We start from the raw sequence: 121,952 nt of genomic DNA on the forward strand, positions 1-121,952 counted from the left end.
ATACAGTTAGAGAGACTACACACTGATACAGTTAGAGAGACTACACACTGATACAGTGAGAGACTACACACTGATACAGTGAGAGACTACACACTGATACAGTGAGAGACTACACACTGATACAGTGAGAGACTACACACTGATACAGTGAGAGACTACACACTGATACAGTGAGAGACTACACACTGATACAGTGAGAGACTACACACTGATACAGTGAGAGACTACACACTGATACAGTGAGAGACTACACACTGATACAGTGAGAGAGACTACACACTGATGCAGTGAGAGAGACTACACACTGATGCAGTGAGAGAGACTACACACTGATGCAGTGAGAGAGACTACACACTGATGCAGTGAGAGAGACTACACACTGATACAGTGAGAGAGACTACACACTGATGCAGTGAGAGAGACTACACACTGATGCAGTGAGAGAGACTACACACTGATACAGTGAGAGAGACTACACACTGATACAGTGAGAGAGACTACACACTGATACAGTGAGAGAGACTACACACTGATACAGTGAGAGAGACTACACACTGATGCAGTTAGAGAGACTACACACTGATGCAGTTAGAGAGACTACACACTGATGCAGTTAGAGAGACTACACACTGATGCAGTTAGAGAGACTACACACTGATGCAGTTAGACTACACACTGATGCAGTTAGAGAGACTACACACTGATACAGTTAGAGAGACTACACACTGATACAGTTAGAGAGACTACACACTGATACAGTTAGAGAGACTACACACTGATACAGTTAGAGACTACACACTTACACCTGATCCAGGTAGGTCCTAAAGCTGAGTCTACACCTGATCGAGGTAGGTCCTAAAGCTGAGACTACACCTGATCCAGGTAGGTCCTAAAGCTGAGACTACACCTGATCCAGGTAGGTCCTAAAGCTGAAATTGAAAATGGGGAAATTACATTCTCTAATTGTTTCATCTTTTTTATATTTTGTCAGGAAATGCAGCTCTGTCTCAGGTTCTGCTGTTGTGCAGTGGTTGCACAGCCTTTCCTCTACAGGGAGCCAGGTTCTGCTGTTGTGCAGTGGTTGCACAGCCTTTCCTCTACAGGGAGGCAGGTTTTCCTGCGTCTACCCTTCTCAATGGCAAGGCTGTGCTCAGAGCCTGTACTTTGTCAAGGTTTTGATCAGTAATCATGGTCAAATATTTAGCCACGGTGTACTGTTGATTTAGGGCCAGATAGTACTGCTTTGTGCTTGTGTTTCCCAGTAAGTAATGTAGTTTGGTTTTGACTGTGTTGTAATTTGGTTTATCCTGATTGATTAGATGTTCTGGTCCTGAGGCTTCAGTGTGTTAGTAGAACAGGTTTGTGGCCCCAGGGCCAGCTGGATGAGGGGACTGAGGCTTCAGTGTGTTAGTAGAACAGGTTTGTGGCCCCAGGGCCAGCTGGATGAGGGGACTGAGGCTTCAGTGTGTTAGTAGAACAGGTTTGTGGCCCCAGGGCCAGCTGGATGAGGGGTCACTATATTTTAGATGTTTCCAAAACTTAATTGCTCTTTTTTGAGTTTTTATTATTAGTGAATATTGGCCTAATTCTGCCCTGCAAGCATTGTTTTAAGTTTTCCTCTGGACATGTAGGAGAATCTTACAAAACTCTGCATGCAGTTTCCAATTTGTAAGTCGCTCTGGATAAGAGCGTCTGCTAAATGACTTAAATGTAATGTAAAATGCAGGGGTGTTTGTCCCATTTGGTGAAATCTTGTTTTGCAAGTGGACCTCGCACCTCGCTGGCATAAAGTGCAATTGGTTCAATGACCCATTCAATTAGTTTTAGACAAATTTTAATAGGTATTTCAATTTGAATTTGTTTTTTTAATGGTGTAGAATGCCCTGCGTGTTTCTCTCTCAGTTCATTCACTGCCTGATTAAGGTGTCCAGTTGAGTTTATTTTAAACCTCAGTAATTGTAGTGTGTGCAGTACACTCTATATTTAAACCTCAGTAATTGTAGTGTGTGCAGTACACTCTATATTTAAACCTTAGTAATTGTAGTGTGTGCAGTACTCTATATTTTGTACTAATTGAGAACTTTGGTCTAATTCCCTGAGATCTGGATCTTCTCTGGAAAATAATAATTTTCTGTATTTTTGGCTTTACTCTCCCTCTTTCTCGACCCTCTCTCCCCAAATCTCGCCCTCTTTCTCCATCCCCCCATCTCCTTTGATGGTAGACTGGAAGAGCATGTGGGAATGAGTCTACCTGACCTCTAACCCCAGTGGTGTCTATTAGAATATAAGCACATGATAATCCACCATTCCCATTTGTGTGAATATTATCTGCAGTTATAGGTCTTTCAGGCCAGATAGTGTTTTATATTGTTGTATTGGAGAGGTAATAAATATTAACATATCACAAAGTGAATTTAGTGTTTCAGTTCCCTACTTTGCCAGTGTCGTCCACCAGGGGGCGCTGAGAGCATGAAGGAACACTGGGATCAGAACACTCGAGTCGAGATGGGTTGGTTGCTTAGTAACAGAACAGACACGTGCACAACCATGGAGTGAAACAGACCGGGTTGGCTCAGATTGTTGACATGTAAACTGTATTTAGTCTCCAGAGTTTATTGAAAACAAAAATGAATGAGCACTTGTCTGTCAAATACATCGTTATAGTTGTGAGTTAGCGAGCTAGAAAATTTGATCCATATTAGCATGGATATGAAATCAGTCAAAACAACTCAAAACAAGACATGGTATCAAGAACAAGCTGAAACGAGCTGCAAGGAGTCACGATTCCCCACATGTCAGTTTCTTGTCCTTGTTGGTATCTATCTGGCCACCCAGAATCAGGGCAGTTTAAAGTCCTTGTTGGTATCTATCTGGCCACCCAGAATCAGGGCAGTTTAAAGTCCTTGTTGGTATCTATCTGGCCACCCAGAATCAGGGCAGTTTAAAGTACTTGTTGGTATCTATCTGGCCACCCAGAATCAGGGCAGTTTAAAGTCCTTGTTGGTATCTATCTGGCCACCCAGAATCAGGGCAGTTTAAAGTCCTTGGGTATCTATCTGGCCACCCAGAATGTTGGTATCTATCTGGCCACCCAGCATCAGGGCAGTTTAAAGTCCTTGTTGGTATCTATCTGGCCACCCAGAATCAGGGCAGTTTAAAGTCCTTGTTGGTATCTATCTGGCCACCCAGAATCAGGGCAGTTTAAAGTCCTTGTTGGTATCTATCTGGCCACCCAGAATCAGGGCAGTTTAAAGTCCTTGTTGGTATCTATCTGGCCACCCAGCATCACAACTATTCAGACTTCTGCCCCATTGAAACGAATGCATCGTTTTCCTGACATTGTCAGGCTGGTAACCCATCCACAGCGGAGGTCAAATCCTAATTTCAGCTAAGAAATATTATACGAGTTAAAAGTATTGTAATGAAACAGGCAGGGAGCAGATCTCGAACCCTCAACCTTCTAGTCCGAAGTCCAGCGCGCTATCGACTGTGCTGATATCCACGCTTATAAACCCAGGGTCCTTACACTATTATAACATACATTACTTCTGATTCATCTGAAATACACTGATAAAATCTGGAGGAAAGAGACAACGGGGTTGGTGGGACAACGGGGTTGGTGGGACAACGGGGTTGGTGGGACAACGTACGGATGTTGGTGTTCCTGCTGCACCTTACGCTGTTGTCAAGACAACTGGGATCTCTGGAACAAACAAGGTCAAATGACGTCAGGTCAGAGCTCTAGGAAAATGCCCGAATTTCCGAGTTGACCATTTAAAACTATACTTCCCTAGTCTGAGCTTGTTTTTATGAGTTCCCAGTTGTTTTGAGTGCGGTAACTATGTCCAATAATGTGTGATTGGGGTCGCAATTCAGGCCGTTCTGCAGGAACCCCTCATTATGCTTCTATTGGTCCATTTGTACGATCCAGTACAGTAGGTGGCGTTAATGCACAATCAGGTCGGATGCCAGCCGCCGATAAACCCCACAGAAGAAGGGGGCGACTACGGAAGCTAGCTAGAACCAGTGACCTTTCAGGTTACTGACCCAACGCTCTTAACCTCTAGGCTATCTGCCAACCATGACAGACAGTTGGTGCTTAGTGGACTCAATGCTCAATCACTAGTATAATAAGAATGGGGAAGACTCAATTCTCCATCACTAGTATAATAAGAATGGGGAAGACTCAATGCTCCATCACTAGTATAATAAGAATGGGGAAGACTCAATGCTCCATCACTAGTATAATAAGAATGGGGAAGACTCAATGCTCCATCACTAGTATAATAAGAATGGGGAAGAGAGAAAGAGCTCACTTGGAGGTGGGACCGGTGGGTTTCTTCTAATCAATAATAATTATTATTATTATTATTAATTAATTATAATAATAATAATCAATCAGATGAGGTTTTCATTTACCAGGTTATTCTACACTGGTTGGTGGCTATGGAAGTGTTTACCATGGGCAAATGATACATCAATATTATGTTTGCTATTCCTTTTCCTAAATGGCTATACATGTTTTGTGACATGAGAAATGCATACTAGACAGAGCCCAGAGGGGGTGGTACATACTAAATGATCATTTTCTTGATTGAGTATGCATAAAGTCTGCCAATCTGAAATAGCGAAGTGTTTATATTTAATTTCCATTCTATCCAGTACAACACTGACACATTTACAAACTCAATGTAAAAGCTTCAATTACAAATAATTTATCCTGTTTTCTATTTCATTTCCTTGTTGTGAGAGCAAGAACTGTATTCTCAATGGTATACTCTGTGTGGTTTAAAACTGATCATTATCATTCTGACAATCAATTTTCGATAAATGATTGCAATGCTTAATTTTGCTATTCCATTTCCTCATTGCTCATTTACATGTTCGATGTTAGACCAGCCAATCAAACACAGTGGGCTGTGTTTGGTAACGTGAGGCTTGGGATCTGAAGAAAATCCATGCATGAAAACGTAGACATGAAACACCACGTATCGATTACGGACTAACATTTTAGGCTTGGACAAATCTTGCGTGGCGATTCTGACGTACAATAATACCGTTCAGAGATTTGGCAGTTTCATCTCAACTAAAGAAAACGTACACCAAACGGCCTGTGAACGAGCATAACACAGAAGTCAGGGAACCCGGAAAGAGTTATCCTGCACTTTTGAAGTTGAGCTTCCGTTCTCTATTACACCTCAGCTGAGTTTAGATAGCTAATGGATTTGATTACCAGCGCAACTCTAGATAACACTAGCTGTATTATGCCTACAGCAGAGAAGTTTCAGTCCTCTATAGAGGTGTCTCTCTGCAGCATAGACATTTCTCTGGGTGACGTCCCCATGCATGCACCTCATCAAAATATGACTAATTCAATGTTTCACCACCCCATTCTCTGGGCTCTGTCTGCAATAATAACCAGTAGTATTTACAGCGCATTCGGAAAGTATTCAGACCCCTACCCTTTTTTCACATTTTGTTACGTTACAGACTTGTTCTAAAATGAATTAAATAAGAAAATATATATACAAAATCCTCATCAACCTACACACAATATCCATAATGACAGCGAAAACAGGTTTCAGATTTGTTTGCAAATGTATTCCAAATAAAAAAACACCTTATTGACACAAGTATTCAGACCCTTTGCTATGAGACTCAAAAATCTGTATAGGATATTCCCTCCATCCAGCTGCTGCCCAGTTGAAGAGCTTGTGATCTCCATGCAGCACCACAGCACCATGCTCCTTCAGAAAAGCCCCCCTCAGCCTCAGAAGATGCACTTCTGAAGGCATGCAGCTATAAGGTCCTTATACTCTTATGTAGGCCTGTGCCTTCGAGACAAATAAAGTGCAGGTCAACTCATCATTCCAACATATTTTATCATTTAATTCATCCTTCATTCAGTTCAGTCATTTGTCTGAGTTGCAATAGGAACTAAATCAAAGAACAGAATATCCATTTGTGTATTCATTTTCCAAAGTTCTTTAGCCTATTCCTTTAATAATTGAATATTTAATTTAGGCCTATTCCTTTAATAATTGAATATTTAATTTAGGCCTATTCCTTTAATAATTGAATATTTAATTTAGGCCTATCCCTTTAATAATTCAATATTTAATTTAGGCCTATTCCTTTAATAATTGAATATTTAATTTAGGCCTATTCCTTTAATAATTGAATATTTAATTTAGGCCTATTCCTTTAATAATTCAATATTTAATTTAGGCCTATCCCTTTAATAATTGAATATTTAATTTAGGCCTATCCCTTTAATAATTCAATATTTAATTTAGGCCTATCCCTTTAATAATTGAATATTTAATTTAGGCCTATTCCTTTAATAATTCAATATTTAATTTAGGCCTATCCCTTTTAATAATTCAATATTTAATTTAGGCCTATCCCTTTAATAATTCAATATTTAATTTAGGCCTATCCCGTTAATAGTTCAATATATAATTTAGGCCTATCCACATAAAAAAATAGGCTTTCAACTTGTTGCAATTTAGGCTATCATTTCGCGTACTGGTGTCTTGCAGAATAATTGTTTAATTATATTTGTGTTTTATAACTGTTTATTACAGGCCTCCCCTTAAAAAGAGACTGTAGTTCACAGGCCTCTAAATACATTTGAAACAAAAAGAAGCACCTGCAGTGGCTGATAGGGAAAATCTGTGAGATATACCTGACCTGAGATCTGTGAGATATACCTGATCTGAGATCTGTGAGATATACCTGACCTGTGATCTGTGAGATATACCTGATCTGTGATCTGTGAGATATACCTGACCTGTGATCTGTGAGATATATCTGATCTGTGATCTGTGAGATATACCTGATCTGTGATCTGTGAGATATACCTGACCTGTGATCTGTGAGATATACCTGACCTGTGATCTGTGAGATATACCTGATCTGTGAGATATATCTGATCTGTGATCTGTGAGATATACCTGACCTGTGATCTGTGAGATATATCTGATCTGTGATCTGTGAGATATACCTGACCTGTGATCTGTGAGATATACCTGACCTGTGATCTGTGAGATATACCTGATCTGTGAGATATATCTGATCTGTGATCTGTGAGATATATCTGATCTGTGATCTGTGAGATATACCTGACCTGTGATCTGTGAGATATACCTGACCTGTGATCTGTGAGATATACCTGATCTGTGAGATATATCTGATCTGTGATCTGTGAGATATACCTGATCTGTGAGATATATCTGATCTGTGATCTGTGAGATATATCTGATCTGTGATCTGTGAGATATACCTGACCTGTGATCTGTGAGATATACCTGACCTGTGATCTGTGAGATATACCTGACCTGTGATCTGTGAGATATATCTGATCTGTGATCTGTGAGATATACCTGATCTGTGAGATATATCTGATCTGTGATCTGTGAGATATATCTGATCTGTGATCTGTGAGATATACCTGACCTGTGATCTGTGAGATATATCTGATCTGTGATCTGTGAGATATACCTGACCTGTGATCTGTGAGATATACCTGACCTGTGATCTGTGAGATATACCTGATCTGTGAGATATATCTGATCTGTGATCTGTGAGATATATCTGATCTGTGATCTGTGAGATATACCTGACCTGTGATCTGTGAGATATACCTGACCTGTGATCTGTGAGATATACCTGATCTGTGAGATATATCTGATCTGTGATCTGTGAGATATACCTGATCTGTGAGATATATCTGATCTGTGATCTGTGAGATATACCTGACCTGTGATCTGTGAGATATACCTGATCTGTGAGATATATCTGATCTGTGATCTGTGAGATATACCTGACCTGTGATCTGTGAGATATATCTGATCTGTGATCTGTGAGATATACCTGACCTGTGATCTGTGAGATATATCTGATCTGTGATCTGTGAGATATACCTGATCTGTGATCTGTGAGATATACCTGATCTGTGAGATATACCTGACCTGTGATCTGTGAGATATATCTGATCTGTGATCTGTGAGATATACCTGATCTGTGATCTGTGAGATATACCTGATCTGTGAGATATATCTGATCTGTGATCTGTGAGATATACCTGACCTGTGATCTGTGAGATATACCTGATCTGAGATCTGTGAGATATACCTGCTGGAGCGCGTGCTACGGGTGGGTGCTGCTATGGTGACCAGTGAGCTGAGATGAGGTGGGGCTTTACCTTGCAGATACTTGTATATAACCTGGAGCCAGTGGGTTTGGCGACAAATATGAAGCGAGGGCCAGCCAACGAGAGCATACAGGTCGCAGTGGTGGGTAGAGTATGGGGCTTTGGTGACGAAACAGATGGCACTGTGATAGACTACATCCAATTTGCTGAGTAGAGTGTTGGAGGCTATTTTGTAAATGACATCACCGAAGTCAAGGATTGGCAGGATAGTCCGTTTTACGAGGGTATGTTTGGCTGCATGAGTGAAGGATGCTTTGTTGCGAAACTGATTCTAAAGCTGATTATAGACTTAATTTTGGATTGGAGATGCTTAATGTGAGTCTGGAATGAGAGTTTACAGTCTAACCAGACACCTAGGTATTTGTAGTTGTCCACATATCCTAAGTCAGAACCGTCCAGAGTAGTGATGCTGGACGGGCGGGCAGGTGTGGGCAGCGATCGGTTGAAGAGCATGCATTTAGTTTTACTTGCATTTTTAAGAGCAGTTGGAGGCCACGGAAGGAAAGTTGTCTGGCATTGAGGCTCGTCTGGAGGTTAACTCATTCCAAAGGGCCAGAAGTATACAGAATGCAAAATAAATATATTTATTGAATCATCATGGTGCCCATAGAATATATCATGGTGCCCATAGAATATATCATGGTGCCCATAGAATATATCATGGTGCCCATAGAATATATCATGGTGCCCATAGAATATATAATGGTGCCCATAGAATATATAATGGTGCCCATAGAATATATAATGGTGCCCATAGAATATATCATGGTGCCTATAGAATATATCATGGTGCCCATAGAATATATCATAGTGCCCAAGGAATATATCATGGTGCCCATAGAATATATCATGGTGCCCATAGAATATATCATGGTGCCCATAGAATATATCATGGTGCCCATAGAATATATCATGGTGCCCATAGAATATATCATGGTGCCCATAGAATATATCATGGTGCCCATAGAATATATCATGGTGCCCATAGAATATATCATGGTGCCTAAAGAATATATCATGGTGCCTATAGAATATATCATGGTGCCCATAGAATATATCATGGTGCCCATAGAATATATCATGGTGCCCATAGTATATATTATGGTGCCCATAGTATATATCATGGTGCCCATAGTATATATCATGGTGCCCATAGAATATATCATGGTGCCTAAAGAATATATCATGGTGCCTAAAGAATATATCATGGTGCCTATAGAATATATCATGGTGCCCATAGAATATATCATGGTGCCCATAGTATATATCATGGTGCCCATAGAATATATCATGGTGCCCATAGAATATATCATGGTGCCCATAGAATATATCATGGTGCCCATAGAATATATCATGGTGCCCATAGAATATATCATGGTGCCCAAAGAATATATCATGGTGCCTATATAATATACCATGGTGCCCATAGAATATATCATGGTGCCTATAGTATATATCATGGCGCCTATATAATATACCATGGTGCCCATAGAATATATCATGGTGCCCATAGTCTTGAACGCGGTGTGTGTCAGTGATGTCACTACGCACAGATCGTCACTCTACCAGAGAGGAAGAGGACGAGAGAGGTCAACTCGGTGGAAAATCTCTCTCCCTCCAGCATGTGGCGTTTTTTGTTGTTGTTTCGCTCACCAAACAAGGAGTTTTTGTATGGAAGTCAATGAGGGTGTCAAATTTGGTCGAAAATAAAATTAATTGCTTATTAGCGAAGTGAGATTTATTTGACCGGATATAAGTTTCGTAGTACATTAGCTGTTACTCTTGAACTGAAATAAGTAGGACACGTGACAACCCGTGCAACGTTAAATCGAAATGGATATGCATATTCATGAGATAAAGGCTCTCACCATTGGATACATGCGGTGACGTCAACAACCCTATCATGTAATCCACCAATCCAAAGAAAGGATAGGCGGGAGCTAGACAGCCCGCCGGGCGGACAACGAACTCCCATTGGTGGGACGGAGATACATGTATCTTCTCAGTATATCCGTAATCTTTGTATCTATTCATCACACACACGCTTTCCTCTCCTCTGTTGCTGGGGTCTTGAACGTGCTAGTCGAGCTATCCTCCAAACAGACCGCTATAACTACCCAGCAATGTCAGCTCCCTCTCCTCCCACCCCACCGGCTGACGCTTCGGCGGGGACAGAATCATGCTTCCCCCCGGGATACAAGCCTTTCCGTCCCGAAGAGCATGGCCTGGACGCCGGCTTCCGCCTGACGGGCTTCTCGGATATGAAGGGATGAGGATGCAAGGTCCCCCAGGAGACGCTGCTCAAACTCCTGGCGGGACTGGAGCCTCACCGGCCCGGGGAAACCGGGGACCAAGGCACCGATTTCGGACAACTCACTCCCAACAACACCTCCGCTGGCCCCCGACTAGGTAGCTAGCTGGTTAGCATAGCTAGCAAAAATGTATATTCGTTTTTCAAGTAAACTTGTCAAGTTATTTAACGTAGCTAACTTGTTTTATATTATTATTGTCAAACTTAACATAAGCTGATTAGTTAACTAAGTTAACAATGTAGCCATATAAGGCTGCTAACAAACAAGTCCCTTCTCTAGCCAACTAGCAGTATGTATGCTATCTGAAGGCAGGGCTGTCCCCTTATCTCTTAGCATCTCTGATGCAAGGCCAGATAGCTGACTGTTGATGGTGTCTAGCTAAACTGCTGTTTAGTAAATGAATAACGTTGTCTAGGTAATAAACAGGGGTGAAAGTATGATTTATTTCCGGTACTGGACCTCTAGAAATAATGGGCCTAATCATAGAATTCCATATACAACCCCTATTAATTCAATAGGATCTCTGTGGGCCTATTCATACATTTGTCATTTAACTTTGAAAATGTATTACATTTTTAATTGTGGCATAAACAACCAGTCATGATTTTTTAATTTTTTAAATATATTTTTGTCAATCACTTCAAAAGGGCTCCTTTACTCAACTTGGTCTCAGATCATTTTGTATTCTTCTGCACGTACATCCAAGACACTCCATTTAGTATGATATGTTACGTTTGGTATGGTATGTATTAGTGTGTGGATGGCCTACAGCAGTGTCTGTTAATCCTGGTCCTGGGGACCCAAAGGCTGTGCATGTTTAGTGTTTGCCTAATTCAAATGATCAACTCATCAAGCTTTGATGATTTGAATCCGGTTTAGCACTAAGGCAACAACTAAAACGTGCACCACTTTGTGTCCCCGGGATCAGGATTAAGAAACACTGTCCCAGATACATTTCATAAGATTTGTAAAGTAATCCTTCTACCCCCCCCCAAAGATTTAGATGCACTATTGTAAAGTGGCTGTTCCACTGGATGTCATAAGGTGAATGCACCAATTTGTAAGTCGCTCTGGATAAGAGCGTCTGCTAAATGACTTAAATGTAAATGTAATTTGTTACAAATTCCAATATGTGCTATGTTTTGCAAAATATACATTATGTTACAAAATCTATCGAGGTGGCTAACATTAGATAGCTCGCTTAGGGTTAAGTTAAAGCTTTAGTGGAAGGATTAACTAACATGCTAAGTAGCTGCAAAGTAGCTAAAGTTGTCCATGATTCGATGTTGATGTGGGCGTATAACGTGAACATCTAGCAACCTTTGGGCTGCTAGGCGTTTTAACGACCCCCATTTAGCCAGCCACCATACTTTCATTTTTGCCTTAATAAGTAACCAAACCAAACTTAACGTATCATACCAAATGGAGTGTCTCAGATTGACTTTTTATTTATTTTAAATTTAACCTTTCATTTAACTAGTCAAGTCAGTTAAGAACAAATTCTTATTTACAATGACGGACGACCGGGGAACAGTGGTTTATTACTGCCTTGTTCAGGGGAACAGTGGTTTATTACTGCCTTGTTCAGGGGGACAGTGGGTTATTACTGCCTTGTTCAGGGGAACAGTGGGTTATTACTGCCTTGTTCAGGGGAACAGTGGGTTATTACTGCCTTGTTCAGGGGAACAGTGGGTTATTACTGCCTTGTTCAGGGGAACAGTGGGTTATTACTGCCTTGTTCAGGGGAACAGTGGGTTATTACTGCCTTGTTCAGGGGAACAGTGGGTTATTACTGCCTTGTTCAGGGGAACAGTGGGTTATTACTGCCTTGTTCAGGGGAACAGTGGGTTATTACTGCCTTGTTCAGGGGAACAGTGGGTTATTACTGCCTTGTTCAGGGGAACAGTGGGTTATTACTGCCTTGTTCAGGGGAACAGTGGGTTAACTGCCTTGTTCAGGGGAACAGTGGGTTATTACTGCCTGGTTCAGGGGAACAGTGGGTTATTACTGCCTGGTTCAGGGGAACAGTGGATTAACTGCCTTGTTCAGTGAGACAGAACGACATATTTTTACCTTGTCAGCTCGGGGATCCAATCCAGAAAGCTTCTGGTTACTGGTCCAACGCTCTAACCACTAGGCTACCGGCCGCCCCATTACATACAGAATAATATAATGCTTTGAGACCAGGTTGCAACATTAGGCTACCCACTCATGTCCATCCACTTGCAACATACAGTACCAGTCAAAAGTTTGGACACGCCTACTCATTCCAGATTTTTCTTTATTTTTTTTACTATTTTCTACATTGTAGAATAATAGTGATGACATCAAAACTATGAAATAACACATGGATTCATGTCGTACCCAAAAAAATACAATTCATAGTTGAGATTCTTCAAAGTAGCCACCCTTTGCCTTGATGACATCTTTGCACACTCTTGGCATTCTCTCAACCAGCTTCATGAGGTAGTCACCTGGAATGCATTTCAATTAACAGGTGTGCCTTGTTAAAAGTACATTTGTGGAATTTCTTTCCTTACTTTCATCCCCGTTCATAAATCAATCAGTCAATCATTGCATACCATGGTATCATGAATAGTGTGTGTGTGTGTGTGTGTGTGTGTGTGTGTGTGTGTGTGTGTGTGTGTGTGTGTGTGTGTGTGTGTGTGTGTGTGTGTGTGTGTGTGTGTGTGTGTGTGTGTGAAGGTATAGGCATGGACTCCTGTGTGGTGCCTCTGCGACATGGAGGCCTCTCATTGGTCCAAACTACAGACTTCTTCTACCCTCTGGTGGATGACCCCTACATGATGGTGAGTTCTGACACCTGACCTTTAACCCTTGACCTCCATTGTAATCTCTCATCTCCTAACGTTTCTTAGGGTATGATTTATGCCCCAACTTATATCTGTATGAGTGAATTACATTTCATTTTCTTGTCAAATCGCCAGTTGGTGACCCATCATTTACGAGATTGTATGTCTCTCTCTCTCCTTCCCCACATCTCTCCACCATCTCTCGCTCTCTCTCCTTACCTACATTGCTCTCTTCCCCCCCAGGGAAGGATAGCGTGTGCTAATGTCCTCAGTGATCTGTATGCTATGGGCATCACAGAGTGTGACAACATGCTGATGCTACTCAGTGTCAGCCAGAAGATGTCAGAGCAGGTAGGTATTGTTGTGTAATATGATGTTGTTGCAATCCTAATGCACATTCAAATGTTATAAATCAACTCTGCAGAGCTCTCCCTGTCTTCTGCCGTGCCCTGATTGTATCACTGCTGATGATATCTGGAAATGTGCATGTACACCCTGGCCCATCTACAATTGCTAACCCCAATTCTGACTTATGCTCTATCTGTTTAACTGATTTCTGCTGTCGTAAAAGCCTGGGTATTCTGCACGTTAACACTAGAAGCGTATTACTTAAATTGTGACCCGTTTAAGGAAACTAAGTGTATGTCGCGGGTTTAAGAGCCGTTTGAACGTAAACTTTAAAAATAAATAAAAATGCGTTTGTTGTCTCAGCCACTGCTTGTCACCAAGGGAGTACCCCAAGGCTCGATCCTAGCCACACACTATTCTCAATTTACATCAACAACATAGCTCAGGCAGTAGGAAGTTCTACCATCCATTTATATGCTGATGATACAGTCTTAGACTCAGCTGGCCCCTCCCGGATTTTGTGTTATAATGCTCTACAACAAAGCTTTCTTAGTGTCCAACAAGCTTTCTCTTCCCTTAATCCCTTAATCTTATTCTGAACACCTCCAAAACAAAGGTCATGTGGTTTGGTAAGAAGAATGCCCATCTCCCCACAGGTGTTATTACTACCTCTGAGGGTTTAGAGTTTGAGGTAAATCAAATCAAATTTATTTATATAGCCCTTCGTACATCAGCTGATAGTCACCTCATACAAGTACTTGGGAGTATGGCTGGACGGGACACTCTCCTTCTCTCAGCACATATCAAAGCTGCAGGCTAAAGTTAAATTTAGACTTGGTTTTCTCAATCTGTCTTTCACCCCAGCTGCCAAACTAACCCTGATTCAGATGACCATCCTACCCATGCTAGATTCCGGAAACGTAATTTATAGATCGGCACGTAAGGGCGGCTCTCGAGCGGCTAGATGTTCTTTACCATTCGGCCCTCAGATTTGCCACCAAATGCTCCTTATAGGACACATCACTGCACTCTATACTCCTCTGTAAACTGGTCATCTCTGTATACCCGTCGCAAGACCCACTGGTTGATGCTTATTTATTAAACCCTCTTAGGCCTCACTCCCCCCTATCTGAGATACCTACTGCAGCCCTCATCCTCCACATACAACACCTGTTCACTCCCCCCTATCTGAGATACCTACTGCAGCCCTCATCCTCCACATACAACACCTGTTCACTCCCCCCTATCTGAGATACCTACTGCAGCCCTCATCCTCCACATACAACACCTGTTCACTCCCCCCTATCTGAGATACCTACTGCAGTCCTCATCCTCCACATACAACATCCGTTCTGCCAGTCACATTCTGTTAAAGGTCCCCAAAGCTCACACATCCCTGGGTCGCTCCTCTTTTCAGTTCGCTGCAGCTAACGACTGGAACGAGCTGCAACCAACACTCAAACTGGACAGTTTTATCTCAATCTCTTCATTCTAAGACTCAATCATGGACTCTCTTACTGACAGTTGCAGCTGCTTTGTGTGATGTATTGTTAGGGTTGCACATTTTGGCAAATCTACAGAGGTGGGAATTAACTTTAATTAAATGAGTTGACTCTTCACATGGGATGATTTCACTGTACAAAGAAAGGGAATGATCCCCAATGATCCATCGTATCTCCCAAAAACGTTTTCAACATCTGTAAAATGATAATCTATAAACTAAAGCTTTGGTTGTCTTCCTCTCAGGCTTCCATGTCTTCTCCCTGGACCTCATCAATGTCCACCTCTTGAACATCTGACTCTGAGGCCTCATCTTCACTGTCACTTTCCAACCTTGTTGAGGATAACTTGTTGTCAGGCTCAAAAAGCCTCAAATTTGCCCAGATGGCCACCAATTTTTCAACCCCTATTCAGCCTTATTCAACAGTCAGCCTGTTGCGTGCTTTGGTGTGTGTGTTCCCAAACAAGGACCAGTTGCGCTCTGAGGCGGCTGATGTTGGTGGGATTTGGAGGATGATGGAGGCAACAGGGGAAAGAGCCAGGTGGCTGATGAGATAGTGTCAACAAAAAGTGTGAACCCTTTGGAATTACCTGGATTTCTGCATAAATTGGTGATCAAATCTGATCTTCATCTAGGTCACAACAATAGACAGTCTGCTTAAACTAATAACACACAAACAGACGTGTTCAACGGTCAGGAGGAGTTTTGGACCATTCCTCTTTACAAAACTGGTTCAGTTCAGCAATATTCTTGGGGTGTCTGGTGTGATCCGCTCTCTTGAGGTCATCCCACACTATCTCAATCAGGTTGAGGTCATCCCACACTGCATCTCAATCAGGTTGAGGTCATCCCACACTATCTCAATCGGGTTGAGGTCAGGACTCCAGAAGGCGTATTTTCTTCTATTGAAGCCATTCTGTTTTTTGGGTCGTTGTCCTGTTGCATCACCCAACTTCCTTTGTGCTTCAGTTGGCGGACAGATAGCCTTACATTCTCCTGCAAAATTTCTTGATAAACTTGTGAATTCATTTTTCCGTCGATGATAGCAAGTTGTTCAGGCCCTGAGGCAGCAAAGCAGCCCCAAACCATGATGCTCCCTCCACCAGACTTTACAGTTGGGATGAGGTTTTGATGTTGGTGTGCTGTGCCTCTTTTTCTCCACACATAGTGGTGTGTTCCTTCCAAACAACTCAACTACAGTTTCATTTGTCCACAGAATATTTTGTCAGTAGCACTGTGGAACATCCAGATGCTCTTTTGCGAACTTCAGACGTGCAGCAATGTTTTTTTTTGGACAGCAGTGGCTTCTTCCGTGGTGTCCTCCCATGAACACCCTTCTTGTTTAGTGTTTTACGTATCGTAGACTCGTCAGAGATGTTAGCATGTTCCAGAGATTTCTGTAAGTCTTTAGCTGACACTCTAGAATTCTTCTTAACCTCATAGAGCATTCTGCACTATGCTCTTGCAGTCATCTTTTCAGGATGGCCACTCCTAGGGAGAGTAGCATCAGTGCTGAACTTTCTTCGTTATTAGACCATGTGTCTTACCGTGGACTGATGAACATCAAGGCTTTTAGAGATACTTTTGTAACCCTTTCCAGCTTTATGCAAGTCAACAATTCAACCATTCTTAATCTTCTGTCTTCTGAGATCTTTTGTTCGTGGCATGGTTCACATCAGGCAATGTTTCTTGTAAGTCGCTCTGGATAAGAGCGTCTGCTAAATGTAAATGTAAATATAAATGTAAATGAATAGCAAACTCAAATTTTGAGTTTTTTTTTTTATAGGGCAAGGCAGCTCTAACCAACATCTCCAATCTCGTCTCATTGATTGGACTCCAATTAGCTTTTGGAGAAGTCATTAGCCTAGGGGATTCACATACTTTTCCCAACCTACACTGTGAATGTTTTAAATGATGTATTCAATATAGACAAGAAAAATACAATTTGTGTGTGTGTTTTATTGGTTTAAGCACAGTGTGTTTGTCTGTCGTTGTGACTTAGATGAAGAACAGATCAAATATTATGACCAATTCATGCAGAAATCCAGGTATTTCCAAAGGGTTCACATACTTTTTCTTGCCACTCTGTGTTTTGCATGACTGCCATATTGCGTCTCCATCCCAAAGCCCTTGCTTGGAAGTGTACTTCGCCAGAATGCAAATAAACCTTGCCCTCATCCAGGCCAAGATGGCGAGACACGGTAGTGATGACACCATAGGCCTTGTTGATCTCTGCACCAGACAGGATGCTCTTGCCAGTATACTGGGGGTCCAACATGTACGCTGTGGTGTGTTTGGGCTTCAGGCAGAAGTCTTCACGCGTTTTGATGTATTTCAGAACAGCGGTTTCCTCTGCTTGGAGCAACAGTGAAGTGGGCAGGGCAGAACGGGTTTCTCCTTAAACCTGCAAGCAGAGTCTGAACATCAGACGGATGGCTTTGTCTCCCTCAATCCGTGCAATGGCTACTGCTATAGGTTTCAGGAGTTTCAGGCTGCTTACCACTCTCTCCCAAAATACATCATCCAGGAGGATCCTCTTGATGGGGCTGTCCATATCGGCAGACTGTGATATGGCCATTTCTTGGAGAGACTCCTTCCCCTCCAGGAGACTGTCAAACATGATGACAACACCACCCCAACGGGTGTTGCTGGGCAGCTTCAATGTGGTGCTCTTATTCTTCTCACTTTGCTTGGTGAGGTAGATTGCTGTTATAACTTGATGCCTAACCATTTACTTGGCTCTCTTGTAGAGTGTATCCATTGTTTTCAGTGCCATGATGTCATTGAGGAGCAGATTCAATGCATGAGCAGCACAGCCATTGGGTGTGATGTGAGGGTAGGACTCCTCCACTTTAGAGGGTAGGACTCCTCCACTTTAGACCAAGCAGCCTACCTGTTTGCAGCATTGTCACCAGTGCAAATACCTTCTGTGGTCCAAGGTCATCAGACTGCCTTCAGCAGCTCATCTGCAATGTAGAGACCGGTGTGTCTGTTGTCCCTTGTCTGTGCTCTTGTAGAATAGTGGTTGAGGGGTGGAGATGATGTAGTTAATTATTCCTTGTCCACGAACATTCAACCACCAATCAGAGATGATTGTAATAGTCTGCTTTCTCTATGATTTGCTTGACCTTCACTTGAACTCTGCATCCAGCAAATGAGTAGATAAAGCATGTCTGGTTGGAGGGGTGTATGCTGGGCGAAGAACATTCAGAAATCTCTTCCAATACACATTGCCTGTGAGCATCAGAGGTGAACCAGTCGCATACACAACTCGAGCAAGACCTTCATCAGCATTTCTCTGACTACGTTCCTCCATTGAGTCAAAACAAACTTCTGATTCCAGGAGGACCATGAGCTGTTGCTATCGATAAGGTGTCTAATTCATCATTTTCACCTCAAATAGAAGTAGAGGGACTTTTGTCAGAGGTTGCTTGTTGTGAGCGCTGAGGGAACTTTATGCACTTGGCCAGATGATTCTGTATCTTTGTTGCATTCTTCACATACGATTTGGCACAGTATTTGCAAATGTACACAGCTTTTCCTACTACATTAGCTGCAGTGAAATGTCTCCACACATCAGATAGTGACCGTGGCATTTTCCTATAAAGATTAGAATAAATTAGTTTTAAAAAACAACAAATACAGTTAAGCAGTTAGAACAACTCCTTTGTGTGAATATTTTAAAATGAAACTTATGGAAACAGGTGAATTAACACTCCTCAGTTAGCAGGCTCCAGCAAGCTAAAAACCCCACATGGTAGCAGAAACTAACCAGAAGAAATTGTTAACGAGTTAGAAAATTATTTAAACACACTTTGCTGTAGGCTACTATTTACTATTTAAAAAAATATAATGTATGTCATATAAAATATCTTCACCCTACCCAGTATTGTAGTCAAAACTTACCAGAAAGCATGGCTCAGACAGTGCAGTGGGTTCAATAGCATCTCATTAGTGTGCAAGATCTTGAGAATTTGTATTTTTATTTATTTAACCTTACCTAGGCAAGTCAGTTAAGAACAAATTATTATTTACAATGACGGCCTAGGAACAGTGGGTTAACAGCCTTGTTCAGGGGCAGAACGACAGATTTTTACTTTCTCAGTTCGGGGATTCGATCCAGCAACCTTTCGGTTACTAGTCCAACACTCTAACCACTAGGCTACCTGCCTCCTCTACACTCTAACCACTAGGCCACCCTGCCGCCTCTACACTCTAACCACTAGGCTACCTGTCTCCTCTACACTCTAACCACTAGGCTACCCTACCTCCTCTACACTCTAACCACTAGGCTACCTGCCGCCCCTACACTCTAACCACTAGGCTACCTGCCGCCCCTACACTCTAACCACTAGGCTACCTGCCGCCCCTACACTCTAACCACTAGGCTACCTGCCGCCCCTACACTCTAACCACTAGGCTACCTGCCGCCCCTACACTCTAACCACTAGGCTACCTGCCGCCCCTACACTCTAACCACTAGGCTACCTGCCGCCCCTACACTCTAACCACTAGGCTACCTGCCGCCTCTACACTCTAACCACTAGGCTACCTGCCGCCTCTAAACTCTAACCACTAGGCTACCTGCCGCCTCTACACTCTAACCACTAGGCTACCCTGCCACTCTAACCACTAGGCTACCTGCCGCCCCTCCCCTCTAACCACTAGGCTACCTGCCGCCCCCCCTCTCCCCTCTAACCACTAGGCTACCTGCCGCCCCTCCCCTCTAACCACTAGGCTACCTGCAGCCCCTCCCCTCTAACCACTAGGCTACCTGCCGCCCCAGAATCAGCTGTACATGTGATGGAAGAATGCACTGTGCATACAGAGGGTTGCAATTGCAATAGTTTAACCAAAATATGCCACAAGATGTAGATTTGCCTTGTGTATCCCACAAAAAAGGTTCACTGTTATAATTTGTTTTGATGAATTTAAGCAAAATTCCCCCAAATGAACTTCCCATGGAAATTACCGTAAAGTTTCTGACCCTTTGCAGCCCTATTTGTTGTCTCCACCTTCTCGCCCTGTGAGCAGAGCTAGAAACACAAGCATTTAGTTAGATATTACTGTACTGTTGGAACACAAGCATTTAGTTAGATACTACTGCCCTGTTGGAGCTAGAAACACAAGCATTTAGTTAGATATTACTGCCCTGTTGGAGCTAGAAACACAAGCATTTAGTTAGATATTACTGCCCTGTGAGCAGAGCTAGAAACACAAGCATTTAGTTAGATATTACTGTACTGTTGGAGCTAGAAACACAAGCATTTAGTTAGATATTACTGCACTGTTGGAGCTAGAAACACAAGCATTTAGTTAGATATTACTGTACTATTGGAACACAAGCATTTAGTTAGATACTACTGCCCTGTTGGAGCTAGAAACACAAGCATTTAGTTAGATATTACTGCACTGTTGGAGCTAGGAACACAAGCATTTAGTTAGATATTACTGTACTATTGGAACACAAGCATTTAGTTAGAAACTACTGCCCTGTTGGAGCTAGAAACACAAGCATTTAGTTAGATATTACTGTACTGTTGGAGCTAGAAACACAAGCATTTAGTTAGATACTACTGTTGGAGCTAGGAACACAAGCATTTAGTTAGATACTACTGCCCTGTGAGCAGAGCTAGAAACACAAGCATTTAGTTAGATATTACTGTACTATTGGAACACAAGCATTTAGTTAGATACTACTGCCTTGTTGGAGCTAGGAACACAAGCATTTAGTTAGATATTACTGCACTGTTGGAGCTAGAAACACAAGCATTTAGTTAGATACTACTGCACTGTTGGAGCTAGGAACACAAGCATTTAGTTAGATATTACTGTACTATTGGAACACAAGCATTTAGTTAGAAACTACTGCCCTGTTGGAGCTAGAAACACAAGCATTTAGTTAGATATTACTGTACTGTTGGAGCTAGAAACACAAGCATTTAGTTAGATATTACTGTACTGTTGGAGCTAGAAACACAAGCATTTAGTTAGATACTACTGCACTGTTGGAGCTAGGAACACAAACATTTAGTTAGATATTACTGTACTGTTGGAGCTAGAAACACAAGCATTTAGTTAGATATTACTGCACTGTTGGAGCTAGAAACACAAGCATTTAGTTAGATACTACTGCACTGTTGGAGCTAGGAACACAAGCATTTCACTACACCCACAATAACATCTGCTAAATATGTGTATGTGACCAATAAATTGATTTGTTAACCTGATGCTGTGTAGCAGGGTGTCTGGAGGGGATTCAGAACAGTTGCCTGTTAATTCATAAACCCACTAATCTACAAATATCAGACTTTAGACTTCCATGTGACACAACGTGTGTGTGTGTTCCTGAAGTTGTGCCTAGTCAGTGTAACTTGCAGAACTGGGAGCTAGTTGGTCGTGATGTAATGATAAGTGTGTGTGTGTGTGTGTTTGTTGTGTGTGTGTGTGTGTGTGTTTACTTAGATATTACTGTGTGTGTGTTTAGTTAGAAACTACTGCCCTGTGGAGCTGTGTGTGTGTGCAGGATCGTGAGCGTGTGATGCCTCTGATGATCCGTTTAGTTAGATATTACTGTACTGTTTCCAAGTGTTAGATACGTTGGCGGAGGAGGGCGGGACTTCTGCACTGTGACAGGCGGCACAGATTTAGTGGTCAACCCCATGGATCATCATAGGGGAGTGGCCAAACATTTAGTTAGATATTACTGTCTGCCAACCCAACGAGTTCATCATGTAAGAGAGGGACTATTCTGTTCAGACTGGGGTCAGGGTGTTATCAGGGTGTTATCAGGGTCTTCTGTTCAGACTGTGGTCAGGGTGTTATCAGGGTCTTCTGTTCAGACTGTGGTCAGGGTGTTATCAGGGTGTTATCAGGGTGTTCTGTTCAGACTGGGGTCAGGGTGTTATCAGGGTGTTATCAGGGTGTTCTGTTCAGACTGGGGTCAGGGTGTTATCAGGGTGTTATCAGGGTGTTCTGTTCAGACTGGGGTCAGGGTGTTATCAGGGTGTTATCAGGGTCTTCTGTTCAGACTGTGGTCAGGGTGTTATCAGGGTGTTATCAGGGTCTTCTGTTCAGACTGGGGTCAGGGTGTTATCAGGGTGTTCTGTTCAGACTGGGGTCAGGGTGTTCTGTTCAGACTGGGGTCAGGGTGTTATCAGGGTGTTATCAGGGTGTTCTGTTCAGACTGGGGTCAGGGTGTTCTGTTCAGACTGTGGTCAGGGTGTTATCAGGGTGTTATCAGGGTGTTCTGTTCAGACTGGGGTCAGGGTGTTCTGTTCAGACTGGGGTCAGGGTGTTATCAGGGTGTTCTGTTCAGACTGGGGTCAGGGTGTTATCAGGGTGTTATCAGGGTCTTCTGTTCAGACTGGGGTCAGGGTGTTATCAGGGTGTTCTGTTCAGACTGGGGTCAGGGTGTTATCAGGGTGTTCTGTTCAGACTGGGGTCAGGGTGTTATCAGGGTCTTCTGTTCAGACTGGGGTCAGGGTGTTATCAGGGTGTTATCAGGGTGTTATCAGGGTGTTATCAGGGTGTTCTGTTCAGACTGGGGTAAGGGTGTTATCAGGGTGTTCTGTTCAGACTGGGGTCAGGGTGTTATCAGGGTGTTCTGTTCAGACTGGGGTCAGGGTGTTATCAGGGTCTTCTGTTCAGACTGGGGTCAGGGTGTTATCAGGGTGTTATCAGGGTCTTCTGTTCAGACTGGGGTCAGGGTGTTATCAGGGTGTTATCAGGGTGTTCTGTTCAGACTGGGGTCAGGGTGTTATCAGGGTGTTATCAGGGTGTTCTGTTCAGACTGGGGTCAGGGTGTTATCAGGGTGTTATCAGGGTGTTATCAGGGTCTTCTGTTCAGACTGGGGTCAGGGTGTTATCAGGGTGTTCTGTTCAGACTGGGGTCAGGGTGTTATCAGGGTGTTCTGTTCAGACTGGGGTCAGGGTGTTATCAGGGTGTTATCAGGGTGTTCTGTTCAGACTGGGGTCAGGGTGTTATCAGGGTGTTCTGTTCAGACTGGGGTCAGGGTGTTATCAGGGTGTTATCAGGGTGTTCTGTTCAGACTGGGGTCAGGGTGTTCTGTTCAGACTGGGGTCAGGGTGTTATCAGGGTGTTATCAGGGTGTTCTGTTCAGACTGGGGTCAGGGTGTTCTGTTCAGACTGGGGTCAGGGTGTTCTGTTCAGACTGGGGTCAGGGTGTTATCAGGGTGTTATCAGGGTGTTCTGTTCAGACTGGGGTCAGGGTGTTATCAGGGTGTTCTGTTCAGACTGGGGTCAGGGTGTTATCAGGGTGTTCTGTTCAGACTGGGGTCAGGGTGTTATCAGGGTGTTCTGTTCAGACTGGGGTCAGGGTGTTATCAGGGTGTTATCAGGGTGTTCTGTTCAGACTGGGGTCAGGGTGTTATCAGGGTGTTATCAGGGTGTTCTGTTCAGACTGGGGTCAGGGTGTTATCAGGGTGTTATCAGGGTGTTCTGTTATCAGGGTGTTCTGTTCAGACTGGGGTCAGGGTGTTATCAGGGTCTTCTGTTCAGACTGGGGTCAGGGTGTTATCAGGGTCTTCTGTTCAGACTGGGGTCAGGGTGTTATCAGGGTGTTCTGTTCAGACTGGGGTCAGGGTGTTATCAGGGTGTTCTGTTCAGACTGGGGTCAGGGTGTTATCAGGGTGTTCTGTTCAGACTGGGGTCAGGGTGTTATCAGGGTGTTATCAGGGTGTTATCAGGGTGTTCTGTTCAGACTGGGGTCAGGGTGTTATCAGGGTGTTCTGTTCAGACTGGGGTCAGGGTGTTATCAGTTCTTGTTGGTAACCTTGATGTTAGAGAGTCGGGCCAGACAGGATCAATTCTAATGGGGAGTTTCCTTGTCAATACTGTGTCTTACTGTGTGTGTAGGCCAGACAGTGCAGTACCAGGGGACGTGTTGGTGCTGACCAAGCCTCTAGGAACCCAGGTAGCTGTCAACGCTCACCAGTGGCTGGACCAGGTACTATCCCATAATACTGTCTATCTGGTGGCTGGACCAGGTAATAATAATAATAATAATAATATATGCCATTTAGCAGACGCTTTTATCCAAAGCGACTTACAGTCATGTGTGCATAGACAGAGCAGGATGCTAGAATATCTGTCTGGTGGCTGGACCAGGTAGGTGATATTCTAGCTTCCTGGTCTGTCTTCACTTTCTCTCTGGGGAAGTCAGACTTTTAGATTTTTCCAAAAATTAGGATGTCTCATTGAAATAGGTAAATAATATATCCTCTTTCGATCCCTACTTCTCTCCCTCTCTCTCTTGTGTGTGTGTGTGTGTGTGTGTGTGTGTGTGTGTGTGTGCGCGCAGCCAGAGAGGTGGAATAAGATCAAGCTAGTGGTCTCTAAGGAGGAAGTGGAGCAGGCCTACCAGGAAGCCATGTTCTCCATGGCAACGCTCAACCGCACAGGTAACACACACACTAATATAACAGGTAGCCTAGCGATTGAGCGCTTTGGGCCAGTAACCGGAAGGGCGCTGTTTCGAATCCCCGAGCCATCAATTAAGGCAACCCCGCACCTACCTCTCTGAGGGGTTGGGTTAAATGTGGAAGACACACCTCTCTGATTCAGAGGGGTTGGGTTAAATGTGGAAGACACACCTCTCTGATTCAGAGGGGTTGGGTTAAATGTGGAAGACACACCTCTCTGATTCAGAGGGGTTGGGTTAAATGTGGAAGACACACCTCTCTGATTCAGAGGGGTTGGGTTAAATGTGGAAGACACACCTCTCTGATTCAGAGGGGTTGGGTTAAATGTGGAAGACACACCTCTTTGATTCAGAGGGGTTGGGTTAAATGTGGAAGACACACCTCTCTGATTCAGAGGGGTTGGGTTAAATGTGGAAGACACACCTCTCTGATTCAGAGGGGTTGGGTTAAATGTGGAAGACACACCTCTCTGATTCAGAGGGATTAAATGTGGAAGACACACCTCTCTGATTCAGAGGGATTAAATGTGGAAGACACATTTCAGTTGATTGCATTCAGTTAAACTGACAAGCCCCCACCCCCTCCACACACACACACATTAACATAACACACACACAACCTAGTCTGTAACAACCCACTGTGTGTTTGTGTGCGATCACAGCGGCAGGCCTCATGCACAGGTTCCAGGCCCACGCTGCAACAGACGTGACTGGGTTTGGGTTGCTAGGGCACGCCCGTAACCTAGCGACGATGCAACGCGCTGAGGTAGCCTTCGTCATCCACAACCTCCCCATCATTGCCAAGATGGCCGCCATCAGCAAGGCCTATGGAAACATCTTCAACCTGCTCGGGGGGACGTCCTCGGAGACATCTGGTAGGACACTAGAGCTTGGCCAAAATATCATCTACCAATATGTTTCATATTTATTTGATGTTTTTGAGTAATCAAAGTTCTTCATTTGCTTTATGAGTGAACCCAGGGTGTCAACACACACATTCGAAGTGATTTCATTGGGTCTTTCTCCATTCTGATGGTTTCATAGTGTTTTTATTCATCTATTTACCCTGTTTTCGCCCCAATGTCCTGGTATCCAATTGGTAGTTACAGTCTTGTCTCATCGCTGCAACTCCCGTATGGACTCGGGAGAGGCGAAGGTCGAGAGCCATGCGTCCTCCGAAAAACAACCCGGCCAAGCCTCACTGCTTCTTGACACAATACCTGCTTAACCCGGAAGCCAGCCGCACCAATGTGTCGGAGGAAACACCGTGCACCTGGCAACCGCGTCAGCGTGGACTACGCCCAGGCCCACCACAAGAGTTGCTAGTGCGTGATGGGACAAGGACATCCCTGCCGGCCAAACCCTCCCCTAACCCGGACGACGCTGGGCTAATTGTGCGCCGCCCCATAGGTCTCCCGGTCTCGGCCGGCTGCGACAGAGCCTGGACTCGAACCCAGAATCTCTAGTGGCACAGTTAGCACTGCGATGCACTTGGGAGGCCTGTTTTATACTGTTTAATCAAACTTCAACCAAAGGTTTCTAATTTGAGATTTCTACACTGCCGCTTAAGGGCAGTAAGTATCTAGGCCTTAATTTTGACCAAATATTGCAATTAGATCAAAACACAAGTGAATTGTTGGAATTGTGGAAATAGAATGATTATTCTGTAGTTAGAATGTAATACTGCGCACTTTTTGACACGACAGCGAATTAAAAAGCCAGGGAGGCGTTCATAGGAATTAGAATACTAGTAGGGTCTCTATGGAGGCACTGTTGTGACGGGGTAGGAACCAAAGTGTTGGTCAGTGTATAGGGACCCTATACATTTGACTTGTCATGCTTATGCTTGTCATGCTCATGTATATAGGTTAATTTGCATAACTTTGTGGAATTAAATTGGTGCGTATTTTCGTTAGTGGTTATTTAGCCCATCTTATTCAGCACACAACATACCGATCCTATATCTGAGTGGAAAATCTGTCAATGTGCAAGTTGCTACAGCTCTTCAAATGGCTCTTCAAATGGCTCTTCAAATGGCTCTTCAAATGGCTCTTCAAATGGCTCTTTCTTTGCTATTGGAACTAAACGTGCTTTAATCAACAAGCCCAATCAATGCTCAACAATTCTAACTGCAGTGCGCTTTTGGCAATGGAGTTTTCCCGTCAATTTCTCTATGAAACGAACATTCGTGTTTGATGTTCGATTATGAGATGGGGTGAAATCCAAAGTTGTGCTATATTACACTGCTCAAAAAAATAAAGGGAACACTTAAACAACACAATGTAACTCCAAGTCAATCACACTTCTGTGAAATCAAACTGTCCACTTAGGAAGCAACACTGATTGACAATACATTTCACATGCTGTTGTGCAAATGGAATAGACAACAGGTGGAAATTATAGGCAATTAGCAAGACACCCCCAATAAAGGAGTGGTTCTACAGGTGGGGACCACAGACCACTTCTCAGTTCCTATGCTTCCTGGCTGATGTTTTGGTCACTTTTGAATGCTGGCGGTGCTTTCACTCTAGTGGTTTCATGAGACGGAGTCTACAACCCACACAAGTGGCTCAGGTAGTGCAGCTCATCCAGGATGGAACATCAATGTGAGCTATGGCAAGAAGGTTTGCTGTGTCTGTCAGCGTAGTGTCCAGAGCATGGAGGCGCTACCAGGAGACAGGCCAGTACATCAGGAGACGTGGAGGAGGCCGTAGGAGGGCAACAACCCAGCAGCAGGACCGCTACCTCCGCCTTTGTGCAAGGAGGAGCAGGAGGAGCACTGCCAGAGCCCTGCAAAATGACCTCCAGCAGGCCAAATGTGCATGTGTCTGCTCAAACGGTCAGAAACAGACTCCATGAGGGTGGTAATGAGGGCCCGACGTCCACAGGTGGGGGGTTGTGCTTACAGCCCAACACCGTGCAGGACGTTTTTCATTTGCCAGAGAACACCAAGATTGGCAAATTTGCCACTGGCGCCCTGTGCTCTTCACAGATGAAAGCAGGTTCACACTGAGCACATGACAGGCGTGACAGTCTATATTAATAAAAAATAAAACAACATACCTTATTTACATCAGTATTCAGACTCTCCTGTGAGACTTGAAATTGAGCTCAGGTGCATCCTGTTTCCATTGATCGTCCTTGATGTTTCTACAAGTTGATTGGAGTCCACCTGTGGTAAACTCAATTGATTGGACATGATTTGGAAATGCACACACCTGTCTATATAAGGTCCCACAGTTGACAGTACTTCAGAGCAAAAACCAAGCCATGAGGTTGATGGGATTGTCTGTAGAGCTCCAAGACACAGATGTGGGGAAGGGTACCAAAACATTTCTGCAGCATTGAAGGTCCCCAAGAACACAGTGGCCTCCATCATTCTTAAATGGAAGATGTTTGGAACTACCGAGACTCTTCCTAGAACTGGCCGCTCGGCCAAACTGAGCAATCAGGGGAGAAGGGCCTTGGTCAAGGAGGTGACCAAGGACCCTATGGTCACTCTGACAGAGATCTATAGTTCCTCTGTGGAGATGGGAAGAAGGACGACCAGTTCTGCAGCACTCCACCAATCAGGCCTTTATGGTACAGTGGCCAGACGGAAGCCACTCCTCAGTAAAAGGCACATGACAGCCCTCTTGGAGTTTGCCATAAGGAACCGGAAGACTCTGACCATTAAAAACAAGATTCTCTGGTCTGATGAAACTAAGATTCTTTGGCCTGAATGGCCTGAATGCCAAGCGTCACGTCTGGAGGAAACCTGGCACCATCGCTACGGTGAAGCATGGTGGTGGCAGCAGCATGCTGTAGGGATGTTTTTCAGCTGCAGGGTCTGGGAGACTAGTCAGGATCGAGGTAAAGATGAACGGAGCAAAGTACAGAGATCCTTGATGAAAACCTGCTCCAGACAAAGGGTCACCATCCAACAGGACAACCACCCTAAGGACAAGTCTCTGAATGTCCTTGAGTGGCCCAGCCAGAGCCTGGACTTGAACCTGATTGAACATCTCTGGAGAGACCTGAAAATAGCTGTGCAACAACACTCCTCATCCAACCTGACAGAGCTTGAGAGGATCTGCAGAGAAGAATGGGAGAAACTCACCAAATACAACCGTGCCAAGCTTGTAGCATCATACCCAAGAAGACTGGAGGCTGTAATCGCTACCAAAGGTTCTTCAACAAAGTACTGAGTAAAGGGTCTAAATACTTATGTAAATGTTATATTTCAGTTTTTTTATTTTTAATAAATGTGCAAAGATTGCTAATAAAACTTTTGCTTTGTCGTTATGGGGTATTGTGTGTAAATTGACGAAGGGGGGGTACAATTTTTATAAATTTCAGAATAAGACTGTAACGTAAAACAATGTGAAAAAAGTCGAGGAGACTTTTCAACGTAGTTGAGATCACATCTTCCTCTCTGACTAGCGGTTTCAACTCTATTTGCTGTTGAGGTTTGGTCCAACAGAATCTGCCATATGGACACCAACACAATTGAGACATTATTTTACTGTCTCAACTGCTCAGAGCAGACACTACTAAAACACAAGTATTAATGAACATTGATTCTGGAAAATGGATATTCAGTTTGTTGTGCCATTGTTGCATATTACTATTAAACTGTTACCCCTTGTTAGCTAGCAAATAGGTCCAAGCTGGCTCAACTGTTACCCCTTGTTAGCTAGAAAATAGATCCAAGCTGGCTCAACTGTTACCCCTTGTTAGCTAGAAAATAGATCCAAGCTGGCTCAACTGTTACCCCTTGTTAGCTAGAAAATAGATCCAAGCTGGCTCAACTGTTACCCCTTGTTAGCTAGCAAATAGGTCCAAGCTGGCTCAACTGTTACCCCTTGTTAGCTATAAAATAGATCCAAGCTGGCTCAACTGTTACACCTTGTTAGCTAGAAAATAGATCCAAGCTGGCTCAACTGTTACACCTTGTTAGCTAGAAAATAGATCCAAGCTGGCTCAACTGTTACACCTTGTTAGCTAGAAAATAGATCCAAGCTGGCTCAACTGTTACCCCTAGAAAATAGGTCCAAGCTGGCTCAACTGTTACCCCTTGTTAGCTAGCAAATAGGTCCAAGCTGGTTCAACTGTTATACCTTGTTAGCTAGAAAATAGGTCCAAGCTGGCTCAACTTGAAATATAAAGATTAGCTAGCTACTCACGAGCATGTGGGCTTGAGAGGCTGTTGATGAGACCTGTGTTCATGTCCTATAGCCTAATTCCTAGCATTATTAGTGAATGTACATTATGCATTAGGTTCTGGGGACATTTGTAAAAAAAAAAGGGGCAATTTTCATAGACTGAATTGAAAGCCAGATTAGTGATTATTGCAACAACAAAAAAAAGCAGGTTAAACTATTTTGAGAGAATGATTGGTGGGTCTGATGGTTGTGGAAAGCTTATTTAGCCTAGGTACAACTAAGTCCCGAATTCAATAGGTACAACTAAGTCCCGAATTCAATAGATTATTGCTGACTGTGTAAAATGCAGTGTATTTTACCTTTTAATTGTACAACACTTATTTAGAGGTTAAATCTATATATACCCTGAATCGCACAAGTTAGAAAAATCAATATGATTTTTAGGCCATATCACCCAGCCCTATGTTGAGTGTTACAAATCTAGCAGCATTTGCAGTTCTTAAACCAGTGTGCCTGGCAACTACCAAAGGCACTTCAATATTTTGCCTTGCCTATTCACCCTCTGAATGGCACACAAAACACAATCCATGTCTCAAGGCTTAAAAAATACTTCTTTAACCTCTTTCTCCTCCCCGATTTAGAGTGGATTTAACAAGTGACATTAAGGGATCATAGTTTTCACCTGGACTTACCTGGTCAGTCTATGTCATGGAAATAGTAGGTGTTCTTAATGTTTTGTACACTCAGTATACAGTCATGGCCAAAAGTTTTGAATGACACAAATATACATTTTCACAAAGTCTGCTGCCTCAGTTTGTATGATGGCAATTTGCATATGGTCTAGAATGTAATGAAGGTGTGAGTGTTGACGAGCACAAGACTGGAGATCACTCTATCATGCTGATTGAGTTCGATTAACAGACTGGAAGCTTCAAAAGGAGTCAATCATTGTTCTTTCTCAGTCAACCATGGTTACCTGCAAGGAAACATGTGCCATCATCATTGCTTTGCACAAAAAGGGCTTCACAGGCAAGGATATTGCTGCCAGTAAGATTGCACCTAAATCAACCATTTATCGGATCATCAAGAACGTCACAACAATTGAACCGCTCTCCTTGAAGAATGCTTCAGGGCGCCCAAGTAAGTCCAGCGAGCGCCATGACCGTCTCCTAAAGTTGATTCAGCTGCGGGATCGGGGCCTCACCACTACAGAGCTTGCTCAGGAATGGCAGCAGGCAGGTGTGAGGGGTACAGGGATTGGACTGGGGTAAAGTCATTTTCTCTGACGATTGTTTGGGGCATCTGGGGAAAAAAGCTTGTCCGGAGAAGACGAGGTGAGCGCTACCATCAGTCCTGTGTCATGCCAACAGTAAAGCATCCTGAGACCATTCATGTGTGGGGTTGCTTCTCAGCCAAGGGAGTGGGCTCACTCACAATGTTGCCTAAGAACACAGCCATGAATAAAGAGTGGTACCAACACATCCTCCGAGAGCAACTTCTCCCAACCATCCAGTTTGGTGACGAACAAAGCCTTTTCCAGCACGATGGAGCACCTTGCCATGAGGCAAAAGTGATAACTAAGTGGCTCTGGGAACAAAACTTGAATATTTTGGGTCCATGGCCAGGAAACTCCCCAGACCTTAATCCCATTGAGAACTTGTGGTCAATCATCAAGTGGTGGGTGGACAAACAAAACCCCACAAACTCCAAACATTGATTATGCAAGAATGTGCTGCCATCAGTCAGGATATGGCCCAGAAGTTAATCGACCACATGCCAGGGCGGATTGCCGAGGTCTTGAACAAGAAGGGTCAACACTGCAAATATTAACTCTTTGCATCATCTTCATGTAATTGTTAATTATAGCCTTTGACACTTATTAAATGCTTGTAATTATATTTCATTATTCCATAGTAACATCTGACAAATATCTAAAAACACTGAGGCAGCAGACTTTGTGGAAATTAATATTTGTGTCATTCTCAAAAATTTTGGCCACGCCTGCATCATTCCCGGTCGGCTCAGAGGGATCCGGGCTCATGAGCTCCATAAGCAGCCGATTTTAATTAATGGAAAATGAACGTGGTTTGTGCTTCGTATCGCATCGAACTGAGTCGCATCGATTTGTTCCTCCAATCAAATCACAGTGAATCATTTGAAACTAAAACGTGTATTGAGTCGTCTTGTTAGGGAAGGATCCCTGCTCTCTATTCATCTGATGTTAGAAGATATCGTTGCACAAACAACATGCTGAATGACACCAACACTGGTATCCGGCTGTATTAGCTACGTTTGCTCTGACTCGGATTACATTTACAGGGAGCTCCAAAAGTATTGGAACAGTGTGTTGTTTTGGCTCTGTACTCCAGCACTGTGGATGTGTTGTTGTTTTGGCTCTGTACTCCAGCACTGTGGATGTGTTGTTGTTTTGGCTCTGTACTCCAGCACTGTGGATGTGTTGTTGTTTTGGCTCTGTACTCCAGCACTGTGGATTTGAAATGATACAATGACATTAAAATGACTGTGGTTAGTTTTAATTTGAGGCTATTTGCATCCATATCTGATGAACCATTTTAGAAATTACAGCACTTTATTTACAAAAATATTGGAACAGGTTGACTTACGTGTATTAAAGTAGTCAGAAGTTTAGTATTTGGTCCCATATGTCTATCACACAATGACCACATCAAACTTGTGACTCTATGAACTTGTTGGATGCTGTTTGTTTTGGTTGTGTTTCAGATTATTTTGTGTCCAATAGAAATGAGATGATAAAGAATGTATTGTGTCATTTTGGAGTCACTTTTATTGCAAATAACAGAATATGTTTCTAAACACTTCTACATGTAATATGTATGTTACCATGGTTATGGGTAACTGAATGAATCATGAATAACGAGTGAGAAAGTTAGAGGGATAAATACCCCCCCCCCAAAAAAATGCTAACCTCTCCTGTTATTGTAATGGTGAGAGGTTAGTATGTCGTGGAGGTATGATATAAAATGCTAACCTCCCCTGTTATTGTAATGGTGAGAGGTTAGCATGTATTGGGGATATGATATAAAATGCTAACCTCCCCTGTTATTGTAATGGGGAGAGGTTAGCATGTCTTGGGGGTATGCTAACCTCCCCTGTTATTGTAATGGTGAGAGGTTAGCATGTCTTGGGGCTATGATATAAAATGCTAACCTCCCCTGTTATTGTAATGGTGAGAGGTTAGCATGTCTTGGGGGTATGCTAACCTCCCCTGTTATTGTAATGGTGAGAGGTTAGCATGTCTTGGGGCTATGATATAAAATGCTAACCTCCCCTGTTATTGTAATGGTGAGAGGTTAGCATGTCTTGGGGCTATGATATAAAATGCTAACCTCCCCTGTTATTGTAATGGTGAGAGGTTAGCATGTCTTGGGGCTATGATATAAAATGCTAACCTCCCTGTTATTGTAATGGTGAGAGGTTAGCATGTCTTGGGGCTATGATATAAAATGCTAACCTCCCCTGTTATTGTAATGGTGAGAGGTTAGCATGTCTTGGGGCTATGATATAAAATGCTAACCTCCCCTGTTATTGTAATGGTGAGAGGTTAGCATGTCTTGGGGCTATGATATAAAATGCTAACCTCCCCTGTTATTGTAATGGTGAGAGGTTAGCATGTCTTGGGGCTATGATATAAAATGCTAACCTCCCCTGTTATTGTAATGGGGAGAGGTTAGCATGTCTTGGGGCTATGATATAAAATGCTAACCTCCCCTGTTATTGTAATGGGGAGAGGTTAGCATGTCTTGGGGCTATGATATAAAATGCTAACCTCCCCTGTTATTGTAATGGTGAGAGGTTAGCATGTCTTGGGGCTATGATATAAAATGCTAACCTCCCTGTTATTGTAATGGTGAGAGGTTAGCATGTCTTGGGGCTATGATATAAAATGCTAACCTCCCCTGTTATTGTAATGGTGAGAGGTTAGCATGTCTTGGGGCTATGATATAAAATGCTAACCTCCCCTGTTATTGTAATGGTGAGAGGTTAGCATGTCTTGGGGCTATGATATAAAATGCTAACCTCCCCTGTTATTGTAATGGGGAGAGGTTAGCATGTCTTGGGGCTATGATATAAAATGCTAACCTCCCTGTTATTGTAATGGGGAGAGGTTAGCATGTCTTGGGGCTATGATATAAAATGCTAACCTCCCCTGTTATTGTAATGGTGAGAGGTTAGCATGTCTTGGGGCTATGATATAAAATGCTAACCTCCCCTGTTATTGTAATGGTGAGAGGTTAGCATGTCTTGGGGCTATGATATAAAATGCTAACCTCCCCTGTTATTGTAATGGTGAGAGGTTAGCATGTCTTGGGGCTATGATATAAAATGCTAACCTCCCCTGTTATTGTAATGGGGAGAGGTTAGCATGTCTTGGGGGTTTGATATTTGTGCTCTGTAGCTTTCTCACTCATCATTATTTGCAATTCATTCAGGGTTATCTTTAATCATGTTGAAATATTTAGGAACATTTTATTCTTATTTACAATAAAAGTTACTCCCAAATGACACTACGTTATTTCCCATTCACCCTGTAGGTGGCCTTCTAGTAAGTCTGCCCAGAGAGCAGGCGGCCCGGTTCTGTGCGGAGGTGAAGGGTCAGGGGTCTGGGGGTGGAGCCTGGATCATCGGCATCGTGGAGAAAGGAGAACGCGGCGCTCGCATCATCGACAAACCACGCATCATCGAGGTCCAACCGAGAGGGACCGCTGCAGCCAATCAGGAGAACAGCAGCTCTACTAGTCCAGCTCCCGGCGATACGCCGTCATAGACTCTCCCTCTTACGCGTGTTGCTGTCCATCTCTTTCCCTCGTTTAGCCACAGGAGCTACAGGCCAAAACACCGAACATGGAGAGGGAATGGACAACACTCCAAATGGTTCCTCTTTTAAATTAAAGTAACATTCCAACAGTTTTCCCTCCAATCAGTGAATGGGAAATAGATCAAGTTGTGTATGTGATTTTAGAGTGTGGGTCAGAACATTCTCCTGGTGAAACTTTTGTCATTGTGGGAGTGGTTGGAAAAAAATGTTTATTTAATGTGTTTCTATTGGATATTTGGCTTGTCTATAAGGATGTCTGGCTCTACCCATTGGTTCAGAGGCAGGGTTGAGCAGCTCTCTCTGGACCAATGGGGTTGTCCGGTATGTCCTCTGCCAGCTGACTGGCTGCTCAGCTCAAAGCCCCCCCTACCTGTTTATGAAGCTCCGCCTTCCAAACCTCAGCCAATGGGGCCAGGCGGAGTGGATGTCTGTCTCAGGAAGGGGGTGGGGCTCATGGGCTGGGTTCCAGCCATTGGCTATGTGTTTCTGGATAATTCACAATCAATAAACCGATCATCAACTCACTGTTCTGTCCCTTTGGTACTTCCTGTGTGTGTGTGTGTGTGTGTGTGTGTTTTGTGTGTGTGTGTGTGTGTGTGTGTGTGTGTGTGTGTGTGTGTGTGTGTGTGTGTGTGTGTGTGTGTGTGTTTTAAAATGAATGTATTTTTTTAGGACAGTGGGGTACAGAATGAATAATGGTGGAATACGTTAGAATATTGGTCTTCTGTATATCAGTTGGTTGAGCACGGCGCATGCGACCATCCATAAGATGTACTGTATGCATACAGGATCAAAGTGTCTGCTATTAAGGCATATTTTATATTAACATGTGTTCTAACCCGAGAGACCTGGGAAAAGATCCGTCAGTCGCGGGCTGTTTCAGCCTGCCCCGCTTTCCAACCCTCTGAACAGAGACGCAAGTCTCTATGAGAATAGCAGCAACTGTTGGATAATGGAAGTTGATTTTTTTTTTATACTTTGTTAACGTTGTTGGTTAGCTAGCTAGCGAATTTGAGCCATATTGGCATAGACATGATGACATCAGTCAAAACAAGACATGGTATCATAAAGTTGAAACAAGCCAGTGAGCACGGTTGGTTAAATGCACACAATAATGCGACCGTGGACAGTCCGTTTGTTTACATGGACACATCTTCAACCAGGATACTGATTAATACATACAGAAAATCGCCAATCAAAATGAGCGTTCTGGCACAGTGACAGTGTTATTTTTGCTTAAGACTTTTTGATTCTGAGTTCGGACATATACAGTACATTTGAAATATATTGATGCATCCTTTCACCTTTCCCGAAATCACTTCACTCGCGCAAAGAGTGGGGCGTTGGTGCTGGCGCATGCGCATATATTAAACTGTTTCCATGTCCTAATAATTCTAAAGATTGCTCAGAAAACCAGTTTTTTAAAATCGGTATCTGCTTACATCGATTATGACCTTACCCCCGATTAAGATAAACAGAGTAAGGAGTTTACATGATTAATGCCATAATCATTTAAATATCGAATGCTGCTTTCATGACAACTGGGAACTCTGAAAAATACGTGTTCAAATCATGACGGCAGTGATTTTCAGGTCGGAAAGTCGGAGCTCCGAGTTTCCAGTTGTTATGAACGCGGCATAAGAACTAGAGACTGCCTCCAAGATGGCCGACCATTGTTTCAACGTCATCTACTCACTATGGCATATGTCGATTCGTTGGGGCTCACTTTAAATGGACATAAATGGTGCAGATCTCCTTATCGTTTACGTTCACTGCTCCTACGTCTTTGACTCATCCTACTACAGTTTATACTTTTATATAATTTTTGTTGTTTTGTCTTTGTCTATAGTTTCTCTTAATGCTAGGGGGTAACGAAACAATGTGAAGCGCAAGGCCTTATTTTTTATTTGCTAAACAATTTCGAACAGATTTTTAGCTTTTTTCAAGAGTCTCACTCAATTTTGTTTGATGTCATCTTCTGGAGGTCACAGTGGGGCAACGATATTTGGCTTTCCCATGGATCTGAACGCTCCGCTGGTGTCACTGCAATGAAAAATACATTTGGTGGTGATATTCTACACTCTGTGACCCCTTTGGTGGTAATATTCTACACTGTGACCCCTTTGGTGGTGATATTCTACACTCTGTGACCCCTTTGGTGGTGATATTCTACACTCTGTGACCCCTTTGGTGGTGATATTCTACACTCTGTGACCCCTTTGGTGGTGATATTCTGGACCCCTGGTAATATTCTTTGGTGGTACATTCTACTCTGTGACCCCTCTGGTGGTAATATTCTACACTCTGTGACCCCTCTGGTGGTAATATTCTACACTCGGACTGTGACTCCTTTGGTCACTTTATTTGTCTTGTGATCAGTTACAATGACATTACTGTAAAATTCTACGGGTACAACACCAAACATGAGAACGATGAGTTACAATGACATTACGCTCATTACTGTAAAATTCTACGGGTACAACACCAAACATGAGAATGATGAGTTGCTTGAATCTATAGAGAAACATATAATTCATTGGTTATCTACATTTCCCAATTCGTTATTATTGATAGGAGGGGACTTGAACATTACTATAGATCATTCATCTGATAGATGGCCCCCAGGTAGGCCAACCAATCAGAATTTGGGTTTAATACTTTTCATGGAAAAGCTTGATCTTACTGATATATGGAGAGAGAGTTTCTGGCCAACAGATCATTCACTTGGAGTAACAAAACAGGTTCCAGACAATCCAGAATAGATTTTTGGCTTATATCCAAATGTATTAATACATTATGTGTTACTACAAATATTTGTACTATTCCCCTCACAGACCATAGGGCCATTTACATTGATATCAAAATATTTACCCCTGATATTAACCTTGGCAGAGCATCCTACTGGAAGCTAAATAGCTCATTATAAAATAATGATATAGTTAAATTTGAGGTTAAAGATCTGCTCTCACACTTTTGGGAAAGGGCTTTTGAAGAAAAATCTTATTGCAAGAACGGGGAGCTCTTTAAATTTGAGGTGTCTAAATACCTTATAAAATATGGTAGTAATCTTGCTAAAACCAGAAGTGCTGAGGAGGAAAAGGTGATCATTAAGATAACTTCCCTTTCTCAGAGGTCCCCAGCCGACCTCTTGGGGGAGGAGAAGATGGAACTAATTGAGTTACAAAATAAACTGAAGTCCTGGAGGCAATCATTGATGAAACAGTCTGGCTTCGTGAGGAACAGACATATTTCTAAAAATGCCAGGACACCTACACCACCCGTTGTTACAGGAAGGCCATAAAGATCATCAAGGACATCAACCACCCGAACCACTGCCTGTTCACCCCGCTATCATCCAGAAGGCGAGGTCAGTACAGGTGCATCAAAGCTGGGACCGAAAGACTGAAAAACAGCTTCTATCTCAAGGCCATCAGACTGTTAAACAGCCACCACTAACACTGAGTGGCTGCTGCCAACACACTGTCATTGACACTGACCCAACTCCAGCAATTTTAATAATGGGAATTGATGGGAAATGATGTAAATATATCACTAGCCACTTTAAACAATGCTACCTTATATAATGTTACTTACCCTACATTATTCATCGCATATGTATATACTGTACTCTACATCATCGACTGCATCCTTATGTAACACATGTATCACTAGCCACTTTAACTATGCCACTTTGTTTACTTTGTCTACACACTCATCTCATATGTATATACTGTACTCGATACCATCTACTGTATGCTGCTCTGTACCATCACTCATTCATATATCCTTATGTACATGTTCCTTACCCCCTTACACTGTGTATAAGACAGTAGTTTTGGAATTGTTAGTTAGATTACTTGTTGGTTATCACTGCATTGTCGGAACTAGAAGCACAAGCATTTCGCTACACTCGCATTAACATCTGCTAACCATGTGTATGTGACAAATAAAATTTGATTTGATTTGATTTGAGACTAGTATTAGACATACTTGACTACTCAGACCTAATAACTGAGGATAGCTTCATGTTATTTTTTAGATTTTTATAAAGCATTTGACACAGTAGAGCATCAGTTTCTCTTCCACTCCCTTGAGAGACTTGGCTTTGGGGATTTTTTCTGTAAGTCTATTTAAGACTCTATGCAAATGGTAACAGCTCTATCAAATTGAAATATGGCACCACACCTAGATTTGAGTTAAAGAGAGGAATTCGGCAAGGTTGTCCTATCTCTCCGTACCTGTTTTTATTAATCACCCAACTTCTTGCAAATTCTTTAAATAATAGTTCTGTACAAGGTATTTCCATAGCTGGTAAAGAAATTATTATAAGCCAGCTGGCTGATGATACTACACTTTCTCTGAAAGACGCTAACCAAATTCCCATATCGATCAATGTGATACTATGCTTTTCCAAAGCGTCTGGTCTATTTCTTTAACATTAAGAAATGTGAACTCATGGCTGTCAAAGATTGTGTGACACCTTCATATTATGGTATTCCAGTAAAAGAAGAACTTACATATTTAGGCATAACCATTACAAAGGATCAGAAGTCTAGAGGCTTACTAAATTTTAACCCTCTTATTTAAAAAAAACAGAAGAAACTAAATCAATGGCTACAGAGGGACTTCTCTTTAAAAGGTAGAGTCCTAATAACCAAGGCTGAAGGTATCTCTAGACTAACATATGGTGCTCTATCTTTATGGCTGAATCAATGGCTACAGAGGGACTTCTCTTTAAAAGGTAGAGTCCTAATAACCAAGGCTGAAGGTATCTCTAGACTAACATATGGTGCTCTATCTTTATGGCTGAATCAATGGCTACAGAGGGACTTATCTTTAAAAGGTAGAGTCCTAATAACCAAGGCTGAAGGTATCTCTAGACTAACATATGGTGCTCTATCTTTATGGCTGAATCAATGGCTACAGAGGGACTTATCTTTAAAAGGTAGAGTCCTAATAACCAAGGCTGAAGGTATCTCTAGACTAACATACGGCCACTCTATCTTTATGGCTAAATCAATGGCTACAGAGGGACTTATCTTTAAAAGGTAGAGTCCTAATAACCAAGGCTGAAGGTATCTCTAGACTAACATACGGCCACTCTATCTTTATGGCTAAATCAATGGCTACAGAGGGACTTCTCTTTAAAAGGTAGAGTCCTAATAACCAAGGCTGAAGGTATCTCTAGACTAACATACGGCCACTCTATCTTTATGGCTAAATCAATGGCTACAGAGGGACTTCTCTTTAAAAGGTAGAGTCCTAATAACCAAGGCTGAAGGTATCTCTAGACTAACATACGGCCACTCTATCTTTATGGCTAAATCAATGGCTACAGAGGGACTTCTCTTTAAAAGGTAGAGTCCTAATAACCAAGGCTGAAGGTATCTCTAGACTAACATATGGTGCTCTATCTTTATATCTTGACTGTAAAATAAGCAAGGAGATAGACCAGATGCTTTTCAACTTTCTGTGGAGAAACCGTACCCATTACATTAGGAAAATTGTTGTAATAAACTGAATTTTCTGGCCTTTACTACTTTAAATAATACTTTCAAGATCAATTGGATAAAACAATTCCTAAATAGACCCACTTCTATCTGGAATGTTATGCCTCATCATGTCTTCTCTACTTTTGGTGGCCTTAACTTCATGTTGTTTTGCAATTATAATATTGACAAAGTTCCAGTGAAACTTTCTGTTTTTCATCGGCAGGTCTTCTTGTCCTTCATTTATAAACACAATTTTTCTCCACACAGATATTATATATGGAATAATCGGGATATATTGTATAAAAATACTTCTTTGTTTTTAGAATATTGGTTCCAAAATAATATCCTATTGATGCCAACTGGTAAATGCAGAGGGTCTTTTACTCAGTTATAAAGAATTCTTATCACTTTACAAGGTCCCTGTAACACCAAAAGATTTTGCAATTGTTTTAGATGCCATTCCCTCAGGTGTTGCTATGTTATTCAGGAACATGTCAAGACCTGACCCTCAGAGCCTACCTTCTATTGATAATAATATAATAATAATAATAATAATAATAATAATAATATAATAATAATAATAATAATAATAATAATAATAATAATAATATAATAATAATAATAATAATAATAATAATAATAATATAATAATAATATATGCCATTTAGCAGACGCTTTTATCCAAAGCGACTTACAGTCATGTGTGCATACATTCTACGTATGGGTGGTCCCGGGGATCGAACCCACTACCCTGGCGTTACAAGCGCCATGCTCTACCAACTGAGCTACAGAAGGACCACAGAAGGACCTCATATTGACCCTGTTGACTCATCAGTAGGAAAGACCTGACCCTCAGAGCCTACCTTCTATTGACCCTGTTGACTCATCAGTAGGAAATATTTGTTTCTCTTTTGGTCCATTCAACAACAGAGTGATACGATCCTTGTTTCAGCAGGATGTTGTATGACCTTATGTCATGTCTTATTTGAATGGATTTATTGATAATATCTGTTGGGAAACAGTTTGGATATTGCCACACACATACCTACTTGTTAAACAAATTAAGGAAGTTTCCTTTAAAATGATTCATAAATATTATCTTGCTAACCACTATATGAAGAAGTTTAAGGAAAACATCAACTCAAATTGCTCCTTTTGTAATGACCACCCAGAAACAGTGTTGCATTGTATTCATGTAAGAAAACTGTGGCAAGACATCAGTAGGTTTATAATTGAACACATTTATGAAGATTTTGCACTATTGTGGAGAGATGTACTGTTTGGATTCTTTACATACGATAGAAATAAGCTGAAACATTTTTATGTAATTCATTTCATTATTCTTTTGGCCAAATTTCATATACACGAATGTAAATTTACAAACAGAAAGCCTCATTTTCGTATCCTACAAAAATAAATTGAACTGTATTTTAAGACGGTTAAATGCTCTACTAACAAAAAAGCTGTTAGAATTGTAAGTATATGCATGTCCCTTAAGGTCCTTGTGTAGTTGTAATGTGCAATATAAAAAAAGCAATATAAAAAATAAATAAAAAACGTAACTTAAATGCATGATTAGTCTGGCCGAGTTGGTTATAACAGTATTCAGCTAAAGCGACGTTATTAATATTATATTTGTATGTTTGTGAAACAGCCAAATGAGTTTTGACAAATGATACCCCCTAGCCCCGCCCCCAGCCCCGCCCCCAGCCCCGCCCCTAGCTCGATTATCCATTGTTTGTAATCTATGTATGCTTGTGTTCCCTTATGTGCTTTATGTATTGATTTGTTGTTAATAAAAATAATTTTTAAAATCATTTCAAAAAGATTCATGGGGGCTGACATCTTGCTAGTTCCGGTCTCAGGAGCCCATTGGTACATGCGCACTAGCACTCGAGCCCAGCGCAAACGAGAGCTGGTCGTGGATTTGATTAGTGGGGGATGGTAAATGTGCACAAAGCACACCACACAACCACAGGAAACATGAAGAACATGGGGTATGCAAGTAAGTGATTCAGGACGAAGAGGACTGTGCTCAAGATGTGCACCTCAGGAGACAGTTGGATGATATCAGTTTAACACAATCAGAATAAGCACCGTTTGACACAGATAGCTTGGTAACATCAGGTGTACTCTGGGAACTGTAGTTCTGAATACGGGGAAGCCGCAGTACATGTTGAGCTGACCCTGTCTCTGTCCCCACTGACTGACCCTGTCTCTACTAACTGACCCTGTCTCTACTGACTGACCCTGTCTCTGTCCCCACTGACTGACCCTGTCTCTACTGACTGACCCTGTCTCTGTCCCCACTGACTGACCCTGTCTCTGTCTCTACTGACTGACCCTGTCTCTACTGACTGACCGTGTCTCTGTCTCTACTGACTGACCCTGTCTCTGTCCCCACTGACTGACCCTGTCTCTACTGACTGACCCTGTCTCTGTCTCTACTGACTGACCCTGTCTCTGTCCCCACTGACTGACCCTGTCTCTACTGACTGACCCTGTCTCTGTCTCTACTGACTGACCCTGTCTCTGTCCCCACTGACTGACCGTGTCTCTGTCCCCACTGACTGACCCTGTCTCTACTGACTGACCCTGTCTCTGTCCCCACTGACTGACCCTGTCTCTGTCCCCACTGACTGACCCTGTCTCTACTGACTGACTGTGTCTCTGTCCCCACTGACTGACCCTGTCTCTACTGACTGACTGTGTCTCTGTCTCTACTGACTGACCCTGTCTCTGTCCCCACTGACTGACCCTGTCTCTACTGACTGACCCTGTCTCTGTCTCTACTGACTGACCCTGTCTCTGTCTCTACTGACTGACCCTGTCTCTGTCTCTACTGACTGACCCTGTCTCTGTCCCCACTGACTGACCCTGTCTCTACTGACTGACCCTGTCTCTGTCTCTACTGACTGACCCTGTCTCTACTGACTGACCCTGTCTCTACTGACTGACCCTGTCTCTGTCCCCACTGACTGACCCTGTCTCTACTGACTGACCCTGTCTCTGTCTCTACTGACTGACCCTGTCTCTGTCCCCACTGACTGACCCTGTCTCTGTCTCTACTGACTGACCCTGTCTCTACTGACTGACTCTGTCTCTACTGACTGACCCTGTCTCTGTCCCCACTGACTGACCCTGTCTCTGTCTCTACTGACTGACCCTGTCTCTACTGACTGACCCTGTCTCTACTGACTGACCCTGTCTCTGTCCCCACTGACTGACCGTGTCTCTGTCCCCACTGACTGACCCTGTCTCTACTGACTGACCCTGTCTCTGTCCCCACTGACTGACCCTGTCTCTGTCTCTACTGACTGACCCTGTCTCTACTGACTGACCCTGTCTCTACTGACTGACCCTGTCTCTACTGACTGACCCTGCCTCATAAGGGCATTGAAGTGACAGTGAATCAGTAGATAACCCATAACCCATAACCATTACCCATACCCCTAACCCATACCCCTAACCCATAACCATTACCCATAACCCTAACCCATAACCATTACCCATACCCCTAACCCATAACCATTACCCATAACCATTACCCATAACCATTACCCATAACCCTAACCCATACCCCTAACCCATAACCATTACCCAAACCCATAACCATTACCCATACCCCTAACCCATAACCATTACCCATAACCCATAACCATTACCCCTAACCCATAACCATTACCCATACCCCTAACCAATAACCATTACCCATATCCCTAACCCATAACCATTACCCATATCCCTAACCCATAACCATTACCCAAACCCATAACCATTACCCATACCCCTAACCCATAACCATTACCCAAACCCATAACTATTACCCATACCCCTAACCAATAACCATTACCCATATCCCTAACCCATAACCATTACCCATATCCCTAACCCATAACCATTACCCATACCCCTAACCAATAACCCATAACCCATAACACATAAGACATACCCCATACCCATACCCCTAACCCATAACACATACCTCATTAAAGTGCCTGTGAGAGGAGGCTAGTATTGAGATACAGCCACAGTGTGTCCCAGCTAGTAGACTATTGAGATACAGCCACAGTGTGTCCCAGCTAGTAGACTATTGAGATACAGCCACAGTGTGTCCCAGCTAGTAGACTATTGAGATACACCCACAGTGTGTCCCAGCTAGTAGACTATTGAGATACAGCCACAGTGTGTCCCAGCTAGTAGACTATTGAGATACAGCCACAGTGTGTCCCAGCTAGTAGACTATTGAGATACAGCCACAGTGTGTCCCAGCTAGTAGACTATTGAGATACAGCCACAGTGTGTCCCAGCTAGTAGACTATTGAGATACACCCACAGTGTGTCCCAGCTAGTAGACTATTGAGATACAGCCACAGTGTGTCCCAGCTAGTAGACTATTGAGATACAGCCACAGTGTGTCCCAGCTAGTAGACTATTGAGATACAGCCACAGTGTGTCCCAGCTAGTAGACTATTGAGATACAGCCACAGTGTGTCCCAGCTAGGAGACTATTGAGATACAGCCACAGTGTGTCCCAGCTAGTATACTATTGAGATACGGCCACAGTGTGTCCCAGCTAGTAGACTATTGAGATACGGCCACAGTGTGTCCCAGCTAGTATACTATTGAGATACGGCCACAGTGTGTCCCAGCTAGTAGACTATTGAGATACGGCCACAGTGTGTCCCAGCTAGTAGACTATTGAGATACAGCCACAGTGTGTCCCAGCTAGGAGACTATTGAGATACAGCCACAGTGTGTCCCAGCTAGTAGACTATTGAGATACAGCCACAGTGTGTCCCAGCTAGGAGACTATTGAGATACAGCCACAGTGTGTCCCAGCTAGGAGACTATTGAGATACAGCCACAGTGTGTCCCAGCTAGGAGACTATTGAGATACAGCCACAGTGTGTCCCAGCTAGTAGACTATTGAGATACAGCCACAGTGTGTCCCAGCTAGGAGACTATTGAGATACAGCCACAGTGTGTCCCAGCTAGGAGACTATTGAGATACAGCCACAGTGTGTCCCAGCTCGTGAACTATTGAGATACAGCCACAGTGTGTCCCAGCTAGTAGACTATTGAGATACGGCCACAGTGTGTCCCAGCTAGTAGACTATTGAGATACAGCCACAGTGTGTCCCAGCTAGTAGACTATTGAGATACAGCCACAGTGTGTCCCAGCTAGGAGACTATTGAGATACAGCCACAGTTTGTCCCAGCTAGTAGACTATTGAGATACAGCCACAGTGTGTCCCAGCTAGTAGACTATTGAGATACAGCCACAGTGTGTCCCAGCTAGTAGACTATTGAGATACAGCCACAGTGTGTCCCAGCTAGTATACTATTGAGATACAGCCACAGTGTGTCCCAGCTAGTAGACTATTGAGATACAGCCACAGTGTGTCCCAGCTAGTAGACTATTGAGATACAGCCACAGTGTGTCCCAGCTAGTAGACTATTGAGATACAGCCACAGTGTGTCCCAGCTAGTAGACTATTGAGATACAGCCACAGTGTGTCCCAGCTAGTATACTATTGAGATACAGCCACAGTGTGTCCCAGCTAGTAGACTATTGAGATACGGCCACAGTGTGTCCCAGCTAGTAGACTATTGAGATACAGCCACAGTGTGTCCCAGCTAGTAGACTATTGAGATACAGCCACAGTGTGTCCCAGCTCGTGAACTATTGAGATACAGCCACAAAGTGTCCCAGCTAGTAGACTATTGAGATACAACCACAAAGTGTCCCAGCTAGTAGACTATTGAGATACACCCACAGTGTGTCCCAGCTAGTAGACTATTGAGATACAGCCACAGTGTGTCCCAGCTAGTAGACTATTGAGATACAGCCACAGTGTGTCCCAGCTAGTAGACTATTGAGATACAACCACAAAGTGTCCCAGCTAGTAGACTATTGAGATACACCCACAGTGTGTCCCAGCTAGTAGACTATTGAGATACACCCACAGTGTGTCCCAGCTAGTAGACTATTGAGATACAGCCACAGTGTGTCCCAGCTAGTAGACTATTGAGATACACCCACAGTGTGTCCCAGCTAGTAGACTATTGAGATACAGCCACAGTGTGTCCCAGCTAGTAGACTATTGAGATACAGCCACAGTGTGTCCCAGCTAGTAGACTATTGAGATACAGCCACAGTGTGTCCCAGCTAGTAGACTATTGAGATACAGCCACAGTGTGTCCCAGCTCGTGAACTATTGAGATACAGCCACAGTGTGTCCCAGCTAGGAGACTATTGAGATACAGCCACAGTGTGTCCCAGCTAGGAGACTATTGAGATACAGCCACAGTGTGTCCCAGCTAGTAGACTATTGAGATACAGCCACAGTGTGTCCCAGCTAGGAGACTATTGAGATACAGCCACAGTGTGTCCCAGCTAGTAGACTATTGAGATACAGCCACAGTGTGTCCCAGCTAGTAGACTATTGAGATACAGCCACAGTGTGTCCCAGCTAGTAGACTATTGAGATACAGCCACAGTGTGGCCCGGCCAGCAACAGGTCCTGTGACACAGTTCCCATCCAAAATTAACCATATTTGGTAAGTAAAGACCCTACTGTGTATTCTACACCCCACTTTAGCTGAGACCGGTAGAAAAGTTCTCTCTACAGCCCAATATTCTCAAAGTACCAGTTGTCAACATTGTATTTAAATAAAAAAATGTTTTCATAAAATGCTTATTGCCTTTTCTTGTTGCCACAATAGAAGTGGACATTGATAAATATTCAATAGCTTTTTTTTGAATGAGTTATCCACGTTGCAATGTTTTGAAAATGCGGGCCTGTATTTTGAAGGTTTCCGCATTACCATATACGACCGTGACGTTATCATTCGTGCTGCTGGCGGAATACCGGTGGACGTTTAACACGGATGTCAACAAACTAGCGATTTGAACGATTTCCCCCCCATTAAATAACCCATAAGTAACGACTAAACGGTAAGTGGTTTTAGGTCACGTTATCCGAACACGATATAACGTAAGCGGCGTTAATATCTGAAAGGATGGTAATGTTGAGTAGTTAACGTTAGCTAGGAACACAGAAACACCAGTTTATTCTGGACAATATCCGCCGTGCTAAATTAGCTACTGTAGCTAACGACGTTGCCTGTGGCTTTCTGCCTTCGAAACCAGAGAACTAACAACCCCCCTGTCTCTCTCTCTCTCTGTCTCTGTCTCTGTCTCTGTCTGTCTTGTCTGTGTGTCTTGTCTGTCTTGTCTGTCTGTCTGTCTTGTCTGTGTGTCTGTCTGTCTGTCTGTCTTGTCTGTCTGTCTGTCTTGTCTGTCTTGTCTGTGTGTCTGTCTGTCTGTCTGTCTGTCTGTGTGGCATTTGTATATTTGTAACATCAATAGCCTTTCACTAGCGTCTGTCTGTGTGTCAGACAGTCTGCCGCTACTATGCCTTACCTGGGCGATGAACATACAGTGAGGGAGCTGAGGAGGGCTCTGTCCAACCCAAATGTCCAAGCTGACCACCTACGCTACAGAAACACCATCCACAGAGTCATCAGGTGTACACAACTATCACCGACTACACACACACACACACACACACACACACACACACACACACACACACACACACACACACACACACACACACACACACACACACACACACACACACACACACACACACACACACACACACACACACACACACGTTACCACTAACTATGCTACACACATGCACAATTACAACTGACTACACACACACTAATGTCTGTCTTTCTCCCTCTCTCTCTTTCTCCCTCTCTCTGCCTCTCTCTCTTTATCTATCTATCTATCTATCTCTCTCTCTCTCTCTCTCTCTCTCTCTCTCTCCCCATGTCTCTCTCTCTCTCTCCCCATGTCTCTCTCTCCCATGTCTCTCTCTCCCATGTCTCTCTCTCCCATGTCTCTCTCTCCCTCTGTCTCTCTCCCACCTCTCTCTCCCTCTCTCTCTTCTCTCCCACCTCTCTCTCTCTATCTCCCACCTCTCTCTCCCATGTCTCTCCCTCCCTCTCTATCTCTTTCTCCCTCCCTCTCTATCTCTCTCTCTCTTCTCTCCCACCTCTCTCTCTCTATCTCCCACCTCTCTCTCCCATGTCTCTCCCTCCCTCTCTATCTCTTTCTCCCTCCCTCTCTATCTCTCTCTCTTCTCTCCCACCTCTCTCTCCCTCCCTCTCTATCTCTTTCTCCCTCCCTCTCTATCTCTCTCTCTTCTCTCCCACCTCTCTCTCTCCCTCCCTCTCTATCTGTTTCTCCATCTCTATCTCTCTCTTCTCTCCCACCTCTCTCTCTCTCCCTCCCTCTCTATCTGTTTCTCCCTCCCTCTCTATCTCTCTCTCTTCTCTCCCACCTCTCTCTCTCTCCCTCCCTCTCTATCTGTTTCTCCATCTCTATCTCTCTCTTCTCTCCCACCTCCCTCTCTCTCCCTCCCTCTCTATCTGTTTCTCCATCTCTATCTCTCTCTTCTCTCCCACCTCCCTCTCTCTCCCTCCCTCTCTATCTGTTTCTCTCTCTCTATCTCTCTCTTCTCTCCCCTGCTCCCTTTCACGTTTCCCAGAGTGATGTCTCAAGGACAAGATGTATCTGGGTTGTACAGTGAGATGGTGAAGGCATGTGCAACGGTAGATATTGTCCAGAAGAAACTGGTGTATGTGTTTCTGTGTGCCTATGCCAGTCTGAACCCTGAGCTGTCTCTGCTGGTAATAAACACCCTGAGGAAAGACTGCTCGGATCACAACCCCATGGTTCGCAGCCTGGCCCTACGGAACATGTGCAACCTCAGGTGTGTGTGTGTAATGTGTAAGGTGTGTGTAACGTGTGTGTGTGTGATGTGTAACGTGTGTGTGTAATGTGTGTGTGTGTAATATGTAACGTGTGTGTGTGTGTGTGTGTGTGTGTGTGTGTGTGTGTGTGTGTGTGTGTGTGTGTGTGTGTGTGTGTGTGTGTGTGTGTGTGTGTGTGTGTGTGTGTGTGTGTGTGTGTGTGTGTGTGTGTAATGTGTGTGTGTGTGTAATGTGTGTGTGTGTGTAACGTGTGTGTGTGTAACGTGTGTGTGTGTAATGTGTAACGTGTGTGTGTGTGTGTGTGTGTGTGTGTGTGTGTGTGTGTGTGTAATGTGTGACGTGTGTGTGTGTGTAACGTGTGTGTGTGTGTGTGTAATATGTAATGTGTGTGTGTAATATCTAGTGTGTGTAATGTGTGTGTGTGTAATATCTAGTGTGTGTAATGTGTGTGTGTGTGTAATGTGTAACGTGTGTGTGTAATGTGTGTGTGTGTAACGTGTGTGTGTGTAATGTGTGTGTGTGTAATATCTAGTGTGTGTAATGTGTGTGTGTGTATGTGTGTGTGTGTGTAATATCTAGTGTGTGTAATGTGTGTGTGTGTGTGTAATATCTAGTGTGTGTAACGTGTGTGTGTGTGTAATATCTAGTGTGTGTAATGTGTTTGTGTGTGTGTGTGTAATATCTAGTGTGTGTAATGTGTGTGTGTGTGTGTGTAATATCTAGTGTGTGTAACGTGTGTGTGTGTGTTGCAGGCTCCCAGGTCTATCACAATATGTGCAGCAGCCTCTTACAGTGGGACTGAAGGACACGGCGGCGTGTGTTCGAAGAGTTGCTGTACTGGGCTGGGCCAAGATACACACATTACAACCGGACACAGAGACAGGTAGATATACACATTACTACCTAACACAGAGATGGGTAGATACACACATTATACACACATTATACACACATTACAACCTGACACAGAGATGGGTAGAGTGGCTGTACTGGGCTGGGCCAAGATACACACATTACAACCTGACACAGAGATGGGTAGATATACACATTACAACCTAACACAGAGATGGGTAGATATACACATTACAACCTGACACAGAGATAGGTAGATATACACATTACAACCTGACACAGAGATGGGTAGATATACACATTACAACCTGACACAGAGATAGGTAGATATACACATTACAACCTGACACAGAGATGGGTAGATATACACATTACAACCTGACACAGAGATGGGTAGATATACACATTATACACACATTACAACCTGACACAGAGATAGGTAGATATACACATTACAACCTAACACAGAGATAGGTAGATATACACATTACAACCTGACACAGAGATAGGTAGATATACACATTATACACACATTACAACCTGACACAGAGATAGGTAGATATACACATTACAACCTGACACAGAGATAGGTAGATATACACATTATACACACATTACAACCTGACACAGAGATAGGTAGATATACACATTACAACCTGACACAGAGATAGGTAGATATACACATTACAACCTAACACAGAGATAGGTAGATATACACATTACAACCTAACACAGAGATGGGTAGATACACACATTACAACCTGACACAGAGATAGGTAGATATACACATTACAACCTGACACAGAGACGGGTAGAGTGGCTGTACTGGGCTGGGCCAAGATACACACATTACAACCTAACACAGAGATGGGTAGATATACACATTACAACCTAACACAGAGATGGGTAGATATACACATTACAACCTAACACAGAGATGGGTAGATATACACATTACAACCTAACACAGAGATGGGTAGATACACACATTACAACCTAACACAAATAGGTAGGTACACACATTATACACACAGACATACACACACGTCCAAGGCACACTGTAAGTACCCCTCCTGTGTTCCAGATGTAGCTGTAGTGAATGAGTTGTATGGGTTGCTAAGGGACCCAGACCCGGTCGTCATGGTGAACTGTCTCCGGGCACTGGAGGAGATTCTACAAGAAGAAGGGGGTGTGGCTATCAACAAACCCATTGCTCACCACCTCCTCAACAGGTAGGTGTGTGTGGGGAGGGGGTGTGTGTGTGTGTGTGTGTGTGTGTAGTCTCACTCTTAAAATGACTCGTACTCAGTGTGTGGGTGTCTCTCTCTCTCTGTGTGCGTCTCTCTCTCTCTCTCTCTGTGTGCGTCTCTCTCTCTCTCTCTGTGTGCGTCTCTCTCTCTCTCTCTGTGTGCGTGTCTCTCTCTCTCTCTGTGTGCGTGTCTCTCTCTCTCTCTCTGTGTGCGTGTCTCTCTCTCTCTCTCTGTGTGCGTGTCTCTCTCTCTGTGTGCGTGTCTCTCTCTCTCTCTGTGTGCGTGTCTCTCTCTCTCTCTGTGTGTGCGTCTCTCTCTCTCTGTGTGTGCGTGTCTCTCTCTCTCTCTCTCTGTGTGCGTGTCTCTCTCTCTCTCTGTGTGTGCGTCTCTCTCTCTCTGTGTGTCTCTCTCTCTGTGTCTCTCTCTCTCTCTGTGTGTGCGTCTCTTTCTTTCTCTCTGTGTGTGTTTCAGGGCTTTATTGGCATGGGAAACATCCAGTGGGGCAAAAAAGTATTTAGTCAGCCACCAATTGTGCAAGTTCTCCCACTTAAAAGATGAGAGAGGCCTGTAATTTTCATCATAGGTACATTTCAACTATGACAGACAAAATTAGAAAAAGAATCCAGAAAATCACATTGTAGGATTTTTAATGAATTTATTTGCAAATGATGGTGGAAAATAAATCAAATCAAATCAAACCAAATGTATTTATATAGCCCTTCGTACATCAGCTGATATCTCAAAGTGTTGTACAGAAACCCAGCCTAAAACCCCAAACAGCAAGCAATGCAGGTGTAGAAGCACGGTGGCTAGGAAAAACTCCCTAGAAAGGCCAAAACCTAGGAAGAAACCTAGAGAGGAACCGGGCTATGTGGGGTGGCCAGTCCTCTTCTGGCTGTGCCGGGTAGAGATTATAACAGAACATGGCCAAGACGTTCAAATGTTCATAAATGACCAGCATGGTCAAATAATAATAAGGCAGAACAGTTGAAACTGGAGCAGCAGCACAGTCAGGTGGACTGGGGACATGAGTCCTCATGTCAGGTAGTCCTGGGACATGGTCCTAAGGCCCAGGCCAGTTGAAACTGGAGCAGCAGCATGGCCAGGTGGACTGGGGACAGCAAGGAGTCATCATGTCAGGTAGTCCTGGGGCATGGTCCTAGGGCTCAGGTCCTCCGAGAGAGAGAAAGAAAGAGAGAAGGAGAGAATTAGAGAACGCACACTTAGATTCACACAGGACACCGAATAGGACAGGAGAAGTACTCCAGATAAACAAACTGACCCTAGCCCCCGACACATAAACTACTGCAGCATAAATACTGGAGGCTGAGACAGGAGGGGTCAGGAGACACTGTGGCCCCATCCGAGGACACCCCGGACAGGGCCAAACAGGAAGGATATAACCCCACCCACTTTGCCAAAGCACAGCCCCCACACCACTAGAGGGAAATCTCCAACCACCAACTTACCATCCTGAGACAAGGCCGAGTATAGCCCACAAAGATCTCCGACACGGTACAACCCAAGGGGGGGGGGAGAAACAACAACCACCCAGGTGACGCACCCCCCAGGGACGGCACGAGAGAGCCCCAGCAAGCCAGTGACTCAGCCCCGTAACAGGGTTAGAGGCAGAGAATCCCAGTGGAAAGAGGGGAACCGGCCAGGCAGAGACAGCAAGGGCGGTTCGTTGCTCCAGAGCCTTTCCGTTCACCTTCCCACTCCTGGGCCAGACTACACTCAATCATATGACCCACTGAAGAGATGAGTCTTCAGTAAAGACTTAAAGGTTGAGACCGAGTTTGCGTCTCTGACATGGGTAGGCAGACCGTTCCATAAAAATGGAGCTCTATAGGAGAAAGCCCTGCCTCCAGCTGTTTGCTTAGAAATTCTAGGGACAATTAGGAGGCCTGCGTCTTGTGACCGTAGCGTACGTGTAGGTATGTACGGCAGGACCAAATCAGAGAGATAGGTAGGAGCAAGCCCATGTAATGCTTTGTAGGTTAGCAGTAAAACCTTGAAATCAGCCCTTGCTTTGACAGGAAGCCAGTGTAGAGAGGCTAGCACTGGAGTAATATGATCAAATTTTTTGGTTCTAGTCAGGATTCTAGCAGCCGTATTTAGCACTAACTGAAGTTTATTTAGTGCTTTATCCGGGTAGCCGGAAAATAGAGCATTGCAGTAGTCTAACCTAGAAGTGACAAAAGCATGGATGAATTTTTCTGCATCATTTTTGGACAGAAAGTTTCTGATTTTTGCAATGTTACGTAGATGGAAAAAAGCTGTCCTCGAAATGGTCTTGATATGTTCTTCAAAAGAGAGATCAGGGTCCAGAGTAACGCAGAGGTCCTTCACAGTTTTATTTGAGACGACTGTACAACCATTAAGATTAATTGTCAGATTCAACAGAAGATCTCTTTGTTTCTTGGGACCTAGAACAAGCATCTCTGTTTTGTCCGAGTTTAATAGTAGAAAGTTTGCAGCCATCCACTTCCTTATGTCTGAAACACATGCTTCTAGCGGGGCAATTTTGGGGCTTCACCATGTTTCATTGAAATGTACAGCTGTGTGTCATCCGCATAGCAGTGAAAGTTTACATTATGTTTTCGAATAACATCCCCAAGAGGTAAAATATATAGTGAAAACAATAGTGGTCCTAAAACAGAACCTTGAGGAACACCGAAATGTACAGTTGATTTGTCAGAGGACAAACCATTCTCAGAGACAAACTGATATCTTTCCGACAGATAAGACCTAAACCAGGCCAGAACATGTCCGTGTAGACCAATTTGGGTTTCCAATCTCTCCAAAAGAATGTGGTGATCGATGGTATCAAAAGCAGCACTAAGGTCTAGGAGCACGAGGACAGATGCAGAGCCTCGGTCCGATGCCATCAAAATGTCATTTACCACCTTCACAAGTGCCGTCTCAGTGCTATGATGGGGTCTAAAACCAGACTGAAGCATTTCGTATACATTGTTTGTCTTCAGGAAGGCAGTGAGTTGCTGCGCAACAGCCTTCTCTAAAATCTTTGAGAGGAATGGAAGATTCGATATAGGCCGATAGTTTTTTATATTTTCTGGGTCAAGGTTTGGCTTTTTCAAGAGAAGCTTTATTACTGCCACTTTTAGTGAGTTTGGTACACATCCAGTGGATAGAGAGCCGTTTATTATGTTCAACATAGGAGGGCCAAGCACAGGAAGCAGCTCTTTCAGTAGTTTAGTTGGAATAGGGTCCAGTATACAGCTTGAAGGTTTAGAGGCCATGATTATTTTCATCATTGTGTCAAGAGATATAGTACTAAAACACTTGAGCGTCTCTCTTGATCCTAGGTCCTGGCAGAGTTGTGCAGACTCAGGACAACTGAGGTTTGGAGGAATACGCAGGTTTAAAGAGGAGTCCGTAATTTGCTTTCTAATAATCATAATCTTTTCCTCAAAGAAGTTCATGAATTTATCACTGCTAAAGTGCAAGTCATCCTCTCTTGGGGAATGCTGCTTTTTAGTTAGCTTTGCCACAGTATCAAAAAGGAATTTCGGATTGTTCTTATTTTCCTCAATTAAGTTAGAAAAATAGGACGATCGAGCAGCAGTAAGGGCTCTTCGGTACTGCACGGTACCGTCCTTCCAAGCTAGTCGGAAGACTTCCAGTTTGGTGTGGCGCCATTTCCGTTCCAATTTTCTGGAAGCTTGCTTCAGAGCTCGGGTATTTTCTGTGTACCAGGGAGCTAGTTTCTTATGAGACATTTTTTTAGTTTTTAGGGGTGCAACTGCATCTAGGGTATTACGCAAGGTTAAATTGAGATCCTCAGTTAGGTGGTTAACGGATTTTTGTCCTCTGGCGTCCTTGGGTAGGCAGAGGGAGTCTGGAAGGGCATCAAGGAATCTTTGTGTTGTCTGTGAATTTATAGCACGACTTTTGATGTTCCTTGGTTGGGGTCTGAGCAGATTATTTGTTGCAATTGCAAACGTAATAAAATGGTGGTCCGATAGTCCAGGATTATGAGGATTATGAGGAAAAACATTAAGATCCACAACATTTATTCCATGGGACAAAACTAGGTCCAGCGTATGACTGTGAGAGTGAGTGGGTCCAGAGACATGTTGGACAAAACCCACTGAGTCGATGATGGCTCCGAAAGCCTTTTGGAGTGGGTCTGTGGACTTTTCCATGTGAATATTAAAGTCACCAAAGATTAGAATATTATCTGCAATGACTACAAGGTCTGATAGGAATTCAGGGAACTCAGTGAGAAACGCTGTATATGGCCCAGGAGGCCTGTAAACAGTAGCTATAAAAAGTGATTGAGTAGGCTGCATAGATTTCATGACTAGAAGCTCAAAAGACGAAAACGTCATTTTTTTTTTTGTAAATTGAAATTTGCTATCGTAAATGTTAGCAACACCTCCGCCTTTGCGGGATGCACGGGGATATGGTCACTAGTGTAGCCAGGAGGTGAGGCCTCATTTAACACAGTAAATTCATCAGGCTTAAGCCATGTTTCAGTCAGGCCAATCACATCAAGATTATGATCAGTGATTAGTTCATTGACTATAATTGCCTTTGAAGTAAGGGATCTAACATTAAGTAGCCCTATTTTGAGATGTGAGGTATCATGATCTCTTTCAGTAATGACAGGAATGGAGGTGGTCTTTATCCTAGTGAGATTGCTAAGGCGAACACCGCCATGTTTAGTTTTGCCCAACCTAGGTCGAGGCACAGACACGGTCTCAATGGTGATAGCTGAGCTGACTACACTAACTATGCTAGTGGCAGACTCCACTATGCTGGCAGGCTGGCTAATAGCCTGCTGCCTGGCCTGCACCCTATTTCATTGTGGAGCTAGAGGAGTTAGAGCCCTGTCTATAAAATAAGTATTTGGTCACCTACAAACAAGCAAGATTTCTGGCTCTCACAGACCTGTAACTTCTTCTTTAAGGGGCTCCTCTGTCCTCCACTCGTTACCTGTATTAATGGCACATGTTTGAACTTGTTAGTATTAGTATAAAAGACACCTGTCCACAACCTCAGTCACATTCCAAACTCCACTATGGCCAAGACCAAAGAGCTGTCAAAGGACACCAGAAACAAAATTGTAGACCTGCACCAGGCTGGGAAGACTGAATCTGCAATAGGTAAGCAGCTTGGTTTGAAGAAATCAACTGTGGGAGCAATTATTAGGAAATGGAAGACATACAAGACCACTGATAATCTCCCTCGATCTGGGGCTCCACGCAAGATCTCACCCAGTGGGGTCAAACTGATCACAAGAACGGTGAGCAAAAATCCCAGAACCACACCCCTCGTTTGACCTAGTGAATGACCTGCAGAGAGCTGGGACCAAAGTAACAAAGCCTACCATCAGTAACACACTACGCCGCCAGGGACTCAAATCCTGCAGTGCCAGACGTGTCTCTAACTCCCCCTGGTGGTGGTCTGGAGCCGTGACGCTGGGTACCTCTAACTCCCCCTGGTGGTGGTCTGGAGTAATGGAGCCGTGACACTGGGTTCCTCTAACTCCCTCTGGTGGTGGTCTGGAGTAATGGAGCCGTGACACTGGGTTCCTCTAACTCCCCCTGGTGGTGGTCTGGAGTAATGGAGCCGTGACACTGGGTTCCTCTAACTCCCCCTGGTGGTGGTCTGGAGTAATGGAGTCGTGACACTGGGTTCCTCTGACTCCCCCTGGTGGTGGTCTGGAGTAATGTAGCCGTGACACTGGGTTCCTCTAACTCCCCCTGGTGGTGGTCTGGAGTAATGGAGCCGTGACGCTGGGTTCCTCTAACTACCCCTGGTGGTGGTCTGGAGTAATGGAGCCGTGACACTGGGTTCCTCTAACTACCCCTGGTGGTGGTCTGGAGTAATGGAGCCGTGACACTGGGTTCCTCTCTCTAACTCCCCCTGGTGGTGGTCTGGAGTAATGGAGCCGTGACACTGGGTTCCTCTAACTCCCCTGGTGGTGGTCTGGAGTAATGGAGCCGTGACACTGGGTTCCTCTAACTCCCCCTGGTGGTGGTCTGGAGTAATGGAGCCGTGACGCTGGGTTCCTCTGACTCCCCCTGGTGGTGGTCTGGAGTAATGGAGCCGTGACACTGGGTTCCTCTGACTCCCCCTGGTGGTGGTCTGGAGTAATGGAGCCGTGACGCTGGGTTCCTCTGACTCCCCCTGGTGGTCTGGAGTAATGGAGCTGGAGTAATGGCGTGACACTGGGTTCCTCTAACTCCCCCTGGTGGTGGTCTGGAGTAATGGAGCCGTGACACTGGGTTCCTCTGACTCCCCCTGGTGGTGGTCTGGAGTAATGGAGCCGTGACGCTGGGTTCCTCTGACTCCCCCTGGTGGTGGTCTGGAGTAATGGAGCCGTGACGCTGGGTTCCTCTGACTCCCCCTGGTGGTGGTCTGGAGTAATGGAGCCGTGACGCTGGGTTCCTCTGACTCCCCCTGGTGGTGGTCTGGAGTAATGGAGCCGTGATGGCTTTCTATGGGAAACATATGTTTACATTCACAAAGCAAGTGAAATGCATGATAAAAAAAAGTGGAATAAACAATATAAAATGAACAGTAAACATTACTCACAAAAGTTCCAAAAGATATGAAAATAAATTTCTTTTCATAAATTTCTTGTTTCTCTCTCTCTCTCTCTGTATCTCTCTCTCTCTCTGTATCTCTCTCTCTCTCTCTCTCTCTCTCTCTCTCTCTCTCTCTCTCTCTGTATCTCTCTCTCTCTCTATCTCTCTCTGTATCTCTCCCTCTCTCTGTGTGTCTCTGTATCTCTCTCTGTGCTCCAGACTGAAGCTATGTGATGTGTGGGGCCAGTCTGAGGTGCTAGCGGTGCTCCAGCGGTATCGGCCTCGCAGCGAAGACGAGCTGTTCGACATACTATCTCTGTTAGACCCCGCCCTTCTCTCGCACCACGCCCCCGTCATGGCCGCCACGCTCCGCCTCTTCCTGTCCCTGTGTTCCACGCTGCCTGCCGTGTGTATGTCGGCACTTGAGAGAGCACGGGGCCCCCTCCTGGCTGCCGCCGGCAGCACCTCCCGGGAACTACGCTATGCAGCGCTATGTCACATCCAGGTGTGTTTTCTGTCATATTCTATTAGGTGGTGGGCCGTAGCAAGCTATCTTTCAGCTGTTCTAACATAATTGCAAAAGGGTTTTCTAATGTTCAATTAGCCTTTTAAAATGGATTAGCTAACACAACCTGCCATTGGAACACAGGAGTGATGGTTGCTGATAATGGGCCTCTGTACTCCTATGTAGATATTCCATTAAAAATCTGCCGTTTCCAGCTACAATAGTCATTTACAACATTAACAATGAGTACACTGTATTTCTGATCAATTTGATATTATTTCAATGGACAAATTGTTTTGCTTTTCTTTCAAAATCAAAGACATTTCTAAGTGACCACAAACTTTTGAACAGTAGTGTGTGTACATTTGAAGTTTAGGTTGTAGTCATTAAAACTTGTTTTTCAACCACTCCACAAATGTCATGTTAACAAACTATAGTTTTGGTAAGTCAGTTAGGACATCTACTTTGTGCATGACACAAGTCATTTTTCCAACAATTCTTTGCAGACCGATTATTTCACTTATAATTCACTGTATCACAATTCCAGCGGGTCAGACGTTTACATACACTAAGTTGACTGTGCCTTTAAACAGCTTGGAAAATTCCAGAAAATGATGTCATGGCTTTAGAAGCTTCTGATAGGCTAATAACATAATTTGGCTCAATTGGAGGTGTACCTGTGGATGTATTTCAAGGCCCACCTTCAAACTCAGTGCCTCTTGGCTTGACATCATGGGGAAATGTAAAGAAATCAGCCAAGACCTCAGAAAAAAGCAAACTGTAAACCAATCAAAACTGGTTTTCTGCCAATCACATTATCCGTACCTAAGGTAGTCGACAGTTGGTGACAACTCGAGAGAGAGATCTCCGTCTGACAAACTGCTATCAGGTAAAGTATTTTTAATATATTTGTAACCTAACTATTTAGTTATAGAAATGTGAATCAATCAATGATATAAAATGACTCCCAGAAACCTTAGTAATGTAGCTAGGAAGCTAGTCAATCTGTATGCTAGCTAGCAGGAGCAGATAGCTTCATCACTAGCCAATCTGTTGCTAGCTAGCAGGAGCAGATAGCTTCATCACTAGTCAATCTGTTGCTAGCTAGCAGGAGCAGATAGCTTCATCACTAGCCAATCTGTTGCTAGCTAGCAGGAGCAGATAGCTTCATCACTAGCTAGTATGTCATTCCTTGACAAGGAGCGTTTTAGCTATCAGTTTATTCCCAGTAATAATTGAAGACTACAAAAGTCTACAGGACAAGTTGTGTAAATCTGATACAGTCATCAAGGCAGGACCCACTAATATCATTCATACTGACTAACAGGAAATGCCACAGTATCCCTGTCTATAGGAATGCCACATTATCCCTGTCTATAGGAATGCCACATTATCCCTGTCTAGGAAATTCCACATTATCCCTGTCTATAGGAATGCCACATCCCTGTCTATAGGAATGCCACATTATCCCTGTCTATAGGAATGCCACAGTATCCCTGTCTAGGAATGCCACAGTATCCCTGTCTGTAGAAATGTCACATTATCCCTGTCTAGGAATGCCACATTATCCCTGTCTGTAGGAATGCCACATTATCCCTGTCTGTAGGAATGCCACATTATCCCTGTCTATAGGAATTCCACATTATCCCTGTCTATAGGCATTCCACATTATCCCTGTCTATAGGAATGCCACATTATCCCTGTCTAGGAATGCCACATTATCCCTGTCTAGGAATGCCACATTATCCCTGTCTAGGAATGCCACAGTAGCCCTGTCTAGGAATGCCACAGTAGCCCTGTCGCGGAATGCCACATTATCCCTGTCGCGGAATGCCACATTATCCCTGTCTGTAGAAATGCCACAGTATCCCTGTCTAGGTAATCCACATTATCCCTGTCTATAGGAATGCCACATCACAATACCCCATAACGACATCACAATACCCCATAATGACACATTTTTGCAAATATTTTGAAGATAAAAATTGAAAAAATAAATGTACATAATTATTCAGACCCTTTACTCAGTATTTTGTTGAAGCACCTTTAGCAGTGATTACAGACTCAAGTCTTCTTGGTTTCTCCCATTCTTCTCTGCAGATCCTCTCAAGCTGAACCTTCACCTCAAGGTGAACCTTCGCCCCAGTCTGAGGTCCTGAGAACTCTGGAGCAGATTTTCATCAAGAATCTCTCGGTACTTTGCTCCGTTTATCTTTCCCTTGATCCTGACTAGTCTCCCAGTCCCTGCCTCTGAAAAACATCCCCACAGCATGATGATGCTGCCACCACAACCATGCTTCACCGTAAGGATGGTGCCAGGTTTCCTCCAGACGTGATGCTTGGCTTTCAGGCCAAAGAGTTCAATCTTGGTTTCATCAGAACAGGGAATATTCTTTCTCATGGTCTTGAGTCCTTTCGGTGCCTTTTGGCAAACTCCAAGTGGGTTGTTATGTGCCTTTTACTGAGGAGTGGCTTCCATCTGGCCACTCTACCATAAAGTGCTGCAGAGATGGTTGTCCTTCTGGAAGGTTCTCCCATCTCCACAGAAGACCCCTGGAGCTCTGTCAGTGTGACCATCGGGTTCTTGTTCACCTCCTTGACCAAGGTCCTTCTCCTCTGATTGCTCAGTTTGGCCGGGCGCCCAGCTCTAGGAACAGTCTTGGTGGTTCCAAACTTCTTTCATTTAAGAATGACGGAGGCCACTGTGTTCTTGGGGACCTTCAATGCTGCAGAAATGTTTTGGTACCCTTCCCCAGATCTGTGCCTTGACACAATCCTGTCTCGGAGCTCTACGGACAATTCCTTCGACCTCATGGCTTGGTTTTTGCTCTGAAATGCACTGTCAACTGTTGGACCTTATATAGGCAGGTGTGTGCCTTTCCAAATCATGTCCAATCAGTTGAATTTACCACAGATGGACTCCAATCAAGTTGTAGAAACATCTCAAGGATGATCAATGGAAACAGGATGCAACTGAGCTGAATTTTGTGTCTCATAGCAAAGGGTCTGAATACTTATGTAAATAAGGTTCTTCTGCTTTTATTTTTTATAAATTTGCAAATGTTTATACAAACCTGTTTTCGCTTTGTCATTATGGGGTAGTGTATATAGATTGATGAGGAAAACAATTAATTCAATCCATTTTAGAATAAGGCTGTAACATAAACATGTTGAGAAAGGGGTCTGAATACTTTCTGAATGCGCTGTACATTGGTTTGTAGGTACTTCCTTTGCTATTTGTCTCTGTACTCAATAAATGGTCAAACAACATTTGTGGTGATGTGCTTTGTTTCTAATGTATATCAAATCAAATCAAATCAAATTTATTTATATAGCCCTTCGTACATCAGCTGATATCTCAAAGTGCTGTACAGAAACCCAGCCTAAAACCCCAAACAGCAAACAATGCAGGTGTAAAAGCATGGTGGCTAGGAAAAACTCCCTAGAAAGGCCAAAACCTAGGAAGAAACCTAGAGAGGAACCGGGCTATGTGGGGTGGCCAGTCCTCTTCTGGCTGTGCCGGGTAGAGATTATAACAGAACATGACCAAGATGTTCAAATGTTCATAAATGACCAGCATGGTCAAATAATAGTAAGGCAGAACAGTTGAAACTGGAGCAGCAGCACAGTCAGGTGGACTGGGGACAGCAAGGAGCCATCATGTCAGGTAGTCCTGGGGCACGGTCCTAGGGCTCAGGTCCTCCGAGAGAGAGAAAGAAAGAGAGAATTAGAGAGAGCATATGTGGGGTGGCCAGTCCTCTTCTGGCTGTGCCGGGTGGAGATTATAACAGAACGTGGCCAAGATGTTCAAATGTTCATAAATGACCAGCATGGTTGAATAATAGTAAGGCAGAACAGTTGAAACTGGAGCAGGAGCATGGCCAGGTGGACTGGGGACAGCAAGGAGTTCTCATGTCAGGTAGTCCTGGGACATGGTCCTAGGGCCCAGGCCAGTTGAAACTGGAGCATGAAACCTGCATGAAACATCATGAAACCTGATAAAACATCATGAAACCTGATAAAACATCATGAAACCTGATAAAACATCGATAAAACATCACGAAACCTGATAAAACATCGATAAAACATCATGAAAACTGATAAAACATCATGAAACCTGATAAAACATCATGAAACCTGATAAAACATCGATAAAACATCATGAAACCTGATAAAACATCATGAAACCTGATGAAACCTGATAAAACATCATGAAACCTGATGAAACCTGATAAAACATCATGAAACCTGATAAAACATCATGAAACCTGATAAAACATCATGAAACCTGATAAAACATCATGAAACCTGATGAAACATCATGAAACCTGATAAAACATCATGAAACCTGATAAAACATCATGAAACCTGATAAAACATCATGAAACCTGATAAAACATCATGAAACCTGATAAAACATCATGAAACCTGATAAAACATCGATAAAACATCATGAAACCTGATAAAACATCATGAAACCTGATAAAACATCATGAAACCTGATAAAACATCATGAAACCTGATAAAACATCATGAAACCTGATAAAACATCATGAAACCTGATAAAACATCGATAAAACATCATGAAACCTGATAAAACATCGATAAAACATCATGAAACCTGATAAAACATCATGAAACCTGATAAAACATCATGAAACCTGATAAAACATCATGAAACCTGATAAAACATCATGAAACCTGATAAAACATCGATAAAACATCATGAAACCTGATAAAACATCATGAAACCTGATAAAACATCATGAAACCTGATAAAACATCGATAAAACATCATGAAAACTGATAAAACATCACGAAACCTGATGAAACATCATGAAACCTGATAAAACATCATGAAACCTGATAAAACATCATGAAACCTGATGAAACATCATGAAACCTGATGAAACATCATGAAACATGTCTCACACAAGATTTTGGCACTGTCAACTTTTAGAAGTTAGTAGGATTTGTTTTTCTTCTAGAATCCTACTGGCTCTTTATCATTCTCTATACCTTATAGTCCAATACATTATACATGACCACTATGCTATTGGTCAGCTGCTATTGGAGAAATCTTCTGGTTTAGGAATCAAACTCTGGTTTTCTTATTGCAGAGCACATTGTATAACTGTTTTTAGAGAAGATTGTACTTCGAGGTATGCCATGTGTCGGCTAATATGCAGCTGTCGTTTTTATAATAATAATAATAATAAGTTTTTAAACCTCCATTCTAACATACACAGATTTCTATCTATTTATATCTATCTATATCTATCTAAAATATAAAGGCAACATGTAAAATGTTTCATGAACTGAAATAAAAGATCTCAGAAATGTTCCATATGTACAAACAGATCCACTACATGGCCAACAGGATGTAGACACCTGCTCATGGTACATCTCATAACATCCTGGGCTTTAATGTGGAGTTGGACCCCCCTTTGCTGCTGTAACAGCCTCCACTCTTCTGGGAAGACTTTAATATGGAGTTGGTCCCCCCTTTGCTGCTATAACAGCCTCCACTCTTCTGGGAAGTCATTAATATGGAGTTGGCCCCCCCTTTGCTGCTATAACAGCCTCCACTCTTCTGGGAAGGCTTTCCACTAGATGTTGGAACTTTGCTGCTATAACAGCCTCCACTCTTCTGGGAAGGCTTTCCACTAGATGTTGGAACTTTGCTGCTATAACAGCCTCCACTCTTCTGGGAAGGCTTTAATATGGAGTTGGTCCCCCCTTTGCTGCTATAACAGCCTCCACTCTTCTGGGAAGGCTTTAATATGGAGTTGGTCCCCCCTTTGCTGCTATAACAGCCTCCACTCTTCTGGGAAGGCTTTCCACTAGATGTTGGAACTTTGCTGCTATAACAGCCTCCACTCTTCTGGGAAGGCTTTAATATGGAGTTGGTCCCCCCTTTGCTGCTATAACAGCCTCCACTCTTCTGGGAAGTCATTAATATGGAGTTGGCCCCCCCTTTGCTGCTATAACAGCCTCCACTCTTCTGGGAAGGCTTTCCACTAGATGTTGGAACATTGCTGTAGGGACTTGCTTCCATTCAGCCACAAGTTAGTGAGGTCAGGCACTGATGTTTTGCGATTAGTTTTGCGTAATATAATCAGTGTGTGATGTTTATATTCAGGGTGTGTAATGTTTATAATCAGTGTGTAATGTTTATAATCAGTGTGTGATGTTTATAATCAGTGTGTGTAATGTTTATAATCAGGGTGTGTAATGTTTATATTCAGGGTGTGTAATGTTTATAATCAGGGTGTGTAATGTTTATAATCAGGGTGTGTAATGTTTATAATCAGGGTGTGTAATGTTTATAATCAGGGTGTGTAATGTTTATAATCAGGGTGTGTAATGTTTATAATCAGGGTGTGTAATGTTTATAATCAGGGTGTGTAATGTTTATAATCAGGGTGTGTAATGTTTATAATCAGTGTGTGTAATGTTTATAATCAGGGTGTGTAATGTTTATAATCAGGGTGTGTAATGTTTATAATCAGGGTGTGATGTTTATAATCAGGGTGTGTAATGTTTATAATCAGGGTGTGATGTTTATAATCAGGGTGTGTAATGTTTATAATCAGGGTGTGTAATGTTTATAATCAGGGTGTGATGTTTATAATCAGGGTGTGTAATGTTTATAATCAGGGTGTGTAATGTTTATAATCAGGGTGTGTAATGTTTATAATCAGTGTCTGTAATGTTTATAATCAGGGTGTGTAATGTTTATAATCAGGGTGTGTAATGTTTATAATCAGGGTGTGATGTTTATAATCAGGGTGTGTAATGTTTATAATCAGGGTGTGTAATGTTTATAATCAGGGTGTGTAATGTTTATAATCAGTGTGTGTAATGTTTATAATCAGGGTGTGTAATGTTTATAATCAGGGTGTGTAATGTTTATAATCAGGGTGTGATGTTTATAATCAGGGAGTGTAATGTTTATAATCAGGGTGTGTAATGTTTATAATCAGGGTGTGTAATGTTTATAATCAGGGTGTGTAATGTTTATAATCAGGGTGTGTAATGTTTATAATCAGGGTGTGATGTTTATAATCAGGGAGTGTAATGTTTATAATCAGGGTGTGTAATGTTTATAATCAGGGAGTGTAATGTTTATAATCAGGGTGTGATGTTTATAATCAGGGAGTGTAATGTTTATAATCAGGGTGTGTAATGTTTATAATCAGGGTGTGATGTTTATAATCAGGGAGTGTAATGTTTATAATCAGGGTGTGTAATGTTTATAATCAGGGTGTGTAATGTTTATAATCAGGGTGTGTAATGTTTATAATCAGGGTGTGTAATGTTTATAATCAGTGTCTGTAATGTTTATAATCAGGGTGTGTAATGTTTATAATCAGGGAGTGTAATGTTTATAATCAGGGTGTGATGTTTATAATCAGGGAGTGTAATGTTTATAATCAGGGTGTGATGTTTATAATCAGGGTGTGTAATGTTTATAATCAGGGTGTGTAATGTTTATAATCAGTGTGTGATGTTTATAATCAGGGAGTGTAATGTTTATAATCAGGGTGTGATGTTTATAATCAGGGAGTGTAATGTTTATAATCAGGGTGTGTAATGTTTATAATCAGGGTGTGTAATGTTTATAATCAGGGTGTGTAATGTTTATAATCAGGGTGTGTAATGTTTATAATCAGGGTGTGTAATGTTTATAATCAGGGTGTGTAATGTTTATAATCAGGGTGTGTAATGTTTATAATCAGGGTGTGTAATGTTTATAATCAGGGTGTGTAATGTTTATAATCAGGGTGTGTAATGTTTATAATCAGGGTGTGTAATGTTTATAATCAGGGTGTGTAATGTTTATAATCAGGGTGTGTAATGTTTATAATCAGTGTGTGTAATGTTTGTGTTCCAGCTGCTGCTCCGTTCTGAGCCTGGTCTGATGGGGGAACACTACAAACGCTTCTTCTGCGGCTCTGCTGAACCACCTTACATCAAACAGAACAAGATGCAGGTAGGGCCCTGCTGAACCACCTACATCAAACAGAACAAGATGCAGGTAGGGCCCTGCTGAACCACCTACATCAAACAGAACAAGATGCAGGTAGGGCTCTGCTGAACCACCTACATCAAACAGAACAAGATGCAGGTAGGGCCCTGCTGAACCACCTACATCAAACAGAACAAGATGCAGGTAGGGCCCTGCTGAACCACCTACATCAAACAGTTGAATTGACTAATCAATAATTGATTAATTGATTATTTGTCTGTTTTTCTAAACAGTTGAATGTACTGATTGGATCTGGATAAGAGCAGTTTATGAATGTAAATGTAGCTATTTAGGTACTGGTTGAATGAATGATGAGGTAACTGTGTCTATGGGGATTAATTGATTGATTGATTGATTGATTGTCAGGTGCTGGTTGAATAAATGAATGATGAGGTAACTGTGTCTATGGGGATTAATTGATTGATTGATTCTCAGGTGCTGGTTGAATAAATGAATGATGAGGTAACTGTGTCTATGGGGATTAATTGATTGATTGATTCTCAGGTGCTTGAATGAATGATGAGGTAACTGTGTCTATGGGGATTAATTGATTGATTGATTCTCAGGTGATGGAATGAATGATGAGGTAACTGTGTCTATGGGGATTAATTGATTGATTGATTGTCAGGTGCTGGTTGAATAAATGAATGATGAGGTAACTGTGTATATGGGGATTAATTGATTGATTGTCAGGTGCTGGTTGAGTTGGTGAATGACGACAACGTGGCGATGGTTCTGGACGAGCTGAGAGGATACTGTACTGACATCAACACTGAGACCTCACAGACGGCTATCAACGCTATAGGTACACACGCAGGCCACAGGAGGATGGTGGCACCTTAATTGGGGAGGACGGGCTCATTGTAATGGCTGTCTCTCTGCAGGTAGTATAGGGAGGAGCTACACTGACAGGTGTCTGGCCATCCTCACGGGACTACTGGGGCTGAAGCAAGAACACATCACCTCTGGTACACACTCACACACATTCACACACTATACAAACACACACACACACACACTATACAAACACACTCACACTCACACACACACACTATACAAACACACACACACACACACACACACACACACACACACACACACACACACACACACACACACACACACACACACACACACACACACACACACACACACACACACACACACACACACACACACACACACACACACACACACACACACACACACTATACACACACACACACATTTACACAAGCCACAAAGGAACTGTTCTGTACATTAATTTACTTTGATCCATTAATTAATCCATTCATCCATCCATTAATTCATCCATTAATTCATCCATTAATTCATCCATTCATCCATCCATTAATTCATCCATTAATTCATCCATTAATTCATCCATTAATTCATCCATTCATCCATCCATTAATTCATCCATTAATTCATCCATTAATTCATCCATTCATCCATCCATTAATTCATCCATTAATTCATCCATTCATCCATCCATTAATTCATCCATTCATCCATCCATTAATTCATCCATTAATTCATCCATTAATTCATCCATTAATTCATCCATTAATTCATCCATTAATTCATCCATTAATTCATCCATTCATCCATCCATTCATCCATCCATGAATGAATTCTCTCCAGCCGTGCTCCAGACTCTGAGGGACTTAGTGTGGGTGTGTCCTCAGTGTGGAGACGCAGTGTGTTCAGCTCTGGAAGGATGGGAGGACAATCTACAGGACAGTCAGGTAGCTGTCTGTCTGCCTGTCTGTCTGCCCTTCTGCCTGTCTGTCTGCCCTTCTGTCTGCCCGTCTGTCTGCCTGCCTGTCTGTCTGCCTGTCTGCCTGTCTGTCTGGCTGTCTCTGTCTGGCTGTCTGTCTCTGTCTGTCTGCCTGTCTGTCTGGCTGTCTCTGTCTGCCTGCCTGTCTGTCTGCCCTGCCTGTCTGTCTGCCCTGCCTGTCTGTCTGTCTGCCCTTCGGTCTGTCTGCCTGCCTGCCTGTCTGTCTGTCTGTCTGGCTGTCTCTGCCTGTCTGCCTGTCTCTGTCTGCCTGTCTGTCTGCCCTTCTGTCTGTGTCTGTCTGCCTGTCTGTCTGCCCTTCTGTCTGTCCTGCCTGCCTGCCTGCCTGCCTGCCTAACTGCCTGCCTGCCTGTCTGTCTGTCTGTCTGTCTGTCTGTCTGTCTGTCTGTCTGTCTGTCTGTCTGTCTGTCTGTCTGTCTGCCTATCTGTCTGTCCTGCCTGTCTGTCCTGCCTGCCTGTGCCTGTTTGTCTCTGTCTGTCTGTCTGTCTGTCTGTCTGTCTGTCTGTCTGTCTGTCTGTCTGTCTGTCTGTCTGTCTGTCTGTCTGTCTGTCTGTCTGTCTGTCTGTCTGTCTGTCCGTCCGCCCTTCTGTCTGTTCTGCCTTGTAATGTTTTTGAATGTGTTTGTGTGGGCGTGTGTGTTAGGGACGTGGGGCCTTGCTGTGGCTGCTGGGAGTCTACGGGGACAGGGTGACTGGTGCCCCCTATCTGCTGGAGGACTGTATAGACGGGGTGAGGAGTGAGGTGTCAGCGGAGGTCAAGACAGAGCTGCTCACTGCAACACTACGACTGTTCCTGTCCAGACCTGCTGAGACTCAGGACATGATGGGACGACTGCTGGTCTACTGTATAGGTAGACACACACACTGCATAGAACCCACTAGTCCTGGGCTGTAGTATACTGTGTCTTACCATATACCGGTACTGATGCACGGACCGGTTTGGGTTTTTACTTTACCTTGTAGAACGATATTTGAATGTTTGATTTGTTGAAAAGGATACACTGTGTGTAATGTCCATTTTTATAGTTTACTATAGTAGTTTACGTTACTTGAGTCATCTCTGTCCACTCTCTCTCTCTCCATGCTGCTTTCCACACAGACCTAGCCCCGCCCCCTGTCACTCAAGGAGCGCTTGTGTTGAGCCTCGACCACGAGACGCGTTCTGGTCGATGCTGATGACAACCACTCTGTTTCCACTTTGCTTCTTAATAGAAATCCACTAGTGTTATATAATGACACTATTAGTTTGTGTTTTTTACATCTACAAACAGCTAGTCTGCCTTTTCTTAACAAGTTGAGCTGACGTCTAGTCAGCCGCTAATCGCTAATGCTAATCGCTAATGCTTATCGCTAATGCTAATCGCTAATGCTAATCGCTAATGCTTATCGCTAATGCTAATCGCTAATGCTTATCGCTAATGCTAATCGCTAATGCTTATCGCTAATGCTAATCGCTAATGCTTATTGCTAATGCTAATCGCTAATGCTAATCGCTAATGCTAATCGCTAATGCTAATCGCTAATGCTTATCGCTAATGCTAATCGCTAGCTAGCTAATAAATGTACTGAGTCAGAGCAAACGTAACTAGCCATACAGCCGGATAATACCAGTGATGGTGTAGACCAGCCACACTCAACTTGGGGGCCGCGATGCGCGGGTCTGGACCCAGAGAAGGGTCAATCCGGACGTGACAACATTGCATTTTTGTTATATAAAAGTCAATATTTTTAGACGGCTTTAAAAAAAATAATAATAATCAACAGTGGGCAGCGGCCTCTTTAACTCAACAACCTCTCTTTCTCATAGCAACACCCACCTCTACTAGTGGCCCCGTCTCATCCAATTGCGTGGTTATATGCAAATACGAGAGGCCCAATCAAATGACACATTAATGCAAATATCCTCTGCGGAACCTTGGGACAAGCAGGCAGAAAGAAACAGAAAGATTTAACCGCGGCTCAACTGTAAATATCACAGAGTTGAGATATCAGTATCTTTGTTAATTTGGCTTGTTCACTCTGACAACAGTATTTATTCATTCTCCCTGCAACTAGTACCAAACCAATGTGCCTGATATGCAGTGAGTCTGTAGCATCCTGAACTGACATCAAACATCAATCTGTCCTGTGTGCCTGTCTGGGAGAAGAGTATTCTGAGGTCCTGACAACAATGATGAAACTGATCAACTTTGAGAGCAACATCATCCCTACAACACCACCTGCTACAAGGCATTCTGACGAGGCCAATGCACCGCCTGCTACGAGGCATTCTGACCGAGGCCAACGCACCGCCTGCTACGAGGCATTCTGACCGAGGCCAACGCACCGCCTGCTACGAGGCATTCTGACCGAGGCCAATGCACCGCCTGCTACGAGGCATTCTGACCGAGGCCAACGCACCGCCTGCTACGAGGCATTCTGACCGAGGCCAATGACGGTTCTGATGACTTACTACTGCACAACAACTTCAGATGGCTCAGCAAAGGCAGGGTTTTAAAATGCTTTTGGGCCAATCGGGAGGAAAAGCTTTCTTATCAGAGCAAAAGAGTGACAAGGCCACTCAGTTTCTTGGAAGATGAGAAGATGGAAATAGTTGCATTTTTGACAGACATTACATCACACCTTAATCAACTGAATGTTAAGCTGCTGGGACTGGACCACACAGTGTGACAGACATTACATCACACCTTAATCAACTGGACGTTAAGCTGCTGGGACTGGACCACACAGTGTGACAGACATTACATCACACCTTAATCAACTGGACGTTAAGCTGCGGGACGGGACAGCACAGTGTGACAGACATTACATCACACCTTAATCAACTGAACGTTAAGCTGCTGGGACTGGACCACACAGTGTGACAGACATTACATCACACCTTAATCAACTGAACGTTAAGCTGCTGGGACTGGACCACACAGTGTGACAGACATTACATCACACCTTAATCAACTGGACGTTAAGCTGCTGGGACTGGACCACACAGTGTGACAGACATTACATCACACCTTAATCAACTGAACGTTAAGCTGCTGGGACTGGACCACACAGTGTGACAGACATTACATCACACCTTAATCAACTGAACGTTAAGCTGCTGGGACTGGACCACACAGTGTGACAGACATTACATCACACCTTAATCAACTGGACGTTAAGCTGCTGGGACGGGACAGCACAGTGTGTGATATGATAACAGCAGTCTTTTCAGAAGATAACAGCAGGCTTTTCAGAAGAAATTGGAGCTTTTCAAGAATGATCTTCAGAATGATCTTCAGAGAGAACTTGTCCACTTCCCCAATCTTCTGGTGCAAAGCAGGGAGACAAAGATGTTGCCAACCGCGTTGATTTCATCCAGTAGCTGATGGAGAATGTCAAGGCTCATTTTGATGACCTCTTCATGGTCACAAATGTGACAACGTTGTGAGAAGAAACAAAATAGATGTTTAGATGGGTAGATGTTACATCACAGCAGATGGAGTTGATTGAGCTGCAATAAAACGTGTCTTTGAGGCTGGTGACCTTGTCACTTCCTGGGGAAAGCTGGTGCCTGCAGCTGACGTTCCTCAAGAAACTGGCACTATACATCCTGACCATGTTTGGCTCCACATTTTATTATTTAACCTTTATTTTAAGAACAAATTCTCATTTACAATGACGGCCTACCTATTCACACATACAGCTGTGAATCAGCCTTCTCCACAATTAACTTCAGTAAAAACAAATACCTCACGAGGCTCACCAATGAACACCGGCACCAGTGTCTCAGAGTTGCTCTCACACCATTTGTGCCAAAGGTCAAAGCCTGTAGACAGGAAGTATACTTTCTCTCATTACTGCAGGGCAAGGCCCAGAGTGACTTATACAGGAAGATGGCCAACAGTCACGTTCAGTGACGTTCTGACCGTTCAGTAACGTTCTGTCCATTCAGTGACGTTCTGACCGTTCAGTAACGTTCTGACCATTCAGTAACGTTCTGTCCATTCAGTGACGTTCTGACCGTTCAGTGACGTTCTGACCGTTCAGTAACGTTCTGTCCATTCAGTGACGTTCTGACCGTTCAGTAACGTTCTGTCCATTCAGTGACGTTCTGACCGTTCAGTAACGTTCTGTCCATTCAGTGACGTTCTGACCGTTCAGTAACGTTCTGTCCATTCAGTGACGTTCTGTCCGTTCAGTAACGTTCTGACCATTCAGTAACGTTCTGTCCATTCAGTGACGTTCTGACCGTTCAGTAACGTTCTGACCGTTCAGTGACGTTCCGTCCGTTCAGTAACGTTCTGACCGTTCAGTGACGTTCTGACCGTTCAGTGACGGACGGAATGTAGATGCAAAGTCGCACGCGTTTACATTCAAAATAATATGTTTGTTACTACGCTGTACCACAGCGCCGATAAAGGACGATGTCCCTCCGGACCTCAGGCCACTGGACCTCAGGACACTGGACCTCAGGACACTGGACATCAGGCCACTGGACCTCAGGCCACTGGACCTCAGGACACTGGACCTCAGGACACTGGACCTCAGGACACTGGACCTCAGGCCACTGGACCTCAGGACACTGGACCTTTCTCAAATAGTACCACTGGTGTCGACCGAAATCAGCATGTTGTTTGTGCAACAGTCTCTTCTAAATCAGAGGAATAGGCAAAGCATTAATATGTTAGCTACATACATCACTACTCATAGAGCACCCTGGGGTCACTCACTACTCGTAAAGCACCCTGAGATCACTCCCTACTCATAAAGCACCCTGGGATCACTCACTACTCATAAAGCACCCTGAGATCACTCACTACTCATAAAGCACCCTGGGATCACTCACTACTCATAAAGCACCCTGGGATCACTCACTACTCATAAAGCACCCTGAGATCACTCACTACTCATAAAGCACCCTGGGATCACTCACTACTCATAAAGCACCCTGGGATCACTCACTACTCATAAAGCACCCTGAGATCACTCACTACTCATAAAGCACCCTGGGATCACTCACTACTCATAAAGCACCCTGGGATCACTCACTACTCATAAAGCACACTGGGATCACTCACTACTCATAAAGCACCCTGAGATCACTCACTACTCATAAAGCACCCTGGGATCACTCACTACTCATAAAGCACCCTGGGATCACTCACTACTCCTAAAGCACCCTGGGATCACTCACTACTCATAAAGCACCCTGGGATCACTCACTACTCATAAAGCACCCTGGGATCACTCACTACTCCTAAAGCACCCTGGGATCACTCACTGCTCATAAAGCAAATTAAAAATGTAATTAAATAAAAAAAATCAAATATAAAAATACCGTCATGACATCAGTTTTTAATATTCTGTGATATATTTATTTTGCCCAGCCCTAATGTACACACCATTGCATAGGTACACACACACCACATAGTTCATTAATATAGGAATATATTTGGTATGCTTCACATGAACAACTATCTGTGTGTTTCAGAGGAGGAAGTGGACATGTGTGTGCGTGACCAGGCCCTGCTGTACTACCGGCTGTTGCATTGTGGGATTGAGGAGGTCCGTCAGGTCCTCCAGGGTGGACGACGGTCAGACCCCTCTCTGGGGCCTCTGATTGGACGGCCCCCTGAGCCCATCAGCCAATGGGCATCCAGCTTCAATACCTTGGAGCCTCTAACCCTCGGAGCCTCTACTGTGGGGAACTCTGACCCCGCGACCCCCAAGCCCTCCACACTGACCCCCAACACCCTGACCTCTGACGCTGAAGCCATGACCCCTACACCAGGAGACCCCCACCTTCCAGGTGATCATCTGTTTCCTGCTGGGAAAAACATTCACCACCAATGGCTGTGCGTATCATGTTTTCCTAAACATCTCTCTCTCTCTTCCTCCCCCATCTCCAGACTGCAGTAGTGGAGCTCTGAGTCTGTCTGTGTCTCCAGCTCTGACCCCTGAGGAGTTTGAACGCCTGTGGCTGCAGCTGGAGAAGGGGGCGTGTCTGGAGGTGTGTGTGTGTACAGTAATTTGGCGAAAAACAGGATATTAGAACAATTGTAAGATACAGAAGCTAATATCGGCCAACAGTCACTTGGTAACTCTGCAACTCCTGCTAGTGACACACACAGAGACTGACAGGAAGTACCATCTACTGTCAGTGTTTTAGTATTACACACAGAGGGACAGGAAGTACCATCTACTGTCAGTGTTTTAGTATTACACACAGAGGGACAGGAAGTACCATCTACTGTCAGTGTTTTAGTATTACACACAGAGAGACAGGAAGTACCATCTACTGTCAGTGTTTTAGTATTACACACAGAGAGACAGGAAGTACCATCAACCGTCAGTGTTTTAGTATTACACACAGAGAGACAGGAAGTACCATCAACTGTCAGTGTTTTAGTATTACACACAGAGAGACAGGAAGTACCATCAACTGTCAGTGTTTTAGTATTACACACAGAGAGACAGGAAGTACCATCTACTGTCAGTGTTTTAGTATTACACACAGAGAGACAGGAAGTACCATCAACTGTCAGTGTTTTAGTATTACACACAGAGGGACAGGAAGTACCATCTACTGTCAGTGTTTTAGTATTACACACAGAGAGACAGGAAGTACCATCAACTGTCAGTGTTTTAGTATTACACACAGAGAGACAGGAAGTACCATCTACTGTCACAGTGTTATAGTATTACACACAGAGAGACAGGAAGTACCATCTACTGTCAGTGTTTTAGTATTACACACAGAGGGACAGGAAGTACCATCTACTGTCAGTGTTTTAGTATTACACACAGGGGTAACAGTTGCCTTCTGGTTCTGTTTTCTTTAGGTGTCTGTGACAATTTCTTTGTTATTTTCTAGGTGTGTGTGGCGTGTCCTGTTCCCCGCTGTTCCCCTGAGGGCCTGCAGGTGGCGCTACAGCTGGTCAACATCCAGACGCTGGCTTTCACTCCCCCAAACACACACCCCTGGAGGGTGTACCTCTACACACACACCTCACACATCTCTACAAAGACACCACACACACTCATACTGGCAGAACTACTACACACTGGAGGAGAGGGAGAGGGGGAGGGAGAGGAAGAGGAGGAGGGAGAGGAAGAGGAGGAGGGAGAGGGGGAGGGAGAGGGAGAGAAAGAGGGGGAGGGAGAGAAAGAGGGGGAGGGAGAGAAAGAGGGGGAGGGAGAGAAAGAGGGGGAGGGAGAGGAAGAGGGGGAGGGAGAGGAAGAGTGGGAGGGGGAGAAGGAGGGAGAGGAAGAGGGGGATGGGGAGAAGGAGGGAGAGGAAGAGGGGGAGAAGGAGGGAAAAGGCTTGCTAGTGGTAATGAGACAGCATCCAGGAGACCAGACAGCTCTGAGAGCATTCCTGTCTGTTCTCACTACTGTCCTACACACACTGTCCACACACACAGCCTGAACACACACACACACACACACACACACACACACACACACACACACACACACACACACACACACACACACACACACACACACACACACACACACACACACACACACACACACACACACACACACACACACACACACACACACACACACACACACAGCCTGAACACACACACACAGCCTGAACACACACACACACACACTCACACAGCCTGAACACACACACACACACACACACACTCACACAGCCTGAACACACACACACACACAGCCTGAACACACACACACACACAGCCTTAGCACATACACCTAAGAGGCAGCATGGATGTGTTCCTGTAAAAACAATAAAGGATGGAATATGCTCTGTGGGTGTGTGTTTGTAGAGTAACTGTTTACCATGCCAGGGATCATCAACTAGATTCAACCGTGGGAACCCCTGCCAGACTGCCCAGTTCACTCTCAGACTATAGAAGGTCTATAGAGACAACTAGTCCAACTAGAGAAGGTTTATAGAGACAACTAGTCTGACTAGAGAAGGTTTATAGAGACAACTAGTCTGACTAGAGAAGGTTTATAGAGACAACTAGTCTGACTAGAGAAGGTTTATAGAGACAACTAGTCAGACTAGAGGTCTATAGAGACAACTAGTCCAACTAGAGAAGGTTTATAGAGACAACTAGTCTGACTAGAGAAGGTTTATAGAGACAACTAGTCTGACTAGAGAAGGTTTATAGAGACAACTAGTCTGACTAGAGAAGGTTTATAGAGACAACTAGTCTGACTAGAGAGGGTTTATAGAGACAACTAGTCTGACTAGAGAAGGTTTATAGAGACAACTAGTCTGACTAGAGAGGGTTTATAGAGACAACTAGTCTGACTAGAGAAGGTTTATAGAGACAACTAGTCTGACTAGAGAGGGTTTATAGAGACAACTAGTCTGACTAGAGGTCTATAGAGACAACTAGTCTGACTAGAGGTCTATAGAGACAACTAGTCTGACTAGAGAAGGTTTATAGAGACAACTAGTCTGACTAGAGAAGGTTTATAGAGACAACTAGTCTGACTAGAGAGGGTTTATAGAGACAACTAGTCAGACTAGAGAGGGTTTATAGAGACAACTAGTCTGACTAGAGAGGGTTTATAGAGACAACTAGTCCAACTAGAGAAGGTTTATAGAGACAACTAGTCTGACTAGAGAAGGTTTATAGAGACAACTAGTCTGACTAGAGAAGGTTTATAGAGACAACTAGTCTGACTAGAGAGGGTTTATAGAGACAACTAGTCTGACTAGAGGTCTATAGAGACAACTAGTCAGACTAGAGAGGGTTTATAGAGACAACTAGTCTGACTAGAGAGGGTTTATAGAGACAACTAGTCTGACTAGAGGTCTATAGAGACAACTAGTCAGACTAGAGAAGGTTTATAGAAACAACTAATCAGACAAGAGGTCTATAGAGACAACTAGTCAGACTAGAGAAGGTTTATAGAGACAACTAGTCAGACTAGAGAGGGTTTATAGAGACAACTAGTCTGACTAGAGGTCTATAGAGACAACTAGTCAGACTAGAGAAGGTTTATAGAGACAACTAGTCAGACTAGAGAGGGTTTATAGAGACAATAGTCTGACTAGAGAAGGTTTATAGATTCAACTAGTCAGACTAGAGAAGGTCTATAGAGTGAACTAGTCAGACTAGAGAAGGTTTATAGAGTCAACTAGTCAGACTAGATAAGGTCTATAGAGTAAACTAGTCAGACTAGAGAAGGTCTATAGAGTCAACTAGTCAGACTAGAGAAGGTATATAGAGACTAGTCAACTAGTCAGACTAGAGAAGGTTTATAGAGACAACTAGTCAGACTAGAGAAGGTATATAGAGACAACTAGTCTGACTAGAGAGGGTTTATAGAGACAACTAGTCTGACTAGAGAAGGTTTATAGAGACAACTAGTCTGACTAGAGAGGGTTTATAGAGACAACTAGTCTGACTAGAGGTCTATAGAGACAACTAGTCTGACTAGAGGTCTATAGAGACAACTAGTCTGACTAGAGATGGTTTATAGAGACAACTAGTCTGACTAGAGAAGGTTTATAGAGACAACTAGTCTGACTAGAGAAGGTCTTTAGAGTGAACTAGTCAGACTAGACAAGTTCTATAGAGTCAACTAGTCAGACTAGATAAGGTCTATAGAGTAAACTAGTCAGACTAGAGAAGGTCTATAGAGTCAACTAGTCAAACTAGAGAAGGTATATAGAGACTAGTCAACTAGTCAGACTAGAGAAGGTCTATAGAGACAACTAGTCAAACTAGAGAAGGTCTATAGAGTCAAACTAGAGAAGGTCTATAGAGTCAACTAGTCAGACTAGAGAAGGTCTATAGAGTCAACTAGTCAGACTAGAGAAGGTCTATAGAGTCAACTAGTCAGACTAGAGAAGGTCTATAGAGACAACTAGTCAAACTAGAGAAGGTCTATAGAGTCAACTAGTCAGAAAAGATAAGGTCTATAGAGTAAACTAGTCAGACTAGAGAAGGTCTATAGAGTCAACTAGTCAGACTAGAGAAGGTATATAGAGACTAGTCAACTAGTCAGACTAGAGAAGGTTTATAGAGACAACTAGTCAGACTAGAGAAGGTATATTGAGACAACTAGTCAGACTAGAGAAGGTCTATAAAGACAACTAGTCAGACTAGAGAAGGTCTACAGAGACAACTAGTCAACTAGAGAAGGTCTATAGAGTCAACTAGTCAGACTAGAGGTCTATAGAGACTGGTCAACTAGTCAGACTAGAGAAGGTCTATAGAGACAACTAGTCAGACTAGAGAAGGTCTATAGAGACAACTCATCAGACTAGAGAAGGTATATAGAGACTAGTCAACTAGTCAGACTAGAGAAGGTTTATAGAGACAACTAGTCAGACTAGAGAAGGTCTATTGAGACAACTAGTCAGACTAGAGAAGGTCTATTGAGACAACTAGTCAGACTAGAGAAGGTCTATCGAGACAACTAGTCAGACTAGAGAAGTTTTATAGAGTCAACTAGTCAACTAGAGAAGGTCTATAGAGTCAACTAGTCAGACTAGAGGTCTATAGAGACTGGTCAACTAGTCAGACTAGAGAAGGTCTATAGAGACAACTAGTCAGACTAGAGAAGGTCTATAGAGACAACTCATCAGACTAGAGAAGGTATATAGAGACTAGTCAACTAGTCAGACTAGAGAAGGTTTATAGAGACAACTAGTCAGACTAGAGAAGGTCTATAGAGACAACTCATCAGACTAGAGAAGGTATATAGAGACTAGTCAACTAGTCAGACTAGAGAAGGTTTATAGAGACAACTAGTCAGACTAGAGAAGGTCTATTGAGACAACTAGTCAGACTAGAGAAGGTCTATTGAGACAACTAGTCAGACTAGAGAAGGTCTATCGAGACAACTAGTCAGACTAGAGAAGTTTTATAGAGTCAACTAGTCAACTAGAGAAGGTCTATAGAGTCAACTAGTCAGACTAGAGGTCTATAGAGACTGGTCAACTAGTCAGACTAGAGAAGGTCTATAGAGACAACTAGTCAGACTAGAGAAGGTCTATAGAGACAACTCATCAGACTAGAGAAGGTATATAGAGACTAGTCAACTAGTCAGACTAGAGAAGGTTTATAGAGACAACTAGTCAGACTAGAGAAGGTCTATAGAGACAACTAGTCAGACTAGAGAAGGTCTATAGAGACAACTAGTCAGACTAGAGAAGGTCTATAGAGACAACTAGTCAGACTAGAAGAGTACCATTTCCCGAGCCTATGCGGGACTCGCGGTCATTTTGTGTTTTTGTCCGTTAAAAGACCAGGCTCACCGGTAGAAGGGAGTACTCTGGTGGGAGAACTTTTCTGCTTCCCTTACTCACACTCTGTTTCATGCCATTCTGCTGTGGGGAAACCAGTCAAAATCTCTCCTGGTCTTCATCGACTCTGGGGCCGATGAGAGCTGTTTGGACTCTACCCTGGCTTCCAAGCTGGCCATCCCCTCTCCATTCCCATGGACGTTAGAGTGCGGGACGGGTGCTCTATACGCCGGGTCACCCACAACACCAGTCCCATCAACCTATGTGTGTCAGGGAACCACAGCGAAGTTATCCAGTTCCTGCTCATCAAGTCCCCTTAGATTCACGTGGTGTTGGGATTCTCCTGGCTCCACCGACACAATTGTCTACTGGTGCCCGTTCTGCCACGCCCATTGCCTGAAGTCAGCACAACCTGCCCCGGGACGTCTTCCTGAGGGATCAGAAGTTGCCCCGGACCTCTCCGCCATCCCCGCGGAGTACCAGGAACTTCAGGAGGTGTTGAACAAGGCCTGGGACCACTTCGCTTCCGCCAGACCGACCATATGACTGTGGGATTGACCTTCTCCCTAGCACCACTCCGCTCTGGGGATGACTCGCATGTCTCTACTAGCATGTCTCTACTAGCATGTCTCTACTACTAGCATGTCTCTACTACTAGCATGTCTCTGCTACTAGCATGTCTCTACTACTAGCATGTCTCTGCTAGCATGTCTCTGCTACTAGCATGTCTCTACTACTAGCATGTCTCTGCTACTAGCATGTCTCTGCTACTAGCATGTCTCTACTAGCATGTCTCTGCTACTAGCATGTCTCTACTACTAGCATGTCTCTGCTACTAGCATGTCTCTACTAGCATGTCTCTGCTACTAGCATGTCTCTACTTGCATGTATCTACTACTAGCATGTCTCTACTACTAGCATGTCTCTGCTACTAGCATGTCTCTACTACTAGCATGTCTCTGCTACTAGCATGTCTCTGCTACTAGCATGTCTCTACTACTAGCATGTCTCTGCTACTAGCATGTCTCTACTACTAGCATGTCTCTGCTACTAGCATGTCTCTACTACTAGCATGTCTCTGCTACTAGCATGTCTCTACTACTAGCATGTCTCTGCTACTAGCATGTCTCTACTACTAACATGTCTCTGCTACTAGCATGTCTCTACTACTAGCATGTCTCTACTACTAGCATGTCTCTACTAGCTTGTAGCTTGCGGTCCTTCTGTAGCTCAGTTGGTAGAGCATGGCGCTTGTAACGCCAGGGTAGTGGGTTCGATCCCCGGGATCACCCATACGTAGAATGTATGCACACATGACTGTAAGTCGCTTTGGATAAAAGCGTCTGCTAAATGGCATATACACTTGTCTCTACTACTAGCATGTCTCTACTACTAGCATGTCTCTACTAGCTTGTCTCTACTACTAGCATGTGTCTGCTACTAGCTTGTCTCTGCTACTAGCTTGTCTCTACTACTAGCGTGTCTCTACTACTAGCATGTCTCTACTAGCATGTCTCTGCTACTAGCATGTCTCTGCTACTAGCATGTCTCTGCTACTAGCATGTCTCTACTACTAACATGTCTCTACTACTAACATGTCTCTACTACTAACATGTCTCTGCTACTAGCATGTCTCTACTACTAGCATGTCTCTGCTACTAGCATGTCTCTGCTACTAGCATGTCTCTGCTACTAGCATGTCTCTGCTACTAGCATGTCTCTACTAGCTTGTAGCTTGTGGTCCTTCTGTAGCTCAGTTGGTAGAGCATGGCGCTTGTAACGCCAGGGTAGTGGGTTCGATCCCCGGGATCACCCATACGTAGAATGTATGCACACATGACTGTAAGTCGCTTTGGATAAAAGCGTCTGCTAAATGGCATATACACTTGTCTCTACTACTAGCATGTCTCTACTACTAGCATGTCTCTACTACTAGCATGTCTCTACTAGCTTGTCTCTACTACTAGCATGTAATAATAATATAATATATGCCATTTAGCAGACGCTTTTATCCAAAGCGACTTACAGTCATGTGTGCATACATTCTACGTATGGGTGGTCCGGGGGAACGAACCCACTACCCTGGTGTTACAAGCGCCATGCTCTACCAACTGAGCTACCCTGACCACCCGTGTGTCTGCTACTAGCATGTCTCTGCTACTAGCACGTCTCTACTACTAGCTTGTCTCTACTACTAGCATGTCTCTACTACTAGCATGTCTCTACTAGCTTGTCTCTACTACTAGCATGTCTCTGCTACTAGCATGTCTCTACTACTAGCATGTCTCTACTACTAGCATGTCTCTACTAGCTTGTCTCTACTACTAGCATGTCTCTACTACTAGCATGTCTCTGCTACTAGCATGTCTCTGCTACTTTATTTTAGATTTTATAGTAGGAACTTCTATTACTTTTATGCTATTGTTGTACATTGTGTACAAGTGGAGTGTTTGATGTATTAATGTGTGATATGTTGTGATGATGCTGATATGCATAACAATGTGAGTCCAAAAATGTATTGTATGCTGCTGCATAAATGATGTAATATGCCAGGGAGACAAGTATACGGTCGCTAAGAAAGTAATACTAAGTGTATTTTGTGCAATAAGCTGTTAGTAACCCATGTGCCTCACCCTAATAATTTGGTCTATTTTCCCCTCTTAATTTCACCTACTGTTCTGACTTGGTTGGGCACATGTAGCCTTTAACCTGTTTTTGAGAAATGTCATCATCGAATATTGTAAGAGCTTTCATTGTCTGCTTATATGCCCCCTTTATTTATCCTACGGTTCTGACTTGGTGTACAGGGAGAACACTGTAAGAACGGCCCATGTTCTGAATTCTTTCGCTGTGTGGAACAAATAGTTATATTGACTACGTCCATCCTAGCTCACTCATTAATGTCTTAATTGAAATTAAGGATTGCCTCTTATCCGCTTGTCGTCCCCTTATGCCATAGTTTGTACATCGCAATTATCAGTAGAAACAACATTTTTTAAAGCAAGTCAGATGAATGAAATGTTTCGCTGCCAGACAAGGCTCCGCTGACAGCCAGGTGTAGCAGTGGTAAGGTGTTGAGACTGCTGTTGGGACAGCTTTATGTGGGCCCTAACAGTTTGTGGGCACAATTTGTCACCGTTACACGGAACCCAAACCGGCTGCGCGCGTGCGCCATCGTACTTAAATACATTTTGTCCCCCCACACAAAACGCGATCACGATACAAAGGTTAAAATATCAAAACAAACTTTGAACCAATTATATTCATTTGGGGACAGGTCGAAAAGCATTAAACATTTATGGCAATATAGCTAGTTAGCTTGTTGTTGCAAACTAATTTGTCCTATTTAGCTAGCTTGCTGTTGCAAACTAATTTGTCCTGGGATATAAACATTGAGTTGTTATTTTACCTGAAATGCACAAGGTCCTCTATTCCGCCAATTAATCCACACATAAAACGGTCAACCGAATCGTTTCTCGGTCTCTCCTCCTTCCAGGCCTTTTCTTCTCTGGACTTTATATTGCGATTGGCAACTTTCATGAATTAGGTGCATTACCGCCACTGACCTCGTTCGTCTTTCAGTCACCCACGTGGGTATAACCAATGAGGAGATGGCATGTGGGTACTTGCTTCTATAAACCAATGAGGAGATGGGAGAGGCAGGACTTGCAGCTCGATCTGCGTCAGAAATAGAACAGACTTTTATTTTAGCCCTTGGCAACGCAGACGCTCGCGCGAGAAGTGTGGGTGCAATAATTAAATACCTTGTATGTCTACATTTATTTTGCAACACTCGCGTATGTGACACGAGCGGTGCAGTCAGCCTGTTATAGTGCAATTAATGTTTAGTGTTGTGGCTTTGCTGGCATGCATCCCACTTCTTTTTGCCCCAACAAGATTTACATGCTAAAATCGCCACTGGCTATATCAGGGGAAATCAAGGGTCTGTCTGTCTGTCTGTCTGTCTGTCTGTCTGTCTGTCTGTCTGTCTGTCTGTCTGTCTGTCTGTCTGTCTGTCTGTCTGTCTGTCTGTCTGTCTGTCTGTCTGTCTGTCTGTCTGTCTGTCTGTCTGTCTGTCTGTCTGTCTGTCTGTCTGTCTGTCTGTCTGTCTGTCTGTCTGTCTGTCTGTCTGTCTGTCTGTCTGTCTGTCTGTCTGTCTGTCTGTCTGTCTGTCTGTCTGTCTGTCTGTCTGTCTGTCTGTCTGTCTGTCTGTCTTACCCCAAATTTGTATTGATATTAAAAAATGAAAATCTATGCAAATAATTTCCCTGTTTTCCTCCAACACAACCGACCCTGACACACGCACAGGAAATGGTTTTACAGAGTTTTAATGCTGTATGATTCTGTTAGTGTACATCAGTAAACTAACAGCACTCAGTACATCAGGAAACAAAATATATTCTGGGTGTGAGACTGCTCTAGAGAAAGATGGAGAGAGAAAGAGATGGGGAAGTAGACATGTTTACTAGTCAACCTGTGTGTGATTATCTTGGGCAGCTGTAGAAGGTTCTCTCTCTCCAGCCGAGGTGTTCCCTCTAGCAGCTGCTCTCTCTCCAGCCGAGGTGTTCCCTCTAGTGGCTGCTCTCTCTCCAGCCGAGGTGTTCCCTCTAGTGGCTGCTCTCTCTCCAGACGAGGTGTTCCCTCTAGTGGCTGCTCTCTCTCCAGACGAGGTGTTCCCTCTAGTGGCTGCTCTCTCTCCAGAAGAGGTGTTCCCTCTAGTGGCTGCTCTCTCTCCAGACGAGGTGTTCCCTCTAGTGGCTGCTCTCTCTCCAGCCGAGGTGTTCCCTCTAGTGGCTGCTCTCTCTCCAGCCGAGGTGTTCCCTCTAGTGGCTGCTCTCTCTCCAGCCGAGGTGTTCCCTCTAGTGGCTGCTCTCTCCTCTTGCTGTGTGTCAGGGTGGGACACTGCTCTCTCTCTCTCTGAGGCTTGAGTCAAAGGTCTCGCCCCACGACCTGATTGCCCAGTGACTGGTCTTTCTCCTGTGACTGGTCTCTCTGAGGTTGGGGCATTGCAGGTCTGTATGTTGAACAAAGAGAATAAAAAGAGAAGAAGAGATGAGAGGAAAAAGAAGAGGAGGAGAGAGGATAGGGGAGTGGAGAGGATATGGGAGTGGAGAGGATATGGGAGTGGAGGAGAGAGGAGAGGATAGGGGAGAGGAGGAGATCATTAAGGAGAAGAGGAGCATAAAAGAGAAGAGAGGAGAACATAAAGGAGAGGAGAGGATAAAGAAGAGGAGAGGATAAAGGAGAGAGGAGAGGAGAGGATAAAGAAGGAGAGAGGAGAGGAGAGGATAAAGAAGAGGAGAGGATAAAGGAGAGGAGAGGATAAAGGAGAGGAGAGGATAAAGGAGAGGAGAGGATAAAGAAGGAGAGAGGAGAGGAGAGGATAAAGAAGAGGAGAGGATAAAGAAGAGGAGAGGATAAAGAAGAGGAGAGGATAAAGAAGAGGAGAGGATAAAGAAGAGGAGAGGATAAAGAAGGAGAGAGGAGAGAAGAGGATAAAGAAGAGGAGAGGATAAAGGAGAGGAGAGGATAAAGGAGAGGAGAGGATAAAGAAGAGGAGAGGATAAAGGAGAGGAGAGGATAAAGAAGAGGAGAGGATAAAGAAGAGGAGAGGATAAAGGAGAGGAGAGGATAAAGGAGAGGAGAGGATAAAGAAGAGGAGAGGATAAAGAAGAGGAGAGGATAAAGGAGAGGAGAGGATAAAGAAAAGGAGAGGAGAGGATAAAGAAGAGGAGAGGATAAAGGAGAGGAGAGGATAAAGAAAAGGAGAGGAGAGGATAAAGAAGAGGAGAGGATAAAGGAGAGGAGAGGATAAAGAAGAGGAGAGGATAAAGAAAAGGAGAGGAGAGGATAAAGGAGAGGAGAGGATAAAGAAAAGGAGAGGAGAGGATAAAGAAGAGGAGAGGATAAAGGAGAGGAGAGGATAAAGGAGAGGAGAGGATAAAGGAGAGGAGAGGATAAAGGAGAGGAGAGGATAAAGGAGAGGAGAGGATAAAGAAGAGGAGAGGAGAGGATAAAGAAGAGGAGAGGATAAAGAAGAGGAGAGGATAAAGGAGAGGAGAGGATAAAGAAGAGGAGAGGATAAAGAAGAGGAGAGGAGAGGAGAGGATAAAGAAGAGGAGAGGAGAGGATAAAGGAGAGGAGAGGATAAAGAAGAGGAGAGGATAAAGAAGAGGAGAGGATAAAGGAGAGGAGAGGATAAAGAAGAGGAGAGGATAAAGAAGAGGAGAGGAGAGGAGAGGATAAAGAAGAGGAGAGGAGAGGATAAAGAAGAGGAGAGGATAAAGAAGAGAGGATAAAGGAGAGGAGAGGATAAAGGAGAGGAGAGGATAATGAAGAGGAGAGGATAAAGGAGAAGAGAGGAGTGAGGAGAGGACAGCATAAAGGAGAGGAGTGAGGAGGACAGCATAAAGGAGAGGAGTGAGGAGGACAGCATAAAGGAGAAGAGAGGAGTGAGGAGAGGACAGCATAAAGGAGAGGAGTGAGGAGAGGACAGCATGAAGGAGAAGAGGAGTGAGGAGAGGACAGCATGAAGGAAAAGAGAGGAGTGAGGAGAGGACAGCATAAAGGAGAAGAGAGGAGAGGACAGCATAAAGGAGAGGAGAGGAGTGAGGAGAGGACAGCATAAAGGAGAGGAGTGAGGAGAGGACAGCATAAAGGAGAAGAGGAGTGAGGAGGGGGCAGCATAAAGGAGAAGAGAGGAGTGAGGAGAGGACAGCATAAAGGAGAAGAGAGGAGTGAGGAGAGGACAGCATAAAGGAGAAGAGAGGAGTGAGGAGAGGACAGCATAAAGGAGAAGAGAGGAGTGAGGAGAGGACAGCATAAAGGAGAAGAGAGGAGAGGACAGCATAAAGGAGAAGAGAGGAGTGAGGAGAGGACAGCATAAAGGAGAAGAGAGGAGTGAGGAGAGGACAGCATAAAGGAGAAGAGAGGAGAGTACAGCATAAAGGAGAAGAGAGGAGTGAGGAGAGGACAGCATAAAGGAGAAGAGTGAGGAGAGGACAGCATAAAGGAGAAGAGAGGAGTGAGGAGAGGACAGCATAAAGGAGAGGAGTGAGCAGAGGACAGCATAAAGGAGAAGAGAGGAGTGAGGAGAGGACAGCATAAAGGAGAAGAGAGGAGTGAGGAGAGGACAGCATAAAGGAGAGGAGTGAGGAGAGGACAGCATAAAGGAGAGGAGTGAGGAGAGGACAGCATAAAGGAGAGGAGTGAGGAGAGGACAGCATAAAGGAGAAGAGAGGAGAGGACAGCATAAAGGAGAGGAGAGGAGTGATGAGAGGACAGCATGAAGGAGAAGAGAGGAGTGAGGAGAGGACAGCATAAAGGAGAGGAGTGAGGAGAGGACAGCATAAAGGAGAAGAGAGGAGTGAGGAGAGGACAGCATAAAGGAGAAGAGAGGAGTGAGGAGAGGACAGCATAAAGGAGAGGAGTGAGGAGAGGACAGCATAAAGGAGAGGAGTGAGGAGAGGACAGCATAAAGGAGAAGAGAGGAGGAGAGGACAGCATAAAGGAGAGGAGTGAGGAGAGGACAGCATAAAGGAGAGGAGTGAGGAGAGGACAGCATGAAGGAGAAGAGGAGTGAGGAGAGGACAGCATAAAGAAGAGGAGTGAGGAGAGGACAGCATGAAGGAGAGGAGTGAGGAGAGGACAGCATGAAGGAGAAGAGAGGAGTGAGGAGAGGACAGCATAAAGGAGGAGAGAGGAGTGAGGAGAGGACAGCATAAAGGAGAAGAGAGGAGAGGACAGCATAAAGGAGAATAGAGGAGGAGAGGAGAGGACAGCATAAAGGAGAATAGAGGAGTGAGGAGAGGACAGCATGAAGGAGAAGAGAGGAGTGGAGAGGACAGCATAAAGGAGAAGAGAGGAGTGAGGAGAGGACAGCATGAAGGAGAAGAGAGGAGTGAGGAGAGGACAGCATGAAGGAGAAGAGAGGAGAGGACAGCATAAAGGAGAAGAGAGGAGAGGACAGCATAAAGGAGAAGAGAGGAGAGGAGAGAGAATGTGTCTAACCTGAACCTCTTCCGTCTGACCGTCTGTGGCTGGTGTGGTGGTGGTTTTGGCAGCCATGTGTGTGTGGATGTCAAGTCCGGAGTGTGTGTGTGAGTGTTTGTGTGTGTGTGAGTGTTTGTATGTGTGTGAGTGTTTGTATGTGTGTGTGAGACGCTGTCTGCCCTCCTCAGAGCGAGCCGTGGGGTTGATGGAGGCAGGAGGGAGACGAGCAGGCAGCTCCCATGTCCCCTTAAAATCTGGCCACGCACTGCCACGCTACACGCACACGCACACACACACACACACACACACACACACACACACACACACACACACACACACACACACACACACACACACACACACACACACACACACACACACACACACACACACATAATTAAGCACAGACAGACATCCATAAGCACATAAATATACATGCATGTACAGGTCTCAGTGTGTGTGTTGTTCACTGACCTTAGCCTTCACTCCCGGTAGGAGATGTCCTCGGTCACTGGCGATGAAGATGGTGTGACCCTCTGCTGCTGAGGGCCTCTACACACACACACACACACACACACACACACACACACACACACACACACACACACACACACACACACACACACACACACACACACACACACACACACACACACACACACACACACACACACACACACACACACACACACACACACACAGTTAATTTAAACTAAGTTCAACTCATGGAGAGAAAGTAACACTATTTGCGTATTTGTCTTGCACAACTCACAAACAACACTTAACCTTAGCTAAGTACTGTAAATTAGTTACCTCCTTGAAATGCTTCGGCACGGTCCAATTTTGCAATTTCTGCGAGTTGAAAGCATTTTCATACTAAAACACACAACAGCACATGTTTACTGCTCTACACAATAACAAAAAGTGTGTTTTTAACGAATGAATGTTGTCATTTTTTTTTTACCTGATTAGCCGAGTAACCCGACGACATGCCTGGCGGCTAGCGACTCTGTTTGTTGTTGACAGGTTGCATAGCAACAACGGAGCAGGAAGTTGTCGACACGGTCTGTGTCAGTTGTCAGCTCGCGGCTTCACTCTTCTTCTACGGACTACTTGCTCCCGATAGAAAACATAGGAAGAAGAGTGAAGGAGACAGAGGAGGAAAGGTAAAGATATTATTACAGAGCCTGACAACTTATTATTCCAAACAATGTTTTTGAGATAAAATACAAACATGAGGCAAGCAATGGGAATCTGTTAACCAAAGTATGAAAAGGTATGTGCCTTAATCCTTTTTGTCTTTCTGAAGTCAAATGCCCTGTTGTCCTGAGAACCATGTCCATGGAAACTTGACCGTATTCAGTGACACGATCAAGATGCTTGAAGGCCAGGACCGCTGTGCTGTGGAGTCAGCTGCAATTCTGAGAAACATTGAGGGAAAATTGACTGCAAGACGTGATGACAACTTCATTCCAGTTTTGGTCAGAGGACTTCTGAGAGAGCTAGAGGGAAATGGAGCAATGTCTGAAGAGAGCTTTCTCAAAACATCCCAATCATTCTTCACTACGGCTGTGAACTACTTGCAAGCATTGGGGAAAGCACACAGATAATCTAAAATATTTACATTGTCTCCTTTTAAAAAGGCAACCTCAGCATGAAGAGATCCAGAAGGCAGCAGGCACACTGCAGGAAAAATGCCCCCATGCATCCTCATCAATGAGGATGCATTGTGTGACGAGGTTACTGGCCTGCAAGAGTTCCTAAAGGGGGGGATCGCTTGAAGAATGGAAAACATCTGAGACACGACTTAGTCAGAGATGGAGCACGGTGGTTACCCACTTCAAAGAGAACCACATCCCACACACTAACCTGGCTAGATTAGCGTCTGTTGTCATGTGCTTACCTGGAAGTAATACACCAGTCGAGAGAGTGTTCTCCCAAATGAATGATATATGGACAGCAGCAAGAAATAGGTTCACTGTTCCTACCATCAAGGCCATGCTTATTGTGAAGACAAACTCCAACCTCCCCTGCCAGGAGTTCATGGAGAAGCTGGCCAAAGACAGAGCAATCCTGAAGAAAATACATTCTTCTGAGAAATATACAGATTAGGTTGTAATAAGTGGTAACTACATAATCTCATCACCGTCTTATTTCTTCATTATGTTGTTAAGTATTTCACATAGACTATTGTCTGTTTTTTAAAGGTCACATGTTCTCTTCTGCTCTTATTCTACCCAGACTAGCAGGACCACTGAATGTCTGTTCAGATCAGTTCTACCCAGACTAGCAGGACCACTGAATGTCTGTTCAGATCAGTTCTACCCAGACTAGCAGGACCACTGAATGGCTGTTCAGATCAGTTCTACCCAGACTAGCAGGACCACTGAATGGCTGTTCAGATCAGTTCTACCCAGACTAGCAGGACCACTGAATGTCTGTTCTAGACTAGCAGGACCACTGAATGGCTGTTCAGTTCTACCCAGACTAGCAGGACCACTGAATGGCTGTTCAGATCAGTTCTACCCAGACTAGCAGGACCACTGAATGGCTGTTCAGATCAGTTCTGAATGGCTGTTCCAGACTAGCAGGACCACTGAATGGCTGTTCAGATCAGTTCTACCCAGACTAGCAGGACCACTGAATGGCTGTTCAGATCAGTTCTACCCAGACTAGCAGGACCACTGAATGGCTGTTCAGATCAGTTCTACCCAGACTAGCAGGACCACTGAATGGCTGTTCAGATCAGTTCTACCCAGACTAGCAGGACCACTGAATGGCTGTTCAGATCAGTTCTACCCAGACAGACCACTGAATGCTGTTCAGGACCACTGAATGGCTGTTCAGATCAGTTCTACCCCAGAATGGCTGTTCAGATCAGTTCTACCCAGACTAGCAGGACCACTGAATGACCACCCAGACTAGAACCACTGAATGGCTGTTCAGATCAGTTCTACCCAGACTAGCAGGACCACTGAATGGCTGTTCAGATCAGTTCTACCCAGACTAGCAGGACCACTGAATGGCTGTTCAGATCAGTTCTACCCAGACTAGCAGGACCACTGAATGGCTGTTCAGATCAGTTCTACCCAGACTAGCAGGACCACTGAATGGCTGTTCAGATCAGTTCTACCCAGACTAGCAGGACCACTGAATGGCTGTTCAGATCAGTTCTACCCAGACTAGCAGGACCACTGAATGGCTGTTCAGATCAGTTCTACCCAGACTAGCAGGACCAATGGCTGAATGTCTGTTCAGGACCACTGAATGGCTGTTCAGATCAGTTCTACCCAGACTAGCAGGACCACTGAATGGCTGTTCAGATCAGTTCTACCCAGACTAGCAGGACCACTGAATGGCTGTTCAGATCAGTTCTACCCAGACTAGCAGGACCACTGAATGGCTGTTCAGATCAGTTCTACCCAGACTAGCAGGACCACTGAATGGCTGTTCAGATCAGTTCTACCCAGACTAGCAGGACCACTGAATGGCTGTTCAGATCAGTTCTAGACTAGCAGGACCACTTGGCTGTTCAGATCAGTTCTAGACTAGCAGGACCACTGAATGGCTGTTCAGATCAGTTCTACCCAGACTAGCAGGACCACTGAATGGCTGTTCAGATCAGTTCTACCCAGACTAGCAGGACCACTGAATGGCTGTTCAGATCAGTTCTGAATGGCTGTTCCAGACTAGCAGGACCACTGAATGGCTGTTCAGATCAGTTCTACCCAGACTAGCAGGACCACTGAATGGCTGTTCAGATCAGTTCTACCCAGACTAGCAGGACCACTGAATGGCTGTTCAGATCAGTTCTACCCAGACTAGCAGGACCACTGAATGGCTGTTCAGTTCAGATCAGTTCTACCCAGACTAGCTGTTCAGGACCACTGAATGGCTGTTCAGATCAGTTCTACCCAGACTAGCAGGACCACTGAATGGCTGTTCAGATCAGTTCTACCCAGACTAGCAGGACCACTGAATGGCTGTTCAGACTCAGTTCTCAGTTCTACCAGACTAGCAGGACCACTGAATGGCTGTTCAGATCAGTTCTACCCAGACTAGCAGGACCACTGAATGGCTGTTCAGATCAGTTCTACCCAGACTAGCCAGAATGACCACTGAATGAATGCTGTTCAGATCAGTTCTACCCAGACTAGCAGGACCACTGAATGGCTGTTCAGATCAGTTCTACCCAGACTAGCAGGACCACTGAATGGCTGTTCAGATCAGTTCTACCCAGACTAGCAGGACCACTGAATGGCTGTTCAGATCAGTTCTACCCAGACTAGCAGGACCACTGAATGGCTGTTCAGATCAGTTCTACCCAGACTAGCAGGACCACTGAATGGCTGTTCAGATCAGTTCTACCCAGACTAGCAGGACCACTGAATGGCTGTTCAGATCAGTTCTACCCAGACTAGCAGGACCACTGAATGGCTGTTCAGATCAGTTCTACCCAGACTAGCAGGACCACTGAATGGCTGTTCAGATCAGTTCTACCCAGACTGTTCAGCAGGACCACTGAATGGCTGTTCAGATCAGTTCTACCCAGACTAGCAGGACCACTGAATGGCTGTTCAGATCAGTTCTACCCAGACTAGCAGGACCACTGAATGTCTGTTCAGATCAGTTCTACCCAGACTAGCAGGACCACTGAATGGCTGTTCAGACTAGCAGGACAGTTCTACCCAGACTAGCAGGACCACTGAATGGCTGTTCAGATCAGTTCTACCCAGACTAGCAGGACCACTGAATGGCTGTTCAGATCAGTTCTACCCAGACTACCAGGACCACTGAATGGCTGTTCAGATCAGTTCTACCCAGACTAGCAGGACCACTGAATGGCTGTTCAGATCAGTTCTGTTCACCCAGACTAGCAGGACCACTGAATGGCTGTTCAGATCAGTTCTACCCAGACTAGCAGGACCACTGAATGGCTGTTCAGATCAGTTCTACCCAGACTAGCAGGACCACTGAATGGCTGTTCAGATCAGTTCTACCCAGACTAGCAGGACCACTGAATGGCTGTTCAGATCAGTTCTACCCAGACTAGCAGGACCACTGAATGGCTGTTCAGATCAGTTCTACCCAGACTAGCAGGACCACTGAATGGCTGTTCAGATCAGTTCTACCCAGACTAGCAGGACCACTGAATGGCTGTTCAGATCAGTTCTACCCAGACTAGCAGGACCACTGAATGGCTGTTCAGATCAGTTCTACCCAGACTAGCAGGACCACTGAATGGCTGTTCAGATCAGTTCTACCCAGACTAGCAGGACCACTGAATGGCTGTTCAGATCAGTTCTGTCTTGTCTATAGTGTTTCTGTAGTATAGTTGTTTTCTCTATCACAGTGGGCCTGTTAGACTAAATACATGAAACCGGAATTGTCCCTTTTTTTAAAATGTCATGGATAATACCATTGGATATTTGAATGATATATTGACAGCCGAACTGGAAATCTGGTCACCTTATGTTACATACCCATAACATCTGCTACAGAAACAGAACTGTGCTATTTGGGTAACAGAATGCAAGTGTCTGTTGTTTAGAGCCACTGCTGAGCCAATAAGAATGGGGCCAGCCCTACCAGATGCACTATTAGATGCACTATTGTTAAGTGACTGTCCCACTGGATGTCATAAGGTGAATGCACCAATTTGTAAGTCGCTCTGGATAAGAGCGTCTGCTAAATGACTTAAATGTAAAATGTAAATGTACCAGTAGAGGGACATGAAGCTGGCCAGACCTGCAGCTGCACCACAACAACAACACCTTGTTGTTTATTACCGTTCTCCTAGCAGCAGGATATTATGCTGTCAGGATCACAGATTTTTCCCCTTCACAATAAGAGTCCCCCCCCCCCCCAGTACAACTGTTTTTCACAGCATTGCAATCCTCTTTGAAAAAATAAATGGTAAGTTGTTGTAGGGTCTCTACTAACCAATTATGGTTGTTTTGGAGGGGGACTGTGTCTCATGGCCTGCTGCTGGCTTTTCACTCCACTGCCTCTACAACCCCCAATACAATACACTGTAATAGACTGTACATGGAATAAACATTGGGTTGTAGACAGAAAACTGCTGGGTATGTACGACACAATCCCCCTCCAAAACTACACATATTTGCTTAGTAGAGACCCTTCTGAGTATTTCCCACCCACTTTAGCTGAGACCAGTAGAACATTTTTTTCTCTCTACAAGCCAATATGTTTCCATGTACAGTCTATTACAGTGTATTGCATTGAGGACTATGGGAGCTGGAGAAGGAAATTCTGCTGGGTATGTTGTCTAATAGGGCGGCGCACAATGGGCCCCTCGTCATCCGGGTTAGGGGAGGGTTTGGCCGGGGTAGACCGTCATTGTAAATTCGGAATGTGTTCTTAACTGACTGGCCTAGTTAAATAAATGTTTAAAAAAAGAAAGTATGACACAGTCCCCCTTCAAAACTAACCGTATTTGGTTAGTAAAGACCCTACATGAATATTCTACACCACATCGGTAGAAAAATCTCTACAGCCCAATTTTCTCAACTTACCAGTGTTATTCTCAATTCAATTTTTCAATTCAAGGGCTTTATTGGCATGGGAAACGTGTTAACATTGCCAAAGCAAGTGAGGTAGACAACATACAAAGTGAATATATATTCTTTCATTATTGGTTAAAAAAAATATTCTTAACCATATTCTGATTTGTTTCCTTAAATGATTCACCTGTCCTTTTCTTGTTGGCACAATAAAAGTAGAAGTGGCCACTGATGTAAAATTCAATATCTTTTGAATGAATTATCCACATTCCAATATTTAGAAATTTGGGCTTTTAGTTTGGAGGTTTCCTTATTAACATACACCCGTGACGTCATCGTTTTTGCTGCTGGCAGAATCGTAGCACGTTTCAGTTCGGTCTCTGATATTATTGTGTGCGGAAGTGAGAGACGAACCAGCGTGTTGGTAGCCCAGATAATAATTCCAATTGACTATGATTTGCCCCAATTAGTAGCAGACGAGCTGGAAAGAAACAATATCAACTAGTTAATGGCTATTGTTAACTACTATAGTTAATGTTAGTGTAACATTCTCCATTCTGTACAGGGAAAAGTAGTGTTTAGCTCATAGCTAACGTTAGCTAGCTATTCTAAAGATGGCCAGGTTCATCACATCCGGTTCCATGGGGGCCGTCTCGCGGCTGGACGGTGCACCGGGGGGGAAAAGGGGTGCTCCAGCCTTGGACACTGATACGGACTCCACACGGGAGATTAAAACCCACTTCCGTGTGTGTCGGTTCATCATGGAAACGGGTACAGTACCGAAACAGAGCCCCCTGCCCATATTCACTATGGCTGGTCAGTCTCACCCGGCCTGGGCCGGTGTGGGTGCAGAATTTTGCTCCAGACAAGTGCTAACACATCTGAGTATATCATCATTTTAAATACGGCCTTTATTAGTAGAATAAAGTGTCGAGGCTTGGCTGGCGCAGAAGCTTATACCACCCTGGCCCTTTACCACCTCGCTCTCTCCCCACCTCGCTCTCCCCAACTCGCTCTCTCCCCACCTCTCTCTCTCCCCACCTCTCTCTCTCCCCACCTCTCTCTCTCCCCACCTCCCTCTCCCCACCTCTCTCTCTCCCCACCTCTCTCTCTCCCCACCTCTCTCTCTCCCCACCTCTCTCTCTCCCCACCTCTCTCTCTCCCCACCTCTCTCTCTCCCTAGGTGTGAAGCTGGGCATGCGTTCGGTGCCCGTGGCGACAGCGTGTGTGTTGTACCACCGGTTCTTCCAGTGTGTGAGTGTGACGGTGTATGAGCCCTACCTGGTGGCTATGAGCTGCATCTACCTAGCAGGCAAGGTGGAGGAGCAGCACCTTCGCACCCGTGACATCATCAACGTGTGTCACAGGTAGGTAGGGCTGTTTATATATATATACATACACTAGAGGTCGACCGATTATGATTTTTCAACGCCAATAACGATTATTGGAGGACCAAAAAAAGCCGATACTGATTAATCGGACGATTTAAATAAAAAATAAAAAAAGTATTTCTTTGTAATAATGACAATTGCAACAATACTGAATGAGCACTTATTTTAACTTAATATAATACATCAATAAAATCAATGTAGCCTCAAATAAATAATGGAACATGTTCTATATGGTTTAAATAATGCAAAAACACAGTGTTGGAGAAGAAAGTAAAAGTGTGCCAATATGTGCCATGTAAGAAAGCTAACGTTTCAGTTCCTTGCTCAGAACATGAGAACATATGAAAGCTGGTGGTTCCTTTTAACATGAGTCTTCAATATTCCCAGGTAAGAAGTTTTAGGTTGTAGTTAATATAGGAATTATAGGACTCTCTATACCATTTGTATTTCATTAACCTTTGACTATTGGATGTTCTTATAGGCACTTTAGTATTGCCAGTGTAACAGTATAGCTTCCGTCCCTCTCCTCGCTCCTCCCTGGGCTCGAACCAGGAACACATCGACAACAGCCACCCTCGAAGCAGCGTTACCCATGCAGATCAAGGGGAACAACTACTCCGTCTCAGCGCGAGTGACGTTTGAAACGCTATTAGTGCGCACCCCGCTAACTAGCTAGCCATTTCCCATCGGTTACACCAGCCTAATCTCGGGAGTTGATAGGTTTGAAGTCATAAGCTGCTCTATCAAATCCTAGACTTAATTATAGCATAATAACACACAGAAATAGGTCATTAATATGGTTGAATCCGGAAACTATCATTTCGAAAACAAAACGTTTATTCTTTCAGTGAAATACGGAACTGTTCAGTATTTTATCTAACGGGTGGCTTCCATCAGTCTAAATATTCCTGTTACATGGTACAACCTTCAATGTTATGTCATAATTATGTAAAATTCTGCCAAATTAGTTCGCAATGAGCCAGACGGCCCAAACTGTTGCATATACCTTGACTACGTGCAAATGAACGCAAGAGAAATGACACAATTTCACCTGGTTAATAATATTGAGATTTATTTTAGCTAAATATGCAGGTTTAAAAATATATACTTCTGTGTATTGATTTTAAGAAAGGCATTGATGTTTATGGTTAGGAACACGTTGGAGCAACGACAGTCCTTTTTCGCGAATGCGCACTGCATCGATTATATGCAACGCAGGACACGCTAGATAAACTAGAAATATCATCAACCATTGATTGATTGTTTTTTTTTATAAGATAAGTTTAATGCTAGCTAGCAACTTACCTTTGCTTCTTACTGCATTCACGTAACAGGCAGTCTCCTCGTGAGGCAGGTGGTTAGAGCGTTGGACTAGTTAACCGTAAGGTTGCAAGATTGAATCCCTGAGCTGACGAGGTAAACATTTGCCGTTCTGCCCCTGAACAAGGCAGTTAACCCACCATTCCTAGGCCGTCATTGAAAATAAGAACGTGTTCTTAACTGACTTGCCTCGTTAAATGAAGTTGTAAAAAATATATATATATATTTTTTAAATTGGCAAAATCGGCGTCCAAATATACCAATTTCTGATTGTTATGAAAGCTTGAAATCGGTCCTAATTAATCGGCAAATTCCGATTAATCGGTCGACCTCTAATATATACCACCTTTCAAGTGTTTGGGGTTACTTAGAAATGTCCTTGTTTTGAAAGATAAGCAAAAAAATGTATCCATTAAAATATCAAATGGATCAGAAATACAGTGTAGACATTGTTAATGTCTTAAATGACTATTGTAGCTGGAAACGGCTGATTATTACATTGTTATTCAACCTTTATTTAACTAGGCAAGTCAGTAAATAAGAATTTGTTTTTAACTGACGGCCTAGGAACGGTGGGTTAACTTCAATCCAGCAACCTTTCGGACACTACACTCTAACCACTAGGCTACCTGCCTCCTCTACACTCTAACCACTAGGCTACCTGCCTCCTCTACACTCTAACCACTAGGCTACCTGCCTCCTCTACACTCTAACCACTAGGCTACCCTGCCGCCTTTACACTCTAACCACTAGGCTACCTGCCTCCTCTACACTCTAACCACTAGGCTACCTGCCACCTCTACACTCTAACCACTAGGCTACCTGCCTCCTCTACACTCTAACCACTAGGCTACCCTGCCACCTCTACACTCTAACCACTAGGCTACATGCCGTCCCTACACTCTAACCACTAGGCTACATGCCACCCCAAGATGCATATGCCGATGAACTTTAATTTTTTCCCTCTTACTCTACATAACCCTGATTTATAATGTCCCTCTCTCCCTCCCTGTCCTCTCTCCTTATCCATCCTCTCCCCACCCCTCTCTCCCTCCCTGTCCTCTCTCCTTATCCATCCTCTCCCCACCCCTCTCCCTCTCTCCCTCCCTGTCCTCTCTCCTTATCCATCCTCTCCCCACCCCTCTCTCTCTCCCTCCCTGTCCTCTCTCCTTATCCATCCTCTCCCCACCCCTCTCTCTCCCTCCCTGTCCTCTCTCCTTATCCATCCTCTCCCCACCCCTCTCTCCCTCTCCCTCCCTGTTCTCTCTCCTTATCCATCCTCTCCCCACCCCTCTCTCTCTCTCTCCCTCCCTGTCCTCTCTCCTTATCCATCCTCTCCCCACCTCGCTCTCTCTCCCTCCCTCCCTGTCATCTCTCCTTATCCATCCTCTCCCCACCCCTCTCTCCCTCCCTGTCCTCTCTCCTTATCCATCCTCTCCCCACCTCGCTCTCTCTCCCTCCCTCCCTGTCCTCTCTCCTTATCCATCCTCTCCCCACCCCTCTCTCTCTCTCCCCTGTCCTCTCTCCTTATCCATCCTCTCCCCACCCCTCTCTCTCTCTCCCTCCCTGTCGTCTCTCCTTATCCATCCTCTCCCCACCCCTCTCTCTCTCTCCCTCCCTGTCCTCTCTCCTTATCCATCCTCTCCCCACCCCTCTCTCTCTCTCCCTCCCTGTCCTCTCTCCTTATCCATCCTCTCCCCACCCCCTCTCTCTCTCCCTCCCTGTCCTCTCTCCTTATCCATCCTCTCCCCACCCCTCTCTCTCTCTCCCTCCCTGTCCTCTCTCCTTATCCATCCTCTCCCCACCCCTCTCTCTCCCTCTCTCCCTCCCTGTCCTCTCTCCTTATCCATCCTCTCCCCACCCCGCTCTCTCTCTCCCTCCCTGTCCTCTCTCCTTATCCATCCTCTCCCTACCCCTCTCTCTCTCTCCCTCCCTGTCCTCTCTCCTTATCCATCCTCTCCCCACCCCTCTCTCTCTCCCTCCCTGTCCTCTCTCCTTATCCATCCTCTCCCCACCCCTCTCTCTCTCTCCCTCCAGGTATTTCCACAGTAGTAGTGAACCTCTGAACTGTGACGGTGAGTTCTGGGACCTCAGGGACAGTGTGGTGCAGTGTGAACTCCTGGTCCTCAGACAACTCAACTTCCACGTCTCCTTCCAGCACCCACACAAGGTCTGTACTGACCCCTAACTCCTGAACTCTAACCCCTGACTCCTAACCTCTAACCCAGGGATAGGCAACTGGTGACCCATCTTTTTGTAGGCCAACAGATCAATTCCTCACTTCCCAAAAAATAATACAGAGATAGTAATACTTTTTTAGGAACTCAGTCTCAACTTCCTGTTGATGGTTAGAATAGTAGAATACACAAAGGAACTCAGTCTCAACTTCCTGTTGATGGTTAGAATAGTAGAATACACAAGGAACTCAGTCTCAACTTCCTGTTGATGGTTAGAATAGTAGAACACACAAGGAACTCAGTCTCAACTTCCTGTTGATGGTTAGAATAGTAGAACACACAAAGGAACTCAGTCTCAACTTCCTGTTGATGGTTAGAATAGTAGAACACACAAGGAACTCAGTCTCAACTTCCTGTTGATGGTTAGAATAGTAGAACACACAAAGGAACTCAGTCTCAACTTCCTGTTGATGGTTAGAATAGTAGAACACACAAGGAACTCAGTCTCAACTTCCTGTTGATGGTTAGAATAGTAGAATACTCAAGGAACTCAGCCTCAACTTCCTGTTGATGGTTAGAATAGTAGAATACTCAAGGAACTCAGCCTCAACTTCCTGTTGATGGTTAGAATAGTAGAACACACAAGGAACTCAGTCTCAACTTCCTGTTGATGGTTAGAATAGTAGAATACTCAAGGAACTCAGCCTCAACTTCCTGTTGATGGTTAGAATAGTAGAATAAACAAGGAACTCAGCCTCAACTTCCTGTTGATGGTTAGAATAGTAGAATAAACAAGGAACTCGGTCTCAACTTCCTGTTGATGGTTAGAATAGTAGAATACTCAAGGAACTCAGCCTCAACTTCCTGTTGATGGTTAGAATAGTAGAATACTCAAGGAACTCAGCCTCAACTTCCTGTTGATGGTTAGAATAGTAGAATACTCAAGGAACTCAGCCTCAACTTCCTGTTGATGGTTAGAATAGTAGAACACACAAGGAACTCAGTCTCAACTTCCTGTTGATGGTTAGAATAGTAGAATACTCAAGGAACTCAGCCTCAACTTCCTGTTGATGGTTAGAATAGTAGAATACTCAAGGAACTCAGCCTCAACTTCCTGTTGATGGTTAGAATAGTAGAATAAACAAGGAACTCGGTCTCAACTTCCTGTTGATGGTTAGAATAGTAGAATAAACAAGGAACTCAGCCTCAACTTCCTGTTGATGGTTAGAATAGTAGAATACTCAAGGAACTCAGCCTCAACTTCCTGTTGATGGTTAGAATAGTAGAATACTCAAGGAACTCAGCCTCAACTTCCTGTTGATGGTTAGAATAGTAGAATACTGGAATGTATTCAGACCCTTTAAATTTTTCCACATTTTGTTTTGTTACAGCCTTATTCTAAAGTTGATTAGATTAATGAGGGGGAAAAACAATCTACACACAATACCCCATAATGACATCACAATACCCCATAATGACATCACAATACCCCATAATGACATCACAATACCCCATAATGACATCACAATACCCCATAATGACATCACAATACCCCATAATGACATCGCAATACCCCATAATGACATCACAATACCCCATAATGACATCACAATACCCCATAATGACATCACAATACCCCATAATGACATCACAATACCCCATAATGACATCACAATACCCCATAATGACATCACAATACCCCATAATGACATCGCAATACCCCATAATGACATCGCAATACCCCATAATGACATCACAATACCCCATAATGACATCACAATACCCCATAATGACATCACAATACCCCATAATGACATCACAATACCCCATAATGACATCACAATACCCCATAATGACAAAAGCAAAAACAGATTTTTAGACCCTTTAACACAGTACTTTGTTGAAGCACATTTGACAGCGATTACAGCCTCAAGTCTTCTTGGGTATGATGCTACAAACATGGCACACCTGTATTTGGGGAGTTTCTCCCATTCTTCTCTGCAGATCCTAATGTAAAACTGTGATTATTGTTTCATAATGGAACCGACTTCCAAAACACTATGCGCTCAGCACTATTTGTGTCAGTCACTGAAAACAAAACATTTTTAGATTTAGTCTAGCAGTTAGCTGTCTTTTGTGTCGAATTACCATCTGAGTAGAATTCATGAAATTTGTTATATAATTGCAAAATTCTGTCTCCACCCTACTGCAAAATGTGTAGAATTGCACAACACAATTTGACTTATGGCCCCCAAAAGGCTAGGGCTGGCTCTGACTGTATGACTTAGGGACCCAAAAGGCTAGGGCTGGCTCTGACTGTATGACTTAGGGCCCCAAAAGGCTAGGGCTGGCTCTGACTGTATGACTTAGGGCCCCAAAAGGCTAGGGCTGGCTCTGACTGCATGACTTAGGGCCCCAAAAGGCTAGGGCTGGCTCTGACTGTATGTGTGGGTATAGATGTGGGTATGCAGTCCCACAAGCCACTGCTGCACTTCATGAGTTCAGATTTTTCGCAACCCCTGACCCCTCTAACCCCGTGGACAGTCCAGTCATACCTGGTCTGTGTTTCTAACGTCTGTTGTGTGTGTGTGTGTGTGTGTGTGTGTGTGTGTGTGTGTGTGTGTGTGTGTGTGTGTGTGTGTGTGTGTGTGTGTGTGTGTGTGTGTGTGTGTGTGTGTGTGTGTGTGTGTAGTATCTCCTCCACTACCTCCTGTCGGTGAAGTCGTTAGTGAATCGTCACGCCTGGTCCAGAACTCCCGTCGCCGAGACCACCTGGGCGTTGCTTAGAGACTGTTACCATGGCACCATGTGTGTGCGCCACGCCCCCCAACACATCGCCATAGCAACGCTGTACCTGGCACTACTCAGCTACGGGGTGGAGGTTCCTGTCGGAGAGAGAGAGTGGTGGCAGGTAGGGGGATGTGTTGTGAGGAGAGAGAGAGGTGGGGGGATGTGTTGTGAGGAGAGAGAGAGAGTGGTGGGGGGGTGATAGTATTGTGGCTGTTACTGTTACCGTATTACTGCCACAACCCGGCCGGTCACGAGCCTGTTCAGACAGGTGCATGAGAACGGCCCATTCTAAACCAGGCTGGTGCATGATAACGGGCCATTCTAAACCAGACAGGTGCATGAGAACGGCCCATTCTAAACCAGACAGGTGCATGATAACGGCACATTCTAAACCAGACAGGTGCATGATAACGGCACATTCTAAACCAGACAGGTGCATGATAACGGCACATTCTAAACCAGACAGGTGCATGATAACGGCACATTCTAAACCAGACAGGTGCATGATAACGGCCATTCAAACCAGACAGGTTCTAAACCAGACAGGTGCATGATAAAACCAGACAGGTGCACATTCTAAACCAGACAGGTGCATGATAACGGCCCATTCTAAACCAGACAGGTGCATGATAACGGGCCATTCTAAACCAGACAGGTGCATGATAACGGGCCATTCTAAACCAGACAGGTGCATGACAATGGCCCATTCTAAACCAGACAGGTGCACGATAACGGGCCATTCTAAACCAGACAGGTGCATGATAATGGCCCATTCTAAACGAGACAGGTGCATGATAACGGGCCATTCTAAACCAGACAGGTGCATGATAACGGGCCATTCTAAACCAGACAGGTGCATGATAACGGCCCATTCTAAACCAGACAGGTGCATGATAACGGCCCATTCTAAACCAGACAGGTGCATGATAATGGCCTAATCTAAACCAGACAGCGGCTATTACAGCCTCCACTCTTCTGTGAAGGTTTTCCACTAGATGATGGAACATTGCTGCTATAACAGCCTCCACTCTTCTGGGAAGGCTTTCCACTAGATGTAGGAACATTGCTGCTATAACAGCCTCCACTCTTCTGGGAAGGCTTTCCTCTAGATGTTGGAACATTGCTGCTATAACAGCCTCCACTCTTCTGGGAAGGCTTTCCACTAGATGTTGGAACATTGCTGCTATAACAGCCTCAACTCTTCTGGGAAGGCTTTCCACTAGATGTTGGAACATTGCTGCGGGGACTTGCTCCCATTCAGCTAAGAGCATTAGTGAGGTCAGGCGATTAGGCCTGGCTCGAGTCAGCTTTTCAATTCATACCAAAGGTGTTCGATGGGGTTGAGGTTAGGGCTCTGTGCAGGCCAGTCAAGTTCTTCCACACCGATCTCAACAAACCATTTCTGTATGGACCTCGCGTTATGCTAAAACACGAAAGTACCTTCCCCAAACTGTTGCCACAAAGTTGGAAGCATTGAATCATCTAGAATGTCATTGTATGCTATAGCATTAAAATGTCCTTTCTCTAGAACTAAGGGGCCTATCCCGAATCATGCAAAACAGCCCCAGTCCATTATTCCTCCTCCACCAAACAGTTTGCTCTATGCGTTGGGACAAACCCAGATTTGTGAAGGTGAAGCGCGATTCATCATTCCAGAAAACGCTGTTTTCGCTATTCCAGAGTCCAATGGCGTCGAGCTTTACATCACTCCAGCCGACGCTTGACATTTGGCCAGGCGGCTTTACTTGGCTCATCGTGCTCTAGCGACTCCTTGTGGCGGGCCGGGCGCCTGCAGGCTGACTCCAGTCGTCAGTTGAACGGCGTTTTCTCTGATACATCGGTGCATCTGGCTTCCGGGTTAAGAGGGCGGGTGTTAAGGAGCGCGGTTTGGCGGCTCATGTTTTCCTAGGACGCATGACTTGACCTTCGCCTCTCCCAAGCCCGTTGAGGAGTTGCAGCGATGAGACAAGATCATGATTGGATATCGCGGAAAAGGGGGTCAAATGCAGAGCTAAAAATGTGTACGGATGACATGTAATCAAAGTAAAACACCTTCCCTGTTAGTAAACTACAGTGCACTCAGACCCCTTCCATGTTTGTAAACTACAGTGCACTCAAAGTACTCAGACCCCTTCCCTGTTAGTAAACTACAGTGCACTCAAAGTACTCAGACCCCTTCCATGTTAGTAAACTACAGTGCACTCAAAGTACTCAGACCCCTTCCCTGTTAGTAAACTACAGTGCACTCAAAGTACTCAGACCCCTTCCCTGTTAGTAAACTACAGTGCACTCAAAGTACTCAGACCCCTTCCCTGTTAGTAAACTACAGTGCACTCAAAGTACTCAGACCCCTTCCCTGTTAGTAAACTACAGTGCACTCAAAGTACTCAGACCCCTTCCATGTTAGTAAACTACAGTGCACTCAAAGTACTCAGACCCCTTCCATGTTAGTAAACTACAGTGCACTCAAAGTACTCAGACCCCTTCCATGTTAGTAAACTACAGTGCACTCAAAGTACTCAGACCCCTTCCATGTTAGTAAACTACAGTGCACTCAAAGTACTCAGACCCCTTCCATGTTAGTAAACTACAGTGCACTCAAAGTACTCAGACCCCTTCCATGTTAGTAAACTACAGTGCACTCAAAGTACTCAGACCCCTTCCATGTTAGTAAACTACAGTGCACTCAAAGTACTCAGACCCCTTCCCTGTTAGTAAACTACAGTGCACTCAAAGTACTCAGACCCCTTCCCTGTTAGTAAACTACAGTGCACTCAAAGTACTCAGACCCCTTCCATGTTAGTAAACTACAGTGCACTCAAAGTACTCAGACCCCTTCCCTGTTAGTAAACTACAGTGCACTCAAAGTACTCAGACCCCTTCCCTGTTAGTAAACTACAGTGCACTCAAAGTACTCAGACCCCTTCCATGTTAGTAAACTACAGTGCACTCAAAGTACTCAGACCCCTTCCCTGTTAGTAAACTACAGTGCACTCAAAGTACTCAGACCCCTTCCCTGTTAGTAAACTACAGTGCACTCAAAGTACTCAGACCCCTTCCCTGTTAGTAAACTACAGTGCACTCAAAGTATTCAGACCCCTTCCCTGTTAGTAAACTACAGTGCACTCAAAGTACTCAGACCCCTTCCCTGTTAGTAAACTACAGTGCACTCAAAGTACTCAGACCCCTTCCATGTTAGTAAACTACAGTGCACTCAAAGTACTCAGACCCCTTCCCTGTTAGTAAACTACAGTGCACTCAAAGTACTCAGACCCCTTCCCTGTTAGTAAACTACAGTGCACTCAAAGTACTCAGACCCCTTCCCTGTTAGTAAACTACAGTGCACTCAAAGTACTCAGACCCCTTCCCTGTTAGTAAACTACAGTGCACTCAAAGTATTCAGACCCCTTCCCTGTTAGTAAACTACAGTGCACTCAAAGTACTCAGACCCCTTCCCTGTTAGTAAACTACAGTGCACTCAAAGTACTCAGACCCCTTCCATGTTAGTAAACTACAGTGCACTCAAAGTACTCAGACCCCTTCCCTGTTAGTAAACTACAGTGCACTCAAAGTATTCAGACCCCTTCCCTGTCTCCACATTTTGTTACGTTACAGCCTTATTCTGAAATGGATTCAATTAAACATTTTCCCCAATCTAAAGAATAATGACAAAGTGAATTTAGTTTTAGCAATGTTTGCAAATGTATAAAAAAGTAAAAACACATACCTTCAGGCCCTTTGCTCTGAGACTCGATACTGAGCTCAGGTGCATCCTGTTTCCATTGATCATCCTTGATGTTTCTACAAGTTGATTGGAGTCCACCTGTGGTAAATTCAAATGATTGGACATGATTTGGAAAGGCACACACCTGTCACTATGAGGTCCCACAGTTGACAGTACTTCAGAGCAAAAACCAAAGCCTTGGGGTCGAAGGAATTGTCCGTAGAGCTCCAAGTCAGGATTGTGTCGAGGCACAGATCTGCGGAAGGGTACCAAAACATTTCTGCAGCATTGAAGATCCCCAAGAACACAGTGACCTCCATCATTCTTAAATGGAAGAATTTTGGAACCACCAAGACTCTTCCTAGAGCTGGGCGCCCGGCCAAACTGAGCAATCGGGGGAGAAGAGCCTTAGTCAGGTTGGTGAACAAGAACCCGATGGTCACTCTGACAGAGCTCCAGAGGTCCTCTGTGGAGATGGGAGAACCTTCCAGAAGGACAACCATCTCTGCAGCACTCCACCAATCAGACCTTTATGGTAGAGTGGCCAGAGGGTAAAAGACACATGACAACCCGCTTGGAGTTTGCCATAAGGCACCTAAAGGATTCTCAGACCATGAGAAACTAAATTCTCTGGTCTGATGAAATCAAGATTGAACTCTTTGGCCTGAATGCCAAGCATCACGTCTGGAGGAAACCAGGCACCACTCATCACCTGGCCAAGCATGGTGATGGCAGGTTACATTTGAAAAAGAAAATGTTTTTCAACGGCAGGGACCGGGAAACTAGTCGGGACCGAGGGAAAGATGAATGGAGCAAAGTACAAAGAGATCCTTGATGAAAACTTTTTCCAGAGCGCTCAGGACCTCCGACTGGAGCGAAGGTTCACCTTCCTTCAGATTCAGATCAACTTTATCATCCCACCATGGGGAAATTCATTTGGTCAGGTGCTTAAAGACAGTGCACATTTAACGTGAAAATGCAATAGGCTGTATACTGGAGGGACCAACAGACTATCTATTATACAGCCTAATGGCTGTAGGAATAACAGTCCCCACATCTCTCTGGTTTAATTTTCTTTTGAAGAAGTCTCTTTCCCCTTGTCTGGCTGAAGTCTCTTTCCCCTAGTTTTGAATGAAGGGGATGAGTGCTGTCCTGTAAAATGCTTTCAAGTTTTAGGAGGATGAGTTTTGTGAACAGGTTGGTGGCAGATTCTTGATCTATACCAATGATCCTTCCTGCCGTCTTAATCACGCTCTGGATCTTGACTTTGGTAACTTGATCGAACATCTCTGAAGAGACCTGAAAATAGCTGTGCAGCAACGCTCCCCATCCAACCTGACAGAGTTTGAGAGGATCTGCAGACCCAAGAAGACTTGAGGCTGTAATCACTGCCAAAGGTGCTTCAACAAAGTACTGAGTTAAAGGGTCTGAATACTTATGTAAATGTGATATTTAAGGTTATTTTATTAAAAACATGTTTTGCTTTGTTATTGTGTGTAGATTGATGAAGAAAAAAAACTATTTAATCCATTTTAGTATAAGGCTGTAACGTAACAAAATGTGGAAAGGGGTCTGAATACTTTCTGAATTCACTGCTGTATATGTAAATGTAACAGTATAACTTTAGACCGTCCCCTCGCCCCGACCTGGGCGCGAACCAGGGACCCTCTGCACACATCAACAACAGTCACCCTCGAAGCATCGTTACCCATCACTCCACAAAAGCTGCGGCCCTTGCAGAGCAAGGGGAACCACTACTTCAAGGTCTGAGCGAGTGACGTCACCGATTGAAACGCTACCAGCGCGCACCACCGCTAACTAGCTAGCCATTTTGCATCGGCTACATAAAGACCATATTAAATTAAGAATGAGAGACTGATGAAGTGTGTACAGCCTGCGCAAGAAACAGCAGAGCTCGTGCTTTTCATGTAACTTTTTCAAATCATCCTTAGTTGCATGATGCAGCCTTAGAATGCATTAAAAATCTAAACATATAGCCCAACGTTTATCACAACTAAAAGTTGCATGAGTAACTCTAAATTAATCATATAGGAGGACCAGTTTCAATATCAGATATTTAACTGCTCAACTGCATGTGCCCACTCCCTCTGAAATCGTTTGGAGAAAATATCCTTCATTTTATTTCTTTGTTCAATTGTATTCTTCATACTATAAAATAATGCCACGGAATTCTAAGCAAATCTTGCCTTCTAAATTAACTAGTGTAGCCCACAGCCATATGGCACAGCCAGGTCAGGACCTAACATAAGGAAAATAGACTACATTTTCTTCACATCATGTTTCTCTAGAGCTGTCATAAATAAACTAATGGTGCAGGCTATATTACATGGATTTATTAGGCCCTTTAAAATGTTCCCAAGGAAAACATCAGCAGCTTGTGGAGGCCTGGAGAAGATAAACATGTTTATGTCAATTAACGGTCAATTACCGCGAGACAGGCAGTTATTTTCATGACAATCACCGGCTGACAACATGTAATGACCGCCACAGCCCTTATGTGTAACCGTGTGTGTGTAACCGTGTGTGTGTAACCGTGTGTGTGTGTGTGTGTGTGTAACCGTGTGTGTAAGCGTGTGATAGTATGGGTGTGTGTGTATTGAGCCCTTCTGTCTGTGTCCCTAGGTGCTGTGTGAAGACATCACTAAGGAACACATTGATGCCATCATCTCTGACCTGCTACACCTCTACGACATGGAGGCCAAATGTACCTGAGGGAGGTGTGCGTGTGTGTGTGTGTGTGTGTGTGTGTGTGTGTGTGTGTGTGTGTGTGTGTGTGTGTGTGTGTGTGTGTGTGTGTGTGTGTGTGTGTGTGTGTGTGTGTGTGTGTGTGTGTGTGTGTGTGTGTGTGTACTACTTTCTGTACTCTGAAGAACTGAGCTGTTTTTCAACATTTCATCTTTTTGATAATAGATGTTAATACATAACTGGTTTAGTTAGGAACTCACCAGGTTGTCTAAGACCAGGTTTTAGTTGGACACTGATTTAAAGGGAATTAACCAGCAGACACACAGCCCTCTGACACTCTGATGTTGCATCGAAATAAAACAGAAACCATAAGAAGCTCTCTCCTGTCCTCTCTTTCTCTCCTGTCCTCTCTTTCTCTCTCCTGTCCTCTCTTTCTCTCCCCGTCTATCTCTTGTGGTACTGGGAAGAGTGGTACTGGAAAGAGAGGAAGAGTGGTACTGGGAAGAGTGGTACTGGGAAGAGAGGAAGAGTGGTACTGGAAAGAGGGAGAGTGGTACTGGGAAGAGTGGTACTGGGAAGAGAGGAAGAGTGGTACTGGAAAGAGGAAGAGTGGTACTGGGAAGAGTGGTACTGGGAAGAGAGGAAGAGTGGTACTGGAAAGAGAGGAAGAGTGGTACTGGGAAGAGTGGTACTGGGAAGAGAGGAAGAGTGGTACTGGAAAGAGGGAGAGTAAGGGTCCGCATGCTTCCCGGCCAGAACAGATCGGAAACAGTTTGCGCATATATTATGAGGACATGTTCGCCACACTCACATTTTTCTCGAGGTAAGCAGAAGTCCGGAGCCTGAATCTATGCTCCCTCGTCTGCGATTGGTCAACAGTAGGGGTGTATTTATTGATGATCACTTGGACAGTCATTACCTGTTACAGTACCAACAGCTTCTCTACCTGGGGGTTCCTTCCTTAAAAAACAATGTCAAATATATGTTCATCATTTATCAAGGTAGGCTCAACAGTTGAATTAATCGAAACAATTTTATGGCAACTTCAAGGCATGGATGAAGTGTTTCTCATCCCTCTACCTCATATCCCTCCATCTCCTTCACTTCATCCTCCAGCGGACGCTGCCTGTCGACAGACAAAGCTAATATTCAAGGGGACAACATTCATCAAGGATTTAGCTCGTAATTTTAGTGGATTTCCCTCCTGACGCTGTCGGAGATCCCAGCCCGCACGGTAAGTCGGTCTGCACGGCGCGTCGGTCTGCACAGCGCGTCGGCGGCGCGACCGTGCGTCTACTGTGGGAAACAGTAATATTATCTGTGACGTCAGATGATCAGTGGTGTATGATTTTTTAAAATTACGTCGAAATTTCCTTCATTAAAGTTGGTACCGAGAGATGCAGCCATTTGAATAGCCTATCAAATGCATACTCCAATTGGTCTATTTTTAAAACCCTCAAACACCACGTTAGGCATATCTAATTTAGAAATAGGCTCATCACTTGTCCATCGGGAATGATAGGCAAATTCTTCACGTTTATCATCCAAACTGCATCTCCATGCCTCTTCACGTTGAACATCCAAACTGCATCTCCAGGCCTCTTCACGTTGAACATCCAAACTGCATCTCCAGGCCTCTTCACGTTTATCATCCAAACTGCATCTCCATGCCTCTTCACGTTGAACATCCAAACTGCATCTCCATGCCTCTTCACGTTGAACATCCAAACTGCATCTCCATGCCTCTTCACGTTGAACATCCAAACTGCATCTCCATGCCTCTTCACGTTGAACATCCAAACTGCATCTCCATGCCAATGATTTTGATTGATCAGTTTCATAGGAATATACATTTAGATATTAAATGATTGTTTTGTGAGCGAATCAAAGCAAATGTTTTTAACTAACTATTAGCCTTTTTGTATTTTGTTTCAATCAAAGCAGATATCCTGCCTAGTGGCTCGTTCCGTTCAGTTTTGGCGCATGATATATATACCACTCCAAAAAATAAAGGGAACACTTAAACAACACAATGTAACTCCAAGTCAATCACACTTCTGTGAAATCAAACTGTCCACTTAGGAAGCAACACTGATTGACCATAGATTTCACATGCTGTTGTGCAAATGGAATAGACAACAGGTGGAAATTATAGGCAATTAGCAAGACACCCCCAATAAAGGAGTGGTTCTGCAGGTGGGGACCACAGACCACTTCTCAGTTCCTATGCTTCCTGGCTGATGTTTTGGTCACTTTTGAATGCTGGCGGTGCTTTCACTCTAGTGGTAGCATGAGACTGAGTCTACAACCCACACAAATGGCTCAGGTAGTGCAGCTCATCCAGGATGACACATCAATGCGAGCTGTGGCAAGAAGGTTTGCAGTGTCTGTCAGCGTAGTGTCCAGAGCATGGAGGCGCTACCAGGAGACAGGCCAGTACATCAGGAGACGTGGAGGAGGCCGTAGGAGGGCAACAACCCAGCAGCAGGACCACTACCTCCGCCTTTGTGCAAGGAGGAGCACTGCCAGAGCCCTGCAAAATGACCTCCAGCAGGCCACAAATGTGCATGTGTCTGCTCAAACGGTCAGAAACAGACTCCATGAGGGTGGTAATGAGGGCCCGACATCAACAGGTGGGGGTTGTGCTTACAGCCCAACACCGTGCAGGACATTTGGCATTTGCCAGAGAACACCAAGATTGGCAAATTCGCCACTGGCGCCCTGTGCTCTTCAGAGATGAAAGCAGGTTCACACTGAGCACATGTGACAGACGTGACAGTCTGGCGACACCATGGAGAACGTTCTGCTGCCTGCAACATCCTCCAGCATGACCGGTTTGGCGGTGGGTCAGTCATGGTGTGGGGTGGCATTTCTTTGGGGGGCCGCACAGCCCTCCATGTGCTAGCCAGAGGTAGCCTGACTGCCATTAGGTACCGAGATGAGATCCTCAGACCCCTTGTGAGACCATATGCTGGTGCGGTTGGCCCTGGGTTCCTCCTAATGCAAGACAATGCTAGACCTCATGTGGCTGGAGTGTGTCAGCAGTTCCTGCAAGAGGAAGACATTGATGCTATGGACTGGCCCGCCCGTTCCCCAGACCTGAATCCAATTGAGCACATCTGGGACATCATGTCTCGCTCCATCCACCAACGCCACGTTGCACCACAGACTGTCCAGGAGTTGGCGGATGCTTTAGTCCAGGTCTGGGAGGAGATCCCTCAGGAGACCATCCACCTCATCAGGAGCATGCCCAGGCGTTGTAGGGAGGTCATACAGGCACGTGGAGGCCACACACACTACTGAGCCTCATTTTGACCTGTTTTAAGGACATCACATCAAAGTTGGATCAGCCTGTAGTGTGGTTTTCCACTTTAATTTTGAGTGTGACTCCAAATCCAGACCTCCATGGGTTGATAAATTTGATTTCCATTGATCATTTTTGTGTGATTTTGTTGTCAGCACATTCAACTATGTAAAGAAAAAAGTATTTAATAAGAATATTTCATTCATTCAGATCTAGGACGTTATTTTAGTGTTCCCTTTATTTTTTGGAGCAGTGTATTTTTTGATTATTCAGCTTCAACTAACCATCCTAAAATCGAATTAGAAATGAGCTGTTTTTGGTGTAAGAGTAACGTTATAGGCCTGTTATACTATGATATTATATTCAGTTCTTTCATGGTGTTGTTAAAGAAGTTGAACCAACTTGTGATGCTGAAGGACAGCTCTGCCATTCGGCCAGTTCAGGAACAAACAGCAGTAGTTTGCAGTAAGCTACAGTCTAACATGGACCACCACTCTGTGGTATTACTAGTCTAACATGCTGGCCAAACTGAATGCGCCATCGCGCGCGCATGTTGATTTTTTTACCCCCACACCAGACCTGATCAAGTCATGCAGGTTAAAATATCAAAACAAACTCTGAACCAATTATATTAATTTGGGGACATGTCGAAAAGCATTAAACATTTATGGCCTGAATTGCACATTTGACCTGAAATGCACAAGGTCCTCTACTCTTGACAATTAATCCACAGTTAAAACAGTAAACTGAATCCCTTTCTTGTCATCTCTCCTTCCTCCGGCTTCTATTTTTACTTCTTTGGACTTTAAGACATCAGAATAGAGAGAGTCTCAATTCAACGGCTCAGACACGAGACATGTGTCTACACACAATCACGAACTACAAAAGGAAAACCAGATACCGACATCTTGCTTCCAGACAAGCTAAACACCTTCTTCGCCCGCTTTGAGGACAACACAGTGCCACGAATGCGGCCCGCTACCAAGGACTGTGGGCTCTCCTTCTCGGTGGCCAACGAGAAGTGGACTGAGAGACTGGGAAAAACAGGCATCAATGCCACAGAGGCTGCTGCCCTATATACATAAGACTTTAAATCACTGGCAACTTTAATAATTAACACCACATCTGTGGGAACTTGGGAAAAGAAAAGATGCCCGAAAAAATAAAATAAAATGTTGCTAAATTTCTGGTATTAGTCCGGGAGTTGGCAATCATTGGCCCGTTACCCCATTTAGATGAGACTTAGGTGATGTCATCAACAGCCAATGTTTACTTTATTTAAATCTGAAGTGGTCTGAAGGGCACCAGAAAGGATCATGTTCTCCCTCCCACTGTCCTGACTCCGGCGCAGCTTAGGCATGGTAGAGGGAAACCAGACAAGTTTCCCAGAGTCATCTTTCAGTGATGGGGGTCATTGTTGTACCTTAAAACACCACATGTAGAAATAAAACATAAGTAGTTGATCAGAACCACATCTACCGGAGGTGACTGACCCATGAATCAAGTACAATTGTTTGTTTCTCACAACCAATTTTCAAATCAGGCAACCCCTAGTTTGTGAAACACTATTAGGTCAGGCCTAAAACTCTTGTTACACCAGCAACTACACCGATGTGCATTGTTGACTACATCCATACACTAACAGAACATACACGAGGTGTCAACCAGAGCCTCTGGTGCAGAGTGCTTTAGAGATGCTGTGATACTACTGTGAGATACTAACTAATCTAACGTCATTGTTCATTTAGGTCCAACACCAAACCAGTATTTATTTTACCCACAACCTTCAAGTCATCTGAAATCAGCAGTGAAGCTCAGAATAACGGAAGGCAACACTCAGGTCAGTTTTATATCCAACAATGCACTTTTATTGGCTAGTTGTTCCTCCTCCATGTCTCTGATCTCTTGGACGCTTCTGTGCCCGTCCAGACCGTCTGTTGTTGGGCATCTAGATGGCGTGAATCTTCTTCCAGCGAGCCAGAGGACCAGACAGGCATCCTATGGGATGTTGAACCTGTCCAGACCGTCTGTAGTTGGGTGTCTAGATGGCGTGAATCTTCTTCCAGCGAGCCAGAGGACCAGTCGAAGGGATGTACTTCACCCCACAGCCATCAGGAATCACACGCTTTTCAGCCATCATTTGGTCAAAGTCTACCGCGTTGAACTTAGTGAAGCCGTACTTCTTTGACATGTGGATCTGAGGGAGGGAGAAAGGAGAGTGATCAGATGTTATCCAGAGGCAACCATTTTTCTCAGTGAAGGAAATATAGTTGTCTCAGCGGTCCCTTAAAGGGGCCAGCACCTCCCAGCTGGCCTCATACACAACCACAGAGTCACTGTCTGCAGCCATTGAACACCAGAACCGCACGGCAGCGGGACTGGTCAGATTAATGAGCTGCAGGGATCTAACAGCGCACACTGAGTGTTTAAGACCTTCAAATCTCATCTATATATCGACACCAGTTACCCCCGTGGGTAACCACTCATACAAGTGTCCAGGTGAGTGTTACCTTCTGGCGCCCGGGGAACTTGAACTTGGCTCTGCGGAGAGCCTCGATAATGTGCTCCTTGTTGCTGGCCTTGGTGCGGACAGACATGATCACCTGACCGATTCTAACACGGGCCACGGTGCCCAGGGGTTTACCGAACGCGCCACGCATCCCTGTCTGGAGCCTAGAAACACAGAACAAAACGCGCCTCATTACTACAGGCAACACATTACTGACAAGGAATAGTTATTGTGCTTTACAGCAAGCAGAGACCAGGGAAACTAGAGAAGAAAGAAACCTGGAGAGGAACCAGACTCAGGGTAATTTGGAATACATTCTGCATTTACAGTAAAACATTAATGCTAATTACCCAAATACATCAACGGCCAAGACCATGGCCACATGGCGCCCCATTCTCTAGTGCATTACTGTTGACCAGAGGCTGGTCTTTGACATGGAGCAGCACCTTGTTCATATTACCCACAACCCCCAGCCCACCCCCCCCCCGGTCCCCCCCCCAGCCCACCCCCCCGGTCCAGGTCCACCCCCCCGGCCCAGTCGGTCCCGGTCCACCCCCCCGGCCCAGTCGGTCCCGGTCCACAACCCCCGGCCCAGTCGGTCCCGGTCCACAACCCCCCGGCCCAGTCGGTCCCCAACCCCGGTCCACAACCCCCCGCCCAGTCGGTCCCGGTCCACAACCCCCCCAGGCCCAGTCGGTCCCGGTCCACAACCCCCGGCCCAGTCGGTCCCGGTCCACAACCCCCGGCCCAGTCGGTCCCGGTCCACAACCCCCGGCCCAGTCGGTCCCGGTCCACAACCCCCGGCCCAGTCGGTCCCGGTCCCAACCCCCGGTCGGTCCCGGTCTACAACCCCCAGCCCTGGTCTGAAACACAGCACCAGTTGTAAAGCGTTGTCTCAGTGGTCCCTTAAAGGGGCCAGCACCTCCCAGCTGGCCTCATACACAACCACAGAGTTACTGTCTGCAGCCATTGCACACCAGAACCGCACTGCAGCGAGACTGGTCGGCTTAATAAGCTGCAGGTGTTTTATGAGCTTAGAACAGTGCTGTACCTGTCAGCCCCAGCGCAGGACAACATCTTGTTGATACGGATGACATGGAAGGGGTGCAGGCGGACCCGGATGTGGAAGCCGTCTTTTCCACAAGTCTTCACCATGTACTTATTGGCACAGATACGGGCTGCCTCCAGAGCTAGAGGAGAGATGGGAGAGTTAACACACTGCCTCCAGAGGAGAGATGGGAGAGTTAACACACTGCCTCCAGAGGAGAGATGGGAGAGTTAACACACTGCCCCCAGAGGAGAGATGGGAGAGTTAACACACTGCCCCCAGAGGAGAGATGGGAGAGTTAACACACTGCCTCCAGAGGAGAGATGGGAGAGTTAACACAGGCTGCTGCCTCCAGAGGAGAGATGGGAGAGTTAACACAGGCTGCTGCCTCCAGAGGAGAGATGGGAGAGTTAACAGGCTGCTGCCCCCAGAGGAGAGATGGGAGAGTTAACAGGCTGCTGCCTCCAGAGGAGAGATGGGAGAGTTAACACAGGCTGCTGCCTCCAGAGGAGAGATGGGAGAGTTAACACAGGCTGCTGCCCCCAGAGGAGAGATGGGAGAGTTAACAGGCTGCTGCCTCCAGAGGAGAGATGGGAGAGTTAACAGGCTGCTGCCCCCAGAGGAGAGATGGGAGAGTTAACAGGCTGCTGCCTCCAGAGGAGAGATGGGAGAGTTAACACACTGCCTCCAGAGGAGAGATGGGAGAGTTAACACACTGCCTCCAGAGGAGAGATGGGAGAGTTAACACACTGCCTCCAGAGGAGAGATGGGAGAGTTAACACACTGCCTCCAGAGGAGAGATGGGAGAGTTAACAGGCTGCTGCCCCCAGAGGAGAGATGGGAGAGTTAACAGGCTGCCTCCAGAGCTAGAGAGATTTAGAAAGTACATGAATGTGAGATTCGATCCAACCTAGCCTTTCAGAAGACAACATGTTTTTGTGATGTGCCCCAGAGATGACCCTCACCTTCAGAGGACAGCTGCTCGTACTCGTCAGAGACCATGTGTCCACACAGAGGGAACTCATCCACCCGGGCCTTCTTCCTGCCCAGGTCAAAAATCCTGATCTTAGGATCTACAGAGAGCAGAGCACATTACATACAGGAGGGGCCAGAGAGCAGAGCACATTACATACAGGAGGGGCCAGAGAGCAGAGCACATTACATACAGGAGGGGAGAGAGAGCAGGGCACATTGCATACAGGAGGGGCCAGAGAGCAGAGCACATTGCATACAGGAGGGGCCAGAGAGCAGAGTACATTGCATACAGGAGGGGCCAGAGAGCAGAGCACATTACATACAGGAGGGGCCAGAGAGCAGAGCACATTACATACAGGAGGGGAGAGAGCAGAGCACATTACATACAGGAGGGGCCAGAGAGCAGAGCACATTACATACAGGAGGGGACAGAGAGCAGAGCACATTACATACAGGAGGGGAGAGAGCAGAGCACATTACATACAGGGAATAGTTGACGTAGGTCTGAGTGTAATTTCTTTAAGACATCAAGCGGACATGCAAAACAGCCAATTCCCTCTGTAGTTCAGCATAAACAGGTCACGTTTTGTCTCAGCGGTCCCTTAAAGGGGCCAGCACCTCCCAGCTGGCCTCATACACAACCACAGAGTCACTGTCTGCAGCCATTGAACACCAGAACCGCACGGCAGCGGGACTGGTCAGATTAATGAGCTGCAGTTCAGAACACGGTGCCGAGTAGTCAAACAGAACTAGTATCGTAACTTACGGACAATTTTCAGAATTACTTTTTTTTTGTAATTATCCGAGTTTTATTTTCAGGAGCCAGCAAGTATCTTTCTCATGTCAGTCAGGAACGGTGTCTAAACTATACTGTCTTAGTGCATGGTATAGATAACCGGCCAGTTTGCCTGCCTCTGAGTGGACAGAGTGATGCTGTAGCTCCGTCTACTCACAATATCACTTTTCCTTGCATGTTTTCGGTCTGATCGTTCAGATTTCTGCTGCCTGCTACTATAACAACTCACATGGCGAGTACGTTTGATATCAAGCTATCAAATGTGCATAATATCTAACCAGCAGGCCGAGGGGAAATATGAAACGCCTACGCTCATATGGGCAGATTAAAAGTTGTCCGCCCACTGTAAGTTGAAACACTGGTCAGCCCCGTGGTTCCTAACCTGCTGCTTGTTTGGTCTAGAAACGCTCAGGAAGTTGTTTTGGGGGCATTTTGCGAACATCTACTTAAGCATATTAAAACATGACACCCCCCGATCACGGGTATCATCTGATCTATCAACTTACGGATACCATTACGAGTATGACCATGTCTGCACATCACTGTCATGTCTGAGTGGGTATTGGGGAATAACCAAGGAAGGCATGACTGAGTGAGTATTGGGGAATAAGCAAGGAAGGCATGACTGAGTGAGTATTGGGGAATAACCAAGGAAGGCATGCCTGAGTGAGTATTGGGGAATAACCAAGGAAGGCATGACTGAGTGAGTATTGGGGAATAACCAAGGAAGGCATGACTGAGTGAGTATTGGGGAATAACCAAGGAAGGCATGACTGAGTGAGTATTGGGGAATAACCAAGGAAGGCATGACTGAGTGAGTATTGGGGAATAACCAAGGAGAGGATAGAAAGTAAGGAAAAGGGGTTTACCAGGCACACCGCGACAGAAGCGGGACTTGGGGTAGGGCTTGTTCTTGCAGTAGCGATAGCTGTGGGAGAGAGATGGCTTGAAACAATTATCTGCTGACCAGCTACAGTACCAGACCACATGTCGTCATCTTTCAATGTTTGGTTTGTCAAGTGATTATATCAGCTGCCTTTACATTCAACACAGGAAAAGGTCAACAACGTCATGCAAGTGATCAGCGGTCCTGCAGAACCAGCCATGTTTCAGGATGTGAAGGCGACCCAGCCAGTCGGTTGTGTCTCTTAAAGGGCCAACACCTCCCAGCGGGCCTCATAGGCAAACAGGTACCGTCTGCTGCAATTATACCCCAGAACCACACTGCAGATTGGCTAAATACACTGCAGGTGTGTGATGAAGTCAGTTCAAATGATACTACTGATGTTTACACATGTTTTTTACAGAATAAAAATGCACGAACGTGTGTAATCACAGGCCGATGTACGATACTAATAACCTTTATAACGGTTAGCCTACCAACTAGTAACTTTTAAAAAAATGTCACCTTTATTTAACCAGGTAGGCTAGTTGAGAACAAGTTCTCATTTGCAACTGCGACCTGGCCAAGATAAAGCATAGCAGTGTGAACAGACAACAGAGTTACACATGGAGTAAACAATTAACAGGTCAATAACACAGTAGGAAAAAGGGGAGTCTATATACAATGTGTGCAAAAGGCATGAGGAGGTAGGCGAATAATTACAATTTTGCAGATTAACACTGGAGTGATAAATGATCAGATGGTCATGTACAGGTAGAGATATTGTTGTGCAAAAGAGCAGAAAAGTAAATAAATAAAAACAGTATGGGGATGAGGTAGGTGAAAATGGGTGGGTTATTTACCAATAGACTATGTACAGCTGCAGCGATCGGTTAGCTGCTCAGATAGCTGATGTTTGAAGACTTTTATCTAAATGCCAACGAGCTACATTCAACACCATGTTACCTAAGTGACTGACCGTGACTTCGTCGACAATTGTGTAACAGACCATCTAGTTACCTAGTTATGACAGCACAAGGTTTGGTTATGCAAGTAAATTACTTGACAGCAAAAAACGCAAATATAGGTAGCTGGATCATTAATGCACATGGTGCGGACATATCCTCCATTTTGCATTTTCATCCAGCGACATACTTCAATCTCGAGCTATAAAAAAATAATGTGACAAAAAACCTCACCATCGGGCTGGCCGGCGACCCATAGCTGCAATCTGTATAAATAACACACAAAACAAACACTTATTACGAAAGGAAACGGAAGGTTATACGCTAGAAAGATGGTAGAGTTTGTAGAATGTTTTGAAGAGAGGCAGACACCGCCATGTGAACACGAACTCACCGAAAGGAGGAAAGGAAGTTAGAGAGACATCCGGTGCGTCATACGGACGCTTCGCCTGGAGAATTAGGATAAAAACACTCCGGTTATATTTTTGATTTGGGTAAACACTTTTGGCGTCACACGTGAAATATGGTTAATAATCGTGTATTTTAAATTGAATATGATGGCTGTAAAATTTTCTCCGCAATAACTAGCCTACCGTGGAGCATACTGGGAAAGGTAGTTTTACTGGGAACATGGAACAAGCAGCATGAACATTCAAGGGGAACACCAAAATGTAGGATGAGGTGAGGACGAGGAAAGGGTCGGTAAAATTAGTTTGGATTTATGACAGTAGTGTTATTTAATAACATTTTAATTGCTATGTATTGGCAAGTGAGGGGATTTGAAACCACCAGATGGCCATATTGGAACTCCCCAGGTGGACCAGTCCTCCCCATAGGAATGAATGGAATTCTACAATATTTCAATTAAAGATGCACTATGCAGAAATCGCAACGCCATTTCCTGGTTGCTAAAATTCTAATAGCTACCTAATTTCAGTTTATGTAATAAAACAAGCAAGTACAGTGTAGAGAATCATCGTACCATCTAAACCACTGTTAAATATATTTTCCATAACCAAAATTATTATATTTTCAGCTGTTTGAATCTGGTGTACAAAACCGAAGGTGAAAGGCACAAAAACTAAACTTAATAATGGGAAGCATAGAAAGAGTGCACATAGAACAGATCTACTGCTTCTTAGACTTTCAATGATAATGACAGATCACATAGAGTAGATCTACTTCATCTTAGACTTTCAATGATAATGACAGATCTATAACACAGAGTAGATCTACTTCATCTTAGACTTTCAATGATAATGACAGATCTATAACACATAGAGTAGATCTACTGCTTCTTAGACTTTCAATGATAATGACAGATCTACAACACATTTAAAGTTTTAATGACACATGCACAAGTACAGTGAGATGCCTTTCTTGCAAACTCAAAACCCAACAATGCAGTAATCAATAACAATGTATCACTACAAAACAAAACATGAGAAATACAAATATGAAATACACAAAGTAAGTAAGCAAACTATATACAGTTCCAATATCATATTTACATGTGCAGGAATACTGGAGTGATGGAGGTGACAGTGTGTGTAGTGTGTAGTGCCTTGTCAGTGTGCATAGATACAGTGTGTGTAGTGTGTAGGGCCCTGACAGTGTGTGCAGTGTGTAGGGCCCCGTCAGTGTGCATAGAGACAGTGTGTGTAGTGTGTAGGGCCCCGTCAGTGTGTGTAGTGTGTAGGGCCCCGTCAGTGTGTAGGGCCCTGTGTGTGTGTAGGGCCCTGACAGTGTGCATAGAGACAGTGTGTGTAGTGTGTAGGGCCCTGACAGTGTGTGCAGTGTGTAGGGCCCCGTCAGTGTGCATAGAGACAGTGTGTGTAGTGTGTAGGGCCCCGTCAGTGTGCAAAGAGACAGTGTGTGTAGTGTGTAGGGCCCTGTGTGTGTGTTAGAGTGACAGTGTGTGTAGTGTGTAGAGCCCTGTGTGTGTGTTAGAGGTTAACTAACTAGAGTAGACCCAGGTTAACCAACTAGAGTAGACCTAGGTTAACCAACGAGAGTGGACCCAGGTTAACTAACTAGAGTAGACCCAGGTTAACCAACTAGAGTAGACCTAGGTTAACCAACTAGAGTGGACCCAGGGTAACCAACTAGAGTGGACCCAGGGTAACCAACTAGAGTAGACCCAGGTTAACCAACTAGACTGGATACCAATACCTTTATTGTTCCTAATAAGGATTTCAGTCTTTGACTAATAATGTTCTGTACTAGGCGTTATGTCATGTTTAATGTGGAATAATAAATACCAAATATATAACAAATATCACATTTCTAAGCAAACAGCTGGAGGCAGGGCTTTCTCCTGCAGCGCTCCATGTTCATGGAGTGGTCTGCTGATCCAACTGACCGACGCAGTCTTTAGGTCTTTACTGGAGTTGTCTGCTGGTCCAACTGACCGACGCAGTCTTTAGGTCTTTACTGGAGTTGTCTGCTGGTCCAACTGACCAACGCAGTCTTTAGGTCTCTACTGGAGTGGTCTGCTGGTCCAACTGACCGACGCAGTCTCTACTGGAGTGGTCTGCTGATCCAACTGACCGACGCAGTCTCTACTGGAGTGGTCTGCTGGTCCAACTGACCGACGCAGTCTTTAGGTCTTTACTGGAGTGGTTTGCTGGTCCAACTGACCGACGCAGTCTTTAGGTCTTTACTGGAGTTGTCTGCTGGTCCAACTGACCGACGCAGTCTTTAGGTCTCTACTGGAGTGGTCTGCTGGTCCAACTGACCGACGCAGTCTTTAGGTCTTTACTGGAGTGGTCTGCTGGTCCAACTGACCGACGCAGTCTTTAGGTCTTTACTGGAGTGGTCTGCTGGTCCAACTGACCGACGCAGTCTCTACTGGAGTGGTCTGCTGGTCCAACTGACCGACGCAGTCTTTACTGGAGTTGTCTGCTGGTCCAACTGACCGACGCAGTCTTTAGGTCTTTACTGGAGTTGTCTGCTGGTCCAACTGACCGACGCAGTCTTTACTGGAGTGGTCTGCTGATACAACTGACCGACGCAGTCACAGCCTTTAGGTCTTTACTGAAGACATATTTTCAGGAGGTTCTATGATTGAGTCTGGCCCAGGGGTGTGAAGGTGAACGGCAAGGCGCTGGAGTGATAAATTGACCTTGCTGTCTCTGCCGGCTACCCCCCTCTTAAATGGTTTGATTCTAGTCAAGATCCTAGCAGCCGTGTTTAGCACTAGCTGAAGTTTATTTAGTGCTTTATCCGTGTAGCCGGAGATTAGAGCATTGCTGTCTAATCTAGAAGTGACAAAAGCATGGATTAGCTTTTCTGCATCATTTATGGACAAAACGTTTTTTGCAATGTTACGAAGACGAGGGGAAATAGTCATTGAGACAGGTTACCTCGGGGCACAGGGACTATAGTGGTCTGCTTATAACATGTAGGTATTACAGACCGAGTCAGGGAGAGGTCGAACATGTCAGTGAAGATGCTAGCCAGCTGGTCAGCACATGCTCTGAGGACACGTCCTGGTAATCCATCTGGCCCTGCGGCCTTGTGAACATTAACCTGTGTTGTGAACATTAACCTGTGTTGTGACTGTTAACCTGTGTTGTGAACATTAACCTGTGTTGTAAAAATTAACCTGTGTTGTGACTGTTAACCTGTGTTGTGAACATTAACCTGTGTTGTGAATGTTAACCTGTGTTGTGAACATTAACCTGTGTTGTGAAT

At 44.5% G+C, this 121,952-nt stretch overlaps 5 protein-coding genes and 3 non-coding genes across 10 annotated transcripts; 3 read left to right on the plus strand and 5 right to left on the minus strand.

Moving 5' to 3' along the window:
* Positions 1-9,889: 9,889 nt before the first annotated feature.
* Positions 9,890-35,159, plus strand: LOC124018231 (selenide, water dikinase 3-like). The gene is made up of 9 exons (XM_046333495.1): positions 9,890-10,624; positions 13,234-13,337; positions 13,584-13,691; positions 21,716-21,751; positions 21,886-21,923; positions 24,068-24,158; positions 24,513-24,612; positions 25,295-25,507; positions 34,351-35,159. Exons 2-9 carry the CDS (start codon positions 13,242-13,244, stop codon positions 34,581-34,583), a joined length of 915 nt encoding a protein of 304 aa, XP_046189451.1. The 5' UTR covers positions 9,890-10,624; positions 13,234-13,241; the 3' UTR covers positions 34,584-35,159.
* An 11,822-nt stretch (positions 35,160-46,981) lies between these two features.
* On the plus strand, positions 46,982-79,698 carry ap4b1 (adaptor related protein complex 4 subunit beta 1). The gene is made up of 15 exons (XM_046333506.1): positions 46,982-47,087; positions 47,502-47,659; positions 48,697-48,921; positions 49,675-49,805; positions 50,859-51,006; positions 57,804-58,089; positions 65,987-66,085; positions 66,815-66,926; positions 67,006-67,089; positions 67,766-67,869; positions 68,563-68,770; positions 73,393-73,710; positions 73,811-73,911; positions 74,776-74,985; positions 79,252-79,698. The coding sequence occupies exons 2-15, from the start codon at positions 47,547-47,549 to the stop codon at positions 79,696-79,698; spliced, it is 2,586 nt and encodes an 861-aa protein (XP_046189462.1). The 5' UTR covers positions 46,982-47,087; positions 47,502-47,546.
* A 3,766-nt stretch (positions 79,699-83,464) lies between these two features.
* On the minus strand, positions 83,465-88,268 carry cfap126 (cilia and flagella associated protein 126). The gene is given in 6 exon segments (XM_046344832.1): positions 83,465-84,048; positions 84,050-84,166; positions 87,163-87,417; positions 87,619-87,696; positions 87,958-88,020; positions 88,109-88,268. Coding segments are annotated over 6 exon segments (1,062 nt in total). The 5' UTR covers positions 88,136-88,268; the 3' UTR covers positions 83,465-83,526.
* Positions 88,269-94,029: 5,761 nt separating this feature from the next.
* ccnq (cyclin Q) lies at positions 94,030-108,456 on the plus strand. Of its 3 annotated transcripts, none has more exons than XM_046344835.1 (6): positions 94,030-94,439; positions 94,852-95,035; positions 98,417-98,549; positions 101,249-101,467; positions 107,714-107,808; positions 108,244-108,456. In XM_046344835.1, exons 1-5 carry the CDS (start codon positions 94,283-94,285, stop codon positions 107,801-107,803), a joined length of 783 nt encoding a protein of 260 aa, XP_046200791.1. In that variant the 5' UTR covers positions 94,030-94,282; the 3' UTR covers positions 107,804-107,808; positions 108,244-108,456. The 3 variants fall into 3 exon arrangements, with proteins under 3 accessions (XP_046200791.1, XP_046200790.1, XP_046200789.1); XM_046344834.1 differs by lacking the exon at positions 108,244-108,456 and adding an exon at positions 107,881-108,155; XM_046344833.1 differs by lacking the exon at positions 108,244-108,456 and having other exon boundaries at positions 107,714-107,872.
* Positions 108,457-112,921: 4,465 nt separating this feature from the next.
* LOC124032436 (60S ribosomal protein L10) lies at positions 112,922-118,627 on the minus strand. Its single transcript, XM_046344836.1, has 6 exons — positions 118,491-118,627; positions 117,278-117,336; positions 115,603-115,710; positions 114,641-114,779; positions 113,591-113,753; positions 112,922-113,277 (listed from the first exon to the last, which is right to left on the minus strand). The coding sequence occupies exons 1-6, from the start codon at positions 118,511-118,513 to the stop codon at positions 113,122-113,124; spliced, it is 648 nt and encodes a 215-aa protein (XP_046200792.1). The 5' UTR covers positions 118,514-118,627; the 3' UTR covers positions 112,922-113,121.
* On the minus strand, positions 113,349-113,481 carry LOC124032477. The gene has a single exon (XR_006838289.1). It is a non-coding gene; the product is annotated as a small nucleolar RNA SNORA70 (small nucleolar RNA).
* LOC124032476 lies at positions 114,478-114,610 on the minus strand. The gene has a single exon (XR_006838288.1). It is a non-coding gene; the product is annotated as a small nucleolar RNA SNORA70 (small nucleolar RNA).
* LOC124032478 lies at positions 116,197-116,329 on the minus strand. Its single transcript, XR_006838290.1, has one exon. It is a non-coding gene; the product is annotated as a small nucleolar RNA SNORA70 (small nucleolar RNA).
* Positions 118,628-121,952: the final 3,325 nt, after the last annotated feature.

This window comes from Oncorhynchus gorbuscha, linkage group LG03 (assembly GCF_021184085.1).
Source record: "Oncorhynchus gorbuscha isolate QuinsamMale2020 ecotype Even-year linkage group LG03, OgorEven_v1.0, whole genome shotgun sequence".
Lineage (NCBI taxonomy): Eukaryota > Metazoa > Chordata > Actinopteri > Salmoniformes > Salmonidae > Oncorhynchus > Oncorhynchus gorbuscha.

Coding starts and splice junctions, on each gene's coding strand:
- ccnq (XM_046344835.1), top strand. CDS start 94,283: ATGGCCAGGTTCATCACATCCGGTTCCATGGGGGCCGTCTCGCGGCTG. Junction 94,440..94,851: donor TCGGTTCATCATGGAAACGG/GTACAGTACCGA, acceptor CTCTCTCCCTAG/GTGTGAAGCTGGGCATGCGT. Junction 98,550..101,248: donor CCTTCCAGCACCCACACAAG/GTCTGTACTGAC, acceptor GTGTGTGTGTAG/TATCTCCTCCACTACCTCCT.
- LOC124018231 (XM_046333495.1), top strand. CDS start 13,242: ATGGACTCCTGTGTGGTGCCTCTGCGACATGGAGGCCTCTCATTGGTC. Junction 21,924..24,067: donor CAACCCAACGAGTTCATCAT/GTAAGAGAGGGA, acceptor CTGTGTGTGTAG/GCCAGACAGTGCAGTACCAG. Junction 24,613..25,294: donor GGCAACGCTCAACCGCACAG/GTAACACACACA, acceptor GTGCGATCACAG/CGGCAGGCCTCATGCACAGG.
- ap4b1 (XM_046333506.1), top strand. CDS start 47,547: ATGCCTTACCTGGGCGATGAACATACAGTGAGGGAGCTGAGGAGGGCT. Junction 73,711..73,810: donor AGGAGACCCCCACCTTCCAG/GTGATCATCTGT, acceptor CCCCATCTCCAG/ACTGCAGTAGTGGAGCTCTG. Junction 73,912..74,775: donor AGAAGGGGGCGTGTCTGGAG/GTGTGTGTGTGT, acceptor GTTATTTTCTAG/GTGTGTGTGGCGTGTCCTGT.
- LOC124032436 (XM_046344836.1), bottom strand. CDS start 118,513: ATGGGTCGCCGGCCAGCCCGATG. Junction 117,337..118,490: donor GGTCGCCGGCCAGCCCGATG/GTGAGGTTTTTT, acceptor TCTCTCCCACAG/CTATCGCTACTGCAAGAACA. Junction 114,780..115,602: donor CGAGCAGCTGTCCTCTGAAG/GTGAGGGTCATC, acceptor TCTCTCCTCTAG/CTCTGGAGGCAGCCCGTATC.